General features: G+C 41.6%; 5 protein-coding genes, 2 long non-coding RNA genes and 1 other non-coding gene across 10 annotated transcripts; 2 read left to right on the forward strand and 6 right to left on the reverse strand.

Annotated features, from left to right (window-relative positions):
- Positions 1 to 2,409: 2,409 nt before the first annotated feature.
- LOC121137052 lies at positions 2,410 to 5,691 on the reverse strand. Its single transcript, XR_005874256.1, has 3 exons — positions 5,599 to 5,691; positions 4,887 to 4,991; positions 2,410 to 2,517 (listed from the first exon to the last, which is right to left on the reverse strand). It is a non-coding gene; the product is annotated as an uncharacterized LOC121137052 (long non-coding RNA).
- An 846-nt stretch (positions 5,692 to 6,537) lies between these two features.
- Positions 6,538 to 40,252, reverse strand: Eogt (EGF domain specific O-linked N-acetylglucosamine transferase). The gene is made up of 17 exons (XM_005071188.4): positions 40,034 to 40,252; positions 39,364 to 39,417; positions 37,639 to 37,862; positions 36,390 to 36,490; positions 35,523 to 35,631; positions 32,180 to 32,274; positions 31,300 to 31,404; positions 27,940 to 28,046; positions 24,331 to 24,434; positions 19,963 to 20,055; positions 19,140 to 19,211; positions 18,965 to 19,051; positions 17,743 to 17,811; positions 14,708 to 14,769; positions 11,215 to 11,334; positions 10,097 to 10,199; positions 6,538 to 8,857 (listed from the first exon to the last, which is right to left on the reverse strand). The coding sequence occupies exons 3-17, from the start codon at positions 37,846 to 37,848 to the stop codon at positions 8,711 to 8,713; spliced, it is 1,584 nt and encodes a 527-aa protein (XP_005071245.1). The 5' UTR covers positions 37,849 to 37,862; positions 39,364 to 39,417; positions 40,034 to 40,252; the 3' UTR covers positions 6,538 to 8,710.
- LOC121137267 lies at positions 40,164 to 44,775 on the forward strand. Of its 2 annotated transcripts, none has more exons than XR_005874523.1 (3): positions 40,164 to 40,275; positions 41,585 to 41,682; positions 44,463 to 44,775. It is a non-coding gene; the product is annotated as an uncharacterized LOC121137267 (long non-coding RNA). The 2 variants fall into 2 exon arrangements; XR_005874522.1 differs by lacking the exon at positions 40,164 to 40,275 and adding an exon at positions 40,295 to 40,419.
- Positions 43,871 to 69,153, reverse strand: Tmf1 (TATA element modulatory factor 1). Its single transcript, XM_005071190.4, has 17 exons — positions 68,905 to 69,153; positions 66,087 to 67,291; positions 64,435 to 64,538; positions 63,302 to 63,428; positions 61,536 to 61,641; positions 60,345 to 60,487; positions 59,627 to 59,793; positions 58,992 to 59,148; positions 55,995 to 56,087; positions 55,421 to 55,577; positions 51,859 to 52,051; positions 50,834 to 50,903; positions 50,525 to 50,617; positions 48,773 to 48,874; positions 48,359 to 48,511; positions 47,222 to 47,347; positions 43,871 to 46,326 (listed from the first exon to the last, which is right to left on the reverse strand). The coding sequence occupies exons 1-17, from the start codon at positions 69,044 to 69,046 to the stop codon at positions 46,183 to 46,185; spliced, it is 3,282 nt and encodes a 1,093-aa protein (XP_005071247.1). The 5' UTR covers positions 69,047 to 69,153; the 3' UTR covers positions 43,871 to 46,182.
- On the reverse strand, positions 53,326 to 53,456 carry LOC121137348. Its single transcript, XR_005874602.1, has one exon. It is a non-coding gene; the product is annotated as a small nucleolar RNA SNORA36 family (small nucleolar RNA).
- A 3,816-nt stretch (positions 69,154 to 72,969) lies between the features above and the next one.
- Uba3 (ubiquitin like modifier activating enzyme 3) lies at positions 72,970 to 91,944 on the reverse strand. Of its 2 annotated transcripts, XM_040737796.1 has the most exons (18): positions 91,828 to 91,944; positions 91,601 to 91,642; positions 89,802 to 89,922; positions 88,162 to 88,242; positions 86,156 to 86,238; positions 83,722 to 83,802; positions 82,124 to 82,167; positions 81,592 to 81,656; positions 81,142 to 81,297; positions 79,088 to 79,190; positions 78,870 to 78,983; positions 75,914 to 75,967; positions 75,233 to 75,269; positions 75,066 to 75,147; positions 74,676 to 74,776; positions 74,513 to 74,576; positions 74,355 to 74,409; positions 72,970 to 73,822 (listed from the first exon to the last, which is right to left on the reverse strand). In XM_040737796.1, exons 1-18 carry the CDS (start codon positions 91,845 to 91,847, stop codon positions 73,737 to 73,739), a joined length of 1,389 nt encoding a protein of 462 aa, XP_040593730.1. In that variant the 5' UTR covers positions 91,848 to 91,944; the 3' UTR covers positions 72,970 to 73,736. The 2 variants fall into 2 exon arrangements, with proteins under 2 accessions (XP_040593730.1, XP_040593731.1); XM_040737797.1 differs by lacking the exon at positions 91,601 to 91,642 and having other exon boundaries at positions 91,828 to 91,914.
- Positions 91,945 to 98,261: 6,317 nt separating this feature from the next.
- On the forward strand, positions 98,262 to 120,406 carry Arl6ip5 (ADP ribosylation factor like GTPase 6 interacting protein 5). Its single transcript, XM_005071191.4, has 3 exons — positions 98,262 to 98,716; positions 114,984 to 115,201; positions 119,443 to 120,406. Exons 1-3 carry the CDS (start codon positions 98,541 to 98,543, stop codon positions 119,613 to 119,615), a joined length of 567 nt encoding a protein of 188 aa, XP_005071248.1. The 5' UTR covers positions 98,262 to 98,540; the 3' UTR covers positions 119,616 to 120,406.
- A 1,799-nt stretch (positions 120,407 to 122,205) lies between these two features.
- Positions 122,206 to 135,544, reverse strand: Lmod3 (leiomodin 3). The gene is made up of 3 exons (XM_005071192.4): positions 134,998 to 135,544; positions 130,318 to 131,679; positions 122,206 to 122,731 (listed from the first exon to the last, which is right to left on the reverse strand). Exons 1-3 carry the CDS (start codon positions 135,289 to 135,291, stop codon positions 122,705 to 122,707), a joined length of 1,683 nt encoding a protein of 560 aa, XP_005071249.1. The 5' UTR covers positions 135,292 to 135,544; the 3' UTR covers positions 122,206 to 122,704.
- Positions 135,545 to 143,775: the final 8,231 nt, after the last annotated feature.

Consider the following 143,775-nt stretch of genomic DNA (forward strand, 5'->3'; position numbering starts at 1 on the left):
CACCCTCAGCTTCATTCAGTGTCTCATGGTGTGCTTTGGCAGTAACACCTCCAGGACTGATGATGCTGGTATCAGTGGGTGGTTGTTGTTGTTTGTTTTGACCTCATGGTTCACTATCTGAACATACCAACAGCCTCAGGAGTACTTGACAAGTGGCTTACATTGACCCCATATAAGAAGGGGTGCATAGACCCTGGACTTTGTCAACCTCTTTGTGAGAAACACACCCAGCAGAAGCTGCTCTTTCATCCTACAGCCTCCATATTAGCCATGTCTTGGCCTGGCTATTTATCCTCACTCTATCAACAAGGACCGATGACACAACCGAGTTAATTCAACCAACAGCATGCAGCAGAGGGTGGGGTATAGCTCCATCAGTACAGCCTTGCAAGCGTGAAGACCCGAGTTCGATCCTAGTAATCCACATAAAAGCTGGACAAGATGGAGACAAGGAGATGCCTGGGGCTCACTTCGAGTCAGTCTCACCTAACTGATGCACTCCAAGTTCAGAGAGATGCCCTGTCTCAAAAGGGGGTGGAGCATTGCTGAGGGACAACATCTAAAGTGCTCTGACTTCTACACACATGCACACATGTACATACATACCCACACATATACATATATATATGCACATACAGACATGTAGCTGCACATGCTAAGACACAACTGACTGGAGCAACTTCACACTGAAGGTACTACCTGGTGTCCTCTTCCCCAGAAGGGAGTTGTGTCGCCTGTCCAAGGGGATCCTCATAATACCTTATTCATGTATCTTAAGACAATGACCCCATGGTTAAATAACGTGTTCAGGGTATAGTGCATCTCCCTGCTCACAACTCAATATACAACTAGCATGTCAAAGTGAGAGACCCTAACAACATTTTTAGACCCCTAGCAACTAGCCCAGCACAGAGGAACTTGTTCTTTTGCCCTCTCCTGAGAAACCGGTGACCTCAAGATAAACTTAAAAGATAACAATCCCTGATCCAGGAACTAGCTCACCACATTCCTGACACATTGGGTGCTTTGCTCAATGTTTAACTGTACAATGCCCCAAGAATGCTTGCTCAAGATAACCTATAGCATGAGCTATCACCTACCTTCCCCATCCTTTATGGTGTTTGCCTAACTTCCCCATTCTTCATGGTACTTGTCTAAACTCCCCCATTCTTTATGGTTTTTCCCTTTAAAAAACCCCCGACTGCAACTACTGAGGGTCAAACTCCTCTGCCCCTGCAAGGGTTATGGGCTCGGCCCCAGTGCACTGGTTCCCTGAATAAACCTTGTGTGCTTGCATCAAGAACGGTCTCTTTTGAATTAGTGGGGCATCAGCTTATCCTGAGACTTGAGTGAGGGTCTCCCCACTCTGGGGGTCTTTCAAAAGGTGCTGAGAAGCCTGAGATGAGGTCTTTTTAATTGACTTGAGGTAATGTTTCCCAGGTTGACACCCAGTGGAAGGTACTTTGGCATGGGCTGACTTGTTCCCAGGAGTTTGCCAGTATCTCCTAAGCCAGCAGCCCTGACTCACTCCAAATCAGAAACACCTGGGGACATTTAACAAACTACACAGCTAGACTGTGCCCTAGAAATTCTGCTTGGCCAGGCCTGGGAAGAGGTCCTAAGAGCGGAACTGAAATGGTCCGCAGGTGCTGTGGGTCTAAATAACAATAAATCCACGTGTCACAATATATAATAACAGCATTTGCTGAACAAGGCTGTGTGGCAGCAACAAACAAGCATGGATTGATTTCCTTTTTACCTCCTTAGCTCCATCCTGCCTAATATACATCACTAGTTTACAAGTAAGAGAAGCAAAGCTCCAGGGATACCCAGATGGCTTCCTGGTTAAGAACACATAGTACAGCTCTTGGGGAGCATCCTAGGTTCCTGACCCATGTCCTATCCCAGCTCCAGGAAATATGATGCCCTCTTCTGGCCTCCATAGGCACTGCACTCACATGGACAACCTCCCTCCCCTCATATGCTCATTGTTCCGAGTTACTATCAGCTGTCAACTTGACACTGTCAGATGTCATCTGAGGAAGTCTCAAATGAAGGTTTGCCCAGATTTGGATTGGCCTGTGGCCATATCTGTGAGGAAATCTTCTGGATTATTGATCAACTGGAGGTGGATAGGCCTGGTTGAGCATGAATCAGAGAGCCCACAAACACAGTTCCTCCATGGTTCTTGTCTCTGAGTTCCTGTCAGAAGTTTCTGCCTTGATTAATTTCAATGATGGGTTGTGATCTGGAAGTATAAGCCAAATAGACCCTATCTTCCCCAAGTTGCTTTTGTTGTGGGTGTTTTCTTTTGTTTTGTTTCTCCCACAGCAGCAGAAAGCAAACTAGAACATACATAATTAAAAACAAGTTTTTTGTTTTGTTTTGTTTTTAAAATCAAAAGCTCCATAGGGTTGGACAGCCAAGTTCACAAAGTGTCTTGTCTTCTAGAAGCTTGATACCTTCTGGCTTGTTTATCCACATTAGCAGTGGATAAATAATACTCCTGAAGTGCATCTTGGAATCAGACAGGAAAAAAAAAAAAAAACATGATGTGAGCATGGTTTACACCAAAATCAGATATGAACAAACACCATGGAAGACCACCACTTCATCTTTCAGTCCCCCAATCTGGAGAACAAAGTTGTGTAGCACGAATAATAAAAACCTAGAAACAGATATTGGGGTTTAAACTGAAGATCAGAAAAGCAAAGCAGCGGGGCTGGAGAGATGGCTCAGTGATGAAGAGCACTGGTTGCTCTTCTAGAGGTTCTGAGTTCAAGTCCCAGCAACCACATGGTTAAGAGCTAAACCACTAGTTAGCCACATACCTAGTTAAGAGCTAAACCATTAGTTAGCCACATACCTAGTTAAGAGCTAAACCATTAGTTAGTCACATACCTAAGCCACTAGTTAGCCACAGAGGACAGTGGTAGCTACATCTTTAACTCCAGGAGTCTAGAGACAGAGGCAGATGGATCTCTGTGAGTCCCAAATTTAATATAAAGGGAGATAGCAGTTGAGTATCTCTCCTTCCCAACGGGGAATACAATGGGTCCAGCAGTCACCTCATGTTCCTTGCTTCCCTGCTATGATGAAGCATGTCCTCAAACTGTCATGTAAAACAGGTCCTTAATTTGCTGTTGTCGAGTATCTTGTCATAGCAATGACACAAATAACTAAAACACATTTGAAGAGAACTGCACTAGGTCATACCTGTGTGTGCTCAATATTAGCACCCCAACTCACTAAACAGCATTCCTTAATGTTCTATAATCCTTGGGTTTCCGACCATCAGTGAAATCATCTAATTGGAGTTCTATTCAAACAAAAAAATAGCAGTGAAGCCCATGGTAAGGGCAACGTAAGAATTTAGCTTTGGAGCTAGAGAAATGGCTCAGAGGTTAAGAGCACTGGCTGCTCTTCCAGAGGTCCTGAGTTCAATTCCCAGCAACCACATGGTGGCTCCCAATATTCTAAATGAGATCTGGTGCCCTCTTCTGGCACACAGGCATGCATGCAAGTAGAACACTTTATACATAATAAAAAGAAAATCTTTTAAAAAGTTAGCTTTGTGGTAAAACTAAAATGTTAACACGCTACATTCAACAGAGGTCAGATCCCAGCCAAACTCCAGGCTTTCCAGGGTGCAGATTGGCCGATGGCTTCTGTCACTTCTTGCCCCTTTACAAGATGAAGAGATATTACTAGTATGCATGTGCTGGCAGCAGCAAAGGCACCCCCCTAAACACACGCATGCACGCACACACACATTCCCAGTCATCCCAAAAGCTGTTCCAGTGATCGCAGGTTCCCTCACTTAAGGAATGAAATCCACCACCCCTACCACCACCACCCTGTGCATGGTGGGAGTCAGACCTTCCTCCCAGGCCCAGAAGCCTAGTTTCACAATCAGTACGGGCCCTAGAGGCCATTTGGAAGGGATTGACTGCCACCTCGTGGCCACTAGGTACACCGGCCCACAGCGTGTAAGAACAAATTCAGCAAATTGCTCAGATCAGACTATTGTTTTGGCTAAGAATGGTGACTGCATCTTTTGACATGGCTTAAAGTCTTCGAGTGTTCTGGCAGCGTCCCGTGCTCGAGGGAGGTTAGCATGTTTTGTTGTTACTGGTGTATTTTAGGGCAGTCTCATGTAACCTCAAATTCAGCAGCTGAAGCTTTCTTGAGCCTCTTGAGCCTTCTTGAGCCTCTTGCCTACAACTTCTGAATGCTTAAATTACAGGTAAGCATCACCACACCCGAGACAAACCCTCTACTGACTGAGTTACTTACCTATCCCCTAGAAGGTTGTTTTAAATGATTGACTCCACTCTGGGACAATTGTGATAGTTCACCATCGTTACCGTGTCTGGATTTAGAATAACCATGAAAATACACCTATGGTTGTGTCTGTGATGGTGTTCTAGGCAGGTTTAACTGAGCTGTGATGACCCATCCTGAAAGTAGGCACCATCATTCCATGGCTTAAGGTCCTGAGAAAACAAACTGAGCAAGAAGCACCAGCCCTCATCCGTGTCTGCTTCACGACTGGGATACAGCGCAACCAGCTGCCTTAGACCCTCGAGGCTGTGACTTCCCAGCCATGGAGGGGGCATCCTTGAACTCTAGGCCAAAATGAATCTTTTCTTCATTTCTTCCTTAAGTTGCCTTTGTAGAGTATGCTGACAGTCATGAGAAAAGCAGCTAATGCTGCAATCACACTTGAGCTGACTGGCAAGCTTCCAGTTGAAAAGCAACTTCCTATTTGCTCTGCAATGTCTATATTTCAAAGAACACCACCTGGTAATTGTAAGAAACTTTAAGACATTTTTTTCCATTCCCTATGTTCCCCTTTAACTTTTCCTCCCTCCCCCCTTACTTACCTTCCATGTAAGCATTCCTAGGTAATCCCTTCACAAAGAAACTTCTACATCCAACTGTCTGTTGCTGGCTGAGTAGCTTTGGGCACATTTCTTACCCTCTCTGCTCTGTTTAAACATATAAGAGAATGGTCTTATGGGCTTTAGAATGTGTAGGAATGGGAAGTTAACGAGGAATACTCAACAGAGGACTGGCCCAAATAAGGCCCCCACACTTGAAATGATAATTACACCCTAAAAATAAGAACTGTCCTTACCTTGACAATCTACATTTTGAAGTTCATGGTGTTCTTTTTTAAACAAATAAAAATAAAATCTGCATGCAATGAAGACTCTAAAATCAAACTTCCAGTTGGCAGGAAGTTGATGGGAGAACAGAAGAGCCCACACACTGCGCTCCCAGGCAGTGGAAGCTGCCTGTGGGCCTTGCCTTCCCCCTGCAGACAGGCTCTCAGCCTCCAGGTTGTGGGGAACACTGATGGATCCCCAGCAGCATGGTCTCCTAATAACTGTCCCCAGGTGGAGGGAATTGCCCTGATCAAGGTTCCTCATTCTCCACCTCTACGACTCCAACCGGATGGCACCACCTCCTGCCTCCATTGGGAAATCTCTGAAAGATACTGTGTCCTACAATGCCCGTGAAGACCTACTTAATTCCAGGTGATGTCTCCCCCTGCCCAGTCCCTGGTCTTTTCTGGACCCCATGCTTCCTCACCTGTGTTGACCGTGAGAATCCACTGGCAATAAGCCATCAGCTTGTAATCCTTCATCCCAGAGTCTGCTTCCTGCTGAGTATAACAGCGAGAGTCACCTGTCCAAAGGAAAGCCAGGAGAGTCACCCTGTCCGAAAGCCAGGTCTTTGCTCCTTTATACAGGTCCATTCAGAATGGAGACAAGAGCCTTGCCATCTACATGCGCTATTTTCCTTTGAGTAACTTATGACTCCTCTGTCACAGCAGCTACCCTGGCTCTTCCTCAGACTTAACACAGGCTCTGCCTCAGGGCTTTGGCACTTGCTGCTCTGTGCTCTTGGTAAGCTCTCTGCCAGGTCACCAACCACCTCCCTCTAGAATTCTAGTCTCAATTGTCACCTCCTCAGTGAGAACCCTGTACTTAAGCATGCAAGGCTCTATTTAAGTCCAGACTCCAAACCCCTTTCTTACTTTGGCTTTCTCTACAACAGTACCAGGGTCTGGAACACTGTGTTTTTCTATATCAATATTGCTTAATCCCCACCTTCTCTACCACAACCTAAGTTCCTTGGTCCTAAACTTCTTAGAGGCTATAATGGTGACTGGTACACAGTAGCGGCTGGCTCAGTGTTGACTGCATGGGCAAGCCAAGGAAGCCATGGAGACCTGGCTGTGAGATGACAAGACCTGGAACCTTCAGGGACATCACTCAATAACTCTGCCTTGCTCTGGACATCAGGTGCCATCGTCCTCCCGTCATTTTGGTTAAGATTTGTGCAGGGCCACATTTGTAGAGCATCAGATAAAACAGCTGCTAAATAAATAAATATAAATTTTTGATTACACTGAATCCTTCATCAGTGAGCTAATTACTTTTTAAAAATCACATACAAGCTATTGGATTTTTTTTAAATCATAGGATGTGACATCCAGACACAGAAACCCCTACAGATGCTCGGATATTTAAATGAAATATAAAGCTTTATTCCGAAGCCATGCATCTCCTTACAAACAATAAAAAGAGTCATGTCTACATTTACAATTTTACAACAATTTGAAGATCTTCTGCTCCCACAAAAAATTGATACAAGTCAGTCCCATAATTAAAATTTTAAATGACTTCCTTATTTATATAAAGTATGTTCTGTCTAAATACAAAATCTTCAAATACAGCTTTATTATGAAATTGCTCTCAGTCATGAAGTCCCCAGTAGTCTGTGGAATCACAGGTCCCTGTGCTGCTGAAATGAGGTAACAGGATGAAAATTCAAATGGCTTCCCAGGGGCCCTGATGACTCAGACAATGCGCTCCCTACAGTCCCTTTCCTGTACAACACTCTCACCCCTACCGCTCACATAGAACTACACACAAAGAACAGCAGCAACCCTATCATTAAAAAGTTCCCAATGTTACAATTCTTTCCAGACAATCTTAAAACCCAAGCAGAGGTCTCGCCTACAGCGGGTCATCTTTTTCTTTAATATTTCAATAAAGACTACAACTCAGTTACCAAGCCCTGAAAGCCAAAGGCAGCAAACTTCTGAGAAGTTTGGGGACTTTTTTTGGGGGGGGTTATGTCTCTAAAATTTAAAAGTAAAATCCTTGGCTATGATTTGTTTTGTCCACTGTAAAAACTAAAAGTAGCATCTGTGATAGCCGACTCAAATGTTAATAAGATGCAAGTGTCAGGCTGTACAGTGGAACAAACCCATGGTTTCTGACTGCAGAGCTGGATGCTCATCAGCAGTGAGACGTGAAGCCGTTCAAGGACAAGCCTGCTGTTCAAGCCTGCTGTTCAAGCCTGCAGTTCAGACTTAATCAGTGCCTCTTTCTTAGGGCTTTTGTTTTGATTGGGTAATTCGCAGCTCTACTGTTTTGGGTATTTTTTGTTGTTGTTTGTTTGTTTGTTTGTTTGTTTGAGACAGGGTTTCTCTCTATTGTTTTGGAGGCTGTCCTGAAACTCACTCTGTAGACCAGGCTGGCCTCCAACTCACAGAGATCCGCCTGCCTCTGCCTCCAGAGTGTTGGGATTAAAGGCATGCACCACCAATGACCAGCTACTGTTTTTTTAGTGGTCTTTCTTTTCTTTTTTTAATAGGGAAAGAGTCTCTTCATGTGGCCACTTTGCAGTTTTTACAAACATTAGGGTTACTGTCACCCTGCCAGAGGTAGATGCACACAGCTGTATGTGCTTACACAAGCTTGCCTGATGGAAACGAAGCCTTCATGGCAAGTCAACATGAATGTTCTCATGGCTGATGGGTCTGCAGAGATGGTACTGCAGGATTCTCCAATGTGTTCTCATTATCAACACTGCCATTACATTTGGGGAGAACGTGATGGAAATGAGCTATGTGAACACGAATGAAGACAATGGCACGACTGATTCGGGTTCTTGATGCACGTAACCTGGAGCTGACTAAATACTGGTCTGTAGCTCAGTCCTATAGCTTAGTCCTGAGAATCACAGACTTTCGCTGGTGTGTGTATGTGCATGTGTGTGAGCATGCGTGTTGGAAGGGATTGAACTCAGGGCCCCTTACATGCAAGGCCAGCATTCTAAACTGAGCCATGTCTCCAGGCCCTACAACCGTAATTATGAACAGACAATGGCAAATATGAAACCAGTTTTGAATTCATCCAAGTATATAAACAACAAGGTGGAACATTCTGGAATTACAATCACATTATAGTTAACAAACACACTTACAAATTCTAAAGCTGCTTAAGTTGACAACTTTGGTATCCCAATAGGAAAGCTCTGCTATACTAATGGGCACCTGCCCAACTGCGAACTATAAAAGTAACTTTTTTCAGTGCAAAAATACAATTGCTATTGGCAAATAGCAATGACACAACAAACACATGGAAATCTTGAAGACAAAATATCCTGAAAGCGTGTTTCCTTATAGAAAAAGCAATTTTGTAGACAGGCACGGTAGCACACATCTGTAATTCCAGCACTCAGGAGGTTCAGAGGGTTGTTAATTCAAGGCCAACCTGAGCTATATTCAAAAGTCAAAAGTCATGTTTCATCTTACAGTAGGCTATGACAGGTTGTTCTGCTCCTTCGATTGTGAGTCTGGATGTGAGAGCATTTAAACACTGTCTTCTTGTAAACAAACTCAACATTTCTACAGTTCATCATGTTTCTTCTTAAACGGCCACTGTGGATGTTGTAATACGTGCTCTGCAGCCTGAAGGACAAGGTACATGAATTCTTCTACATCAAAAGAGTAATTGGTAAACTTCGGGTGTTCTCCCAGCGTCGGGTGGTGCCCCTGCAGAGACAAACCAGAACAAAATCCCAAAGTCACTGAAGGTGTGTCTCTCCTACAGAAATGAAATCATTTTGCTTTGGCTAAAGCAACTATTTTAACATATGCTGTTCCACAGAGGCTGGCAAGCTTTTCCAACAGAGGTCCCAGTAATATTTTCAGCACTGTCAACCATCTGCTCTCAGCCACAGATGGCATTTCTCTGCCAAGGAAATGCACAAGCAAGCCTAGACAATATGCAGACAAATGTGGCTGCTCCCAATAAAACTTTATTTACAAAAACAATGGGTGGGCCAAATTTCTACCAAGAGCTACAGTTTGCTGGTGACTGCTATACATAATCTGGTGTAAGCTGTTTTAACAATATGGAGGTTTTCTCCAATTTGCAAATATAAAAAACACCTCAGGCAAAAGGTAGACAGTATAATTTAAGTTAACAAGAGCTGGCTAGAAATAAGCCAAGCTAAGGTATATTCACAAGTAAAAATAAGCCTCTGGGTGTATTTATTTGGGAGCTGTGTGATAGGCCCCCCAAAAGAGTAAAGAGACAATGAGTAAAGAGTATAAAAACACCAACATGTTTTTATCATGGATAGTCTAAAAGTATCAGGAATACACAGCTGTTCCTTCCAGTCTTCATTATATTTTCTATTTTTAATTTTAAGACAAATATAGAAGAGTCAACTGAAGAAATCCAACTAGAAAAATGTTGGTGTGAAACAGCATTTTGCTGACTCAGTAGGAATTTATTATCTATTATGATGAATTGAGTTAGTCAAAGAGTCTACTCGTTGTCCTGAAAGACAGGACAAAGTCCTCTGGAGACTCTGAAGATTGAATTAGCCTGAATTTTGAGGGATAGAATCATCAAGGTCAAGGGAAGAAGGTTTAAAATGAGTTATGAAGAGCAAATGTGTGTGTTTCTGACCTACTGTAACTAAGGCTTTCTGATTTATGCAGCAGTCTTTCTTGGAGTTTCCTGACTACTCTGCTGTTTACATGGCTCTGAATTGGAGGACAGGGGATTTAAAGTATCTTAAAAATTCACTCTGAATAGTTACAAAATATAAACAAATCTTTAAAATTCGAAATAATATGATTTTCTAAATAATAAAATGACATTCGTTTCTAAAAAACAAAAACAAAAACCTCAGTACTCAAGAGGAGAACAGTGTATCTTTGAGACTCAGTGATGGCTCTTGTTTTAATAACTGGAATCCAAACCATTTGACTGAACGTTACCTTATCTTGAGGAAACACCTTGTTGGACTTCCTCCAGGTGATGTAGTGGACACCTCTGAGCCTGGCCAGATCTAAGTAACAGCGCTCATCTTCACAGTTGTACCTAAGGACACGAGGGTGTCACGACATGAGGCTTTTGCTCAGGAGGATGCCCAAAGTATAACAATATAGGAGAAAAATCCATCCCCCAAATATGGTCTTACTAGAGGCTTTATAAATAACAAACAAGAGCGAGATAACTTTACAAACATGTTCAGAGTGAGGAGACATAGGTCTGTGGTCTGTGGTAGCCAGCATAAAGCCCTGGGTACAGTCTCCCGCTCTGAAAAATCAATTTTAATCAATATTCTAGAACCTTGCCTTACTTTTTAAAAAACAGAGTAAGGTGGAAGAGTGGGCACCTTATTCAATAGGTCCTACTGCCTGTGAACTGGAGATTATCTTTTAGGCAGTAACTTCACATACATGGAAATGGAGTTAGGAAGGCAACACATTCAAAGTTAAACTGCTGCTTAATGAAGGAAGCAAAATCCCACCCAGATCTGCTGAGCTCCAGTATCTCACTGGCATTCCCCTCCCTTTCTCCTTTCTTCCATCCTCCCCTCTCTTCCTCTCGGACAAATCAATTAAGACAGAATTCCCAGCCCCCTTGTGCCTCACTAGTCACGCCAAAGTGTCATGCAGAGAACTGGAAGTTTGTAACAACCTTCCCTTCAATAGTCTCCTTAAGGATCCATCCTCCTCCCCGTGTCTGTCTCATACACGCTGGGTAAGTGACCCACCTTTGGAGATGGTGCCTCTGCTATCCCTTCCATTGCCACCCCTGTTCTCTTTCAGCATTGTAATTATACTGGTCACAGGGAGGGAAGTGCTCCCAGAGTGAGAGGCACACAGCAGTGAACTCTACTGGGACTCACATCCTACGACAGGTACCAAGGTTACGGGGAAGGAGGGAGTGCCTGCCTCCTAAGAACACTGGCAGGTGTCAGATCTTTCAGCTTGAGGTTGCTTTCCTTTCCAGATATCACCATGATGTAGCTTGACGGTCAGCTAATGGCCAGATTGAAACTCTTAGCTGGCTCATTTGCTCTCCATGGAAAGCCACCACCTATACTTACAGCTCGAATACAGCAGCCCAGTCTGGGAGGAAAAGTAAATGGGTAAGGCCAGCTCCATGCATGCCTATAAATATGTCCGTGTTGTGTGTGATCCTCAGCTGATCCAAAAACCCGAGTTCTCTGCAACGTGGGACAACACAAGAGAGGCGAGTTAGTTCATGATCCACAGTGACAGTCTTTACACACTTGTGTCACATTCCACATCTGTGCCGTTATGACAACTTCAAGTGCACTCCAGTATCTAATAACTTAATTCATTCTTTGATAACTAAACACATCCTTTAAGCACAAACTTGTAGCATGAATAATAAAAAGTCAGAGACAGATATTAGGGTTCAAGCTGAAGACCAGATAAGCAAAGCAGCCAATCACTAGAGAGTTCTCACCTCTACCAAGGCTCAGACTGAAAGGACGATCCCCTGAACCTCACACTGCCCCTGACTGCACTGCTCCTCAGACTCACTGAGACTGCACTGAGCTCCTTATGTACTCTCTAGCGCCAGGATTAATGGCATGATCTCTGTGTCTCTTTTAGACTGATTCACTCTCATATATCCCAGGGTGGCCTTGAACTCACAGACATCCATCTGCCTCTGTCTCTTGAGTCCTGGAATTAAAGGTGTGTGCCTCCACTACCAGTTTCCAAGACTGTGGCTAGCTTTGCATTCTGATCTCCAGGCAAACTTTACTAGATCATAAACAATATATCAATCACCACACAAACTTTTATTTATGTTTTTCAAGAGAACATTAATAAGAAAATCATGACCCATGATATCAACATAATTACAAAAATAGGTATAGTTCAAATAAAAGGTACCATTCAAAGGTAGGCAGGTAAGACTGCAGAGCAGGGCTCCTAGCAGGAAGGCCTACTCTTTACTCTTCCTGGAAAAGGGAAATGAGCAAGTGCTAAGGAGATTTCCCCAGCTGAAAATTACTCCTGTTAAATAATAAAAGAATGCCAGCCAGAGAGATGGCTGAGCAGGTCAGAGCACTGGCTGCTCTTCCGGAGGTCCTGAGTTCAATTCCCATCAACTACACGGCAGTTCACAACCATCAGCAACTTCTGTTCCAGGGGATTCGAAACACTCTCCCACCTCCCTCGGTCACAGCACACATGCAGTACGCAGGCATACATACACGCAGGCTAAATGCCCATTCACATACAAGAAAACAATAATGTAAGAAAGAGAATAAATTATGTGATGTGAGTTACTCAACACCACATATCTAAGATGATCTCAGATGCAACAAGCCATTGTCTGTCTTTGCAGGAGACTAAGATTTGACGGTTGTTCTTTAAAGTCAAGATAGCAGCGGAGTGTGAGAATAGAAAACCATGTGTGTGTGGGTGCTGGGGGGGGCAGGTCCATACATAACTGGAAAAGGCAGATATTCAATAACCCATAAAAGGTCACTGCATCCTCATCCTCCGCCTCCCTTCCTACCCTCTCAGAACCAGGCAGACTCTGGTCTATGCCTGTGACACCAGCAGATGCAAACATGTCCACTGGAAATCAGGCCACAGAAATGTACTGAAGTGAGGCTAGGAATGATAACTAGAATATTGGGGGGGGCAGGTGTAAGGGGACACTGAATAATCATCGATTATTTCGATACAGGCCCACTGTACCAAAAGTGGAGGATGATAAAGATCTAAGAAGGAAAGGTAAATTCTTTCTTAAAAAGCTTTTGAAAACCCCAAAAACAAAATAAAGAAACAGAAAAGGAAGACAATCTTTCTGTGTGTCTCACAGTAGGGAAAGGTGTCTGTTTGTCCAGGTAAGGACGGTGTGATGGTTAAGTCTGACGAATTTGACCCATTGTGGAATCACACAGAAAGGGTGTCTAGATCAGATTGGCCCGTAAGTATAGTGTGAGGGGTTTTCTTAACTGCTTAATTGTGGTGGAAAGACCCACCCTGAATATGGGCGATGCCATTTCATGGCCAGGCCCAAGACTGAATGGGAAGGGGAGAGCAGGCATGCAGACAGGAATTCACTGCTCTCTGCTCTGAAACTGTGAACGTAATGTAACTAGCTACTCCAAGTTCCTACGCCTGGACTCCCTGAAATGATGGACTGCAGCCTGGAATCATGAGCCAAATAAACCTTACTCTCTTAGGTTGTTTTTGCCAAGGCATTTTTTTTTAAATCACAGCAGTGAAAAAGGAAGCTAAAACAGATCATTTGCTCAGGTAAACACAGGTAAATTCTTTGGACACGCCAGCTGGAGAACCACCATGGACTGGCAGTCACAGATGCCAGTGCTAACCAGTTGTTAATGGTCACTGCAGACGGACAAGGTATGGATTTATTTTCCTTGATTCACCAGGAAAATGCTCAGATAGCCATGAAAGCAGGCAATGGCCCAGAATCAGAGGTGCCTCTCTGGTTCCTTCAGGTTAAGTCTTAACCACACATGTATGTCCTCATTTGCCTATGGAAGAAGCCACCACAGCACAGTGTACTGTGTGAAACAGAGGAGCATTAACATCCTCAGAGCATTAGCTGTAAGGTGAGAGAAAGCCTTCACATGCAGAGACGGTCTGACGGATCTCTCTATTCTGTGTCTGAGGTCTTCCCCACAAGAGGCACACTGTCCACCACACCTGGATCTCACCTTTGAAGCCCGGTGGCCAGCTCATCCTCATAGCCTTAAGGATTCATCCCCTTAGGAAGTAGGAGCTGATGAGTGAGGTAAAGCACTCCCAAGCCTGTGCAGCTGCAGGAAGTACATCTATGATAGGTAACCTCTGCAGGGTACCTATCTTACACTGCTAGACTTTTTCTACCTGGAGGGTGTACCGCCACTACAGTGACTGCTCTCAAACCAACAGGAATTACTACACAGCAGCTTAGGCCTTTTATAAGTTTCCTTTTTTAATTCATCGCCTTCAAAGTTGAAATCCATTAGCAAATAGGGTAAAGTAGGCCATATATATAATATAGAGATATTTGCATAGGTGTGTATATGAACATATCTATGTATGTGGATATATGTATATATGTGGGCATATGTTAAAACTTAATAGCAGCTGCTAACTTTTTAAAAATTCAGATATTTCTGGGACTGGAGAGATAGCTCAGAGGCTGGCTCCTCTTCCACAGGTCCTGAGTTCAAGTCCCAGCAACCACATGGTGGCTCATAACCATCTGTAATGAGATCTGGTGCCCTCTTCTAGCATGCAGGCAGAACACTGTATACATAATAAATAAATAAAATCTTTAAAAAATGCAGATATTTCAAGTGAAAATCTGGGTTCATTATTTCTCAGGAAAAATAAAATTGTACCTGAACAGGAGACTTCAGGAAGCTCAATAGTGCCCCTGAACTTGTGGCCTCTGTTACCCTGTTTTGCTTAATGATAGTGTCTGAGTGTCACTTCTTGATCTATAAATGCCAAGAGTGCCCACTGCAGAAATGCTCTGTCCCCACCAGTGAGTGGCTCAATCTAGGGGTGACAGCATCTTCCCGGGCTGAGGCTCACCTGTACTTGTAATCAACAATCCGAACTTCAAATGTGGATACGGTTTTCAGTGCATTTACCAGCTGGAAAAAAAGAAGCACACGTAGAATTATTTTTTTCTGCTTTCCTTGATGAATCCTAAAGTCTTTTAATTAAAATTTGTTTTGTTTGTGTGTGTGTCCTGGTTTATATAGTACCCCGGTGTACAGAGGACAGCTTCACATGTTGTTACTCAGAAATAGTATCTACTTCATTTGCCCTGGAGCCAGCCATACCTGATGTGTGTGTGTGTGTGTGTGTGTGTGTGTGTGTGTGTGCGCGCGCGTGCGTGTATGTGTGTGTGTGTGTGTGTGCGTGCGTGTATGTGCGTGCGTGTGTGTGTGTGCGTGTGTGTGTGTGCGTGTATGTGTGTGTGTGCGTGTGTGTGTGTGCGTGCGTGTATGTGCGTGCGTGTGTGTGTGTGTGCGCGCGTGCGTGCGTGTGTGTGTGTTATACATATCAGTGTGGATTGTGAACCTGTGCGTGAAGGTATGTTATGTATTTGGAGACCCAAGAGCAACAGCAGGTGTCATTCCTTCATGATTCTCCAATTGTATTTCCTGAGACATGCTCTCCCTGAGCCAGAAGCTCGCCAATTCAGACTGCTCAGTCTGTGAGCTTTGGGCATCCCCACCTCCTGGTGCCATGGTGGAGAATTCTACCACTCTTGGCTTTTGTATGTGGGTTCTGGGGATCCAGACTCAGGTCCTCATAGCTGCATAGCAGGTATTTTATCGACTGAGCCAATTTTCTAGTCTCTTTTTTCTTTAATATTGAGACAGGATCTCTCACTGAACGAAGCTCACTGCTTTGGCTCAGCTGGCTGGCAAGTGAGCTCCTGGCATCTGCATGTTGCTGTTAACCCAATATTGGGGTTATAGGCACAAGCAGCCATGCCTGGGTTTTACATCAGTGCTGGCAATTTAAACGTAGGTCCTCTTGCTTTCACAAAAAGCCCTCTAACCCACTGAGCCATCTCTCCAGTCCCTAAGCCCACATCTTATATAATGGGTTCTGAGGGTCAATCTAAGGTTTTCAGGCTTGTGTGGCAAGCACTTACCCACTGAGCTCAACTCTCAAAGTTTATTAATTTTTTGCAGGTAAAAATTTGTATACCATTAGACATCACTTATGTCTATTACTTTAGAGCTCATTTGAATTCAAATGTTGATCCTATCTCTTGACTTCATTACTCTATTTCCCCATAATTTCAGAGCAGCTGGGTCCTTCAAGGCCGAGAGGACACAAGGCTCCAGACACCAGGCTGAGATGGCTCTTTCCAACGGCTCATTCCAAACAAACCATAAGGAGTTTGGCCCTCATCCTCTGGAAATACCGAAGTATCGGCAGAAAACAAAATGCTATTTCTATATAATTCTAAAATCACTTTTGGCTATTATTCTGGCAGACAGAAAGCTACAGAGTATGAGTAATGTGCCTATTAAAGCAGCGTCACGGTTCTGCATGTCCCTCACCGAACTGGAACCTGACACTGATGGTTTGCATCTCTACCAGGTGGTCCTACACAACAGCAACATCAAAGGTTACAGAAAGCATTGATCTGGGCAGGGAGTAGAAGCGGTGGTGAGAGGTTGCCCACGATGAAGAAGGCTCTTGGTTCTATCCCTGTTACAGAAGCAGGATGGGGGGAGTGGGGGGAGTGCAGGGGTGGGATTGGGGGAGAGGATGGAGGGAACCAAATCCTGCTCCTCTCACCACACAATCTCTGTTCTTAAGCGATGCACATGAATTGTTGAATGCAATCTAATTAGTCACTCCATTGTATACCCATGTATGCACAACACACGTGCAGTCACAAGATGGAGGCTTCCCTCTACAAACAGCCACCTTTCCCCCAGGAGAGAATTAATTAGGTGGCATGAGATTCAGTCATTTAATGAGGTGGACTCACATCAAAGGAACTCCGTGTGTCTGAGAGTCCTGGAGTGCGTTCTCTCTCTAATTCCCAACCACGCTTGATTATCTCAACAAACGTTGTACTGCGGCAAGTTTGTGGTCACCATCATTTAACCAGACCACCTGGGAGCCAGGCTGTACTCTTAGCACTCATGAGGCTGAGGCAGTAGGATTGTGAGTTCAAGACCAGCCTACATTGTGGGTCAAAGTCAGCCTGGGCTACACATGCCTGAGTCTTATTATCTGTTTACTAATCAGTGTAGTCAAAGTACTGCTGCCCTTGTCATACATACACTTTGGAACCCATAACCATAACCTGTCTTGGAGGAAGAGCAGCATGCTGGGCACTCTTGGGCATGCCATTGGGAGCTGAATTAGTAATCTCACCTCCAAACAATCGTGCAGTTTGCCCATAGAGTCTGAAAGTGTTAGGGCCAGCACCACAGCAGGTGCTGGCAACTGTGCCTTTCCTTGAACTTACTTCCCCCTGGCTTGATGCTATTCCCTGACCTGCCCTTTCCTGATGGTCTGGGTCCAACCTCCTCTTGCATCTATCTGCTGTGACAGTGGAACAACAGTCTTAGGCCCAGGCTTCCTTGATTATCTGCCCAGAATGAGGCAGAATGCAATCTATGGTCTTGCTCTGATGAAATAAATGAATTGGATGCCCAGGAGCAGTTTCCAAGACATTCAGCCATCCAAATGGATGGAATCTCTTCCAATTGTATGTGTTGCCGGATGCTACAGAAACACCAAGTGACATCAGTCATCTCCGAAAAGGCATGCTTGCATGTTGTTACTAGTTTGCCTGGAGGGAGAATGTTCAGTCTCCTGCTGCAGTCCAGGCAGGACTCACGGTTTGTTTGGCTTTGGTTTTGCCTGTATTTTACATAGAGCTGGTGCGGGTGTACATTTACAATAAAGCAGATCTGGATGGGGTGGGAGTTTGGAGAAGAGAAAGACAGTACTTACAATAAGCATAGGTATCTCTGGAAACCAACAGTTTCAAATAAAAACTGTTAATGCAATATGAAAAAGCACAGTACATTAGCCATGGGAGGCAGAGTCATTGTGTTAAAAGTTTACACCAAAGCACTAACCTCGTTTTGGTTCAGTATTTTCCGGTATTCTGTACTGCGTGCAAGAATGGTAACTCGAACTTTCCCATCCTATGATGAAAATGAAAAGTTGGAATAATATGGGATGTGTTCAGACAAAATAAAATGAACCCTAAATCTCAAATGCAATTTCCCAGAGAGGTAAAACTCACTGAGGACATACTTAGAGAATGGTGAAGATTCGGCTGACTCCTTAACCATTATCTCAGAAATGTTACTCAACTATACAAATGAACAAAATCCATCACTTAGTGCAGCGTAGAGGTAAATGGGAGGCATTATGTTAGCATAAGCCAGGTACAGAAAACAAATACTGCATGCTCTCCCTCAGATGCAGATGCTAAAAGAGCTGACCTCATAGATGTATACAATAGATGTATACATAGATGTATACAATAGATGTATACATAGATGTATACAATAGATGTACACATAGATGTATACAACAGATGTATACATAGATGTATACAATAGATGTATACATAGATGTATACAATAGATGAATACATAGATGTATACAATAGGATAGTGGAGAACACCAGAGAGGTAGAGAATAGACTAGAGTGCTGGAGACTGGGAAGGATGGGGGAAAGGAAACAGACAGGGTAGTTACTAGAGACACATTACAGACACTGGGGGATTAAGGTCTGCTGTCAATGTCACCGTAGAGTTACAGGGCTTAACAATAATGTATTGTCTATTTCCAAAAAGCTAGGAGAAAAGACTTGGAATGCTGCCACAACAAAGACATGATTGATGCTTGAGGTAACACAAATGCTTTGATAATTACACTATGTCAAAATATAACACTGCACCCTAGAAATGTGCACAAGTATATGTCAATTAGGAATACACATCAGTGTACTCACTTATGCCATGGAAGACAAAAACCTGCTCATTACACTATTACTTAGGCTGTTGGTCAGTAGGGTAGATTGTTTTCAGCAGGGATTATAGGAGTTAAATAGGAGAAGGTAGCTAGATATGGGAAAAGAAATAGGCAAAGACTAGGCGTATAAAGCATATTCGTTCAGTACACTTTAGCTTATCTTCAGTGGCTGCTGACTCCGGAATTCAGAGGACTCCAGATCAGGCAACATTATCATAACAAACACTGCCTCCTGGCTGTGTGTTTCTCCCCAAAGGCAGCATTGATTAGAGATGAATAAGCAAGCCTACTCAGAATCCATAACATATCCATTACCTTGGGTCCCTCTTGAGTGATGTTCAGCCTATGCAGCACATGCTGGGAGAAGGCCCTGAATAACCCAGTATTCTGACAGCCAGAGATCTAAAACAAAAGCACCAGGTCATGTTACTCCTGCACTGGGATCTCAGACGATCTCTAAAAACATAGGAAGGTCATCTCAGATGCTTACCAGCGGAGTGTTATAGAACAGCCCGTACCGCATGCGGGGCAGCAACGAAAACACAGCTTCTTTAAAGCACACCTAGGAAGAAAGACAGTTTAGAAGACATCACAGACAGTGCGCAACCTTCACAGGACAGCACAGACAGTGTGCAACCTTCACAGGACAGCACAGACAGTGTGCAACCTTCACAGGACAGTACAGACAGTGTGTAAACTTCACAGGACAGCACAGACAGTGTGCACTCTTCACAGGACAGCACAGACAGTGTGCACTCTTCACAGGACAGCACAGACAGTGTGCCACCTTCACAGGACAGCAGACAGTGTGCCACCTTCACAGGATAGCACAGACAGTGTGCCACCTTCACAGGACAGCACAGACAGTGTGCGCTCTTCACAGGACACCACAGACAGTGTGCACTCTTCACAGGACAGCAGACAGTGTGCAACATTCACAGGACAGCACAGACAGTGTGCAACCTTCACAGGACAGCAGACAGTGTGCAACCTTCACAGGACAGCACAGACAGTGTGCACTTTTCACGCCAAAACAACAGTCCTCATTTTAGAAAATAAATTTTAACACTTCTCCATCTTATACCAAAATAGTCTAACTAGCAAACTATGTCAAAGAAAATAAAATTCATATTTTTGGGAAGAGTATAGGAAGAAGGTTTGAAGGTTTATTTCCAAGAATTCTAGCTACAATTAAAAAAAAAAGAAGTCAGAAATCAATGGTAACAGCCAAGAGAAATTCAAATTAAATATTTATTATATGAGTCACTTGCACCTGACAATTACTTAAAGACATTTCAATAGGTTTCCAGTACCTTTTTGGAATCGTAGTTTTTCAAATGTATGACGTCATAATCAGTAAATGCTTTCCAGGTATCGGAGAACAGGTCACCATATCCATAAGAGCTCTGAAGGCAGAAACAACAAGTTACTGTCACAAGAGAATGCTTAAGAGGACACACACATATGACACCATTTGTACACACAATAATATGTTCACTGAGCAAAGTCCATCATAGTAAGTCGATTATGTTTGGAAAGAAATGCAAATCAAGAAAACTTAAACACTAAATGAAAATTCTCCCCATTGAATAATGAATAATGTGACAATATTCCATTCACATTAATAATGCCACTAGTAACATCACATAATACAACACATAACACTAACAATATCTGGGATTCTCACCATGTCCCAGGCACTATACATGGTCTAGATTATTAATTCAGCAAACACCCCTGCAACTCTAATGGGCAAGTTGATGTCCTTTGCCTAATTTTATTCATGAAGAAACTGTACAGAAATTCAAATAGTTCGTCTAAATTGTAGAGTTAGTGAGTTACAGGGCTGTGGTCAAACTCAGTCTGTGGTCAGACTTCATGCTCATAAATGTTTTCCCTGGGTGTTTCTCCAGCAACATTCCAGTAAAGACCCTTAAGACCATCTACAATCAAACTGTCCTGTTGTTGCTCCATAAATAAAGACCAACTCAAAGAGGTAAACTTACAGTTTCTTGAGATAAAATACTCTAGATAAAATAAGGTACATCTGAAAGGAATTTTAACAATAAAATAGAGTGACTCTGCCTGGCCCCTTCCCAGGAAATTTGTGAATTATTTGAGAATAACCACATGCAGAAACAAATTCAAATTACCCAGCAGAGTGGAGGGAGGAGTGACTTCCCACCTCACATTGAAGAATATTTGAGTTTTCCCTCAAGGGAAAAAAACAAGAAGAAAAAGAAAATCCTCCAGTGTAGGCCTCAAATTTGAGCATGCCCAGCGTCACACACATACAAACACAACTTTCAGGACTCTGCCCACAGAAGTAATGAGGATGAGAGTTTGAAGAGAAGGACACAGTGAGCCCTCTAGACCTGACAGTTCATTCACACTGATAGAAATTATTCAGAAAATAACTGTGTCTTTGTGGAATATATACAGACCTTTCCTCTGCACTACTATAATATAATGATTGTTTGCATGTACTGGGGTATGTAACCTAGAGGTAGTTTCAGAGCATCCAGCAGGATATGCATGGTCACATGCAATTCTATACTACTTAACACAGAGGACTTGAGCATCCAAAGATTTGGGTGTCCAGAGTGGACCTTGTCAGTAATCCCCCATAGATACAGGGAGAATATTGCATATGGCAGAGGTGTTTATAGCATCCAATAGATAGCTCAGAATCAGAAACAAATGAAGTATGGGGTGAAGAGAGATAAACACATGCAGGAAATCAGTCAAGTGGAAAAATGCTGCCACCACTCAAAAAGGACATGGAAAGATGCCCTTGTAACCTCAGACCGTATTTTAAATAATGATATAAATAAGTCTTTATATAAATGATATGCATATAAGATCTTGATGCAAGTCCTGATAAATTTTTGCTTAAGGATGTATTTACATTTATTCAGATAAAAAGTCCAAACTTATACATAAGCTAACTGTTTCAGCCTTAAGGGGACAATGAAATGACTTTAAAAGACAAGAAAACCTCACATGCCTCCACATTGCTTGACCTCATGATAATGAGTTGTTATTTCTATAAATAAAAAGTGAGAGCAAAGATCTTCCAAATCCTCAACACCAGAAAAGAAGTGGCCTTCTATGATTTAGGTGCTGAGTACCTCAAGGGGACAGTCACAGCACTGAGCTCTGTGAAATAACATCTTAACGTCCTCCCTTTGGCAGTAAGTGTGACAGTATCAGTGTTGTTAACTTAAGGCACTGGTTCTCAACCTTCCTAATGCTGAGACCCTTTAACTTAGTTCCTCATGTTGTGGTGACCTCCAACCATAACATTATTTTTGTTGCTTCTTCATAACTGTAATTTTTCTGTTATGAATCATAATGTAAATATATGTGTTTTCCGATGGTCTTAGGTGACCCTGTGAAAGGGTCATTTGACCTTCACAGGGGTCATGAACCATAGATTGAGAACCACTGACTTAAGGCTTTGCTAAAAAAAAAAAAAACTCAACTGTGAACAATACAGTCACATAGTACAGTCCTAGGCAACCTAAAGGCTTTTATGCACTGGATTCTGGAGCAACTGGGCAAAACTACTCATATGAAGAACTTGACTAGGAAGTTAGGCATTCTTTGACCAAGAGGGGAGTGTGAAATATTCCTTTACACTGTGCAAATATATGTCACTGTGATTGGTTTAATAAAGAAGCTGACTGGCTAATAGCTGGACAGATAAAGGTTAGGTGGGACTTGCAGACAAAAAGAAAGTGCAAAGAAGAAGATGAAAGAGACATCTCAGGAGTCTCGAGGAGATGCAGAGGAAGCAGGAGATGAACTTGCCGTATCGAGAAAAGGTACCGAGCCATGTGGCATAGCATAGGTAGGAAATATTGGTTAATTTAAAATGTGAGCATTAGCTAGCAACAAGCCTGAGCTATTAGCTGAGCATTTATAATTAATGATAAGTCTCTGCCCAGTTACTGGGGAACTGTCTGGTGAGACAGAAAAGTCCTCCTAGAGGGGAGATTTATAAGGGAAAAGTTAGAGGACCAGCAAAGGACAGGGTAACATGGGGATGCCAACCACACTGCTCACCTACAAACATGCCACTTATCTGTACAGAATGACAGTCATGCTGCCTGAAAACCATGTGTCTTGTTGGCAGGGATCTTCATGGTGACCATGCAAACACACAACACGCAGGATGTTTAGAAGCTAGCTCACTTTAAGTCGGACCACTTAAGGAAGATGGAAACAGACATGCAAGATGGTATGAAAAAGCTTCTAGAATGTGTGTGAAAAGTTTCTCTTTACCTCACAAGTTCTTCAGAGGACTATACAGAAAGTGTCCCCTTGGCCCAGCTAGAATCCTTGGCTCCACCCTTCACTAGGTTACCTTAGAACACTCACCCATGTGTAAAATACACGGATTAAAAATCCTGATCCAAATTCCCCACTGTGAGGATGTGATTTTTTTTTAAGGAATTTCTTTTTAAAGTCTTGCAGAATTGCTGAGAGATGCTTTATGAGAGCTGTGGCCCACTTAAGCAAAAGGAAGAAAAGAGGACACTGTCCCCTTTGCTCACAGAAACACTGCCAAGAAAATGAAACTGAAGTGACCATAAAATGGACTCAAGGCGGAAATGGAAGCAAGTGTGTGTAGCAAGAGATAAAGAAAGCAGAAGCATGCCAAGAATGTAGAGCCAGTGTCCCAAGGACTTTGGGTCACCCCAGAGTTCCGAGACACGGCTACGGCGACCCCTATCCTGTAGGCTTACTGCTATGAAGTAGGGTCAGCGAATGCTTTCTCCTCGTCTGCAGAACTATTTATGAATTAGTCCGTGTGTTCTGCTTTCTGAAAATGCTGGCGGTGCATGTGCATGCCAGCTGTTTCCAGACGTCAGTGCTTCCGGTTTAGATACATATGTAAGAGTCACCCTAGATAGTGAACTAAAAAACAGGCCACTTAGCATCAAGCTGACTGTGGCAGGAAAGCTGCTATTAAGCAAAAGATAGGGCTGGGGTGTAGCCCAGTGGTGGAGCGCATGCTTTTGCTGAGCATGAATGAGGCTCTGGGTTCTGGCCCCAGAGCTGGGGGGGGGGGGTAACAGTCCAAAGGGCAAAGAAAATAGAAAAAGGACTACTGCCTTGAGTCACAGAGGCTTCATGTCTCAGAGGAGCACTGAGGCAGACACTGGAACTCTGTGTTTGGGAACCCCATCTATGCCAAAGGGAAGGAAATTTCACTACTCCATTTTGAAATTCAAGGTGCTCAGGATCACACTTATCCCCAGGACAGGACGTGGCTCAATTGGTAGAGTGTCTGCTTAGCATGCAGCAAGCCCCGAGTTCAATCCCAGCACCATATTTGTAACCTGAGCAATCTGCAAGAGCAGAAAAGGGTCACCCTCAGCTGCATAGTCAACTCAAGGTTAACCCGAGCTACATGAGACCCTGCCTTAAATAAAATCAACATCCAACAGAACAGTAACATCAGCAAAGGACTGAACATCCTTACGTGCCTGCAAGTGTGCCCAAGCATAGGTCAGGGGCCCACAGAAACACGTCTGAGCACATCTACACATGTGTCAGTCCATGGCATGTATGCAAACATGCGTCTTAGAAACGTCTGTCTCGCAAGGTCACAGGCACACCGTGGAAGAGCAAGTCAGAGCTGGTACAACAGGAGAGGGCGGGCCCTTACTTACGGTGTCCCACATCACGACGTACACGTCTGTACTGAAAGAGTTGTTCACATGCTGAGTGATGTAGAGGTTGAGGAAATCACAAAAGTGATGGTACATGTTAACACCTGGTGTTGGGAAAGAGGAGCCATGTTAAACAAGTGCAGAGCACACAACCCAGAGACTTTTTTATTCTGTTCTATCTGCTTACAGTTCTGTTTTTTTTATTTTTAGTTAAAATCAATGAAGGAACATGTCTCTCCTAAGTATGGGCTAGACACAGGTACTTGTCAACTTGAAGAAGTGTCAAGCTCAAAATCTTACTTTCAAAATTGATTATTTGGAAATCAGGAATGAATTTTCTCCTACACATCAGGGGATAAGAGAGCATTAAGTTCCGGGGCGGAGGGACCACATAGGATTGTTTAATGCAGCATGAGGGGCCATCCAGCCACAATGACTAATCACTCCTTCTGATTATCCATTTTGTTTGTTTTAAATCATCCAAACTACATCAGTCCACAGAAGCACGGGCAATAATCACAGACACTAACATTGCAGTGGATTTCAATTCGTGTGTGTTTTTCCCTGTTTAATCACTTCTTATATTATTCTCCTTCAAAGTCTTTTTGCATGTGGGTGTTGTACCAGCAAGTATGTCTGCGCAACACACCCATCCCTGGTACCCTTGGAGGCCAGGAGAGGACATTGGATCTCCTGGAACTGGAATCACACAGACCATTGTGAGCTGCCATGTGAGTACTGGGAATCAAGCCCAGATCCTCTGGAAGAGCAGCCAGTGTGCTTTATGGCTAAGCTAACTCTCCAGCCCCTGCTTACACTGCTCTTGGGGTAATACTGAGCAGTTGTTACTCAAAATAGGTGAGTGTCTCTTGTTCTAACTACCAGAGTGTGAAGGCTGGAGTTTAAAAAACTGAGCTGAGTCTGGCTCAGTAGCTCGTAGGCAGCATCCCCAGACAAGTCTCTAAACTAGAGCTTTGTTTCTAGAGATGGGGAATGTGTAAGGAAGTGTGTAGCTTTCTCAGGATGAAGTCAGACAGGATGGCATCTTCAAGTGCCTGGCACACAGTGAGACCTTCATGAAGACGGGCAGGAGCTTAGTAGGTCAGAGTACAGCAGCAGCTGTAGCTATTTTTAATTTCTATGCCAGTCATTAGAAAGACACAAAACAGAGACCACCCAGCCTGATGACCTGAGATCAAACCCTGCCCCCCCCATGTCAGAAACTGAAAGTTGTCTTCTAAACCCAACAAATTCAGTAGTAGCATGCTTGTGCACATGTATACACTCACTCACACTAAATAAATAAATGTAAGAAAGAAATTATGGCCGGAGGCAGAGGCAGGTGGATCTCTGAGTTCAAGGCCAGTCTGGTCAATGGAGCAAGTTACAGGGCAACTAAGACTATACAGAGAAACCCTGCTTCAGCAAACAATGAAAAAGAGGAGGAAAAATAAGAGAAGGAAAGAGAAAAAGGGGGGTGTAGGGAGGAGAGGAGGAAGGAAGGGAGGGAGGGAGGGAGGGAGAGAGGGAGGGAAGGAGGGAGGGAGAAAGGAAAGAAGGGAGAAAGACAAAAAAGAAAAAAGACATATCACACTTTTGATTTAGGTATATGAGACCCAGGAGTCAGCCTGGAAATTGTACAAATATAAGGATGACTTCCTGTGAAGTAACGAATAAAACACACATTTCATGAAAATCAGTGACTCTCAAAGGCAGAAACCATGAAACACCCTGACTTCATTCCCACAGTAACACAGAGTGCCGGGAAGTAAGAGGAGTAGACCCTCCAGTCTGGAAACAGTTACAAGGGCCACCTTCTTCTCCTTAATTACATTTATCTATTTATGTGTGTGTGTGCACACCACAGTGTGTGTGGAGTCATAGGGCAACATGCAGGAGTTAGTTCTCCCTTTTTACTATATGTGTCCCAGGGATCAAACGAAGACTGGCATACTTGGTGGCAAGTGCCTTTACCCATTCAGACATCTTGCCATCCCTGGAAGAAACCATTTTGTGACTCAGAAAAATCTTAGCAAAGAGCCTATTTTTAAATTAACAGGGAAAGCTTGCGTTTGTGAATGTCCCCTTTCCCTACAGCTTACTGTAGCTGTCCCATAACATTTAGGGAGTCCCTAACATTTACTCTGGAATGCATGTCAGTGTCTGGGGTCGTGAGGATTTAAAATGAGGAAGCAAACACAAGCTTGCTTCAAGCTGGAGAAGTGAGGCTGGAGTAAAAGTTCTGTTATGTTCCTTGTCCCAAAGAAAGAGTTAGGAAGCAAAGAAAATCGGATGATGGTGTGAGTTAGAAGGAAAGGCTGAGTAAGAAATATAGGAAAGAAATGGCACGTGTCTATCTTGGCCCATCCATCCCCACGTTACATACTCTACTGCACATGGTCTGCATACATGTTTTATTGCATATGATCTGCATAAATTTCATGCTTCACACACACTCCTTTACAGCAAGATCACTGTATTTCCTTTGCCATTTTTCATTTGCATATTTAAAAAAAGTCAGAACCTTGAACACAGCATTTTAAATTTGCTTTTATTTCAAAAAGCTAAACTTGTCTGCTTTCTGAAACCAACACTTTGTAATATAAGAATTATGACTTCAGATGGCAGAGCACATTAAAACCATGATCAATAAATTATGGTAATTCTCAACTATTCGTGACAGAGGGCTCTCTATATTTCACTGTAGGCCAGGCCACTCATGAATTTTGATAGGACATAGTACAGCAATCTCCATCTCTCATAATGAGAGGGATAATATAACATGTACTATGCCTCTCCTTCCCAGGGCTGCTAATTGCCAGAGTTAAAGTTATGCTTGCAGGCCAAGACCTAGCACTGAAGGCATGATGAGAAAATAAATCTGATTTATTTTTTTCAAGAATATACTGCAGTGCTAACTTCCAAAAGAGTTTTAAGTTCATTTGGTTACAGAAAGTTGACCATGAGAAGGGATGGGCATTTCCCACTCACAGTTTACCCGTGGATGCTGATTTAAGTACACACACACACACACACACACACACACACAATGAAACATAAATGCAATAAAAGTGATAAATGTAATGAAAGAGTTTAGAGAAATCAGACAGGGTAAATTTAATTGCAAAAGGCAAACGCAGGCCACTTTCTTTCATCTTGACTGATGGAATCATTTCACATAAATGTGATGATTTCTTCTAGAATACCAAAGGTGTAAGATAACAGGAAGCTGAAACCAGTTCATCTATGCTAGAATAGGAAGAGCCGGTGTTTACCACACTGCTTTCAACAAATTGACAGAAAACAACTCAAAGCATGTCAACAAATAGACGTGGGCCTGAAGAGACAGCTCAGTGGTTGAAAGCACTGGCCACTCTCGCTGAGGACCTGGGCCAGTTTCTAGCACAGGAATGGTAGATCACAATCATCTGAATCTCTGGTTCCTAGGACCCAGAGACCTCTTCTGGTCTCCACGGGCACTGCATGAATGTGGAGCACAGACACACATGCAGGCAAAATACCCATACACATAAAATAAAACAAACACCTTTTTCTTAAAAAAAAAATAGATTTACCAATCAATATACAAGTAACAAAGTGACTTCTCACCTGCATCTAATTTCATGAAATATGTTGGTTTTTCGACAACGAGGTCACATTTAGCATCTTCTATAGGTCTGAAATTGAGCTGAGTATAGCCTTGTAGTTCAGCAAACCTGGAATTGTGAATTGTGACATAATTTGAAAGTGATTCTTCCAAACGTCCTGTTTTGCAACACTGTAACCTGGACCTGCCCACGAGGCAGATTTTATTTCTAGTATTAAGCAAGTCCTGTGGAACACCTTCCCTAATTTGCTGATATTATAGACTCTAATATCAACTTTAATGTTGAGAAAGGAACAAAAATGCTTTCAAAATTCAGGCTAACTCAGAAGACTTGCAAGACAATTGGGAGGCCACCACAAAATTAAAAAGACTTAACAAGGTGTCCTGTCATTTGGAGGCTTAAATGAAAAAAATGTGTGGGCCATAGAAACCTGCACAGTAGACTTCTTGGATTCTGAGAAAGATCATATTCCAAAACAATCTAGAGACTCAGAAAGACAAAAGACAGGAAAACTTCCCTCAAGATTGGGAAACATCTGTGGAAGCCACGGGTACAGTTTTCATCCAAACAAATGACAAACACCAGCATGTAAAAATGAATGTCTAAAGCTAACTGAAGGTCACCAGCTGCCCCTGTGAGACTGCAGCTCAAGGGAAACATCAAACAGAGCAGCTCAGAACACAATGTGAAAACGTGGTGGTGGTGTAAACACTCCCTTCTTCCCTTCCTCCCTGTCTCCCTCCCTCCCTCCTTCCCTCTCTCCCTCCCTCCCTCCCTCTTTCCTTCCCTTCCTCCCTGTCTCCCTCCCTCCCTCCTTCCCTCTCTCCCTCCCTCTTTCCCTTCTTCCTCTCTTCCTCTCTTCCTCTCTCCCTCCCTCCCCATCCTTCCTTCCTTCCTTTCTTGGTACAAATGAGCTCTCCTTGCATCTATAGAGGGGAGGTTGATGCCAGGGTGTCTTTCTCAATCACTCTCCACCCTACTGTTTTCAGTCAGGGTCTCTCTGGGAACCTGGACCTTGCAAGCTCAACAGGCTGCCCAGACACTGAGCCATCAAGGATACAGATGAGCACCGCTGTGCCTGGACTGTTTTATGTGGATGCTGAGGATTAGCGCTCAGGCTCTCACGCTTCAGCAGTAAGCACTTAACCCACTAAGCTGTTTCTCCAGCCACAAGAGCTCCTCAGTGCTTCTCCTAGCACTGAGGAAACTGAGGCAGGAGGATCACAAATTCCAGGTCATACCGGGTTATTAAAAAACAATGCTATGAAATAACCCTTCTGTACACTGTGAAGATGCATTGCTCTCATTGTTAATAAAAAGCTGATTGGCCGATGGCTGGGCAGAATTTTTCCAGGCAGAGAGAATGCTGGGGAAAAGAAAAGCAGAGTTGGAGGAGACGCCACAAGACACAAAACGAGCAGGATGGGAAGTACATACATGAGGTAAACGATTAATAGCACACAGATTAATAGAAATTGATTAATTTAAGTTATAAGAGATAGCTAAAAGTGAGTCTAAGTTATTGACTGAGCATTTATAATTAATATTAAGTCTCTGTATGGTTATTTGGGAGCTGACTGACGGGACAGAGCTGGTAGGTGATCCCAATGAAAACCTCAGTCTACAAAAAAAAATTTTTTTAAAGAAGACAGAAGGGTTGGAGAGATGGCTCATCAGTTAAGAGCACTGGCTGCTCTTCCAGAGGACCCTGGTTCAGGTCCAAGCACCCACATGGCAACTCACACCTGTCTGTAACTCCAGTTCCAGGGGATCTGACACCTTAACACCAATGCACATAAAATGAATAATTAAATAAAGTATAAAAAAAAGAGAAGAAGAAAGAAAAGAAATGGAAATTAATGCCCCCCCCAATGGTCATAGTTCAATGGCTTACTTTGAACCAACAGAACACAGTAGCATGTCACTGCTGAAGTTAGGTTACACAACACTGCAACTTCCATCTTTAGGAAGACATGCTCTGGAGGAAGCTGGCTGCCATGCTGTGTGTGAGTAGCACTATCAAGAGACCCATAGAGTGAAAACTGAACCCTCAGGTCCACAGTCAGACAGAAACCCAGGCTCTGAGAACAGTCTGGGTGAGCTTGGAAGTAAGTTTCCAAGCCCTAGCTGGGCCTGGCGATAGTCCCACCCAACAGCTTGACTACAGCCTTCTAAGGCCCTGCCGAGCTGCTCCCACTCTGACATCAGAACAGGGTGAAATACTACATGTTATCTGCTTTATTTCAGGGTTATCTGTAGCAGCAATAAATAATAAGCATAACTGTGCCCTAGAGTATATTTTAGAATAATATGTTACCCGGCAATAAACAAAACAATTATACCCTGAGGAACTATAATGTAGAATCAGATGTCAAAATAAAACTAGGAATGAAAACTCCTTGTAGAATAAAAGAAGCATCTATTTGTAACAATCTGCTAATTCCCCATAAAATTTTCACAAAAAAATTACGACTACTATATAAAGGCAGATTAGATTATTATTCCTAATGTTTTGCCCAGCACAAATGACCTAAGAATTAACTTTACATAAGAGTAGCTCATATGATCACAAGGGAAATGCATGAGCATTTGCAGGTGACAGAGGATTCCACATCCTGACGAGGGTAATGGTCACATATCCCTAGACATGGGATATAAATTTTCTAAAGAACACATTTGGAAAAAAATAAGTGTATATGTAAGCACTGGAGAAGCTCATATATGTGTGGTTACTAAGACTGTATCAATGACAATTTCCTGGCTTTGGAAATTGTGCTGTGGTTAAATGAGACATTATCATTCCAGGAAGCTGGAGCAATAATACAATGGGAAACTCCTGCATGGTGTTTAAATGTCCATGAGTCTAAAACAGTCAAAAACTAAAAAGTTTTAAAGCTCAAAATCTCATCAATGATGGTAAAAGTTGGGGCAGCATCTGGCCTCAGAGAGAGGAAGTTGGGAGTGCATAGTGCCTCAAATGCTCTGCTTTCTGACCTGAACAACAGTTAGATGAGTGAGCTCAAGTTTTCTTTAGCCAAGCTCCTGGGGGAGGGGTAGTATGCTTTATAAACTGTGCTTCCCAAAACAGATACAGAAATTGTGAACTAATAATATTTCACGTCAAATAAGTTTTCTTTCATTTACAAACAGCAAATTCTATAGCTACTTTTTAAAATTCTATGAACCAATATTCAGTTCCAATTAAACTGAGGGATTCATCTGCCCCGGTCACTTCTCAGAAGCTCATGCCTGTACAAATTAGGTAACCTTTTCCACGTTAGAGTGCATCTCAAAACCTAAAAGTGCCAAAACAAACACAAATGCTTTCGAGACATACTTTTAGAGAACAAAATCATGTTACCAAGACTGCAGAGGGCTTTTGCGCTGACCTTCAGACATCAGGGCATGACTGTCCAGTTTACAGTGTCCTCCAATTTCACCACTCTGAAGAAAATCTTCCTTGAATCTAGTGAATAAAAAAAAAAGTGTTGAGCTAGAAAAATTTCTCATGACTCAAGTTGCTGGGCTGGACCTAATTTCTTAACAAATTTTTCAACAGACTGGAAAAAAAAGGTTTATTTATTTTTATTTCATGTGCATGCATGTTTTGCCTGCAAACATGTTTGTGCACCACATGCATGTATGGTGCCCATGGAGGCCTGAAGAGGGCATCGTATGCCCTGGAACTAGAGTTACAGGTGGTGAACCACCGCATGGGTGCTGGGAATCAAAACCAGATCTTCTGCAAGAACAGCTAATGCTCTTAACAGCTGAGCCCTCTCTCCAGCCACTGGATTTATTTTATTTTATTTTGAGACAGAGTCTCCTTGTAACCCAGGGTAACCTTAAAATTATTATATAGCCAAAGAGACCATGAACTTCTTGATCCTCCTGCCTCCACCTTCTGAATGCTAGGATTGCAAGCATGTGTCACCATATCTGGTGCATGCAGTGCAAGCACGCCACCAACAGAGCCACATCCCCACACCCCTCTTTGGACTGTAACTTCTAAGCATGTGCTGCATAATTGACTTTATATATACACTACAAGGAACCCAATATACCCATGACCCAAGTTGGCATGTGATCGTCAGATAAAGGGCCTGGGTCACCCATTCCTCACCTATTCCCTAACCCTTCAGCCATTTTACTACAAAACAAACCCAAGACATAGCCCTGCAACTGGGAGTACTCCAGAATGCCTTCAGCTTTAACCATGATCGCACCGCATACGTAAGTACCTGTCATGGTTCCTCTTGACATTTCTTAAGTCCAGGTACAGACCAGTAGCTCTGCAATACTGAAGGTACCGGGAACAAACCAGACTTGAGTCGCTCTGAAATAGGATCGAGATGAGAACGGGATTGGCACTGTGAGGCCTCACTGTGCTGCCCATGCTGACAGCGCTGTGTGTGACCTCACTGCAGAGGGAGATGTCCACTGCTTCTGTGTTTCCACCATCTGGTCAAGGGTACATCTGTATATCTCCATATGTTTATCTTACTATGACAATTTTCCCAAATGCTCTTGTTTATCACTTCCTATGTACCTTATATTATATGTGTATAGGTATATATACATATAGAGATGCGTACATATATTGTGTACATATATATGTACATGTGTATGTGTATATATTAAAACAGAGTCTCACTCTATAGCTCAGGCTAGGCTTAGACTCAGGATGTTCCTCCTACTTCAGCCCCCAGGTCCTGGGAACACAGACAAATATCACCACACGCGGCTTCATTCAAAAAATTTTAATTACATTTGCTTATTTTATGTATGCGTGCACATGCCTCTGTACACACATGGAGGTAAGAGGAAACCTGCAGGAGTCCGCTCTTTCCTTCTGCCATACGGACGCCAGGGACTGAACCCAGGGCGTCAGGCTTGGAAGCAAGTACCTGTACCTGCTGAGCCACTGCTTCAGCCCTCAAGTTTTAAAGCCAAGAACGTGATTCACTTCAGTACCCCCCACCCCCCCAAAAGGAGAATCCCCAAGAACTATTTCTACCCCTAAGTACGGAAAAAAGCCTTTTCTAAGGAGGAGCCAAAGGAAACAAGGAAGCTGCACATATACAAGTCTGCGCAGGCATTTTGCAATTTGAATGAGAGGTACTTCTGCACATCGTCCCGTAAGTGTTGGGAAGGGTAAGCTGTTCTAACTGAATGAAAAGTCAGCAGCCATAGCCTGCCTCTCCTTCAACCAAGCTAGTATGTGCTGAAAGAGAGTAAGCTTCAAGAACTTCTGCTCTTGAATGCTACTTAATTGTTTTCCCTAAAATTTCCAGTGAAAGGGGGGCCTGAAGCTTGCCCTGTTTAGTGTTTATGAATCTACTCGGTAAGAGGTCACAAATGAACTGAATGCTTGCATCCCTGGGAAGTTCATATTGAAACCTAACTCTTGCATGGTGGGATGGCTCAAGGGGGCAAAGGGGCTTGAAGCCAAAGCCTGATGACCTGAGCTGTTTCCTAGACAAAGAAAGAAAGTAAATCACCATGGCAGAAGTAGAGAACCAACTTCTGTAGGATGTCTCCTGACCTTTACATGCCATGAACATTCACACTAAATAAATAAATGAGCAGGGAGGTGGTGGCGCACGCCTTTAATCCCAGCACTCAGGAGGCAGAGGCAGGCGGATCTCTGTGAGCTCGAGACCAGCCTGGTCTATTGAGCCAGTTCCAGGACAGGCTCCAAAACAATACAGAGAAACCCTGTCTCAAAAAACCGAAATAAATAAGTAAATAAATAAATGTGAAGATAAATCAATCAGTCATACTACCATGATGGTAGTAGGTGATGGAGCTCTTTGAGATTATGAGGGGGAGTCCTCACAAATATTTGTACCTGCTCTGATTTCAATATAAAATGTCCCCTCAGACTGGGTGGTTGAACCCCTGGTTGCTGTTTGGAAAAACTGTGGAACCTCTAGAAGATGAAGACTTGCTGGAGGTTCGGGCCACTGGGAACACACCTGGAGACTTGATAGCCCTGTCCACTTCTCCTCTCTGCTTCCTGAGAGCTGATACAATGTGATCAGGTGCCTCTTGCTCCTGTGCCCAGGCCTTCCCAGCTGTGATGGACTGGATCTCCTCACACTATGAGCCAGAATAAACTGACTTGCTTCCTGTCGGTTATCTTGGTTACAGCAACAGAAAGAGTCACTACAGGGTCCTTCTAAAGGAGACCACAGAGAGTGCCCTTCCTCTTTCCATGTCATAGTGACCCAAGGGCAGGCAGCTTTCTGCAGTCTGGAAGAGGGCTGACATGTTGATCTTGGGGCTTCAGTCTCTACTCTTTGTCACAGCATCCCAAAGAGCTAAGGAAAGGGGTCACCAGCAGATAGCACAGTACACACCAAGGCAAAGTGATATCCAAGAAAGCTCTGCACAAGTCACTGTGAGACAACCCTGAAAGTGGAATCGCACCTCCTCCCTTGACTTTCCTGTATACGAGCAGCCAGGCAAATTGAAATACACACAGGACTGAACAAATGCACATCAGTAATGGTGCAGTCATGGTACCTGCCCCCAAACAACTTACAAATAATCTGTAACGATGAGATTTGTCAAGTTTTCTTCTTTGACACATGTTGGGGGGGTTCTAAATCTAAAAATATTTTAATTGCCTCAAAATACAGCTATCTAATACAGACATGAAGAGGAGGGAGGGCCTTCTGGGGGAAACAAAGTGACCTATCTGGGAGCATTGAACACAACTCTGAGCTGGGTGTGGCGGTGCCATCGCCATCCTGTCAGGGATGAAGACATCCATTCTCTTCTTGTGCCTCTCAGAAGACTGAAACAATCGTCCCCAGGAGCTGGAATTTCCTCAGGAATCTCACGTCCGGAGAAGGAAAGGACTGAAACCTGGTGCCAGTCATGGGGAGCAGGGAGTGGTTAGGGGAAAGAGAGGGTGGGAAGAAAGTGGTAAGGGAAGCAGGGGGGAAGAAGGGTAGGAGGAGGGTTAGGGGAGGGGCAGGGGCAGTAACTGTCTCCTAGAAAGACATTTCCCACAGTTTTCACAACTTGTCAGACCATCCCGCAAGAGAGACGGAGGCCAACACAACAATGGGTCAGTGAGGGGAGGACCACACTGTTGCTGGGACTGCTTTGTGACACATTCCTACTGGCCTCTACTAAAACCTCAAGCTCATGTAGTACTCTAGGATGGGCTGTGTGTGTGTGTGTGTGTGTGTGTGTGGTGGAGGGTGTTACTGAGAGAGTCACTTTATTTCCCTTCCCTTCCCAATGTGACCACACAGAATAAATCTCCTGTCCCCTGTCTCTACTCTTCACTAGTCCTGGTCTGCTTTTGTCCTATAGACAATGAGTGGAACGAGTCTAGCTTGTTAGGGCTGTTCAGGGCCCAGGCTTGGACTGAAACAAGTCTACCTCTAGTTTCCACCTGTAAGTCCAGGACCAAGGATGAACCAGAAAGACCGTGGGTCTGGGGCCAGCCTGGGTTATACACAGAAGCTACAGTATTGGACCGTCTTGTTTTTACATTACAAACTAAACAATAAAACACATACCAAACAGTAAAACTAAGCGAGCTTACTCAAGCAGCTGGACACTCACCGTTCTCTCTGGCTGGCAGAGTGTGCGAATCTCCTCCAGCCGCTCTCGGGCATATCCAAAGTCAGCTTGTCTCCAGAACATGTCCTCAGCTGACTCCAAAGTGTCTGTCCTATTTGCAAAGAAAGAGATCGCATGACTTTTTTTCCTGTTTTTATTTAAACTTTATTTTATGTGTATTAGCATTTTTCCTGTATGTATGTATGTATGTATGTATGTATGTATGTATGTATGTATGTGTCCCCATGTACATGCCTGGTGGAACAGAGGTCAGAAGAAGGCATCAGATCCCTTGAAATTGGAGTGAACACCATGTGGGTGCTGGGAACTGAACCCAGGACCTCTTCAAAGAGCAACAAGTGCTCTTAACTGTTAAGTCAATTTCCCACCCTGATCCCCCACCTACTTTCTTTTTTCTGGCTTTGGATTTTCTTTCTATCAGTTGAGAAGTCTATTTATACCTTATTTTTTAAAGTATGCTATCACAGTTTCCCCCAAAATTACCACTAGGTACATAAAGATACCAAACAAGTTATTCACAGACTATTCCTTTATAATAAAAAGGCACAACAGAAATCTATGAAGTAGGGTCGTCTGAAACTGAAGAAAAGAAAGTGCTATTTACCATGTTGTCTTTGTCCAACTAATTATCCATGTGTTTAGAATTACTAATTTTATTTTGCTCCCCTTGAGCATAGATAGCTATTCTTTCAGAATAACAGATGGTTTGAATTCATGACCTGGATAAGGAAACTAACATCTTCAGGAATTACTATGAATCAAAGAGTCTAGCTGGGACTTAGGGCATCAACACGAACTTCAAAGAACACAGACTCGGACAGGAGGAGGGGATTCCAGAAGGAGACTTACCATCCCATGTCGACATAGCTGCAAACAGGGTAGCCAAATCGAAACTCTGGTTTGCAGGATTTCTCATAGCCCCAGCAGTAGTTTAGATGTTCTAGATGTTTCTGGAATATAAAGTGTGTGCCTTTAGAATTGTCTCCCAGCTGGTTAGAGGAATTCCTCCCTATGGTTAGAGGAAACTCTGGACCTTTCTTGACAGAACTTTCACAGTTACATTCTTAGGTGGGCAGGCTCGAGAGTCTCCACAATTGTCCTTGTTCACTCCTGCATGACTGCTCCATAACCAAAGCCCGGACTCTAGTTAGACTGCCAAACACATCCTGAATTAGGGTTTCCTGAGGTTTCCTAAGGGACTGTCTTCTGTCTTTCCCAGAAAGCAAACTGATTCTACAATCAGTCACTAGAAGGAGAAAAAAAACAAAACCCACATGCTTTGGAATTTCTGTTACTAGAAGATTCTGTGAAAAGGATGGCTCATCGACTCCACTCATCCAGCAAGATCAGCAGAAACAGCACAAGGTCAGAGCTCTCTAGGCCTGGAGGCCAGGACTCTTCTGCAAGGCCCAAGAGCCATACTGGTCTGACTCCATATGCTTCCTGTGCCAGCACCATGGGAAAGGAAGTGTCTTACAATGCCTCACTTTGATCTCTAAAGCTCCGGAGACATCTTAATGGGCTTTGCCTGAGCACTTTCCAAGCTCACAGCCTTCCTTGTTTGGAGCCAAGGCTGAGGTGTGACTACTGAAATAAAGTGCTAAGAAGCTTCCTAAGTGCCCAAAGGAGAGGTGTGACATTCTTTACTTTGACAAACCATTCTTCTCTTCCTGAAATATCCTGCGGTTCATTTTCAGAATATGCAGATCGCTTTAGCTGCCTGTTAATTTTCACAGGGGTTTTAATGCTGCATTTCCTTCTTGTGAGTGGGATATGGTTTTAAGCTAATTTTCTTCCCTTAGGAATATTACATGAAATGAAAACAGTGATTGACTCATGGAGGAAGTTAAAACAAAACAAAACAGCTTTTGTTGTGAGTTATGAAACAGAATAACAAGCCAGCCTAAACTGCATCCTTGTATGAGTGAGAATAGGGTATGAACGTGAGAAAACATTTGTATAAAAACGCCATCATGAAGCATGTTGCTTTGTATGTTACCTCAAAAACTAGCCTAAAAATATAAAGATACAGATAAAAAAAACCCTAAAACTAGCATGCTGGACAGGAGAAAAATGAATGAGAAGAAATAGGACCTACCTTATATGGACAATGGGAATCCTCCTTGCAGACAGAGGCAATATGCCTGTTATTGTGCAAGAAGAAGGGAATGTGCTTCTCTGGGAGGCGGAGGCTGGAGTAGTCATACAGGGCTTTGCCTGGCACACTGTCAGCCTCAGAATGAGCCTCATCTTGACCACTCAGAGGGACTTCATGAAGCAATAGTCCAAAGGCAAGCAGCATTAACATAGCAACCCACAAACCTAGAGATACAATTGAAAACATCATGGCTAATAGTGATGGCAGTCACAGATGGTTGTGACTAAGAAAGCCTCTTTAGACAGGCATGGTGGCATACACAGTTAAGCCCAGCACATGAGCAAAGGCAGATGGATCTCTGTGAGTTCAAAGCCAGCCAGGTCTATATCACCTTAAAGGACATGAAGTTTGGAGGATGTTGAAATTTGACATTTATTGTATGCATGTGTGAAATTCACAAAGGATAAATTTAAAATAGTACCTTTTAAAAAAATGCTTAAATCCCTCTTTAAGGGTGGGCATATAGGTCAGTGGCAGAGTGTTTGCCTAGCATTCGAGAGCCTGGGTTTAATCTCCAGTTCCACACAGTAGATAAGTGAAGCACCAAACGGCTAAGCACGATTACTGTATACTTTACTATGTCACCAAATGGTGTTTCTTTGCACACCAAATGTTTGTTGTGCACTTACTATATGCCAAGCACTGTGTTAGGAACAAGGTATACAAGTGTGGGAAATATATCCCAACCCAATTTGACCCATTTCAGAGTTGATTATCCAGAGACCCCCAAAATGCTTACAAAAGAGGAAATTTTCATCTGTGTACATTAGTAAACAGTGAATACAGACATAGGCCTCTCTCTACATCACATCCCCTTGAGTGCCCAGGAAAGAGGACTACAGATGGCTGTAACCTTGCAGCTCCAACCCTCCTAGCCTGAACCACCTCCCATGCCACAGAAGCCTAGGCACCTGTATTCCATCATTAAGGCTGTTGGCAAGGTTCAGCCACCCTGTGCCTCTCCGGGCGTCACATTTATTAGGCACACAGTAATGTTTGTGGGTCCGTTCCCCCCCCCAACAACTGTGTATTGTCAGTTTCCTCTCACAAGCTAACCATCATCAGATTTCAGAAGGGAAGAATTCATTTAAAAATCTCCCTATATGGATCTGAACAAAGTATCACCAATGATTGTGGGAAATGACAAAGGTCAAGAATTTACTGGATTTCTGCCCACCTACCCAGGGAAAGGGACATCTCTGGAGTCTGTTTTTCCTATATGTCCCTGACAGATTCACACCATTCTGCCCCTTTTACTGGCAGCAAGGCTTCCTTTTCCTAAGTGTCTCTTTTACAAGATACCTGAGCACACCCTGGGCGTTCCACAGCAAAGTGGAACCTTTACAAGGATATAAGAACAACACAACTTTAAAATTAGCCTTCACTGACCATTACACACCAGCTGCTCTGTTCAGGTTCCAGGGCTCTGGGGTCGTAAAGTTAGAGCAGTATTGATCCTGGGAACAAGTCCTTTGCCAGCTTGAGCAGTAACTAAAGGGGTCTCTTACTTTGAGAGGCCTGAAGAGTATGTTGCTATCCCTTGTAAATCCAAATTAGGATTTTTAGTCGGAACTCCGATTTAACAGCGAATTACTAGAAATTTCATAAAATCTATAAATGCATATTGATAGAAACAACAATTACTTAATAATGAAAATACTTAACTCTTTAATCCTTGGAATCACCCAGAAGCTGTTGATGTTTTGGATAGCTTGAAACCTGAAAGAAATGAAGCTCATTACCTTAAAAGCAAGCCACAAGACACCTTATTCAACTGCTATTTTAATGTAAAGGGACAACTAAGAGCGAAAATAATTTAACCAGAAAACCGGTAGCCAGAGGCTCTGGCTCAGGATGCACAATCTTCCTTATTGACCGAATCCCAAATCTCTCAAAAAAGTCCCCGGAAGGGGCCCTGGGGCCCTGGACACAGTAACTCACGGAGCAGACAGAGGCTAGTGGTGAGCAGGATGAAGGTAGCCCATCCCACACCGACATCACTCAGTAAAGAACAACTGGATAATTAGCAGAGAAAACATTCCCAGGACCAGTCTGTTCCCGGTTCTCACTGCAGTAATCCTGCTCTCTGATTCCCAGGGCCACCTGGGCCAGTGCCAACCTCAGGATCACAGCAGGCTATCCAGTCCTTGGACTCACCCTTTGCTCATAACGCCACGGCTATGACTAAGTCCTGAATTTCGGTTATCCAAATCCACTGCCCAGCAATGAGTTCTACCGGTTAACTAAACTCAGTCTTTCGTGGAGAAAAGTAACCCTTGGCCATGGGGAAAATCTAAAGATCAGACAGTTGGCTTTCGCAAGGGAGGACACGTACCAACTTGCATGCGCTGGGTGATGGTGGCTGTGAGCATGAAAGTACCACCTCGGGGCCTGGCAGGAAGCCTTCCTGGAGTTGAGTCCTCTCAAGACTTGGCAGGGATGGGTGGATGCCCAGTTCCAGCAAATGGAAGCTTTAGTAGGTGAGGCTACTGGGTCCTTTTGCACAAAACGGCCAAGCACGCTTCACTCGTATATGGCTTGATTGGATTTCCACAGGCCTAAAAGAAGAGGAAAAAGGTAAAAACCTGAACGCTGTGAAAGACGAGACCTGGGTTTACCAGGGATGACCACATGAGTGACTTCGGGCAATGCTCGGCAACAGCCGGCAGTTGTCAGATCGAAAGTTAAGTGCATCTGGGGCTCAAAGACTATAGTCCCAAGGTAGGTGAGCAGTCACTGCTCAGGACTTGGCTGCCTGAGGCGCCGCTGAGGTGGCTATCTCCGGGCTGTCTGAGCAAAGTCAACCCCTCCCTGGTGTGGAGAAGTCAGCCTCTCGAGCCCCGCAACAGCCAACCCTGGCCCGGGCTGCTTGGGGACGGAGCTGTGCAGGCAGGCGCTCGGATTCCAGGTGTACGGGGAAAATCTGGAGAGTGACTCCGCCCCAGCCTGGGGATCTGAGGAAGAGGGCAGGCCTGGCCAGGCATCGCCCTTGCCCGCAGCCACCAGCAAGCTCCGGAGGACGAGCTGAAGGGTCGAGGACCCGAATCGAGGCCCCAACATCGGGCTGCGGGCCCGCGGGGGTGCAGGCGCGGGCGGGGAGCAGGGGAGAACGACGCGGGGCCCACCTGCAGCTGGGTTGTGGAGAAGCCGCGGCTGCTCCGGAGCAGCAAGGCGTCACAGCCGGCGGCCGTGCACCGGAAACCTCGGGCGCCCAAGCCGGGCCAGGGGGCGCCCGGGAGCAGCCGCGACACCTCGGCCTGGGGCTCCAAGGCGGACCCAAGTGACCCGGGCCACACCCGGAGGTCCAATTGTCTGGAGGGCACCGTTAGCCCTCCATCAACCAAGGTTAGCGTAGGACCCGCAAACTAAGCCATGTGGGACATCCGCCTGAACCCACCCCGGGCGGGGAGCACCGCTTACACGCCCCCCCCCATCCCGCCTGGAACGCGGGACACCTATTTCCATCTCTTCAAAAGTAGGACACCCGCCTGCTTGCATCTCGCCATAAGCGGTACACCTGGCTACTAGTCCCTGGCGGCTCCTCCAGGCACTTGCAGGCCACCAGCACAAGAGTATGCAGGTGGTCCATGGGGCTGTCACATATCACTTAGAGCTCCAATTCTACTTTTTCATTCCAAGCAGAAGTTGCTGACCTGATTCTTAAATGAGACTCAATGTAGTGGCACACAGTCTCTGGTGGGTAGTGAAAGTACTGTAGATTCCAGAGTTTTTACTTATCCATGAACTGCCCAAGTTCAAAGGCTACTCTGTTTAATTTTTGTGATTTTGCTATTTCATGATTATTTCTGTTCTGGCTGCTTGTTTATGTGATCATGATTATTTGCATGTGTACCTCCCACTCTTTTCTGTTCTTGGTACCCTGCAGTTCCAGCATGCCTCCCTCTACCGCGCTCCACAAGGGCTGCCATGTGGCTACTAGGACTTGAACTCAATTGTGCTCAACTTAACTACTAACTCACACTAGTAAGCATGATGACTTTTACCTTGCTTTGGTAAAGGCAACCGAACCCGCGGGCGTGGCCTTGTGTATTTTATTTACCATAGCAGAAAATTTAGAAAATGTTTTTTTTTTCAGTTTATTTGTCGACAACTTGTTTTTGTTATGTCAGGAAATGCAACTGTTTGTCAATGCAAAACAAATGAGTGCAGTAATCAAACTGGTATGCCATCTACCTGGTGCTCTTTTAGATACCATTATACTGAGCAGTCACTGAGATCTGTAGGAAACAAGTTATAGGATTTTAAAAATGAGATTGACTTCTGTATTACTGTATTTAGCCATTCCCGATTTCCTCAAAATATAAGACTTTAATTTTTGACTCTCTTCAAACTGATATTAATATAAACTCAAATGCCACCAACAGAAAATTGAGTGAATAAACTAGCTGTGTTAGCTTTCAGTTACCATCAACAAACCCCAAATAATAAAATTTTAAGATTGTTTTTTAGCTCAGTTCAAGTGTTAGTTCATGGACCACAAAGATGGTTCAGTGTACTTGCTGAATGATGAAGGAGAAGACCAAACACAGAACACACTGTGTGGAAAAGGATACTCACTGAGAGGTACACAACACACACACACACACACACACACACACACACACACACAATGTACTACCTCATAGACTAGAGAATATTTGAAATGTTTACTAAAAGGAAGGAACATTGGTATAGGAAGAAGACAAGTGATTTTGGAACTATGCAGTTGCATTATAAAACAAAATTCAAAAAATACACAGCACTCTTTGAAAACTAAAATGGGCTTAATTCTCTACAGTTGCTTCATGTAACACAAAGGAATACCTTAAACAACTTGGAAACACAATTTATATCTCCTTAGTGAGAGCTACCTCGAGACTGAAAGAATTAAAAAAAACAAAACAAAAAAGAACTTAGACTGTTCTCAGCAACGAGTGACTAGTGATGACACTGGGACTGTGTGGCATGCCAAGCTGAAATAGTGTAGTAGTAGCTCTGATGCTACATGTTGAACCACACAGGTCTATATACAAAGAAGCACCTCTCTGAATTATATGAAAATGAAATACATTAGCACTTTCAAATCTTTATTTAAAGCAGATCCATGCTTATTTATATTACCTTTCTTTTGTATTTAAAATAATATCAGTCTATATTTTAAATCATTTTTAGCCCTTTACAATATATGTAGCTTTTTTTTTTTAGTTTTAAACTGGCCAAGGATAAGGAAAATTGAATCAACTTTTTTTGTAATAAAAATAAGAAAAGATCCCCTAGAAGATACATGTATATAATACTAAACAAACAGTAGTAAAATAAAGCATTTACACTCATTCCTCTCTAATCTGGGGGATTTCTTTTAAACATTACCCATCATGTACTTTTAATAAGCATTCAAATAAAACTTTCAATTAATTAAATAATTGAGGGATGAGGGAAAACACTTCCTGAATATTCTTTTCATTTAATTAACCATAAAAACTGAAATTCAGGCGGGTGGTAGTAGCACATGCCTTTACTCCCAACATTTGGGAGGCAGAGGTAGATGGATCTCTATTAAATTGAAACCAGCCTGGTCTACAGAGCAAGTGCCAGGACAGGCTCCAAAGTTACAGTGAGATCTTTTTTTCAGGAATAAACAAACAGACAAACCTCAAATTCTTCAAGTCAAAAATCATCCATACTTAAGAATATTTTGAATTGTAATACCATGTAATTGGTACATTCTACATGCTAAATGCTATACAGTGCTCTCAAGAGAGGCTTAGTGCAGCAGCTTCTCCATCCAGCCTCTAAGATGCACCAGCGTCTGATACCACCAAGTGCCCATGCCTCTTTCACTCTTAATTCCAAGTATCTTTGTTGTTTCTCAAGAATGGAAGCATATAATTGCAAACTATTTTATGCATTACAATATTCTACTAGCATATGAGTAGAGAATTTTCAATGATATATAAGCAAATAAACTTAATGAAAGCTTAACCACCTACTGGATTATTTACAAGAAATTTAAACAGTTCTCCGTATCAATTTGAAGTGTATTGAAAGGTCTAAATATACACTAGTCAAATTAAAAGCAGTTTGAATATTAGCTACTAATTTGTAGATGAAGCAGACCATGTGATATAAATGGTTGTGTAGTATTTTATAAATAAGTTGAAAACACTTAAGATTTAAATGTAGCCGATTTTATTAATAAGGACCAAGAAAAATATTTAATGTTGATATTGTAGTATTTGGAGTTTAATACAGGAAATTTTAATTTCAAAGTCTTTTCTCTGCCACATTTTTAACTATTTGTTTAAAAAGTATTTTACATTCCCCAAACTACCAGTTTCAAATGCTTGTCAAGAATTTTGAAACTGAGGTTTCCTGTCTCTAACTCTACATTTCTATTGCAATCAGACTTGTCATCCTGCCCCTGAATATTTAAAGCTGATTTGTTCTTGTTGTTGCTGTTTTTCTGTGTTGTTTTTGCTTTTTGGGTTGTTTGTTTGCTTGTTTTTGAGACAGGATCTCACTGTGTAGCATAAGCATCTCGCTGTGTAGCATAGCCATTCTGGAACTTGATCTGTAGACGAGGCTGGCCTTGAACTTACAACTCACAGAGATCCACCTGCCTCTGTCTCCCAAGTGCTGGGGATTAAATGCATGCACAACCACCACCTGGCTTAAACATTTTAAAGCTGGAGAACAGTTAAGAGGAGGTTTCCTACTACCAAAATATAGAAACTTAATTTTATGACTTTGACTTTCACCAACAGGACATTTACTCATGCTACAAGTCGGAGAAAATGACAGCAGCACTGTGTGATGGAACACAAGGAACAAAAATAAGGTCACTTGAATCACCTTCCAAAGTCTCCATTCTGCAAGATGGCTACTCAGTTGTGTTCTGAAGTACTATTTCAAATGTAACTGAAACTTAGCTTTTATTTGAAATCCTATCTTCTCAATGCAGGGAGGGCAGTTTTAAGATCCTCACTGAATGCCTAAAACAGTGGAAGCTACCAACCTCCAGCAAGGTAGTCAACAGTGATGTTCATCTTTCCATTAAAGCGAAGAACTTGTGGTTAACCTTTGACATCTTCACTTTGGGGCCAGTAAAGAACATAGTGTCCACACGATGACAGTAGACACAATAGCTGACATGACTCAGTGACTAACAAGGGGTGTGAGCGTACTGGACAAATGCGGTCAAACAGTGAGATTCCAGCTGGCTACTCTGAGCAGCATATACACTTTTGCACTGATAAACTCTATTTCTGTAATTTCTATGTATTTTTGGATTATTTCTGAGCTTAACTAGAGTATAATCACAAAAGAACAGATAAAGAGGGGCTATGATAAAAACAGTTAGATAATTTTACAGGTCTAAAATACAACCTGATTAACTTTTAAACAAAGCAACATTTTGAAGAGGGCATAACTATGTTTTAAAGCTATTCTACACTACTTTTTGTTATTTTTTGCTTTTTGAGGCTTCAGTAAAAAAAAAATGTTGAACTAACAAAATTATAAAATCTCCAATTTAAATGTACTCCTGTAACTTTTTTGTTTTGCTATGGAGATTCTATTTGAAGACATTCATTTTTAATGTCCCAAAATACAACTGTATAAAATTAAACAAATAGTTTTTAAAAAGTAAATTGACTAATTTTTAAGAGTAAATTTTGTCAATGGTTTTATTATGTTAGATTCATTTCACAATGTAGTAAAATACTTCAAAATTACCTGCTACTGATGCTATCAGAATTTACTGCAAGCAAAATTTCCCACTTTTCAATTATGCCTAGCTAATATTGAATGTTTATAGCTTTCTTTGGATAAGTACCAAAAAAGGATCTACATTTGTTCATATTTCATTGTGAAAGTAACATGGAATAAATTTTCAAAACAGAAATATTTTTTAAGCTTAAATTACTCTTTAGATTTTCGACATGTCAGTGTGCCTTCGGCTTTTAAAAGAAAAAAAATCTTAGTTTATAATTTAGTAGTCACAAAACTGTAATAACCTTTACACTTGAATGCTGAAAACACTTTCAAGAAATATGTTGAAGATTTCAGTGTGAAAGATTTCAAAGTTTCAATATTAACATTACTCTGTAAGTCTCTCAGTATGTACAAACACATATAAATTATAGATATAATACAGTTAATTATATATCCACAATAATATGAAAACAGCAATCTTCTTTCTTAGCCATATTGCTATATGGATAAAGTAATAAATCTCTGTGCTGTTCAAGGCACAAAAAAAATGCTTTAAAAAATTTTAAAGAATAGTTTCAAAAATAAAATTCAAATATTGCACAAAATAATTTAACTGCAAATATAACTACATACTATAAAAGAATTTTTTAAAAAGTTTTTTACAATCTACAGTAAATCCCATTTTCTAACTCTATAAAGGAATTTATTGGAAGTCTGCATGTATATATTAAGTGTTTACATTCAGTTTGATGGGAATACAGATTTCACAAGTTAACTGAGCCTTTGTCTTAGAAGTTCATCTATTTGACTTTTATACATATTTTTTACATCTTCAAGATCCAGGCGAAGTTCCTCTGCTTCTTCTGCCTTTTCTCCATACATCTGCAGAATAGTGTTATATCTTTGATCCAAATCCTAAAAAATATTTGTTTATAATCTTTTAATGACCATGCAATCATCTACAGTTGCTATAAGTCAATAGAAACAACATTACAGGTTGATAATTTTAAAAACATTAAACTTACTTTTTAAAAAATTAAACTTATACCCAGGAATACAGAGCCAAAGAGAGGAATTTCTTTGGAAACTGCGATAGAGGGCTGAGTGGCTCAGTGGGTAAGAGCACTCATTGAGCAAGCATGAGGACCTCACTTCCAACCCCCAACATTTATATAAAGAGCTACACAGTCTGTAACCCCAGATCTGGGAAGAGGCTCACTGGAGCTGGTGTCCAGTCAGCCAGCTTACCCAAAAAGCAGCAAGCTCCAGCCTCAAGGAGATTCCTGTCTGAGGAGACTAGCAGGGTGGGGTGTGATCAAGCAGGGCACCCTCTTATTCTTATGGCCTCCGAGCACACATCCCAACATATACACAAACACGTGTACACACACACACACACACACACACACACACACACACACACCAACCATATTTCTCCACTAAATCTACAATTCTCTCCAAATAGGACTTAATCAGCCTCCTTCCCATTAATTTAGGTACCTTGATGAGATTTTTGTCTTGGTGACGAATGTAAGTATTGCTTTGGTTGGCATTTATCCCACAAGACAAGTGTGGGATATGCTTGCTTCAATAACTATTGGCCAAAAAAATCCTGTTTTCTTTGATTAGTACTAAACACTTTGTGAAAATACTAGATATGTAAGAACACAAGCAACATTCAACTACTTGACCTCTTAATTTTCAGAGAAGTTACTAAATCACACATACGTGTTTTATGTAAACTAAAAACATGATACTTAAAAACTGGATTAAAATGTCTTGAATGTATCACTAAGTGAAGAGTACTTACTCGGAGCTGAACTCGAAGCTTGGGGATGTCTTTCACTTTCTCCTCCAGTTCATCATTCTGATTTGTTAATTTAACCAGCTCTTCAGACATTATGGATCGAGTTTTTTCTAGATTGCTAATTTCTAGCTGAGAAACATAACCATCAAATGGTTTCAGTAAAAGCATATCTTGTTTAATACTCTAGCTAACAAAAATATTTCGTGTATCATTTTTGAAGAAAAACATATATTAACATATAACGCTGAGCAGTGGGGGGAAAGGGCCCCAACTTTCTTCAGAAGTTATTTATTTACAGGATTCACTATGCAAGAAAGAAGTGAAGAAAATACAATAATTTGTCTGAAAAAAATGCAACCACATTTTTCTCTAACCTAAGAAAACAACATACACTTCCATTATTCTAAGTTACTGGAAAAAAGCAGTGAAATGAAAACATACTTTAATGCTGTCCCTCCCAACTATGTAGGTTGTATTGCTAAGAACTTTCACCACTACCACTACCCGAGAAACTAAGCAGGACTCTCAAGCATAACACACTGGGCTATACCTATCAGTACACATCAACCCACTTCATAATAATTCAAATGGGAATAGGAAGAGGTATTCATTTTGAGTGTGTAAGTTTAACATCAAAAGCTAGAAAAATACTAACTCTTACTCCATTAGCAATAATTCTTATAGCTCCCTCCTATTTGTGTTGTTTCTTCTATATGTAGGTCTCTTTTATTTGACTCATTCCTTGCAGTAAGGAACTTAAGAGAAACTTTTCCTGTGGCACATGGGAAAAATAAAGAAGCATGCTGGTTCAGCACTTCCTTTTTTCTTGTTGAGAAAAGAGACTGGACAGGAGTGGGCTATCCCTGCTCTCAGATGTCCCTAGGTCTTCTCTGGACAGGCCACAGCACCCAGCATTTCCTAAGACAGAGCAGATAAATCTGCCTAACTATGGCAGTCAGTTAGGAGGCTCATTTGGTTCTAGTTTATATCATTTCTATATGTGATACGCTTGAGTTTTGTATGTCACCAATTCATCTTATTTTCCAGTGTGCTCAGAATTCAAGTGGAAATGAAGGCTACTACTTACTAGGACACAATATCTCATAGGTATCTACAACATACTTAATTTTTTTCCAATACCTGTAAATGACTAATTTCTCCTTCCCTCAGCTTTAGTTGAGACTGCAGATTTTCAATAATGCTCGATCCTGCTCCCATCCTTACAGCTTCATAAAGATTGCTTCCACTGGCTGATGTAGACATTGGCCCAAATGAATGATCATGAGATTCATCCTATTCAGTTAAAGAACACACACAGACAATTATCATGTTATATTCTATTATCAAGTTCAAACAAAGATCCTGCTAATTCTGGTTTTGAAATGTCTCTGAGTTTCTCAAAAGCAGAAACTCATCTGCATTTCTTTCCTTCAATAGCATTACATTCTGATGAATTCCTCCAACAAGGTCATGGTAGCAGACAACCTGACACTCCACGTTCCCTTACCATTACTCAAGGAAAGAACTAAGCACATGTAAGAAATACTCCATTACCTGAGACAGGAAAGACGTCTGCAGCCCTGCTGTATCTACTCCACTTATAGAGCTTGAGCGTGATAAGGTGGGAGTACTAGAAACAGAAAACGGTTTGTGGTCCTTAGGGAGAAAAAAAATAAATCTGTTAGACTGAAAGCAAAAAAATAAGGAAAGCAAGAAAATTTTCTAGAATTAATGAAAAGAAAGACATTGAATTTCTCCATAAAATGTTATAAATACAATTAATCAAAGGTAAGTCTAAGAAATATAAAAAACATTTAAAAATTAAGAGCTGAGACAGCAGGATGGTTCAGCAGGGAAAGATGCTTGCTGCCAAGCCTGACCTTAGGTCAATCCTAGTACTCATATAGTAAAAAGAGAGAAACAACTCTAGCATGTTATTTTCTAACCTCCACGCATACATCATGGGATGCATGTGCACACATGTGCGCGGGCACACATACACACACACACACACTAAATTACTCATAATATTTTAGTATTATTAATATTTATATTAAAGTAAAATTAGAAGCCTGCGTTGTCCCATTTATATTATAACACAATTATCCAGGTTTACTTTTTTTAAGGAAATGAAAAAGCTTTGGTTGAAATGCCTGCAGAAGCTAACTACTATGTAACATATCGTCAATTACTCTCAAACTTGCTGAAATTTCTGACTTACCTATTTTATTTTAGTGTACTAAAAACAAAAATAACAAAACACTTGGAGGCTGGAGAAATGGCTCAGCAGTTATGAGCACTGGCTCAATTCTAAGCAGGAACATAGTGACTCACAACTCCTGTAACTTGTTTCAGGGAATCTGACGCCCTCTCATGGCTTCCAAGGACACTGCATGCATGTGAGACACAGGCATATGTGCAGACAAACATCCATACAAATGAAATAAAACTAAAATTAAAAACCCCAAATATACTGAAAAGGTCATTTCCATCTTTATATACTATTTTAACATATCATGCTAACTTTCAGTATGCTACAATACTTCAAGTATAGGAAACACATTTTGTAAGAATTACCTTTAAGAGCTAAGGAGGTGGCTTAGTGAATAAAGCATGGAGACCAGAGTTCAGATCCCTAGAACCCAGAGAAAAGCCAGGCAAGTGTGGTGGCTGCCTGTAATCCCAGCACTCAGGAGGCACAGACAGGATTCCTGAGGCAAGCTTAGCTAGTTAGAGTAACCAGAATCAGCTACCTCCATGTTCAGCAAGAGACTGGCCTCAATAAAACAAAATAGAGAATAATCATGGAAAACACCCAGTGTCAACTCTGGGCCTCCACATGCATGTGGGCACAGATACACCTGCACACATGCATTTACATATTCATGGCCACCAAGCACATACACATGCAAAACATAAATTAAAAAAACAAAAACAAAAACAAAGCAGCCTCCCTACATTTACTAACCACAAAGATAGAGCAACCCAATTTTATTCTGAAGTTGCTTATGGACCATTTGCTAGTTTCAGTGAGAAAGCACAAAATTCATTTGAAAGTATAAAAGTATCTATAATTCAAAGCCAATCACAGGCCGATGTGAAGCACTCAAATGACTTCAGATCTGTTCTGCATGGAACACTGACAATGCTACCACAACTTACCAGTATAGTAATTTTAGACATGAGGGTGGGGGGTAGACATCAGAACATACAGACAGGTTTAAGACAACTAAATCACAGACCTATCCATGGTCACCCCCAACAGTTTAGCTACACAAATCAATTCAAAACAACACAATTCAATACCTTTTCTTTTACTGCTTCTTGAGTGAAAAAGACTTTCTTCCTTTCTTGCTCAACTTTCATTTTCTCCATTTCTAACTGACTGCATAACAGTGTCTAATGGAGAGAGATACAGTTAGGTAGTTTTGAGACACTAGTCCATGGCACCATGAGGCAACTGCAAAGCTCAGAGTGTAAATACAAGCTGCCATTTCATCAAAGACAAGGTATCATATCATGTTCCATATCACCCATCCTATCTCCTCAGCAGTTTGCTGCCATCCCCATACATCTCTATGTAAGCCCTTGAAGAACGGACACGATGAGAAATACCTTTTCTTTCCTTGTCTCTTCAAGTGTTCTTACATATTCATCTTTTAAGTTTTCTAATTCAACCTGGTACCTAGTAAACCAGAGGGAATTAAAATAAAGGTGACAGTACAGACTATTAAAAACTCTCCACTTGTAAAACTTCAGTTACATATTTAGCAGTCATTGTATCAGCAGCTCAGCATCGAAGACTTTCCAACTGACTGTCCCAGGTCACTGAGATGTCACTCATCAGTTAAAGCACAAGTGAAAAGTTCCGCTTTTCCCCCTGACTTTTCTGTTTACCAGTACTCTGAGATTTAAAATGAAACATGTAATAATTTGAAGACCCACCATTCCAAATTCAAATGTGGCAAAAAAAAAAAAAAAAAAAAAGCTTATAGAAGTCCAGACACTTCATTGTTACTTAACTACTTTCTTTTTTTTTTTTTTTTTTTTTGGTTTTTTTCGAGACAGGGTTTCTCTGTGGCTTTGGAGGCTGTCCTGGAACTCGCTTGGTACTCCAGGCTGGTCTCGAACTCACAGAGATCCGCCTGCCTCTGCTTCCCGAGTGCTGGGATTAAAGGCGTGCGCCACCAACACCCGGCTGCTTAACTACTTTCTTAACAGTAAATTTTCCTTGGACATCAAGGGTAATAACACACCCATTATAACCTTATGTAATTTCAGATGAATGATTTTATACCCTGTGGTTTCAGACTGCTATAAAAACAATTTCCATATTTCCATGCACAGTCACAATTCCTTCCCCCTTCCTTCCTTTCAGCTGGTGCCATTATATTCTTCTTTAAAAGACCACATTAATGGGACAAATACTTTCTAAAAAATATAAATACATATAGAACATAGCATATCATTTCAAAAGAAGTGCAATGGATCCTAGCACTAGTTTAATGCATGTCACTAATGACCCTGATTTTAAATATTGCAAGGTATTCATTCTTAGTTCTCAAACTAACATACACACTTTCCAATAGTGATGTAAAATGCCATGGGAACTACAGAGAATGCCACATAAATATACTCACCTATTATTCTCATCTTCCAGTTTTCTTAGTTTATTTTTCTCTGACTCTAGCTGGGCCTGAAGTCTACTGTTTTCCTGTCGTAAGAGGGCATTCTGTGACTCCACTGAAGACATCTGGATTTTGTTGGCAAGGAGTTCTTCTGTAGCTGCACGCTCTCTTTCAACTGCAGCAGCCAACAAAGTCTGTGACTCACCTGATTATGAAAGAAAAGTCATCACACATAAGCCAGGGAACGATTGGACACCAGGCTGGTTCTGACTTCAAACTTCTAATGATTCAAATTTGCAGACTAAGACAGGACTATCAACGGAGATAAGCAAGCCAACATTAGTTAATGCACAAGGTAACATTTTCACCTCAGAGTGTAACAGGATAGTGAATCAACAAACAGCTCTGGAGCAACCAATTACTCACAGAAAAGGTACAAAATATCCTACATGAAAATTAACCCAAAATGGTTGACAGACTCCAAAGAAAATCTTCAAAATCTAGATCAGGGAAAGATTACTTCGACTTGGCACCAAAAACATGAGTTCAGAAATGCAGATCAATAAAATAGAGCCCATCAAAACGTTAAACTTTCGCTGTAGGTGAAGAGGGTGAAAAGACAAACAGGCTAGGGATGTAGCTTAGCTGGTTGTTTACATGTATAACATGTATGAGGTCATGATTCATCCCCAGCACTGCATAAACCAAGGGGGGTGGTGCACATCTATAATCCTATAAGACTCGGTGATAAAGACAGGAGAATCAGGAGTTCAAGGCTATCCTCTGCTACCTAGAAAGTTTGAAGGCCAGCCTGGGCTGTATGAAGCCCTGTCTCTTTTGTTTTTAAATAAAAAGACAAGACAAGCTACAAACTGGGAGAAAATAAATGCAAGTCACATATGTAGGTTTAGTGCTTAGAATATAAATAGAACTCTCAAAAGTGAAATATATATACAGTTGAGTCAAAAACTAAGCAAAAGCTATGAACAGACAGTTCATTTTGAAGGTGGGTAAGTGGAAAATAAACACAAACTGATACTCAATATCAGTTGTCACTAGGGAAATGAAAACTAAAATTATGAGATATAAGAATTTCTGAATGGTAAGTGAACAAATAAATGACCAAACAAATAAATTAATAAACCAGGGACAACCCAAAATGCTATCAAGGCTGTGAACCAACTTGATTACTCCCACTGGTAATCTCTGAAAGCTAAACAAGAATGTCCAAATGGCCTAGCAACTGCATATTTGTTCCTTCATTCAGAGACATTAAAATTTACAACCACACTCACTCCTGAACAGGAACATTTACATCACTTTATCCATAACAGTCAAAACCCGGAAACAGCCAAGATATCCTCCCCCAAGTAAGCAGTTAAACAAACTATAGAAACAGACATTCCAGAGACTGTCATGTAGCAATCAAAAGACAAAAGTTACAAACATTGGTAACTTTTTAAAATTTTTTTTATTTATTTGTGTACACTAGAGGTATATGAATAGAGTAGCACTCTCTATTCAGTCATCCCCCTCAGCCAATTTCAATGTCCCAAAGTTAAATTAACAGAACAGGGAAGCTGCCCTGAACTGAACTCAACACTTTGGAGTGATAACTTCTATGTGCATTTCAGGAGGCCCTGTTTGCATTAGGGCAGCCTGGAGGGACCCTGTACATATTTATAGAGCTTCTCTCTCAACAAAACAGCATCCCCAAAAGCTTCCAATGGTTCACTAAACATCACTTGAAAGTCAAGAATCTAGTTCGCCACCCCATGACTGACAAAAAGTCACTCCAAGACAGAGTCTGGAGTAAAGTAAGTGACTTGCTGCTGACTGAAAATACAAACACAATACTATACCAACCCTTATCTCCTGACCTTCACTCCTATGTTTTGTCACTAAAACATGTATCTCCTGTGGTGATATATTATTTATGACCTTAAAAAGCTTACCTGAGGGTTCAGAATGCAAAGCTAACCACAAGCCATAAAGGTCAGGCAGTGGTGATATATACCTTTAATCCCAGGAGTCATATTAGCTAGCCATAGAGCTAGGGGGTGGTAGCACACACCTTTAATCCCAGGACTCAGAAGATAGGCAGATGAGTCTCTGTTAGTTCAAGGCCACACTGAGCTACACAACATTGACCCAGTCCTAAAGAGAAACAGCTCACACAAAGGTGATCTCAGCACTTGGGATCACATGCCTTTAATCCCAGCACTAGGGAATTATGAAACGAAGAAGCAGAGGGTCTCAAGTGGAGATTTAGTTTCCAGAGATGGAGAACTATTGTTTCTAAGGATTCGTGGAGAAAGCATTGCACTCTGAGGATTTGTGGAGACAGGATCACCCTTTCAGTTTGAGGTAGAGGTAAGAGCTAGTGGCTGGCTTCTTTGCTTATCTGACCATCAGCATGAATCCCAATATCTATCTCTGGGTTTTTATTTTTCATGTTACAATCTCCCAAACCTCACATGGGATTTTTTAAGAACCAGAAGGTATGCAAGAAGTTTTCATGAGTCTGTTAGCTTCTGGATATCCAGTATATATACATACCACTTGCCTATGACTACAGAGCAACACCTTGACATTGTTTTCTTAAGAGCAGCGAGAAGTAGCTCAAGGAGTATCTATAAGGAAGCAGAATATGCAGTCTTAAGACTCCATCATATCTGTCTTCTAGGATTTCATCTTGATCCTTCAGACTTGCCTCTGCTTCTGGAATTCTATACTATCTGGAATTGTACCTGATACCTATTGCTTACATTCTCATAAACAAACTAGAAAGGGGTCAGATGTAGCAAGGGATAAGGGACAAGGAAGAGATTTGCCATCTATAAAAATAAGTCAAAGAACCAGGACGAGGGAGATAGCTTAGCCAAGTGCACACACAGGTCTCGAGGTTAAGAGCCCCAGCACCATAAAAAAGGAAGGTACAGAGCCGGGCGTTGGTGGCGCACGCCTTTAATTCCAGCAATTGGGAGGCAGAGGCAGGCGGATCTCTGAGAGTTCGAAGCCAGCCTGGTTTACAGAGCGAGTTCTAGGACAGCCTCCAAAACAATACAGAGAAACCAAAAAAAAAAAAAAAAAAAGGAAGGTGCAGGAGTGTGTGTGATCCCATAGCTAGGCAGACAGACACAGGAGGATGCATGCAGCTCACCAGGCAGCCAATCTAGCCAAATCAGTCAGCTCCAGGTTCAGGGAAAAAAATAAGGGGGGAGAAGCAACTGATGAAGACTCCATATATCAACTTCTGGCCTCCACACACATGCACTTAGTATGTGCACATAAATTTTCACACATACTTACACATACAAACACAAACACACACATACACAATAAATGAAACAGCAAGCGTAAAGTATCTGACACTGTATAAGGAAAACTAATTTAGAAGAGTCATCATTTGAGGTATTAATATAAACATGAAAAAGGGGGAAACAAATCTATACATGTTAGACACCAAATGTCACCGTGAAGTCAGATGAATTTCAATGTCATACCACTATCCTACTTCTATACACAAGGCAAAAACTCTCCTGCATCAAACATAAGATACGAAAGAGATTACCAAGCCTATCAGAAAGATTCTTCTCTAACATCTCCCACGATGAAGTCTGAGAGCCTAGAGTTGCCTGCAAATTTTCTATCTGTCGGAGCAATGGTCTTGTTGTTGATGAAACACTTTGACTCAGTTCTTGGTTTCGATTCTCTGCTTCTTGGAGTCTCTAAATCAAAAAATACTCACATTATTATCACTGACAGAAACAAAAACACTAAAAACACCAGCAAACCCAAACTTCAGAAAGTTTTTCCAGGAGAAAGTTATTAGCTTTTTTACTTAAAAAAAAAATATATATATATATATATATATATATATATATATCTGTATCTACTAGATAGATAGATATTGAATACAAAGCAAATATATCATGATAAAATTACTTTCTTTAAAACAAAATTAGAGATTTCTCTTTTTTCATTTCTTTCAGGGGATTACTTTGGTTCCCATAAGCTACAAAAATACATCCAATGGCATGTATAGTAGGAATGCTTTCAATTCATGAATATGAGCCCAGTGAGTGATCATGTTACTCCAAGAAGACACACTCTTGACCTCATGCTTGGGAAAGCTGTGACAATACCTGCTGAAGTTCACTGATCTCATGGCGTAAATAATCCTCTTTCCTGGCAGCTGTCTGCTCTGCCCGTTGCAGTGCTAGCCTAAGGTCCCCCACCTGCAAGACAAAGGACACTCTCATTGTCAGAACTTGGCTGTAACTTCCTGCTGATGACATTTGTGTTGAGTTTTTATGTATGACACTTCACACTAAACAAAGAACTCACATCCCACTCCTTAAACAATGCCAGAGCTATAAATATATTCACTATTCAAGAAAGCACTCTGTTAGCCAAAGAAAAGCATGGAAGTATGTACAGTCCTGACATACAATAGAGGGGAGATCATGTACCCATGAACATTTGCCACAACACAGGATGTGAGAACTAGATAAGTTATAAATGAGTAAGTAAAAAAAAATAAAATAAAATCTAGGCAATAAACTAGGTGTGGTGGCAACACCTGTGATTTCAGTATGAGCATTTCAAGTTCCAGGCCAGCTTAGGCTACGTAGAAAGTTCCAGAAAAGTCTGTGCTACATAGTAGGCCCTATCTGAACCCAATAAACTAAAATTAAAGGAGACAAGTGTTAGCAGAGTATGGTGGTGTGTGCTTGCAGTCACAGCTATTAGGGAGATGCTGAGATAAGAGCTAAGGGTCACTAGAATAACATGGCTAGACACTGTTTCAGAACAAAAACAAGGAAGAAAGTGCCACTTATACATATTTGCATACTTTGTGCCTACCATGGCATCATATTTAAATAATCAGAAAATTATGTCAGGCCTCTGTCTGGTTATTGCAGTCCTGAAGACTCACTCTATGGAGCATACAGATATGTCCCGCAGCATTAGCAAGCAGGGCAACAACAAAATGAAACCAGAACTCTAAATAGCCATCAGTATTGTAATTTGCTTTCAAATATTGATAGATGAACATAAGCATTAAAAATTACAATCAAGACATAAAATATTTATTCATCCTAAATGAAAGGACTATAATATCTATGGTTATTAATTATGAGAAAAAAGACTAGATGGAGATAATCTTAACAAAAGCAACATACAAAATGACCAAACCTTATATAGCATGGTGGTCTTAAGGATGACAGTCCCATACTCTATTCCTTACTCCCTCAATTTTTCTTTATTATTGTAATGTATTTTAATTTGAAAGAATTTTTCAAAATTGGCATATGTCTGTGAGCAAGTGTATGCATGTGTACTACATGTGTACAAGAACCCATGGAAGTCAGAAGAGGTCACTGGACCACCTGAACTAAAGTTATGGGCAGTTATAAACTGTCATGTGTGATCTGTGAACCAAACCTGCGTCTGTAAGAGCAGTATGTACTCCTAACTGCTGAGCCATCTCTCCAGCCCACTAATAGGTGGCAGAAATGCATGGATATATGGAACATGGCATGATTTACAACAGCAAAACATTGAAAACAATACAAACTCATCAAATATAGCTGAAAATTACATAGCCAAGTGGCAAAAAACTAAAACTCGAAAGTCCTACTATTATGCAACCATTAGAATAGTTTGAAGAGGTGGCTCAACTGTTAAAGGCAAGGTTCCTAACCAAAACTATAAGAACAGTCTAGTAAGTACGTAAATCAAGTTGTATAAAACAGTGTAAGTAGTAGTCTTAAATGTGAGAAAAATGGAGACACAAATGTGCCTGGGTGAATTGATTAAAAAGCAGGCATATGTACTTCCTGCATTTATAATTGAAACACTGAAAAGATAAGTCAAACACTGATAAAGTGGTTGCTGTTCACACAGAGAAGAACAATAAGGCAGGACAACTTAGGAGCAAATTCTATCTGACTATATTTTGCTATATTTTCATCTGTAAGTAATTTATCCACCAAAAATGCAAAACAAAACCAAAAGTTAATTGAGGTTGCTAACTCTTTTGTGATTCTGGTTTTTTAACAGTGCTGGGAAAACTAGGTATCTGTATACATAAGACCTAGTGTGGAATGTAGCTGTAGCTCAGTAGGAAAGCACTTGTCTAGCACACAAAAGGCCCTGGTCAGATACCCTGCACCGAAAAACATCAAACAAAACAAAGTGCAATGAATATTTACAGCAGCAGCATTAATGATAGCTAAATAGTGTAAGTATCTCAGATGTTCAATAGTTGATGATTTTTTAATTTTTCAAGATAGTGTTTATCAGGCCTTAAACTCACAGAGATCCACCTGCCTCTGCCTCCTGAGTGCTGGGAGTAAAAGCATGTACCACGGCCATCCAACAATATTTGATGATTTTGAAAATAATGTATGCCAAACTTTATTTCTTCCTTCATCAGGCTCATGAATTGCCAGAAATGTTCAAATACGTTCAAGAGTCAACTGTATAATATAATGTAGTCTCTTGAAACTATATGTTTTAATTATACGCATATACATTACTCTGGCAACAGGATACCTAGTTTCATAAAATTCTCCTTCCTCTGGCAGTGCTGGGCCCTCTGCATATAGGAGGCAGAGGCTCTACCAGTGAGCTCCATCTCCCACACTACACACTTACAAATATGTATGAAACTCACAGAAACCCAAGCAGTAACAGCATGGTATGTGCATCACACTAAGGCAGGGGTTCTCAACCTTCCCAATGCTAACCCTTTAATACAGTTCCTCGTGTCGTGGTGACCCCCAACCAGAGCGTTATTTTTGTTGTTACCTCATAACTTTATTGTTGCTACTGTTATGAATCATAATACAAACACCTGTGTTTTCTAATGGTGTTAGGCAAACCCTTTGAAAGGGTTGTCCAACCCCCAAAGAGGTCCTGGCCCACAGGTTGAGAATTGCTGCACTAAGGACAATTTAAAAACACACAAGTAAGGTTTGTACAATCCAATACTCTAAAACTGTCAGTAACATAATCATAGAAGCCTACCAGACGTACCTCACGTAAGAATAGATTCACATTTGCTGGTGAACTGCTTCATTTTGCAAAAACACTGACTAATACATATAAGGTGGCTTTAACCACCCATTGCCCACCTGAAGCGCTAGCGCCTCTTGCTGCTGACGGGCTTCTTCCTGAGCCTTCTCCAGTGTGGCAGAGAGTTCTTCCTTAGCCTTCATCTCACGCCTCAAAGCAGCTTCCTGCACCTCACTGTCCTTAGCAGCATTTGCTTTGTGAAGATCAGTAAGTTCTCTTTCAAAAGTAGATAGATATTTTTCATTTATTAATAGATCAATGCAAAAGAAAACACTTACCCACACTAATGCCATGTACCAGAAATCTCAAAATAACAGAAAGCACACCTTACAACAACACTAGCCATTATTAGGACTCTACTGGACTTGCTTTGTCCAATAATAAACTCACTCATAAATAAATGTATAAATGTTGCTAGCAGTCAGATAATGGAAAACTCTCAGTATTTAAGAGCACTGACCATTCTCCTGGAGGACCTAAGTTCAATTCCCAGCACCCACATGGCAGCTGACAACTGCAGAAACTACAGTTCTAAGGATCCAACAACCTCATCTGGCCTCCTTGGGAATGTGGTACACAGACAGGCGCGCAAGCAAATACAACGCATATAAAATAATTTTAAAAAATAAAGAAAAGGAACTTCCTCAACCTCCTACTATGATAACAGATTAGAAACACACTGCGTATTTTGTACCTGTATGCACTATCTAGGGCAGCCTGAGTACTTCGGCTCTTTTCTTCCAGTTCATCCATGTCTACCTGAAGTCGGCCAAGATCTTTCTCTTGGCGTTCTACCACAGAATTTAGTTTTTTAATATTTTCTCTATGTTGTTTCTCAACTTCTTCTTTGCCATCAAGGACCTATGTTATCAAAACAGACAAGAACACTTTTCAAAAATGATGCCACGGTAGATAACACCAGGAATTTTTTAATACCGGCTATATCCTGAATAGGAAATTGGCCCACCAGTGCATGTGTCTGAACATGTACGCTCTGCTGGTGGTATTTTGGAAAGCTATGGAATCTTTGGCTGGAGGAAACAGATCACTGGAGAACAGGCCTTCAGGGTTAGCTCAGCCCCACGTCCAGCCTCACGTCTCTCTACAAACAGCTGCCACAAACTTGCATCATGGTCACATACCAAGCCCTTCGTCACACCTTCCCACTACAATGGAATCTCATCCTCTGAAATCTTGAGTCTAAGGAAACCTCTTCTTCTTTGAGTTGGTCATGTCAAGTATCTGGTCACAGGCATGTTAGATAACATATTAGCTATTCGTTTATCTGTTAGACTAAATAAAACCCTTTGCTTGCATGAACTCCCATTAAGTCATGCTGAATGCTCCACACGCCATGGCCATTACAGGAAGTAAGAACAATACATATACAGAGAGCACTGTCTGCTGGTCACCTGTCTTAAATGTTGTAACTCCTCTTCCAGCTCCTTAGCTTTTCTGTTCAGCTTTGCAATAACATTTTCATTGTCTTTGTCTTTAGTTCTTAATTTCTTAATGATGTTAGAATTATGCAGCTGCTGCTTTGAAAGTTTTTCTCCTGATGATTGTAAAAAAAATTTTTTAAAGCATAAATGCCAAAAACAATGGTTAAGAACCTTCATAGAAAGTTTTATCCAAACAGTAGCATATATAAGTTTTCTTTTTTTAATGCCATAAAAATTTTAAACCCCAGTATTAAAATTTACCTGAGCAGGAATTATCAATGAATATCAAAATTATTATGTGAAAGGATGCTAGGAAACACGATACTAACAGTCTTCATTTGATCTCTAGCTTCAAACTCAGGATCCTACTACCTCAACCTCCCAATGATGGGATGACAGGTTTGTACCACCATAGCCAGCTTACAGCTGTATTTTAAAACTGTCTATGTAACTGTGCTTCCTCTTGCCTAAAGTATGCCATATCTAGTACTATGTCAAATAATATACAATATACTCACTATTCAAAAGAATTCTAATGTAAGTTTTAAAAAAAAGTTGGGGTAAATGCTAATTTCAAGTGCAGTGAATTCTTCCAATTGTCCTCAAATTCTACACATGCTCTAAAACACATTTATATTCAACAACTTAAGTTATGTAATGTGACTATTTTAAAAATAGAAGAACAAACCTTAAAATAATTGCAATATCCCCATATAATGGACTTTATACAGCCATCAGTAATGATATACAACACATTTAGTAGTACAGTAACATATAAAGAAAGCTGCACATGAAACGTATGATCTTAATCTTGCTTAACATTGCAAAGAAAAATACACTGAAGAAAAACTAGACCTCCAAGATTAAAGAGACAAAACAAAACAGCTGAATAATTTTAAAAAGTCAAAATACAAACACAGTAAAAGGAAGTCATCAAATGCTAAAACCATAGCTCACCACACTCAAACCAAGGATGCAGAGACCTTATAGATCCTGAATTACAACCTTTAAATATCTTTGTTAAATGATGGACTCTTTCATTTCAAGCACAAATAATGCCTTGTTTTTGGAAAGTTTTAAAAAAAGTCTCCCTAGAACAAAAAGATATATGGCATATATTTCTTTTCTTCAACTATTTTTAAGAATCAGCAGAATACCCACCTTCTTCCATTAACCCTTGAATCTGTTCTTCTTTCTCCTTCAAGAGATCTGCAGTCTGACTACTATTTAATCTAGTGGCAAGTTCTTCTTTTATGGTTTTCACTTCCTAATTAAAAAAAACTATGGTTATCATAAAGAATTATTTTCACTCTAGGTATGTTTTTCTCATCTTTCCCATTTGAAGAAGCCACCCATAATCACATTCCCCATAATAAATTTGTCAGTTGAGTCAACCCACTTACCTAGTTAACTAAGACAAAGAAATAGCTTTGAATACCACATAAAAGCTATATAAGCAAGTTTTAATATGGAAATGTGAATAAAATAACTTCCTATACTCTCCTTCAGTATCTCTCTAGGTTACACTTCAGAATAACACAACAGTACAGGACAGGAGGTTGGTTAAAATTCTCAAGTTGCTACTAGTATCTGAAATGAGCTAGCTAATTAAAGCAACCAAGCATACAGAAGCATGAGATACTGTATAATAGTTAACAGGAAAACAATAAATTACCATTGACATTAGTCAGGAAGTAGGACAGGAGTCCTGTGAGATGGCTTGGTGGTTAAATAAATGCACTTGCCTCCAAGCCTGATGACCTGTACTTAATGTACAGGATCCACAGATCTTCGCAAGTGTGATTTACTGCGCCAAGCCCACACACACACCCATACACACACCCACACACAAAATTAAAATGTAAGAGATCTCAGCAACTACACAGGGAGAGCACTACTACAATGACACATAGAAGCCAGGGATGCTGCTAAGCATCCTACAACAAATAGAATAGCACCCTCCATAGCAGAATTAGCCTTCTAAATGCCAACAGCATCAAAGATGAGAAATGTCAGAACAAGTCAATATTACATATGCCAAAAGAGAGACATTATCCATTACCTATAAACTACACCTTTAATTGTACTTCAAGAAGTATAAATGTTTGAAGTGGTAAGAAAATAATCCATGGGACTAATGATTACTTTTTAAAATGTACACAGCACCATTTAGGTTTGTTACTCATTCTGATTTGAATTAGCATTTTTTTAGTTATCTTAATGATCTTTGCTATATATCTTGCAATGATTCATTCATAAATTACACAAATGCCCATTTAAAGAAAATTTGTGTGCACCACTATGGAAGACACAATAGACTTCAGGTGACTTCCCTGATTACTGCTCCACATTATTTTTTGAGTCACGGTCTGAACCTGGAGCTCATCAGTTTGTCAAGGCTGATTGGCTGGATAATGAGCTTTTTAAGGATCCATCTGTCTCTTGGCCCCAGCACTGAGGTTACAGACACAAACTATTGTCTGGCTTTTACACGGGTTCTACAGATCCAAATTCAGGTCCTCATGTTTGTTCCACAGGTATTTCAAAGTCTACTGGGCCAACTCTTCAGTCCTACATTTCTTTAAAGTATCAAAATCTACCAATTTTAATAAAACAAAAATCTATACTTCCCTTATTAATATACTACATATGTTTTGATATTTAATTTATATATATATATATATATATATATATATATATATATATATATATATATATATATATATTTTGGTTTTTCGAGACAGGGTTTCTCTGTATTGCTTTAGTGGTTGTCCTGGAACTCACTCTGTAGGCCAGGCTGGCCTCGAACTCACAGAGATCCACCTGCCTCTGCCTCCTGAGTGCTGGGATTAAAGGTGTGCGCCACCAACACCCAGCCATAAATATAAATTCATTCATGGAGTTCTATAGAGTTTAATTTAAATTACCTTCTTAGCAGCATCTCTCTCTTTGCAGGCTAGTTGAACTTTCTTTTCTGCTTCTGCAATTCTTTGGGTAAATTCATCCTTAAGGGAAGAAATGCTACTACTTTCTTCTTTTACTCTGAACATCTCACTAGATTCAAAATACATAAGAATGAAAAAAAAATACATGAGAATGAAGACAGTTTATATGGTTCAGAGGTACCAAGGTCTGTTGCCCAAACGCAGATGGCATTTTCTCCAGTATATAGCATATTAACATAGAACTGTGTGAGGTCTCATAACTTTTACTCTTCTCCGTTTTTAAGACAAGGTCAAACAATATAGTACAAGTGGCCTGCCTAACTCATCCCTGCCTCTGCTTCTTTGCCGGGATTACAGATGTGTGCCACAATGCCTAGCCAGCCAATCACCTTTTCAAAGAAAAATTACTTGCTAAACTTACTTTATATATCTATTGGTGTTGCTCAGGATTGAATCCAGGGCTGTGCATGCCAGAAAAATGTTCTATCACAGATCTGTATCCTCAGCCCTAAAAATTAATTTTAAAAATGAATATCTAAAACAACACCCACTGATGAAAATGTCACCAATATTAGATGTGCAAAACTAAGATAAAAGCAAATGTTTCAATGAATCTTTCCTGATATACTTCCTCAGTCATCTCAAAGTAAACCACTTCAACGTTTTAAACTACAGGATTTCAATTTTCACTAAATACATGTTTTAAATCTCTAATAATAAAAAAGGAGAAATATATATGAATGTATTTTTACGAAACATTTATTTTTCATGCCAGAGATAATATGGTAAAGATAATTTGAGAAAAAAAACCTTTAAATATGGTAATAACTGGAACACGATGCAATTTTCAGTGACTATAACCTGCAAAACATTTTGTAAAGGTTTATTTACTGAGTGTTTGCATGTGTGTATGTACATATACCACATATGACCTTGGTACCCTTGGAGTTACAAGGATGCTGGGAACCAAACACAGGTCCTCTGCAAAAGCAGCAAGTGTTCTTAACCACTAAGCCATCTCTCCAGCTCCAAACTGTAAAACACTTTAATCCAAGCATCAAAGTATACTGACTTGCGCAGCTGTGTGTAATCACTCACGTGCTTTCAATACTTACTCCTTCAGGTTGTCATAAGCTTCCTCTAGAAGTGCTTTTTCTTTACTAAGAGACAATAACTGAGCCTCCCTCTTCTCCAGTTTCTCATTCAGAAATCCAAGTGTCTGGATAAAGAGAACAAGCACACGTCAATCATTTGACTTTGAAAAGTTCATTTGTTATGCAGGCAAAGAGCTATGAGGGTAAGCCATTCACAAACCAAAAGCCAGTGCTGAGGTCAGGAGAGCACACAAAACAATGAGGCAGTACTAGTGTTTCTGGTAGCTAGATATTTTCTGTATTATTATTCTTTAACTTAAACATGTAATTTTTTACTACTATCTACTGTGCTTAAAAATAAAAATACCTTGAAAAACCTACAAGCAAGGCATTTGAATTTTCCAGGATGTATCAGTACAAAGCTAAAAAGAAGTAATTCTCTGAATCTCATTCCTTAGGTCTCACTACAGCAGTGATAAGCTAATCTGTAAAGGGAGAAAAGGTACCTTTCCACCTTCAAAACCATCTTGTCTGAGTCAGAACAGACTAACAGTCACTTGCCTTCATAAGGCACTGAAAACACAAACAGTAACTAGTGCTGGCTTTCAGGGATTTAAAGTATCAGCATGTACTCCATGGCTGCTACCATTCATTCAAAACTACAGCACAGCACTATGCTCCTGAATATTAAACCCAGGAAAGAGAATCTGCTGCTCCTAAAAATGGCAGGCAAGGCAAAACTGAGTACTTACAGTACATTTCTCCACGTATGTTATATATACATTTCAGAAGCCTGTTAAAGATGACAGCTCCCATTTAATTTCTAAGAATCAGGAAAAACCAAAGCACTGATTTAACATTAAAGAATCGACACCATTTCCTTCTGTATGTATCAGGGAGAAATCATTTGTCATTCCTAAGTTTTACTTTTGCTCCCTGAACATTTCATTTTCTCATTCACGTAAGACAGCTATTAACAGCAGATATCAAAGCCAAAACACTGTAAGAAGTATACTAGTTATGTCAATGAAAACACCAACATCAGAATATTAATCACAGGAAAGCATCATTACTATTCATATAAAGTATTTAGACAAAACCTAAAATTTCCCATAAATAGTATATACATGCAAAACATTTTGATACAACGAAAAACAGTAACATTTGGGTTGATTTAACATGTCTGTCAGAAGAGTTATGATATGTGACATAAAGAGTCCTTTGCAAACTGACATAAGGATGTTCAGTGCATAAAAGAATTTTACAGTGATCAGGATTGGCTGTAAAATGGAAATGTTGAGTTTTTTTTTTTTTTACAATATCTACCTATTCTACCATAGCTGCTTTGCAGACATTTCAAATAATTTAATATAATTATTCATTTTAAGGTACTTACTGCTACAATTAAATGACCAGAGATCTACTTTCTTTCTTTCTTTTTTTTTTTTTTTTTTTTTTTTGGTTTTACGAGACAGGGATTCTCTGTATTGTTTTGGAGGCTGTCGGTCCAGCCTGGCCTCGAACTCACAGAGATCCGCCTGCCTCTGCCTCCCGAGTGCTGGGATTAAAGGAGTGCGTCACCACCGCCCGGCGAGATCTACTTTCTTAAACCATCACACATCCAATAAATGTTTTCATCACTGACACAGCTCAAACCCAAACGTTGCAGTTACCTTGCAAACATCGTCCTTCTCGGGCGGTGCTTCCGGCTGACTTTCAGCAGCTACACACTGCTCAACAGCTGGTCCACAGACAAGATGCCCTTCGTTTGCTGGCGTAGAAGTCAACATATCTGGCTGTTCACAATTAACAGGAGTAGCACTTCGGCCACTTTCCTCTAATTCTGCTTCTTCAGAAGGTGCAATTAACGTTTCATTTCCTTCCTCTTCTTGAGTTTTTTCTTCAGTAGATTCTGCTACTTTAGTCTTTGGGGTTGAAGGATTCACTACTATAGGCACTAAAGCATAGCCCTTGCCTGGCAGTTCATCATCTGAGTTGATTTCGCTTACACTCCGGCTATCTAGAGACTGCACACTAAACGAGTCTATTCTTTCAAAAGCATCCGACGAACAGCAACTCTCGTTGAGCTTCTGGAACTCATCTAAGCGGCCATACTCAGGACACGCAGATGCAGAGAGCAGCTGAAATGATGTCTGCATGAGGTGAAGACTTGACTTTGCATCTGAAGTCTCTTGCCTTGAACTGGCTGAGCTCTCACTTATTACACTCTCATGATCTAAAACTTCAATATCACTGGTGGTAGAAGTGCCCGATGAGAAGGAGCTAACAGGAGGAGACGGTGTATTACTTTGTCTGTCTTCGTGCTTTTGTTCCTTAGTTTCCAAAGCCATAGCCTTAGTTTCTGCTGTGAGAGACTGGGTGGATGTGGTAGATGCATCTTCTGTTGCTGTGTTTACATGAACTATATTTTGAGAAGTCTTCAGTCGCACAGTGGGCACCTTCACCTCAGACTCTTTACCAGCAGTTTCTCCATGCTTGTCTTCAGGTACAGGTGAAGGAGGACCCACAGCCGGAGTTTCTCCTGGGACACACACAGTCTCTCTCACTTCTGACTCGGCTGTTTCAGAAGTTCTGGACTGGCCAGGGGATGATGACTCATGTAAACTGCTTTTCACCTCTTCCTCTGGCCGCTGTGATTTAGCTGGAGGTTTTGATACCACTGGACTCTTCTGGGTGGTCTGCACATCTGATGGAGAGAGAAAGGCACTGAAGAAACTTTCAGATTCATCTACTACAGTCCTTCGAACTGGCTTTGTAATTGCTTTAGGAGAGGCTGTTGGTGGACTCTGAGGTTCAGTGCTTGAGTTCAATCCCCAGGTTGAAGTATCCCATCCTCCACTCACAGGGGGACTTATTCCTTTGACAAAAATAAATAAGTTAATTAATTAAAGAAAACATCTAGCATTCATATTTCAATCACCATCAGGGTTTCATGTAAGAGAAAAGAAAACCTATGAAATAAATCCTAGATACGAAGTTAAACTCTTTGCTTACAGCATCACTAATTAGTTTCCAGGTTAACTTTGGGCCCAACAAATAAAACCAGGAAGGGCTGACCTGAGAGGGTCTATGAACAAGTATAAGACCAGGCTAGCAAGTATGACATTCCCCTCTGAGAACATACTTAAAGTAATGATACAGGTTTTATAGCCCATCCCAGGTATGTGACTCATCTCACAAAAACAGTTCAAATCTTCACTAACAGGTCACATAGTCACAGCACTATTTAGCCATACAATCATTTTATTCTGGTAACACTAGATAATAAAACTTGATTATAAGCTAAACAGACGACAATCAAAATAAACACCTTTAATCCCAGCACTCAGGAGGTAGAGGCAAACGGATCTCTGTGAGGTTGAGGCCACCCTGGTCTACAGAGAGAGTTCCAGGACAGGTTCCAAAACAATACAGAGAAACCCTGTCTGGAAAAACCAAAGGGGGGAAGGGAAGAGGAGAGACAGAGGGAGGGAGGGAGGGGAGAAAGGGAGGGAGGGAGGGAGAGAGAGAGAGAGAGAGAGAGAGAGAGAGAGAGAGAGAGAGAGAAGAAAATGACTCCATTCCAGATAACCTGCCCTTAAAAATAAAATACACAGCACTATTGACGCCTCAGATCAGATTTCGGGAGGGAAAGAGTATTTTTATATTTAAAACTTATTTGATTTCAAGTTTAGCAACTCAAACGCTGGGATCCAACCACAAAAAGCAAGGTGTACAACTCAATAGCAAGGTCATCTAACACACGGAAAGAAGACCAGGACATACCTACATACACACGTAGACTAAGATGTCAATGGTTCAAACTTGGGCCTCAAGTCTTTAACAATGTACAATTAAAACCAGAAACCAGAGTGATCAAGTTCTCTTTTCATCCAAAACGTTTGTGCTCCTGTGCACTTTGCTAACCACGTAAAACGCTAAAGAACCCCTCAGACTTAAAGACACAAGTAACTGGACCATCGAAAGAGCAATTTCAGCCATTTCAGTCAACCTGAAAGACCTAGTTCTGCAGAAAAGTAGTTACACTTGGGAACTCATAGAGCAAGCGCACAGTCCCCTGGTACTATCCCCAGTACATTCTGTGCCTCATCACCTGGAGCAAGTTACTTAGACAGTCTGAGTTTCGTTTAGCTCTTGGGTAGAACACCGGTGTTGTCAGTCCTGACGCGGGCTGTTTTGAAGACGAGGAAGCTTTTTGTAAAGTCTGTGCTACCAAGCGTGAAGTGTTGGTTAAGTGCTACCCACGGGGCTCCCTGACTCGGTGAATTTACATAGTTCCGACCTAGGACGCAAACTGCGGAAGACGCGCAGAAATTAGGGGGTCGGCGGCTGTGCTGAGGTCCGTGCAGGTAGGGCCTGGGGGGCAGGACCAGACTGTGACCTGACACCCGAGGTCAGCAGGACCCGCACCGCGGCCGAGCTGGGGTCTGTCTGAGGGCGAGCAGGCACGACTCCCGGGGACCCCCTTACCCGGCTCGCCGTACGGGATGGTCTCGGCCCAGGCGCTCGGCTCCTCCTCCTGGATGTCCAGGACCCTGTCGATGGACTTCTGGGCCTGAGACAGGGCCTGCTTGGCGAAACTGGACAACTGCGAGGCGTTGAACCAGCTCATGGCCCCTCGTCAGCGCCGGCCAGGGCCAGGGCCCACCGCCTCCCGCGGCCGCGCCTCAGCTCACAGCCTCCCGCACAGCTGAGCCCGGCCCCACTGCGCATGCGCGGCCCTTCCACGTACACAACCACCAGATCCGGGAGCCGAGTTCCGCCCAGCCGGAAGGACGGGGCGAGGCGTGACGCCACATCCGGGAGCGGAGGGTAGCCCTTAGTTACGGTTTCTGAGACCAGGCTTTCCAGGGTTGCGCCTGCTTTCTGCCGACCGACACGGTTTGCGCCGGAGCCGCACGTGCCTCGCAGTGAACACGACGGTTAGGCTTCACGTTTCTCTTGGCACGCGAAAAATGCTTGACCAGTTCTCACTGGGCCTGGTTGTCTTTGCTTTGCCTTCCTGACTTACGGACACTGTCCCCAAATCCTGGAACGTTTACAAACGAAGCCACTCGCCTCAAAACTGAGTTGTGTAATCCGAATGACGTTATCATTATCAGCACACTCCTAAGCCAAAAGGTGGGGCTTTTAGGAACCTACTGAGCTCAAGGTGACGCCAGAAACGACAAGTACCCAACTGAAAGGTCAGAGAGTCTTTACCCTCTCAAACATTACGTACCAAGGCCATGCCAACCATGATCCAGAAATAAGTTCCCCCATCACAACACGAGCTGTGCAGATCTTGGACCTCTCGGTCTTTGGAACTGTAAAAACTAGGTTTGTGTTGTCTGTGAACCAGCCACTTTGGAGGGACTAAGACACTTGGGTAGCAATAAAATAAAACTCATCGGTATACATTGTGCATGCTACTTAAAAGATATCGCCTGAATGCACTTTTTTCACACTTGGTCATGGAAGGAAATTTAAAATAGATGGCCTTCCTTATCCAGTCAGCAGGTGTTGGTCTAATAATGCTAAAGAAAAAAATTATACCAGCATTTAAAAGCTAAATTTCAATTAGACATCCAGAGTTTCAGCCCCTTGGGAAAAGAGAATCCAATCCTGCTCTAAGAACGACAGGCAACTAAGGAATGCGGATACTAAGAATGGGAGAAACAGTCTTCTTCAGGGAACATCACACCAATTGGTTATCAAATACCAAATGGTCAGCCCTGAAACCATACACAAGCAACATTATACAGTACAGATGACCAGGCTATATTTATGTATTAAAAATATATACTACACACATACATACATATATATGTGTACAAATAATGAAAAAAGAGGCTATGAATTTGAAAGACAGCAAGGAGGGCTATATGAGAGGTGTTTTTTGTTTGTTTTGTTTTTCTCTGTATTGCTTTGGAGCCTGTCCTGGAACTAGCTCTTGAACTCACAGAGATCTGCCTGCCTCTGCCTCCCAAGTGCTGGGATTAAAGGCGTGCGCCACCAACACCCCGGTCATGAGAGGGTTTTGAGGGAATAAAGGAAAGGGAGAAATGATGTGATTATAATTCCCCAAAACATCCCCTAGGGCTATCCTAAAAGCTACCAATGTGGTGGCTTAAAATTACACAAATATTTTCAGTTTGGAGCCACAAGTCTGAAATTGTTCAACAGAGCTATCCTCCCTCCCGCTGAAAGCTTCAAGAATGCACCCTGCTTTGGTGGATGAATCTCCTAGCTTTACATCTTTGCAGGCAATCCTTTTCCTTGGTTACAGATACATCATTCATTTTTATCTCCCTCCCATTTTTATCTCACAGCATTACATTTTTGACTGTGTCAGAAGCCCTGGGTAGCAGGCTAGTGGCTAGACGGTTCTTAATGAAACCCAAGTTCTAGTTCTTGGCAACAGAAAAGCAACCTGCCCAGTCCCTGAAGAACAGAAAGGGGGCCGGGTAGGAGTTGTTGACACAGAAAAATTCTATAGGGAAGATGATGGCAAACCAGAGAATGACAGAAGACAAAGCTAAGCCTGAGGATGAAGGAAAATAGCTGAATGTCACAGGGAAACTGGTCTTTGACAAAAGCTAGATGAGAAAGTACAAACAAAAGACGAGCCACAGAACAGGGAAAGTCACAAGATGAGGGCACATCAGAATCCCTGCAAGCAAGGTGGAAAGTGACTTGTGGTAATGTCATAGCTGAGGAGAAATGGGGGGGGGGGAGGAAGGTTTTCATTGGATGGAAAGAAATGTATAGAATGTGTTGGCGTAAGAGGCAAACATGGTAGCTGAGGGGATTGAAGGAGGTGCCAAAAGGGAATTATGACCTGTACCTTTAATGTTTTTGTCTCTGGATTCTGACTTCTCTGAGAGTATCACAGGCCTTGCTTGCTTTGGTAGATTTTTGCAAGCCCTGTGTTTTAACCTTTTGTTTTTTCATTATCCTTACCAGAAACCTCTGATCCAAACAGCACAGGGTTCTGACTCATATATGTACACTATAAAACATAAAAGTGTTTGCAGACCCAAAGAAAAATGTCTTCGAATGTACTAATACTTGAGTTACTTATACAAGGTTGTACTAAGTAACAATTCTTTCCAAACAGCCTAGACGAGTATATAAGAAAAACTGTCCCAATACTTCTAAATGCACAGCACTGGGCAAGTGATATAAGCCACCCAAAGTTATTTTCTAAGTTCTATGATAAAAATATTGTTGCCTTTTTATAAAAATTATAACAGCATCTTTATGAGGGAGGTACTCAGAGTTAAGAATCTTTATCTTTAAAAAGACTTAACTGCTAGAAGGCAGAGGCAGGTGGATCTCTGTGAGTTCAAATGTAGCCTGGTTTGCATAGTGAGTTCCAGACAAGCTAGAGCTACATAGTGAGACCCTGTCTTGAAAAAAAACCAAACCAAAACAAAAAAAGGTTTGCTCTGGGATACATCCCTATAGAAGGGGATGGTGGGAGGAGTGTCACAAGTTCAAAGCCTATTTAGACTACACAATGAAACCTTATCTTACAAACAAACTAAAACAAAACAAACACTTGGTAGGGTCTAGCAATGCAAAAGGCCCTAAAGCTGATCCCAAAAACAACCACAATGAAAAACTGTTGCCTCTGTTACATTTTGGGTAAAGCATATAAATGTACCATGTGGTTTAATTAACTATTTATGTATGTGGTTTTTCGAGACAAGATTTCTCTGTGTAATAGCTCTGGCTGTCCTAGAATTTGCGTGTAAACCAGGCTTGCCTTTGCCTCCTGAATGCTGGGATTAAAAGTGTAAGTCACCACTACCTAGTAATCCTACATTTTTTTAAAGCACATAATGCTTTTTAAAAAACATTTTATTTATTTTATGTGCACATTTGTATGTGTGAGGGTGTAGGATCCCCTAGAACTGGAGTTACAGAAAGTTGTGAGCTACCATGTGGGTGCTGGAAATTGAACCCCAGGTCCTCTGGAAGAGTAGTCAGTGCTCTAAACTGTTAAGCCATCTCTCCAGTCCCCCATGTGGTTTTATAATGAAACTAAATTGGTCAACATGGAGCTAGAAAAAACAATAAACAATAAAAGTAATAGCACTTAACAAATATGTAGGAGGTGCCATCTCTGTAACATACCTACACCAGAAAGAAGACATACTTCATCCACTAACATTCCACAAATATTATGAATAAAAAAGTGCAGAGAAACAATTAAAAAGCAACAAACACTGAAAACTAAAAAACAAAGAATGGAAAAACAGGTACTATTTGTTCCCACATTAAAATATCACAACAGCAATTTTTTTTAGTATTTATGCTTCACTTTGATTTTAGTACTTTAAAAAAAAAAACAGGTATTTACTAGAAAGTTATTCATCCCATTTAATTTATCATGTTTAGCCAGTTAACCTAGTATGGAAATCACTATAGTAAAAATTTAACTCAGGTGTAATAAAAATCTGGTAATAACTTAAATATTTAAAAATTATTCCTACATCACTATGGAACTATTTACTATTATTAATATACTTTAAAAATTTCAGTAAAAAGTAGACAATGTACGACTTTATTAATAAATAGTGCAAAAGCATCAGTGATGACTGTTTAAGCATTAATTTTCTTTGAACACCCTTGTCTTGGTTTAAGTTTGTGCACACTGGCCTCTATAGCATTGCAAATAAACACATGAAAATACCTCATATTTCCATGCACAGGTATTAATCTGTAATACTGTTTACAAATTATTATGGACAAGTTAAACTCTACAATAATTAATACACATTTGGATAGCCACAATTATATGAGTAGTAATGAAGAAACAGCCTATGTCTCATATGCTCTAGATGTCAGGTTGTAATATTTAATGTTCTTAAAACACAGACCCTCATTTCTGCTCAAGGATACATCTCTATACATGTGGATGCTCAAATACAAGCTGAGGAATACCTTCTTTGACCATAATAACAAACTCACACAAAAGACAGTGTTTGTCCTGCTCTAAAGAAGCAATACATTTGTTCATAATCTTTCTCTCCAGGCATCGTTTTCCATATTACTAGTGAAAATGCTTACTAGCCCAACCCCAAAGTTCAATTTTCAAGAGAAACTTATAAAGTTAAAAAAGAGTCATTCATTATATATATATACATATATAAAAGTCAAATTCTAGCAAGACTAGTGCTAAAAATGACATCAATTAAATTTTCTTTCCTGGGTGTCTCCTCTGCCTCATCTTCCCCACTCTTCAATTAAATTCCTTAGCGTTCATAAAGTGTATTATTTCTATGAATTTTTGATTATATATAGATTTATTTTCTTTAAGTGAAATGAAGTTTGAATAGTACAGTCTGTGGTGTGGTGACGTCAGCAACAGCCAGTTCTTGTCCATCAACGAGTCCCAATTCTAAAACAGGAAAGAGTGCCATTAGCCCAAACAAAAATAAATATCTAAATAAAAATAATAACATACATACACACAAATTATAGTTTTAGAGTTCAGATATGTCTCAAAATCCCATTCTTTTTTTAAAAGATAAAACTTGATTTCTTGGAGTCTTACCTGTTTTTTCTATGAAAAGAGTCATCAATTCTATTATCTATGTATACATAAGTAATTATGACTTGGTCATATTTACTTAAGAGCAAATCTAATTTCAAAGCCAGCCTCGGCTATAAGCAAGTTCAACTCCCACTAAAGCAACTGTAAGGCATTTTATCTCCAAACACCAACGGCTGAGGATACAACAGTGGTAAGGCACCTTCCTAGCAAGTCAAGTGTTACCTGTTTATGATCCCTGGTAATGAAAAGAGACAGACACAGACAGACAGACAGACAGACAGACACACACACACACACACACACAGAAACAGCGCAGACATTTACTATATTATTACTAAAAAAGGAAACTATTAATATACACATTTACTTAAAATACCTTTTAATGTCTTGGAAAGATTGGGTCTTGTTCGTTCTTCAATAGATGTTACTGACTGGAAAACAATATTATTTTAATGTATAGCATATAAGGAAAAAATAATACAATTCTCTTTTTTTTCAATTTTCTTAAAAAATGTAAAAATTAATACTATTGACCTGTAAATAAAGTGTCCTGTTCTTCCCTTCTAATGTGGCTGTGATAGCTGGAGACTTCATTTGCCTAAATGAAGCAAACATCATTTTATTTAAAGAAACAGTTCTTTCTTATTTTAAAGTTTAAAATATGAATTTGACAATAACAAAACCTCTGAACACTTACAGGGAAGCACTATTGGTCAGATAGTCTAAAACCTCTTGTAGTTTAGCTGATGGGGAAAACTGAATGTTTTGAGGAAGCTGGCTACACGCAGGACAATTTTCCTACAAACATAACAGAATAATTTAAGACACTAATGTCAGTCTTTTTTAAGCAAAGATATGAAAATCAAATTGTTTTATAATCATGCATATTTCCAATGGAAATATTTTCTGCTTTGAAGACCATTTTGTAATAGAGCATCCCCTCTAAATTATTTTGCCTTACATTATTTTGCCTTAGCTTTAGTAACTCAGAACATGAATATTTACCTTAAATTCCTAATTAATAATGAATATATAAAAGCAAAGTCTGAATAGTGAAAAACATTTCCATTAGCTTAGCACTACTAACCTTTCTCTCTGCTTCAAATGTGTACGTGTACAGTCCATCTACATCATTGAATACCAAGTAATTATTAAGGGGAATGTATGCACTGTAATGAAAAAATGTTCATGTTTATCTAATTGAACAAAGTTATAACATGGAGTTTTATTCAAGTTAAAAATAAAACTCATTACCTTGTGGCTATCTTAAAAACCTCAGTGGCACACACAGCTAGAGAGAAAAAAAGGCATTTTAACTCAGTAAAAATTACTTTGAAAGTCAGTGATCAATCAGATAAATTTACAATTTCTACAGAGAAAATAGACTTTGAAATACATAATTGTAAAAACATAGGAAGGAACAAGTTTTATAATTTGTCTTACAAATCCAAGCAATACACCTTTCCCTTTGTCTTCATCAGATCACTGAAAAGCTAGACCTGTGAGCACTTTGTCTAAGAGATATAATGCCTTATAAGACAATGATGGGGGGAGGGGACTGGGAAGAGTGGAGGTAAGGAAAACAGGGCAGCATGTAATATATGTAAAGAGTAAAATTTTTTCTTTATTTTAGAAACAATCTTATTTTACATATTAATCCCACCATTCCCTTGCCCTCCCCTCCTTCCGTAGCCCCCATAGCCCCCCCAACCTACCTCCCACCCATTCCCCAAGGATAGTGAGACCTTCATCAAAGTCTGTCACATCATTTGGAGGAAAAGAATAAAAATTTAAAAAAAAGAAGATACAAGATATACAGAGGATACAGTAGCACATTTGGTTTGGGTAACTCACCCAAGAAAATAGCAAATTCTCAGACTACAAGTAACTACAGAAATGTCAATTTAGGTATTAAGTCACAAATCAAAGCCTTACCTGCGATGACTGCATTTGTAGAAGCTACTGCAGGAATGATTCGTTTTACTACCCCTGAAAAAATTTACAAAATAAAATATGGTCATTTTTTTCTTTCAAGATTTATTTTCAATTATGTGTAGGAGCATGTGTGCACGTGTGTGTGTGTGTGTGTGTGTGTGTGTGTGTATGTGTGTATGTGTACATACACATGCAGGTATGTGAACATGAGGTGTCCTCAGAGTCCAAAAGAGTTTGCCCGATCCCCTGAAGCTGGAGTTAGAAGTGGCTATTTTATTATTTATTTATTTGTTTGTTTGTTTGTTTGTTTGTTTGTTTTTCAAGACAGGGTTTCTCTGTATTGTTTTTGGAGACTGTCCTGGAACTTGCTCTGTAGACCAGGCTGGTCTTGAACTCAGAGATCCATCTGCCTCTGCCTCCCGAGTGCTGGGCTTAAAGGCGTGTGTGCCACCAATGCCGGCTAGAAGTAGATATAATAAGCACTTTTGACTGGTAAGCCATATCTCTAGCTCCTTTTAAATAAATAGTCACCTTAAGTTAAAGTAATATAATTAAATCACTTAAAGTCTGATTGTTATAAGCCATTTTCTGAAACCTGATTTTTTCAGGCTTTCAAGTCAAGAAATGAAATCGGGTATAGCCATGCTCAGGCTCAGTAACATGTGCCTATTGCCAGCACTTGGAAAGCTGGGGCAGAAGAACCGTGAGTTTGAGGCCAGTCTGGGCTATTCAGAAAAATGCTATCTGAAAAACAAACAAATAAAAAAACCTGAAAAGCTTAAACATGAACTGTCTTCTTTCACATTCCCATTCTGTAGTATGTTTAAAATCTTAAGCAATAATATTGAAATACAGTCTTTATAGTTTTATATAATAACAAAGCAGTAAGGCAAAAACAAGTTTTTCCTTATACTCCAGGTACATTGTAAAAGTGTGAATAGTAAATATTATTTAATGTTGCTGATATGGTGATGCTAGTCTTGTTCTAAAAGGAAGGAAAGCAAAGACTGAGAAATTAAATGTCATATCTATAACATTACCCCCAGTAAATGTAGGAATGAATGGGTTGGACCCACATTAGTCTTATGCATTGATACACTGTACTTGATTCTAAAATGCCTGAATAAGTGTAAAGAAAAATTATTCTTGACATAAGTTATATCACAATAAAAAATCTTTTCTTTTTCTTTCTTTTTTTTTTGTGGGGGGGAGGCTGAGACAGGGGTTCTCTGAGAAACATTCTTGGATGTCCTGGAACTCACTCTGTAGACCAGGCTAGCCTCGAACTCACAGTGACCTACCTGCCTCTGCCTCCAAGTGCTGGGATTAAAGAGGTGTGCCACCACCTCCCGGCTACAACAACAATTTTAAAAGTGTCTTTTACACCACAGTGTAACAGCACACAATGACACACAGCTCTCTACTGTGACTATGACTTGCATTTCCATACTCATGTAAGCAATGAACAAACTGTTTTCCATAGAACAAAAGAAAGACTGTCTTCTAACTACATTTGAATCGCTTGCTCTACAAGAAACCACATGATCCAGGAAGAGGAGCACAAAGCAGGCTGGTTTAGAGAAAGTTGAGAAAATAGGCAGCAGACGTGAACTGAATCTTCAAGTGACAAAACAAGAACATGAACAAACAAAAGAAAATAATCACAGAAGAAAAATGACAAAGTTTCAAAACACAAAGCACTTTCTGGAGAATTTGGCAAAATTCCAAGAAGGGATGAACTGTAACTGGACTGGAACACTGGTCACCAAGGTGACCAGGACTGCTAATTATGAGCCTCTGCTAGAAGAGACACACTCGGTGACTATGACTGACCCAGCACTCTGGAAAGTCAGAACACCAAGCTTCTGTAGAACATCTGGAAAGATCTTTCATGACTTCTTTGTGAAGACCATGAAGAAGTCTTGAGAGACTCAAGACCCAATAACAGACTAAAAGACTGCTAAAGCCCTGGGTTGATCTCCAGGACCAATACAAGAAAAAATTTAACAAGAACTCTAAAATAACAATTCAGTGAGGGGGAGGGGACAAGGAGGCTTAGCAACAGCATTGGTGAAAAGATATGTAGATTTTAATGAATAGCAACATTAAGGAATGGAAATAGAACATCAATGAAAACAACAAATGACAGTAAAAGGTCATCTCTCCTTTCAGACTGCACCCGTCTTCAGAGGTAAGGCTAACCCTAGAATGCTGCTCTTGGGTCTAGGAGATCCAAGAAGGATGGGTAACTGGACGGCTGGACAGACAAGGACACAGAGACTTGAAGCCCGTAACCCTGAGGAATGGGAAAAACTACAAATGTGGAGAAAATGTGATTACTACACTCAGTAGTTAGAAACTATTATTAAAGGAGTTAGGAACTGGAGAGATGGCTCACAGTTACGAGCACTTACTGCTCTCCCCGAAGACCCAGGTTCAGTTTCCAGAATATGCAGCTCACATTTTTCTGTAACTCCAATTCCAGAGATTCCAATGGCCTCTTCTGTCCTCTGCAGGCACCGGACATGCATGAAATGCACATACATAACCCAACATAAACATTTAAAAATAAAAAGCAGCTAGATTGTGCAAGATACTAGACAAAACTCACACTCAGATTTCTTCTCCACATATAGAATAACTGTTTTGACTGCTCCCAGGAGGGAATGAGTTCCTCTTCAGTGAAAGATGAAGTAAACAGACTTTAAAGATAAGGCCTCTTTTAATTGTATGTAAATACGAGCCAGTGATACCATTCAATCCCCACTAGCTGATTGGTATGCATTCTGCCGAACTTTTAGTTCCCTCTTACCTTGGGTAACTGGGAAACCACTGCTCCTATAGTTCCCTAATTGAACTTCAAATGGATGGCGATCTCTATCACTCTCTACTCAGGCACCCTCCCCATAGAGCATCCCCACCAATCCCACAATCATTGACAAATTCACTAACTCACCTTGAGTGAGTCTATAGGTAACACCTCTAATATTATATTGTGATGCTCTCTCCACAGACTTTTGGAAAATCCATTGAATATGTTCAGGGTCATCTCCATCTAATGGAACCCCATCTGTTGGTGGGGAAACAGACATATATAACCATAAGGCAATTTCTAAAAGAATTTTAAAATGAATAATATGTAAAGTACTTTCTAGGTCTAGATTGTTAAATTACCTCCAAAAGGCTGCTCTTTGGGCCATTGTAACATCCTTACATACTCGATACAGTGTTCTGGGAGCCTGGGCATAGATGCAATGGTGCACATGGGGAAATTGACCTAAAACACAGTTTGTCTTTCTTAGTAAAATTTAAAAATGAGTTATTTTAAATGCAACTTCCAGGTCTGGTTTAGTTAATAACATTTCAGTTCAGTTCTTGACTTATATAAGCAAAACTCTATGAAGCATTAAAACCACTATACTAATAGGAGACATGAGAGTCTCTTTAGGTTGAGCTGCCTATAAAGGACACATTTGTCCTACATTTTTAGAGCATACTCACTCAAGTTCTGTTTGCCAAGGAGAAGAAAAATATTAGACAAACTCTGAAATGTGAATGATTTAGTTTTACCTGTGTTTAATGTGAAGGAAGGTATAATACACAACAATACAAAAGCACAATCAGAGTTAAATCAATTGTAAATTAATACTCATAGGGCTGCTAACTTTTAAAAATCAAAATTGCAACTATTCTTTTTTTTTAAGATTTATTTATTATGTATACAGTATTCTTGTCTGCATGTATGCCTCCAGGCCAGAAGAGGGCACCAGATCTCATTTTAGATGGTTGTGAGCCACCATATGGTTGCTGGGAATTGAACTCAGGACCTCTGGAAGAGCAGTCAGTGCTCTTAACCTCTGAGCCATCTCTCCAGCCCCAACAACTATTTTTTAAAATGAATATGTAATTAAAGAGACCCATCTCTGGAAAGATGTTAGTCCTATTTTTCCATTTCTATGACATTTATTTTACATGTATGTGTGGGAGCACATGCTACAATGTACACGTGAAAACCAGAAGGAAACTCTCAGCTCTCTCCTTCCACCATGGGGTCCTCGGAGTGCATTCAGTGCCTTCATCTGGCTGGTCATCTCACTAGTCCTCTTTCTAGTTTTTTCTTCTCTGAAATAATTACAGCAGACCTTCCTTGTTAGGAAGACCCCAACAAACGTCTGAACCCTAAGTACACACACTTTAAGATAAAAGTTTAACATATGCATTAGGCACAATAAGAGTTTTAAAAATACTAACAGAGAATAATTCAGGGACTAGAGAAAGAATGTTAACTGCTCTTGCAGAGAAGCCAAGTTAGGGCCCTAGTACCCACATCAGGTGACTCACAACCTCCTGACTCTCCAGCTCCAGGGGATCCAATGCTTCCAGCTTCTTAGAGCATCTACACCCATGTGTACACACATGCATTGGTGTATTCACAGAAGTAAACGTAAATTAAAATTAAATCTAAAAGAAGGAATACATCAAGTATACTGTAACAGAACAAGATGACTCAAAATCTCACATTATCCAGAAATGGATGCAATTCAAAAAAAAGGGGGGGGGATTTTAATCTTATAAATCATTTATTTCTGGAATTTTCTACATAATATTCCCAGCCTATAGGAGGCTAGAATCATGGACAATAAAACTACAGATTAAGGGCAGGTATAGAGGGAAAACAACAGACTATAACTTATCTCAACATATAACTTTAAAATTTCTCTTTAATAAAAAATTAAGAGGCTGGAAAGATGGTTAAGAGTGTATGCCCCTCTTTCAAAAGACCTGAGTTCGGTTCCCAGCACCCACATTAAGGAACGCATACCAACCTGTAACTCCAGTTGCAGAGAGATCCATCACCTTTGGCCTCCAGGGACATTGCATACCTACATACTCACACATGTACACATAATAACTAAAATAAAACCATAAAAACATAAGACCTAATATATATACATACATATACACATATATATATATATATATTGTCTTCTCTCACAGTAGACTGTCAGACTGTCATACATTCTTAGCAATTTTGTTTTAAATGTTGTTTTTGTTTTGATGCTGAAGTACACAAGTTTGAGCCTATGCCCTCATTATGGTAAATACTAGCTTATACCCCCAGGGCTTAGCATATCTTTAAATATATGTTTATCCCCAATACAAACATAATCAGCACTAATTATAACCCAAGATAACTAAGAAAGAAATGCAGGTGCTTTTTTGATTACCTGAGGTGGATAAAGTTCCAGGGTGCACTCAACACAAGCAGTCATTCCGGGCAAAATCACCCGGGCATTTCCTTTAAAGCCTTCTGTCCCCCCATCTATCAAAGGGACAATGGAGCTTGGATCCAACACACCATCTTCATAATTTAGAAGAGATATCTAGGAAAAATGTTTTAAAGTATTGTAAAAAGGGTACAGGAAACTAAAAAAGAAAGCAGCAGCATGCTTCCAACAAATTCTAGAAATTAGTTTGGGACTCAGTAGCAAAACATCAGAATGAAGGAATTATATTCCTAGCAACAAATGTTCTCACTAAAACCAATGACATTCAATAACAGTGATACATATCTACTTAATATAAAATTAAATTCTTATTTTACAAAAATATGACAATTTTGATTATCAAAAGCAACAGGAAAGATCTTTAGAGAATCACAGCACTGAAGTGTTTACCAGCATTCCATTGATCCATCTTCTGGCTATGATAGAGTCCAGGCCACATACAATAATATGAAATTCTAGGGGAGGGGAAAATCCACATTTAATTTTTGATAGTCTCACTACGTAGTCCTAGGTTGGCCTCAAATTTCCTATCCTCTTGCCTCGGCCTCCTTAGTGCTGGCCCCACCACACCCACCAAGTCTAGTGCTCACAAATGCACTACTTTAACAGTGTCTAGCACCAGTTCACAGGCTAAACCCAATCATTGTGGACGGGAAATGCTGACAGCTCTCTACCTGTCAAGGAGCTTTGCAGTGTCTCCAAAACTCCTTTGAACAGTTTACCAATTTAAATAAAGGCAGTTATGCAGAGTAATTCACTTGTAAGATATCAGAATCTCCCTACCCTCCTAATCTTCCAGTAATTCTTTTTCAGGTGAGCAGCCTGAGTCAGGACAGTGGTTTATATTGAGTTCATCAACAAGCTTACTCAAAATCAATAGAGAACAACCAACCACGGAATTTAATTTCAAGTGAATACTTACGTCTGTAGAAAGTGTCATTAAAATCTTGAATCTTGTTGAAATGTCTGAATCCAAGTAAAGGAACTTTAAATGCCAAGTTTCAAATTTCTGAATTGATTTTAACAATGCCATAACGAACAAACAGGTAATCAATGTGGAATTCAAGAAATCAGATAAAATGAATACAATCCTACTTTCTGACAAAAAAAAATATTTTAAATTATTTTACTTATCCATGTATGTATTTGCCACAGTTCACAAGTGGAGGTAGGTCTCTCTCTCTTTCCCCCGCCTCCCACACAAATGTGTAAAAAAAAAAAGTCAAAGAGTTATGGTATTTTTATGAAGTTCTTGTTTCATTTTGCTTTATTTTAGCATTTTTTTGCATTATTGGTCTTTTGCTTGTTTGATTTACATTTTAGTGGGGGGTAGGTGTTTAGGTGTTAGTTTCCTGGGCTTTGGAATTTTTTTTTAAGAGAAAAAAAGAACAATAAGTTGAGTAGATAGGGAAGTGGAAAGGATCTAGTAGTTGAGGGGGAAACAATCGTAATCAAAATATACTGTGTAAAACTAATCCCAGTACTTGGGGCGCAGAGGCAGGTAATCTCTGTGTGTTGGAGACAAGCCTTGTCTACAAGAGCTAGTTTCAGGACAGCCTCCAAAGCCACAGGGAAACCCTGTCTGGAAAAACCAAAGAGAAAAATTCTTTTCAATAAAAAATAGACTACCAAAAATGCCAAACTACTGGAAGCTTTATATAAAAACAATACAGAGAATTTCGACAGCTTTTTCAGTTACTAGTACAGTTGGGTTTGTCAGGTTTGAAGAGGCTTGGGAGTCTCACAGTAAAGTATGCATATTTCCAGCCACTCATAAAATTCAGCTGTAGGTCTCTTCTTACCCAATCAGCAACTATTTGTTGTCATTCTGTACTTGCAGGCTACTCAAGAATCCCTTTCCATTAGCTGTGAGAATGAGTCAATCATAGCACCTAACATTTGAAAAGCAGAAAAACTGCACACCTTTAATCTCAGCACTGACACAGAGGCCAGTCTGGTCTACCCCAGACAGCCAGGGCTACACAGAAAGACCATCTCAAAAAACAAAACAAAAAATCATGAACCTGTACAAAATATGTTTTTTTTTAATACAAATGACACTACTCTAAACAACTCACTGTTTTTTAACAGCAACACAAAGAGTTTAGCTTCATTGTACTGCTTTTACAGCTTCTGGTGAATGTATGTTATTTTGAAGTATGTTTTAAAAATGGAAATATAGGCCTCTTTGTAAGGAAACAAAATTAAAAAGGGAGGACATTCATGTTTCTTCTAGAACCACTGTTGAGACCTGGGAAACTTGTTTTATAGACATCCATCTGGGAAACAGAACATCTTGGGCTGACTCCGGTTTCCCTGTTGCTGCCCTCCACTGCTTCCTTTCTTAGTCAAGCTAGTTCCCAGTATGCCTTAGGTTCTGCTTGCCCAGCATTCAAAGGGAACAGAGTTCTGAGTGGGTGAGGGTTAGAAATGAGTTAATTTGTTGTTGTTATTGTTGTTGTTAATGCCTGCAAATGTGAGTAAAAGTTTAGAGAAGAACTCTTTCTGTTGAAAGGATACGGGACTACATTGCAGTTAGGAACTCGGTCATTTAGGAATTCAGCAGCAACTTCAGCCTTGGGTCTTCCAACATCTTTAGGCCTACAGAAAAAATTATATTAAATTGTCAGCCATAGCTGGGCAGTGGTGATGTAGGCCTTTAATGCCAACACTCAGGAGGCAGAAGCAAGCATATCTCTTTGAGTTTCAGGCCAGCCTGATCCACAGAGCTAGTTCCCGGACAGCCAAGGCTACAGAGAAACCCCCTCTTAAAAAAAAACAAAAAAAAAAACAAAAAACTAAATTATCATCCATAATATAAATTTAGATGGTTTACATAACTAGCTTCCAAACATAAGAAAGAAGTTTATAACACACAGAAAAAAAATTTTTTTGGTTTTACGAGATAGGATTTCTCTGTATTGTTTTGGAGGCTGTCGGTCCAGCCTGGCCTCAAACTCATGGAGATCCGCCTGCCTCTGCCTCCCGAGTGCTGGGAGTAAAGGCATGCGCCACCACTGCCCGGCTCAGAAAAAATATTTTAACTATCTATTTTTATTAGTTTTAAAATGTATGCATGCATGTGCGTCTGTGTGAGTATGTACACATAACTGCAGATGCCTATGGAGGCTAGTCCTCAGACTCCCTGGAGCTAGAAATAGAGACAGGTGTGAACCACCTGATATTGGTGCTGAGAACTGAACCTAAGTCCTCCGTAGAAACAATATGTGCTTTTAACTGATGAGCTAACTCTCCATCAACCCCTAAGAATTTTTATATCAGTAATAAATTAAATGCATAGTTACTAAACCCTTGCTGATAATCCAAATAAATATGACAAGTCTAACTGTATTTCTTAGCTGAAAATATAAACTATTGAACAGTAGGGTATCCCACTCCCCACTGGAAAAAGCATAGTAACAGCACATTTAGTGGCCACTTCAAACCATGACACTTCCTAATATAAAAATATCCTAGACCTACAGCCTTCCAAGTATACTTACTGCCTGAATCCCAGAATCTAAATGGTTTAGTTTCCTCAGACATGATCTCACTCTAGAGTTTGGGCTAGCCTCAAGGTTACTATATACACCAGCATGATGACCTCAAACTCTAAGCAATTCCTGCTTCAGCTTCCAAATGCTAGGATTACAATTGGGAGCTATCATGCCTGCTTCACTGTGTTTATATGTGCTGGTCTTAGTAAAATATACACAAACAGATTCACTCCATCTTGTGTGTACTACTTAAGTGGGAATCAGAGGTCCCTAAAGCACAATGGGGTTTGTTATTTCTAGCTTGTTTTAAGACAGATATTACTACACAGCCCAGGCTGGCCTGCATCCTCCTATCTCAGCTTCCTGAGTGCTAGGATTACAGGTATGCACCACTGGGCTCAGCTTCTTTAACCATGTTTTAAAAGAAAGAATAAATTCCAAAGACATTATTAACATTTTCAAGAAACTAAAGTCTGGAAGCATCACTCTTTGATAATAACCAGATGTTAAGTACCAAAGGACACAAAGTGTCTGTTCAAGCTTGTGAGTATTTCCTTTTTACTATTTCCTCAAGGTTCTCATGGAAATGAGTCATCCTTCACATTAAGAGTAAGTCCTTCATTACAACTTAATTTAACACACATGTACTCATAGACATTGAATCCTTACCCTTCATATGGTACAGTGGAAATTTTTTTAAAAAGTAAAAACAACAAATCAAAATTTTATTTTATTTAAAATTAGAATTTCAAAGGAAACATTTAGTCAATTTTTCTCTTCTCCAATAAAGAATTATTCTTTTCCTATTTGCAGTTGCCAAGAATTTTATTCTCTGTTCTTACTTGCATAGTAAAGTACTATGAATTAGCAATCTTGATCTGAGTACCACATTCAAGCACTATGCAGACAGCTTTTCACATACAGAAGAGGAAAACAGTGGAATGTCAAGATTCTTCTAAATGTGTTTTTGTGCTTTTACAAGTCTTATACAAAAGAACTCAAGTGTGGTTTTAGTGAAGACTGTTATGAAATTTTCAGGATCAGGGGACTGTCAACTGCTGAAACTAACAAGACAGTGTCATAAATAAAATGGCAAGTCACCCTTCCTGGCACCATGCCCAAATTAGTTACCTCTGTAAGTATCACTATTATTGTAATCATATTAGTTACAAGTTAAAAGGTGTGGCTTGTTATCAATAACTGATCATCTCAGTCTATTTCAAAGCAATAGCATATTAAAAACTTGCCAGAATAGAAAAGGCACACAAAATGCACACATGTGCTTATGAAGCAATCATCACCTGAACAAATCAGGTTACAATTACCAGGGTCTACCTAAAGTGTAAAAGTAGCTCTTCCTGTTTTCATAAAATCCATGTTAAACCCTCAGTAGTTATTAAATTGCAATGTACAAAAATTCAAATGTTTATCAGAATTTTTAAAATATCAAAACTTACCTAAATAAAAACTGCCTATTTAGATTGGAAACATCTATAGTGTCCATATCTATAACATGAATCTGTCTAAAACCAGACAATGCCTGTGGAAAGAAAAGCAATTTAATTAGGCAAGAGCTTCCTTTCTTTTAAAACATAACAGATTTTTCAAAAGTCTATGTCCTAAATCCATACAATTATAGTAATAAATTTGACATAATTGTATTCTTTGGCCTAAAAAGTCTGTATGAGGCATGTAAAAAAAATCAAGAATCTTGTCAAAGGCCAAAAATGTACTAGCACTCAGGTTTAAATCATCTATAACCAAGAGACACTCACAATGTCTATCACTTGTCATCTGCTGCCCCCTCTGCCTAGAATGAACCTTTCCCTCTTCCAGCACACTGCTCACCCCTGACTCAAATCACACCTTATGAAAACCTTCCCCTCACCACCAGGCTGCCTATCCTCACGCTTCCTTTCTTCATCATTTACTACCATCTGGCTCTCTCTCTCCTCTCTCTCTCCTCTCTCCTCTCTCTCCTCTCCCCTCCTCTCTCCTCTCTCCCCTCTCTCCTCTCCCCTCTCCTCCCCTCTCCCCTCTCCCCTCTCCCTCTCCTCTCTCTCTCTCTCTCTCTCTCTCTCTCTCTCTCTCTCTCTCTCTCTCTCTCTCTCTCTCTCTCTCTCTCTCCTCTCTCTGTTCTCAATCCCATAAACGATCACTAGTCTATGTTGCTCCATTTGAGTCTTTATTTCCTAAAATAGTGCTTGGCATTTACGAGAGGAGACTCAGTAAACATTTGGTTAATCAGTGACATTAATGTCATAGTCTCTCCTTTTCTTTTTTTAGAATGAGCCTTTAGGGGGCTTACAGCCGGTGACAAATAAAAAAATCACCCATGTCTTCTATGCTTACATCTCAAACAAGTAATAAATGATAAAGTAAAAGTCATTCTGTGTATGAGCTTAAAAGATCAGAATATAGAAAACAGTAGAACCACTCCCTAAAGTTGCTTGACAAATAATCCTCAGATCTAATCTTAATGACAGCAATTTAAAAGTCAGTATACACTGCAACAGTAATTCTTGGCTTCAAATCAAAAAGTTAAGCTTTAAGAGACTTGTACATGCCTAATGCATAAACAAAAAGCAATGGCCAACTCCACAAACCCTTCCCTTCTACAAGTTTTAGGCTTTCACACTGCAGGAAGAACACTGCATACATAAATCTTAAAAAGAGAGAGACAGAGAGAGAGTGTGCTCTATGACAGCAATTACGTCACATCTATGTATTTTTAAACAGTACACAGAAATAGCTTTAGAAAGGCTCAGCTGAGGCCAGGCGTTGGTGGGTCATGCATTTAATCCCAGCACTTGGGAGGCAGAGGTAGGCCGATCTCTATGAGTTAGAGCCCAGCTACAGAGTGAGTTCCAAAAAACCCCAAAAACAAACAAAAAGAATAAAGTCTCAGCTGTCCCAAATCTTAGGCATTTACTATCATATGGTCATCATAAACAACCATCTTAGATCATGCAATACTTCAGGGACAAAGAACATTATATTTTAAAGAACTGATGTCCTGAATTAGATTTTAGGAACCTCACTATAACCCAGGAAAAAGAATAAGAAAGACTTTTAATTTTGCTGTACCTCAATGTGTTCTTTTGGATAAAATTACACAAAACCCCATCTAACTGGGTTATTAGAAGCATACACATAAAAAGATGAACTATTCTGTTATTTACGTCAATGAAATGAAATTAGCACAAGGTAAAAGGAAGCAGCAATAAAACAAGCAACAAAAACAAAAGAGCAGAGAAGAAACAAATGACTTTAAGACTTCTAGAGTTCCAAAGCAATATTATGTATTTTTATTATTATATAAAATTTGACCTGATAAACTTACCCAGTAAATGTTTAAGGAAAAAAATTAATAATCATGAAATGAAGATATTCCTCATATGACAGAAAAGCAAAAGGCTTTACTCATCTCTAAGTGAAAAGTATTTTATATATGATATATTACCAGATTTTTCAGGAGCTCGCATCCTAAGCCACCAGCTCCAATCACTAGAACTTTACATGTATCTAACAAGAACTGGAGCGACTGCAAAGAATGGAAAGGCATATTAAAATCTAGATGATCACCACAGGAACAAACCACACAACAGTTGTTAATGTAAGCATAAAACGGGCAATTATCCATAAGAAACACACCTGGCACATCATTAATTATTTCAAATTAGGAAAGAGATGTAATTACAAATTTTGAAATTCTAATGATTTCAAAGTTTCTATTTTAACACTTAAAATTTACTTTAAATGTATGAAATTCAAAGCCTACTTCTAACAGGAAAAACTACCCCTAGGGCTGGATGACTCAGCAGATACGAGCACTTGTTGCTCCTGCAGAGGATTAGGTTTGGTTTCCAGCACGCTTATGTGGTGGCTCACAACCACCAATAACTCAAGTTCCAGTGGAACAGATTGCCTCTTCTGACCTTCGTGGGCACTTGGCACCCACAGTGCACATAAAATACATACATGAAGGTAAAACTACTCATACACATAAAATAAAAATAAATCATTAAAAAATTTAAAAACTATTCCTAGTTATTTTTATCTCTTTTTCCAAGGGCTGGTTTCTCATTTCATAGGTCATGTAACAACTTTACTACAGTATTCTCTATTTTCCTTCTCCCATTGTTTTTTTCTTTCATTTCTAAATTGTAGGAGATGCAAGTTACTTCACTGATTTCTAAAAACAGAAAAAATTTAAATGTCAAACCAAAGATAAAGGGACACCTTTGAAGATCTAACAAAAATTAGGTAAGAGCAGTTACAGCTTCCTTTGAACAATGAATAAAACATGTAAAACTTGAGAAATTCAGTAGAAATATAACTTAGAAACATTGCTGAACAGAAACTATCGTGTAGAAACACTTTCAAAGTACAAGAAAATATGATGCATTATCCACAGAATTAATACTAAGTAAACATTCTGCTCACCACTAGAGAAGGAGAGGAATTCATTCACACAAGCTATTGAGCTGAATTCAAGAGTTTACACAAGTTTATGAGTAGCTTTTCTATTTCAAAATCTCCTCATGCACACAAAGGACATAAAACACACTATAGTGAATACTTTCTTCCTACTTTGTAGAAACAATTTTTATCTGATTAAATATTTGCTTTAAGCCAGATACAGCTCAAAATATATATCTATTCTATTGAAAGCACATTTTTAACATTTAATTAATTATAGTCAATGCTAAGTAAAGGTCTCCAACTAAAACACCTAAGTAAGCATACCTTAGTCTTATAAGAATTAATTTGCCACAGCAGGGCTACAAAAAGGGAAATGTGTCTTAGAAATCCTTTTAAACTAGAATTTTAAGCATACCAGAATATGAAGACATCAAGTTATTCTACTCTTGAAAATTTTAAACTTACATGAAAAATGTAAAAATGTATTATTAGTCGTTTACATAAAATAGCTGTAAAGATTTAGTTCAATACTCACAAGGTAATTTAATTTCACAAAACAATTTTAGTTATCTGTATTTTAATTATTCAGATTATAATAGCAAATTAAAAAGGTAGCATTTTATTATTTTTGAAATGTAAAACTATTAGAGCAGTTATTTAAAAATAAACGTTTCTCACTTCAGTGCTTGGTTCGAAATCAGGGTGTGTGAAGGGTCCAGATCGCTCGAGGAACTTCTTTACATGGTTCCAGCGACCTTCCCAGTCTCCAGTGTCCCCACACCCACCATCAACAGCCATTCTGCATAGAACACAGTAAATTCAGCTGCAAAGATTAGTATGAAAAAATCACTCCTACAACTATTAGGTCTCCCCAGATGTAAAGGTAACCACACCAGACCTGCTCAAATGAAAGGAAAACTCAGTTGTGGTTAAACTTTCCCAGTTTTGGTTTGTCTGTTATGGAAAAGCACTTTTCACCTACTTGATGAAATAAGTCAGTCTCTGTCTTCCTACCTTCCTCAGCACCCAATGATCAAAGTTGGAACACTAATGTCTCAATGATAAAAGGACTTCCCTACATTTAGTATTTACAGTTGCTGTGAATTTCCATAATCTGTTCCTTCAGTATACTTGGATAGGGAAATAACAGACACAGAGGGTAAGGGGGACTTTCAGAACTATGGTGATTCAAATCTAATACTATCTATGAAAAGGTATGATCCACTGAGCATTTTGGATAAAAGCAACTCTAACACATTTCTTTCCTTAGAGGTGTCCCAGTATTTTTTTAAGCCCTCTGTTAATACTGACGTGCATTTGTTGTCACTACACACGCAAAAGAAAATGTTTAGGTTAAAATGATGTCATAGATAGGCATTACCATCAAGAAATCTTTGAGACTATGCAACTAAATAAAGTGGGACTCCTCTTTTAAAAAATAGCATTCTCACTTTATAATCACAGATTCATGTTTGGTTGTGGCAACTAACTTTCCTGCAACTCTGCAATTTCTACCTTCAAATGTATTAGTGGTATCAAATTTTTACAAGGACCAACATGCATTGCATAGCAAGAAAAGAGGAGGTTCTGATGCATAGTCTGGTTTAATTCCACAACTAAGCACATCCTAACCTTGAGAAGATTGCACAACTGTCAGAGACCTACAACAGTAAATTGCAACTACTTCTGATGGTCATGAGATAAAGAAATAATTACACAGAGGACTTATGACTGCTCTTGGCATATAGCAAGCATTCAAACTTTGTCATTTCATGCAACAACAACAAAGTAGGAAATTAGAAGGTGGGAAAGGAATGTGAACTCTTGCATTTGAAATTCAACCATGGGAGGAGCATGGAAGAGACCAAAGTACTACTGAGAAGTGACATACAAACTATGAATTCACCACACCCACTACGGTAGTATTTTTTTTTCCCTTCCATGGAGGGAGGGGAATCATGTAGGATTGGCCATATGAAAAGAACTATAAATGTGTGGCATCAAAAAACTAGGTATCTGATAAAGGTTGTGTGGTAAATGAGGGAGCGAGTGCTGGGGTCGGCATATCCTTTAAGACCCAATTACTTTGCAAAGCTGACAAGTTTTAACACAATTCTTGATGCACAGCATTCATAAAAAGTTTATAAAGTGTAGGACTGTCTCGGTGTTTACCAAGGACCCAAAACAAGCCTCGTTGTACATTTAGATTTAGATTGGATTCACTTGCCACAAGGTCCCAGCTCTGACAATTTGGGTTGGAGGAAGAGGGGGACACCGGGTGGCTTTTGCAGGCGCACAGCCGGGGAGCGGCCGGCCGGTGGCCCGGGATGGGGACGGGGTCAGGGGTGAGGCCGCGCGGCCTGCTCCGGGTGCCCCCCTCCCAGTCCCCCGGGCCCGCTGCGGCTGGTGCCCTAGGCCTGGGGTTGAGGGGAGGCGGGGGTCTCCGGAGAGGACCCCGGCCTCCCGGCAGCACTAACTTCTCAGCCAGCAGCTCCTCTATTCTCCTTCTTTTCTTCTCCCTAAAAGAAAGAGAGAATAAAAGAAGGGTCAGCATCAAGCTCCACGAGGGCGCCGCAAGGGTATAGGGGACGAGGGGACGGGGCGGGGGTCGGGGGGACCCCCAGGTAGCAGCGGTGACCGTCCACTACCGCCCTCTCTCACAACCCAGCCTAACCAGGCGCTCCGGCAAAAGCCCGATACTTACGGCTCCTCGCCATCCGCCATATTGTTCCCCGCCTCTTCCCAGAGGTCCTGGCGGCGGGTGGGCCCGCCCGAGAGGGGCGGAACTGCAAATAAATGAAAGGAGGGGAGGGCGGATCCAGAGCGAGAAGGAGGAGCTGCGGGTAAGGAAATAAGTGGGCGGAGCCGATGCGGACTTCAAGGGGAGGGGCGGAGCTGGCATTTGTGGACGTGGGGTTTTAACGAGTTAAAAAAGCCGGGCAGGCGACGAGGGGTGGGACTATTGCGTTGAGATGGAGCTAGTAGGAAGAGGAGCGAGGGGCGGGGCCAGCACAGGGGCGGGACTTCAGGGGGAGGAAGTAGAGGCAGGATAAAGGGAGAAGAGAGCTGAACAGTGTAGCCTTGAGTAAGTTGGCTGCTAAGGCTTCCTCGGGCTTTTTAAGCATGTCACACTGTAATTAAAATCTTGATTAATTGTATCTACTTAAATAATATGCCATCTAAAATGCTGCCACATCGCATGAACTTAGATATATTATTTATTTATACACATATGTTGACAAATAGTTACATAAAATATTGATATATTCTCTTTAAAAACTGAAAGAACCACCCCAATATGCCAGTGCTTTCCTCCGGGGAAAATGATGAGAGGAATCTCCGTTTTCCATACTTCAAGAAGATACAAAATCCTCGCAATTTAAAACATAAATAGAAGTAGGATGGAGAGTCTTATTTTCTTTGTGAAAGTCCATATTAATATTTTAGCGTTACACCATTCTGTCAGAAAACTATTCTGTTATACATAAATATTTTCAAACATATATGTCGGATATATAAATGATAGATATGAGAAATATAGACTTATTGTGTAATCCATTACCTAAGGATGGTAATAAATGCCAATGAAGTTTTTTACTCTTTTCTTTACAGTCACATACTGTATGCAAATGAGAGGGAAAAATAATGTTTCAAATGTGTATCTACACAACATCTCCTTTACTGTGATAAGATAGAAATTTAATAGGGAGGCTGAACTGAATTTAAACCCTTACCAAACAGCTACCAACTATGAGACCCTTGTTTGTAAAATGAGAATAGCAATATTTACCAATTAAATGAAATCTTGAGTGGTTCTCACCTTGATCAGAATCAAATGCCAGTTTTTTAGTTTTACAATAGGTGGTTTTGTGGATGTGATGTTTAAAAACCAACAAAGTGCAGCAGATAAAGCTTTCAAGGAACACATTAAAGTAGGGGCTGTTGCTCTCTTGTGGCATTTAATCTTTGTTCTGTTTCCCATTGAACCTTAAGGAAGGCCTGTGTGTTATGATTCCCCAGATATGTTCATCAATAGCATGCACTGAGCTAAATAAATAAATAAATAAATAAAAATAAAAGTCAGAGCCAGGCAGGGAGGGAACAGAATTCATGGGCCACATCAGGAGACACCCACCTCTTCCTAGGTCACATGTCTCAAGATCAACACAGACATCTCTTTTTCTTGCCCAGACAGTCCCACACATGAACCTCAGTAAGATGAAATCATTTCTGATCAAGATGAGTTTAATGTGGGCTGGCTGGGCCTTTGATTCATGTCAACAAATACTTTGCCCTCCTCAGAGAATGAAAACCAATGGAGATTGATCACCTATGTCACAAAGGAAGCCACCGAGCCATAGAGATAGGACAGAGATGGCTACAAAAGAAGTCTACAGATATAGCAGTTAAGAGTGTTACTGCTCTTCTAGGGGACTCAGATTCAATTCCCTGTACTCACAGGGTAGCTCATAATAGCCCATACCTTTATGGGCACCCAGCACACAAGTGGTATAGATGTACATGCATACAAAACACCCAAAAGGAGCCTACAGAGGTCTTAGTCCTGCATCATGGTGTCTTGAGTGACATTCATGACTCACTGTTTTGACAGCTGACTCGAGCCATCCATTAGATCAGCTGATTAGAAATTGTCATCTCCCTTTTCTCATACTGATAGTAATAGTGGCATGTGAGCTAACTCTTCAGTGGATTCATTTCATTGACAATGGAGCACATTATAAACTATTAGACATCTGCCACAGTCTGTGGCCAGACAGAAGAATACTCAGTGTGACGATTACAGAAACTTAAGTCCTGAGGAAGAGCCCCGAGAGACTTTTTAAAAATTTTTTTATTTAAATGAGAAGCAATCTTATTTTATATATCAATCCCAGTTCCTTCAACCTCCCATCCTCCCATGTCACCCACCAACGCCCATCCCATCCCTCTTCTGCTCCATAGAAAGGGTGAGGTCTTCCATGGGGGATCATCAAAGTCTGCCACATCATTTGGGGCAGGGCCTAAGCCCTTCCCCATGTGTCTAGGCTGAGAGAGTATCCCTCTATGGGTAATGGGTTCCCAAAGTCCATTCATACACTAGGGATAAATACTGATCCACTTCCAGAGGCTCCATAGACTGCCCAGGTCTCCTAGCTGACACCCACGTTCAGGGGACCTGGTTCTGTCCTGTGCTGGTTTCTGAGCTGTCAGTCTGGGGTCCATGAGCTCCTCCTTGTTCAGGTCAGCTGTTTCTGTGGGTTTCCCCAACCCGGTCTTGACCCCTTTTTATGTATGTATATGTATGTCATGTGTATGCCCACAGACCAGAAAGAAAGAACCAGATCCCTTGGAGCTGGAATTGCAGGTAACTATAAGCCACTGGGAATTGACCTCTGGTCCTCTGAAAGAAGAGCAAGCACTCTTAACTACTGAGCTGTCTCTCCAGCATTTGTTGTAAGAGATTTCTACAATTAATCTACTGACTCCTACTCCCCACACCTAAAAATAGTGACAAAGAACTGCTAATAATAGCTTTTAAACAGAAACTGGAGTAAAGTTGATTCAATGTGTGGTCACTGTCATTTAAAATCGTGTGTGTGTGTGTGTGTGTGTGTGTGTGTGTGTGTGTGTGTGTGTACAAACAAAAGCCTACCCATAATTCAACCAGAGACAGAAGCATATTCAATATTATGCTCAATATTTTAGAGAGAAATTTTATGCTAAAAACAGAAAAACAAACAAAAAAAACTAGACCCTTTTGGATTCTATTTCTCCTTTATTTGTAGTAATGAGGGATACACCTAGGGACTTGTGCATGCTAGAAAAAAATGACCACTGAGCTACATCCATACCCATTTTCTTTTTCTTTTGAAACAGAGTCTCACTAAATAATCCAAACAGGCCTTGAACTTGTAATCCCCCTGCCTCAATCTTCCAAGGAGCTGAGGATAGAGGCTTGCACCACTGTGCTCAGCTGTCTTTGGAGGCTTAAGCAAATAAACAAAATATAACCAACTAGTGTTTATTGACTACGATTGCCTGCGATGGAGTAGTAGTAATGTCATTAACACATTTTGACAGCCTCTGTTCACGAAGTTCTGAGGCGCTAAGGAGAAAGCTCTTCCTTGTAGTTCCCGATACTCACAGATTTCTCTAACAGCTGTTGCACTCTGTGTTCCCTCCCTGCCACTGGGCTAAGATCATTTACTCAGGTTGCCCACACTGCTGCCTCTTCAAATTCTTCCGCTTCAGGAATGCCTCCACACCCTCTGATCTCCTGTAACTGAATAGAGGCCTGGCAATCTCTACTTAGCACTCCCCTCACTGTCTCGTAGTCGAGCATTTCCAGCATTGCAGGTCCTCTGAAGGCAGAGTAGGGCAGGAGCTTCCTCAGTTTTGAGTCCCCACAGAGCTTTCACAGAGCTTGGAAAGGACCTAGAATATCTGTTGGCATGGTACTAAACAGTCTCAATATTTTTCCCATCCTATCTATTCAGACAGAGCCACAATGATCAATGTCAACCTGATGGAGGAAAGTCAGTAGAGGTTTATTATAAAAGTACAAAAAATAGGTTAAAAGACTAGAAACATCAACCAGGTAAATGACAGGTTATACCAGCTTTTTTGTTTGTTTGGTTTTTGGTTTTTGGAGACAGAGTTTCTCTGTATTGTTTTGGAAGCTGTCCTGGAACTAGCTCTGTAGACCAGGCTGGCCTCAAACTCACAGAGATCCTCCTGCCTCTGCCTCCCGAGTGCTGGTTTGTTTTGTTTTTGTTGCAGTAATGGGGACTGAACACAGGACCAATGTTGTTCCATGCTAGGCAACTGTTGATCACTGAACTATATATTTCTAGCCCTCTTCTTTCTTTTTATGTTCACCTGCTTTTGGGACCCCTTTCCTCCTACTGGGTTGCCTCATCCAGCTTTGATGTGTTCAGTCTTATTGTAACTTATTATACATGTTCAGTTCGTATCCCTGGGCAGCCTGCTTTTTTCCGAAGGGAAAAACAGGAGGAGTGGATCTGGAGGAGAGGAAGGTGATGGTTGTGGGGGTGGGGACAGACTTGGAGGCATGGGGGGGGAGGCTGTGGTCAGAATATAGTATATGAGAGAATAATAATAATAATAATAATAATAATAATAATAATAATAATAATAATAATTGTGGGGACACCAGACCTTGAACAGAGACCCACTTCCCCTTCAGCCTGGGAGCAGGCAGCTGTGAGATAATGTTTACTGAAAACAATTCAGTGCTATAAAGCTCTTGATAGGGCTCAGATAAGGGCTGCTCACTGAGATACCATGACTTTGACACCCCCTACGGCTAGATGCTTCTTCCTGTTCCCCCTGAAGTTTCTCCTGAAGATTCTGGGGCCTGAGATTAAACCACCAGCCAGGAGGGTGAGAAGTCTGGAAAGAATTGTATGTAGATGGATGGCAAAAGTCCTTAAAAAGGGAAGCCTTTTTTTTTTTTTTCTTGGAGAGACTTCTCTCTCCTAAGCCGACTTGGGGAGCATAAAGTTTTCTTAAAGCAACCAACCGGTCTCTGTGTCATCTATCCCGACCACCTCGCTACATTCTCGGATGCAGGCTGCACAGCAGGTGCGACAAATAATAATAATAATAAAGGTCTGCCTTCCACCCTAGGACCTAAGTAAAATATAGTCATTATCTTTCCATCCACTAGCAATCACAGATTAAACTAACCATGTGCAAAGTCGTGTATGTTTTATTTTTTATGAATATGTACAGATTTTCTTCTTGCCATTATTAACTAAGTAACACAACACAGTTATTTGTGTCTCACTCAAGCGGTGGTGGGTATAATCAGAACCTGGAGCTCCTCTGAAGTACTATTGCATTTTAAATAAAATACTATTGCATTTTAAATAAAAGCTGAAGCATCCAGGGAGGGTCCTAATGGGTATGAAGACCATTGTACCTTGTTCTCATGTTATTTGATATAAAAGTTTTATAGCAGTGGTGGTGCGTACCCTTAGTCCCAGCACTTGGGTGGCTGATGCAGGTGGATCTCTTGTTAGTTCAAGGTCAGCCTGTTCTACACAGAGGGTTCCAGGCCAGTTAGGGCTACATACATGGTGAGATCTTGATTTAAAAAGCAGGGGTGGGGGTGGGGTGGTTAGGGAGTTATCCTCCCAACAAATACCTTACCTGGGGGAGGGCATGAGCCTTTGGCGAAAAATAGTGATAACCAATATAAGCTTTGGGGTAGGATGAAAATGTCTCCTTATCTATTAAGATCCGTGTTTGGCCTGAGAGAAGGCTTAGTTAAGGTCTTGTAAGACTCCTGCAGAGTACCTGAGTTCAGTTTCCAGTGCCCTCACTGGGTGGTTAAAACCACTATAACCACAGCACCAAGAGGTCAATGGGGTTTTTTCTGGACTCCAAGGGTACCACATTCATATGTGCACATACCAAACTCATAATTTTTTAAAATAAAATAAAAACTTTTAAAGACATTGGTGGGTTTTTTTGTTTTGTTTTTCAAGACAGGGTTTCTCTGTATTGCTTTGGAGGCTGTCCTGGAACTAACTCTTGTAGAAACCAGGCTGGACTCGAACTCACAAAGATCCTCCTGCCTCTGCCTCCCGAGTGCTGGGATTAAAGGCATGCGCCACCACAGCGCGGCCAAGACATTGTTCGTTAAGTAAATATTATTGGTTTAATATTGGAACAGAACTAAGAAAGCTTCCTGGTGTGGAATCCATGATTCTGCTTGCTTTGGGGCTGTTAGGAGCACACTTAGCCACAAGTGAAGCCATCTCGTACCTATGTGATCATCTATCTGTTACGATGCCACGTAATTTTGTCCCAAGACAACAGAAATGGAGAGCAAAGAAAAGGGTGAGGCCACAATCAGCGGCTCAACCCTCACTCCCATTTTTCCAGTCTGAGTTCACACAAAGTGAGTCATGAGAATTGCATGCATATGTGGGGAGCGTACCAATACTGGACTTCAAGTAGCCCTGAGGTCGTCATTCCACTCAGATTGACATGGGAACAGCTGCCTTTTTTCTCGCTCCAAGGCAGAAAACACACAGTCCTGTGTTGGACACTGACATAAGGGCTTCTGTAACGAGATGGTATATATTCAAACTGCGGAAGAGAGAACTGACACCACTTTTAGGCAGGGGATTTCCGCTGGTTACTTTCTGTCAGTTCTCGGTCATACATTTGGTCCTTTGCTCAGTAGATGGCCCCTGTTTTCTGTCACTAACCACTTCCAACCAATCACACACAGGCGCATTCACCCTCCCGAACCTAATTTCCTGAGCCCTGCGGTGCTCTAACCTCAGAGCCAATCCAAAGGAGCCGCTGTCATCTTTCACTCAGCTGGGTTGCCGCTGCCGCCGCCTCCAGATTCCGGAGGCGAAGCACACTAAACGGAGAAACATGGACGTGGCTCTCGCCCCGCTCCGTGCCTGGGACGATTTCTTTCCGGGCTCTGATCGCTTCGCCCGGCCGGACTTCAGGGACATTTCCAAATGGAACAACCGTGTAGTGAGCAATCTGCTCTATTACCAGACCAACTACCTGGTGGTGGCTGCCATGATGATTTCAGTCGTGGGGTGAGTGGGGTCTCCCGGCCGGAGCACCTGTCCGCGCTCGGGACGTGGGGATTCCGGGGACGAGACCTTGCGCTGCAAGACTGGGTTCACGCAGAGCGCCTGCCCTGCGGTCTCGGGAAGTGGCCAGCCCCGTGAAAGGAAACTTGTTCTCAGGGCGAGGCCGCATCTGCCCGGGGTCCCCGGTCTCTTTCTGCCCCAGAGCCTGAGACTTAACAAGGACTCTGGGAGGGAAAAGATGAGGGGAGCACTGAGAACTTGGGGCGATAAAAGTTTCCCCCTCCCCCGTCCCCCGTGCTGAGGTCAGGTGCCTGTCAGATGTTTGCAGCACGCCGACTGTTTTAAAAATAAGAAAAATGTGGTGGTGTAATCTTGTCCTGGGGCTGCCTAGAGAAGGCTGGGGTGACAGGGTGTGGACCTTGGGCGGTGTTTTAGTGACTCCTCTGCAACACTGTGCTTGAGAGCTGAGTTTGGGCTCAAGAGGGTGCGTCTCTCCGGGTGGCGCATCTTCTCGTGTGGGGTGGCTCTGGGAACGAGGCCCATGGCATTTTTTTCCTCCCAGAAGTTGCCAGACCTGGTCACTTTAGCTTTGCTCCTTAGCCTGAGGTCTTATCCATATCTGAAAGGCTTTTTTTTCAATACTTGATTGTTGAGAAGTGCCTTGTGTGTTCACTAAGGTTATATGTGGGCATGCGGGCACACACACATACACACTTCTACACCTGTTTCCCTAGAAGCCGCCCTTCCTTGAGGTTTACCCTGTGAAAATGATTCTCCCACCTTTTCCAAAATAAGTGGTTCTATTTACCATCTTGTTTATTGTCTCTTACCGGGACTCAAAGAAAAGGCTTTACCAAGAACTCGCTTGTGGTAAAAGAAGTCCTTGCCTAAGGGTTGTCTTTCAGAGCAGACCCAAAGAGAGAGAAAGCTGCAAGGAAAGCGAAAAGGAGAGAGTCCCACTTGGAGGGCGTTGGAAGGGGTGAGTGAGAAGGTGCTGCCTTAAATTGGCCTGAGGCTAGTTGGCTTTATTTCCTGAGCTACCTCTGGGCACCAGACCCCATGCCAAGTGCGGCGCACACCAAGATGAATCAGACTTGAATTCTGGCCCAGGGACACATGGTTATTTGCTGTAGGAGCAAAGTCGCACCGCACAGAAGAAACTGGCAGAATTCACCATGCAGGGGTGTGGTTCAGAGTGGGCGCCAGTTCCCGGATGCAAGCTCCCTCCGTGTGGGATCCTTGACTGGAGGACGTGCCAATTCTAGGGATGGCCTGGTGTGCATGGGACACCCGCACTGGTGGTTTCTGCTAAGCTGGCAGCCGAAGAACCTTTTTTTAGTCAGGGTAAGAAGGCCTTGAGGCAGTTGTCCCTAAACCTACCCCAAAGTCTGTGCTTTTTCCTAGAGAAAAACTGCATGAAAAAGTATCTTTAAAACAGAATAACTAATGATGGGTCTACATATCTTGATTTACTTTCATTTTCTTCCTCTTTGGTGGTTATGTAGTTATGGGGGGAATTTTCTTATCTTAAATAGAAGGATTTGACACAGGCCAATCAAATATACAAGGGAAAAAAAGCCCCCTCTCCCCAAGCATTATGTGCCCTCAAGCCCAGGCCACCTTGTGGCCTTCCTACTATCCATTTTTCATCGGCAGCTCTTTAACTAAATATGACTCTTTCACTATGGTCTCAGGCCACTAAAACAGGCAGTCCGGGAGCCCTTCTTATTCCCATCCCACATAGAAGTCTCAATAGTTAATGACATCTTTGATGGAGAAAGAGAAAAAGTACCTGCTTTGTTGTTATTATAGATTTGCAAAGAGACAGGCAAGGCACAGTGCTCATACCTAGCACTCAAGAGGCTGAGGCAGGAGGAATGCCATGAGTCCCAGGCCAGCCAAGGCTACAGTGTGAGACTCTACAAGCTGTTTAAAAAACATGAATGTGTGTAAACCATGAAACTTTCTTTATACCCCAGCATAAATTTGGGCATGTATCCTTTGTTTTTTTTTCTTCTAAGCATCTCTAATCATTTTCTAGCTTTCCCCACAAATTCTTATTTTCTTTCTTTATAATGAATAATAAATATTTATTGAGAGTTCTGTGCTAAATACTTCTCTAAGTACTGTGTGCTAAGTATTTTCCTGCATTGTGTCGCACATCTCCATAACTAAACTATTATTAAACCAGACAGTCAGTGAAGCTGAATGACGGATGACATACTTACAACCACAGACCTGGGCTTTGTCCCCTTAACTACTGTGGCATCTTCCCTAGGAGTCAGGTGGTTTAGAATTATAGTGACTGAAAGGTGGAAGAAATCCAATACCTTTGGGATGGGGAAGCTTGGCTGATTCCGGAACATTCCCTATTCTAAAACAACACTGTCCCTGTCCTCTTCAGATACTGCAGTGGATGGGTGGGTCTGGACACTGCTGGAAGCTGCTCATCAGGGTCATCTGCTAGTGGGTGATAGTTTCTCATGATGAAATGTGCAAATAAGACACACTACCTAGGGTGAAAACTGTTGAGTGATTCCATCCCTGTGGCCTGGAGGTCCCCCTGGGGACAATGAATGGCTCTTGAGGTTCTTTAGTGTTTCGAGTTTGCTTGACTGAGGACAGACAAGGGCTGGCTTTTCCAGATTTCAGCATGAAGACAGGGACTATTGGAGGATGTGATGTAACTCCAAAAGCACTAGGAAGCACTGGCCCAAGGTGGAGATTAAGAGAAGTAAGATACAGAGATTCAGACTGGGTACTGGTCAAGAAGGCCTTGGGAGTCAGAAGTTAGGTGTTCAGGCAAGGCATGGTGGTACAGAATTTTCAACCCAGTAATAGGGAAAGAGGAGGCAGGAGATAGTGAGTTCGAGGTCAGCCTGAGTTAAATAGCCAGTATGATGCTGGGTAACACAACTGTATCTCCAAAAGAAGAGGAGGAGAAGGAGGAAGCTTGGTCTTCATCCTAAAACCATGGTTTTACTCAGTACATGACTTCCATGTAGTAGGTACCCTGTGCATCTCAGATCCTGTGAGCGTGTAGCTGCTGCTGTTCCTCTCCTTCCTCCTCCTCTGCTCCCCTCTCCTCCTCTTCCTTCCTCTTCCTCCTTTTCTTTCTTCTCCTGCTCTCTATTTCTCCTCCCTCTGGGTTTTTGTTGTTTGCTTGCTTGTAGTTTTGTTCCAGGCACCTCAGTTTTGCTGCATGAAATGTTACTTCTTTCTTATCACTTTTAGTGTTACCAACTAGACAGCTTAGAAATGCAGCATCTTTAGACCAGTGACTTCCATTGCCAAAGTTTAGCCCTGATCCGTTCTCCCACTTCTGCATGGTATCACCTCATGGGAGGAATATTGTCTCAATCTCTCTCATTGCCAGTGTTAATTGGATCCCACATCAGTCCTTGTAGCTTTCCTGTTACCCAAGTCTTTTGTATATACATGTACAGAAGAAAGAAAGACATCTAAGATCAAAGACCAGAAACTATCTTCTTGTCCACGACAGGAGCCATAAATGCATTAAGATAATATGCTTACATCATTCACATCAACTGAAGTTGTCTTAGCCAATGTTCTAATGCTGGGAAGAGACACCAAGACCAGGGCCACTCTTATAAAAGAAAGCATTTAACTGGGGGCTCACTTACAGTTGCAGAGGTTTAGTCCATTATCCTCATGATGGGGGCCATGGGGCATGCATGGTGCTGGAGAAGTAGCTGAGAACTGCATCTGACCCACGGGCTAACGGACAGAAGAGGGGAGGGTGGAAGACAGAGACACAGAGACTGGGCCTGGCATGGGCTTTTGACACCTCAAAGTCCATCCCCAGTAACATACTTCCTCCAAGGAGATCACACTTTCTAATCCTTCTAATCCTTTCAAAGATTTCCACTCCCTGGTAACTAAGCATTCAAATATATGAACCTATAGGCTTCATTCTTATTCAAAGCACCACAGAAGTCTTTGCTTTTATTGTCCAAAGTAGAAAACACAGGCAACAGTTGATTACATTTGAAACCTTAGTACTCTGCCTGTGATACACTCTGACTGTGGTGAGAATTTCTGAGTGCTTGATTGAATGTCTACAGATATGAACTGAAAAAAAATCTATTTAAAGGCCCTCTGAATTGTTTGTGACCTCTCGCCTCTATATTTTAATCAGGATTTCAGAGGATTCATCCTCACATTAAAATTTGGTCTAGTTTGATGTAAAAGAAACACTGACAGAAGTGAAAAGCTAATATATATACCATATGCCAATGTCACTTCTAGAGATTCTAATCGTACTGTTTGTTTGTTTTCTAGATTCAGGAATCTGTTGATTTCCCTCCCCCTTTGACTCCCCAAGTGATTGCAATATGTATACCCCCAAATCTGAATGAGAGCTAGTAATCCTGCTGGGCAACCACACGTTTAGAAGCATGAAGGCTTGGGGTCATGCAGCTAATTGGAACCCAAACTCCTAATATTAGCTGGGTTGATTACTAACAGGTGGAATAACTTTTCAAACAAACCACATGGTAAATCTGCTAACATTACTGCTTAATTGGATTTAACTGAATATTTGAAAATTACATTTTTACTGCTATGCTAACTTACCTTATTCCTTCCTGAAACCAGAACTCATGTTTTCTGTTTTCCGGTGTGGCCTCAAAGCCACCAGCCACACTCAGTATTTGCAACTTGTAAATGCTTCCTCTTGCCTGCAAGTCACATGCACACATCTCCCCCTCCCCCTTAACACAGAGAGGTGTCACTGCTGGGTGAAGGAGCCCAGGTTTTCTTGGCAGGAGTCACCCTGTATCCTGATGGTTTGGCCTGTAAAAGTGTTAAAAGAGGGTGGGATCAACAGCTACTACTTTATGCTGCTGGCTTGTCAGGTAAGAAGTTTCTAGAAGGCTAGTAATTATAGACTTGAAAAAAGTATTAGGGCAATTCTTTTCAAACGAAGTATGACACTGGACATGCCCAGGGCATATGATGTCAGCATCTGGTATTAAAAATGCTCACACTATTTTTGCTTTTAAAATGCTACATTTTAAAAGAACTGGTTGCCCGTTGGTGAGTGAAGAAAGAGCTAAGAAATAAGTCCTGGGTGCTGTGTGTGGGGATATATTTAAACATTTGTGGGAAGAAAAGGCTTGACATCTGGGTCCACCCCCTGCTGGCCTCTAAATAGTCCTTGAGATGCATTCTTAAGTCTTGCTCCCTTGTAGCTACTGTCCTTTCCCTGGCTTTGATAAGGTAAACCTGGTCGTCTTAGGGTTTGGTGTTGCTGTATTTATTGTGAAAGACAGAACGAAGACAAAAGATGGTTGCAGTGTTTTTCAGACTGTCTGTGGTCGTTTATCAGTGAACCCTTCACTGTTTTACCTGTACTCTCACCCTGTTTGTGTGTATATGGTTATGCTGGCAGGCTTGTTTACTTACGGGTTTGTGTCTTTTTTAACTATTTTTATACTACTAGTGTAATCAATGCTAAAAATAATATGAAATGGAAATGACTAGTAACTCTTTTCATAGTCATTTACAAATATAATAAATTGTAGTCTGTTTATGAGTTAAGATTAGAGTCTGGGGTTGGAGAGATGGCTCAGCAGTAAGAGTACTGACTGCTCTTCTAGAACACCCAGGTCCAATTCCCAGCACCCACAAGGGAGCTAACAACTGTCTGTAACTCCAAGATCTGACCCCCTCACACAGACAAAACACCAATGTACGTAAAATAAGAAGAAATAAATTATATTTTAAAAAGATTAGCTGGAATCAGCAGTTTCACAGTGGGATCCCTGTGTCACTTCATTCATTCACTCCATAGAGTGGGAAGCATTTACAACCTTTCAGATACTGCTGGGAGGAAGTGGAGAGTAAGACGTTATGATTTCTTCATCGAGTTCAAAGTCTAGACAGGTAGTGAGACAATGCTGAAAAGGTCAGAATTAATTTTTATACAAGGCAACCAAGCCTACAGAAGTACACAACCACAGCACTTGGGAGGCAGAGACAGGGGGGTCTCTGAGTTTGAGCCCAGCCTGGTCTACAAATCGAGTTCCAGGACAGTCAGGGCTACACAGAGAAAATAAAACAAAACAAAAAAGAAGAAAGAAATATACAACTATATAGGCACATGTCTTTCCCAACTGACTTACATGGTCTTTCCAAAAAAATTCCACTTAGAAAATTCTCCAGTGTTGGGAATAGGTGAAACACTGTTATGTTGGTAGGGGAGAGGGTTATTATGTTCTAATAATATTCACTCGCAACTCATGTCACTTCTCAGTTGAACAAATATTAAGCTGGGTGCCTAGCTGCAGCCCAGAGGATACGACGAGGCATACATCCCCACTACCCTATCCTCCCAGAACAGCATCCCCATCTGCTACCCGCCCCACCATACTGCTATAGGTACACTTCATCCAGGGAAGCCAGTGCAGGTGCATGGAGTCTTCTGATGGGTCTTGAGTTTTTTTTCTGTGTGCAGACCTTTAAGAGATCTGTCAACATTCAGATGTTTAATCCAAAGATCCTTCATCTGAACTGGGGATGTAGCTCAGTGGGAAAGCAAGTTTTGCTTGCACAAGGCCGTGGGTTCTATCTCCTGCCGACAAAATGAGCTCTCATTAAATATCTTTGGCATCATGCATGTCACTTGTGCTTCCTGACTTCTCTCTGTCACCATCCCGTGCGTTTTATTAAAAGAAGCAATTTCCCATCCTGCCTCTGTCAACTAGTTGGTGCTTCCATTTCTAGGTAAAGTGAAATGTTTGTAGTCTGGATTCCTGACCCTATCTCTTAGAAATTGGAGTTGTGAATCAATTTAGGGCTACAGAACTCTGAACAATGTTGGGATTGTGTCATTATATATCAAAGTGTATTATTATATTATTTTCCTTTGGGGCTGGTGGGTTTTATCCTTTATCATTCATCTCTAGAAGGCTCACTCTTGATGTAGCCTCTGTTCTGATAATGCTTGTGCTGCTTCTGATCAGAGATAAAACCTGCAGTTTGGCTCCCACTCAGCAGCCATTTACTGGAAATAGATAGGATTTTAGGCCCTTGCGATGAACAAGCTCACGTCTGGGCCTTCCCTTCCGTAAGCATTCACTGGCAGGCAGAAAGGCCATTTTCTGTGGGAAACAGCATTTTGGTTGCTTCTTCTGCTAAGCAGATTAGTAGCCCACCGATGTGAAGTATAGGTTGGAGGTTAGCTTGCGGTAGATAAGACACTCTTAAGGGAAGAGACCTTAGTGTCACCAATCTTATCAGCATGAGTCAAATCCAACTTCTCTCCCTTGCATGTAACAATAGTTCAATAATTTTCAAGCTTTCCTTGCCTAAAATCAAACCACTAAAAGCATTCAGGAGGACCAGTTTGTCAACAAGCAAATGTCTTCCTTCTATCTCTTCCAAAAGTCCCTGGCTGTGGGAAGGAGCATGGGCCGAGGCAGTGATGAGTGTGTGAACATCATTAAGCTTTTCTCTCTAATATTGTAGGTGATGAAAGGTCTCCATCATAAAAAAGTTTAAAAGGATTCACTATGGTCTAGAGTTCCATGACACTGCGGGGAGCATTAGAGTTGCAATTTCTAGCTCAGGTCCAACTGATTGTCTATTAAAAGTAAACTTACCAGTCCTGGGCATGGGGAATATCTCATCCAGTGAAGCACTTAAGTGGGAACCTGAGGATCTGAGTTTGGACTCCTAGCAACTGCAGAAAGTAAAACAGCCTGGGGAGGCCAAGACAGAAGGATCGGTGGAGCTTGCTGGTAAGATATCTTCTCTCAAAAAAAAAAGATAGAAGTCAGGGGGTGGTGGGTGCATGCCTTTAATCCCAGCACTTGGGAGCCAGAGGCAGGCAGATCTATAAAGTTAGAGGCCAGCCTGGTCTGTAAAGTGAGCTCCAGGACAGCCAGGGCTGCACAGAGAAACCCTGTCTCGAAAAACCAAAAATGAGTATACAGGACGTAGTGAATTCTGTGGGCCTTCAGAAATCCCAAGGTTATGTTACTTTGACCTTCTGTGATGAAGTTGGATCCTAGGCTACCTAACCTTTGCTTTGTCCCATCTAAACTTTTTGACGTGTCTTTTACCCTGACAATCCTTGGGTCCAGGAGGTGATGGTCGCATATACTGAAGACTAATTTGTGTCTAAAGCCCATGGTTGCACTTTACAGTCAGATATAGTTCCTGCATGCTGGGAAGATTGCTCAGTGGTCATGGCACTTGCAGACAAACCTAATAGCCTAAGTCGGATATCTGGGAGGGAGGAGAGAGCTGACTCCTCAGTGTCATCTCCTGACCTCCACATCAGCACCACGATGAGTGTGCACAGTAAATAAAGAAATGCAATTTTTAAAATCAAGAGGAAAAAAAATACAAATAGTTCTTGCCAGGACAGAAGCCATGTTGGGAAACCAAAAAAGCCACTGAACACTCTTAGGGTAGGTGATCACAGGAAGCAGAAAGGGCCCTCAAAGATAGGTCAGTGGTGTATCAGTCTCCCCATTTTGTCCCTTCAGCCTGTGCTGGTCACACAGCTTGCAGAGGTGCCTTGCAGAAAGCCCACTGCCTCTCTTCCTTGTCTATGTGTCTCATCATGCAGGAATTTTTCTCCAGTGCTGATTTTCTCACTTGTCCCTCAACAAGCTCTGAGAAGAAACAAAGTCTGGAACTATTTCCCTGTCCTATCTAGTATACAATAGGAATAATAGTGGCTTGTCTATGTTAATCTCATGCTCATTAATTGATGGCCGCAGAAATACACTGAGCTTAATGATCTGGTATGAAAATGCACAAATCTCATACTTGTTTTCTTTCATTGACATATTTATCAAAAGTGCTGTGCTAGGTGCTGGAGCCAAAAATGTGACATCTCCGTTCCTTATGGAGCGTTCTCTGGGCTCAGCACTCACCCACACAGATGTAAAGCTACCACTGTGGCAAGCTCTGCAGGAAGAGGCATATGGTGCCATGTGCTGTTCAGGGAGACTGAGAAAAGGCTGCTGAACTGAACCTTAAAGAAGGATTGAATCGGGCAGACAGAACAGCTCCAGGAAGCAGGGTGAGCTCCAGCAACTGCCAGAAACCTGGGCATAAGCGCAGAAACAGGACATAGCATCAGGAAGCTGGCAGGGAAGGTTGCTGCATGCCAGGTACCAAAGGTGCCCTTTAGTGGATGCAGCCTAAGCCAAATACTAAGGTTGGTGAATAGAGCACGGATCTCACCTTGCAGCCAAGCTCCCTGTCTCAGGTACCCATTCCTGGTACAATTATGCACAGTAGCCTGGCTACAGAGGCCAATAGGCCTTGTAGGATGGGTAAAGAGTGCTGATCTCATAAGGCCCATGACAGGAACATGGGTGGGTATGTTTGTAATTGCCGTGAGCCCCTGGCTGTGTAAAGACCACAGGGAAACCGCAACTTCTCAGAGATGTGCCCTGTGAGTACACAGGTTCCTCTTGCCTGTGAGTCAGGTTCCTCTGGAACCGCTCTTCAAACACAGCTAAAACGTTTGAAGTCAGTGTGAGACTAGGAAATGGGTGTGCCTAGGAAGCACTTGTCTGCCTTGTGGCTTCTGCTTGGCATGACAGCCTCGAGCGCTCTAAATCCTCCGCTTTAGTTAGTTTCACTTGTAGCTCTGCAGTTGGTGGCCCTGGGCACATTCACTGACTGCCTTGGCTCCTTAGCTGGCTTCTTTATGAATTCAAGAGGTTTTTAAGATCCTCACAGCCCTTGAACACTGTGATTGGGTGGAATTTTTCCTCCTTCTGGTGGTCAGTTTGTGCTGACTATGTAGATCTGGTCAGCACTCACAGTGGCAAGTCTGGACCACATTTCACCACAAAGTCACCTTCCTTCAGACCTCTCTCTCCCCCTCCACTTACACACACTCAGCAAGTGTTCTACCACTGACATACCCCTCAGCCTCTACCACCTTCTCTCAGAGAGAAATGACCTTGCCAAGGGATTCCTTAGTAGTTGACATCAAGTGGAAGAATAGAACATCTTGGAATGGAAGGGCCAAGGCCTTGACAGCGTGAAGTGCTTAACCGGATGGTTATATGGTGAACCCCATCCCCACCCTCCTTCCTCCCCAAATCCCATGACTATGCATTTTTCACTTCTTTGGACCCTCAGTTTTGTCTCATACTGCAAGTGGGATTGTATTGATTCACTCTTCGAGAAGGCTTCAGAAATTCACAGTGGCATTCTGAACGTTTTTACTACCAAGAACAAACCCACTACAGGAGAAGGTTTATTAATTAGTAGAATGGGGTAATTTATAGGAACATGTTTATCTCAGAATTGAAGACATATTTAATATTTTTAATTTGCATAGTTAGAATGTGTTCTACAAAGAACAGAATCTCAAATATTCTGTCTCCCCTCCTTTACTCCTCCATCGTCTTCTAGTGCTTTCTCTCTCTTTTCCACCCTGCTTCTTATTATTCATGGATAACCAGTAATAGCCGGCACCCTGGAGAGCCTCGTGAAAGATGAGTGTCATGTTTATGGAAACCACCCTTCAAAAAGCTCCTGAACGTTATCTTGACTGGTCTGACTAACAGCCCAACCATTGGCATCTCAGACAACAACTGTTTCCCAGATTCCTGTGCTCATCAGAAAATGTAGTTAACTGGTGTTGTGTGTGTGTGTGTGTGTTTGTGTGTGTTTCATGTGTGCCTGTGTGTCATTTTGTTACAAGTGCATTTTGTTACAAGTGTAAGCGGCTATCCGGGCATCTTCACAGCACTCATTTTACTGATCTTCAGAATGGAATTGCACTTACTCAGAATATGGGAGAAAATAATTTCTCCTCCCAGTAACTTTGTTCTCTTCTCCCCCCCTCCTCTACCCGCCTCAGCTTGGAACTGGACTGCTTTCTAATTATAGTTTGTGGCCGTGCATGTTGCAAGCTAAAACCAGCTAAAAGCAGTTCTATAGGAGCCATTGCTCCTTTTCCCTTGAGCCTGAGCTACAGGAACAGGTGAACAGCAAATGTGGAATTGCTTGAATCAGCCCTGTGTCTTCCATTCTTCTTCTTCCCAGGCTTTATTTAGACATTCAGTTTAGATATCCGCTTTACTTGTCCAAAGTAAAAATAGAAATAAAAAACTTTATGGGGGGGGGCTGGAGAGGTGGCTCAGAGGTTAGGAGCACTGACTGCTCTTCCAGGGGTCCTGAGTTCAATTCCCAGCAACCACATGGTGGCTCACAACCATCTACAATTCAATCTGGTGTCCTCTTCTGGCATGTAGGCAGAACACTGTATATGTAATAAATAAATAAATCTTATTAAAACTTTATGGGAATTGTATTATATGCTGCATAAATTATTATTTTAGTGAGTAGTCTAGAAAAATCTTTGGTACTTTGCTGCAGACTGACCAGCTTCCCTTTGCAGTTTAGTTTGCAAGCTTTTTCTTCAGTTTCAGCCTTTTATCCTAGTCCCTCTCTCCCCACCATTCACCTTGTGTTTGAGACAAGGTCTCTCGCTGAGACCTGGGCCTTGCCATTTATATTCAGATCACTCCGTCCCAGGGATCTGCCTGTGTCTACCTCCCCAGTGCGAGGATTGCAAGTGCACACCTCCACACCTGGCCTTTTTTGTGGGTAGTGGGGACCAAGCTCATTTCCTCGTGTTTGTGTAGTAAGCATGCTATTTCCTGGCCCTCCATTCTAGTTCTTTCTGTTAATTTTGGTCTTTGCTTTACAATCCAGACGCATTTGAGTGAGTCCTAGATTAAAAGAATGGCTTCGTGGAGGGGGGGTTGTTTCTTATTTTAAAATGCCAGATATTGTTAGTTATCCAAGTAGCATAAGGGAATTGAGAAATATAAAAGCAAATGCTAGGCTTGGTGGGCCACGCCTGTAATCCCAGCCCTTTGAAGGCCAAGGCAGAAGGATTGCCATGAATTCAAGGCCATCTAGGCTATGTAGCAAGACCCTGTCACAAAATACATACACACAAAAGAAGGAAGAAAGGAAGATAAGCAAATGAGAGAAAGAAAGAGAAAAAAATCCCTGATGCCCCTACCTACTGTGACTACTGAAGTCTTTTGGTCTAATGTCTCCCAGACTTTCTTTCTCTTTGGGTACTAGGAATATGATTTTGTTCATCTGTGAAAGTTCCTAGGTCTCTGATGCTAGGCTATCTAAGGCTTGTTAAAGAGGATATGTTTTTTGCATTTCCTGATTCTGCCTTTCTTCTGGCCTGTGAAACTTTTTTCTTTCTCAGAGTAGGTATTGGGGCTTGGAGTCATGTGCTCTTCATCCCATCTCTGGGGACTTAGAGGCAGGAAGATGGGAAACTCTGGATCATCATTCGCTATATGTTGAGATCCAGCTAACCTGTGCCATATGAGACCCCGTCTCCAACAACAAACATCAAATTTGAGGTTGAATCCAGAGACAATAACCCAGATGAAAATATAACTAAAATAATCATAAATAACAGAGGCTGAGTCACTCTGGGTGACTTAGAACTCGGAGGGAAGGAGGGAGGGTGAGCAAGGCAGAACAGCCTGTGAGCTGGGTGTTGAGAGCTTAGAGGAGGTCAAATGGTACAAACTGGCACACACAGTACAGACAGCAGGAAGCCATGGTTAAGGTAAAGTAGGAAAAAACTCAAGTCCCAGGAATGTTATTAGATGCTAAGAGAACTCAGTCCTGGGCTGCAGACTGAGAAGCAGCTGATGTCTTGTTTTTATATTTTCTTTCTTTCTGTAGTTTTTTATTTTTGATTAGAAAATACTATGCAAATGACAAGTCAGATCTGGTAGTGTAGATCTGTAATCCCAGCTACTAGTGAAGCCAAAGTAGGAAGACAGAGTTCAAGGCTAGCCTGGGCAACTTAGTGAGATGCCGAGAACCCACCCTAACCCCTCAAAAACAAAAAACAGGATAAAACAAAACCAACAGTGTGAGGATATAGCCTAATCATAGAACGTTTGCTTATCATGTATAAGGTCCTGGCTTCAGTCCCCAGTAGCACACACACACATACATAGAAAGATCTGGGCTTATAGCTTAGTTGATAGAATCCTTGCTTAGCATTCATGAAGCCCGGGGTTTGATCCCCCGCACCACATAAAATAGGCATGGTGGCCTACATCTGTGTTCCAGGACTTGGGAGGTGGAGGCAGAGGATCCGGAGTTTAGGTCATCTTCATCTGCACATTGTTTGACACTATGGTGGGACACATGAGACCCCCATCTCAATAAGGAGAGAGTAGAAAAGAAGGAGAAAGGAGGGAAAATGGAATGTGAACTATAGACATTTCTGTTTTAGGGTTATGTCACATACAAGACATGATAAGTCTGTCTAACAGAGGAAATGTGTTATCATAGCTTTTACCTATTCAATACATTGTTAATATCTTGTTGTGCTACTAAATTATAAGCTAGATCTGGTAGGACAGTCTCGTATCCTTCAGCTTTTTAAACATAGCTATATATATATATATATATATATATATATATATATATATATACCAGTCCAGCAAATTCCTGGTCACATAGGCTATTCCTAACAGTTTCTCATAGTAATACCACCAGCATGGTATATATCAGTCTTGACAATCTTAGTTATTCTCTTTGTATTCTCAAGTTTGAAAGGTCTCAGTGTTTTTAAGGATTTTGAGTGAAATAGGCAGCTGTCATTGTCCTACCAGGAATGGCACTGGTGGGAATGGATCCTTTGAAGACAAAAGAAGGAAGAAACATAGTTCATTAGATACACTGTGGAACATCCACAGACGGCAAGGCAGCAGAGAGAGCCCATCTGCACGCAGCCATTCCAAGGGGCTGCTTTTTCTGCTAGAAGGGGAATTTCCATGCAGTCAGTCGGGCAGTGTTTCAATGTCACAGTGTCCTGGAGTAATTGCAGTTGGAGCTTATTGTGGTTAGCAACAGCCTGACTTTGAGACAGTAATGGTTTTGTTTTGAGTCAGAAGTGGCTCAGCATGACCATCATCCTAAGTTGGCACCCATATTTTGCAGCTGGGGCTTGTTATATTTCATCTTTCCTGAGTAACATCCTGCTTGGAGATTAAAGTGGCCATGTTCTGAATTGAGACTGGCCCAGAAGAGCAATTGGTCCCAGAACATCATCCGCAAGTGTTATAGGCTATGTTTAAACTCTATTACACTGCTCTCACCGTTGCTTAATTCTCTCCTTGATCACCTCCCCCCCCCCACACACACATACGCACACACTGCCTCTCTCGTTTGTTTTAAGGACAGGATCTTACTATGCAGCCCTGACTGACCTGGAACTCTCACATCGTAGACCAGCCTGGAACTCACCTGCCTCTGCCTCCTGAATGCTGAGATTAAAGGTGTGCACCACCACATCCAGCAATTCTTACTTTTTTTAGTGAATAGCTTTAACTTTTTCAAAGCAGCTTCAAATTAATTCTAGTACGCTGACAGCAAGGATAATAAATTTTCACTTTCTATTCAAAATAGTTTGTGTGTGTGCTTCAGTAGGCAGAATCAAAGCTAACTATAAAGAGATTTTTCATTTGGAAACGGTGGTACACATCTGTAATCACAGTATCTGGGGGGCGGACCATGGGTTCGAGGCCAGCCTGTGTGTCTTAGTTACTTTTCTGTAACTTTTGTAAAAACACCGTGATGAAGGCAACTTATAAAGGAAATTACTTCATTGGGCTTGCAGTTTCAAAGGGATGGAATCCATGGTGGTGAAGCAAAGGCATGGCAGGAACAGCTGAGAGCTCACATTTGGTTTGGCAAACAGGAAGCAGAGGGGCACACTAGGAATGGCTTGAGTGTTTTTGAAATCTCAAAGCCCACCCCCTACTGACACACCTCCTCCAACAAGTCCATACTCTGAATCCTTCCCAGTCAGTTCCACCAATTAGGAACCAAGTATTCAAACACACGAGCCTATGGGGGTCATTTTCATTCAAACCACAATATCAGGCTATAGAGTGAGACTGTCTCAAAAAGAAAAAGATAAAGATAAAGATAGGAAGGCAGAAGACGACAGTGCTTGGTCCTTTCCATTCATAAAATACTTGTGGTTAAATACTTCTTCATAGTGTTTTCTGCATTATCCAGAGTCAATGATGGCTGTCCCATGATGAAGACCTTTGTCTCGTGGACCAATGAATTTAGAAGCTCTACTTTTGGATTCTGAGTTGACAACCTGTGTTGAGGATACTTGGGGCCTCTAGAGAGATCAATTGAGGACTTTCAGTGTCAGAAATCATAGACAACTGTGTTTCTGTGGGACAGAATGATTAGATTATGTGAGACAGTGATTTGGATCATTTGTTAGGAAAATAAAGGCTAGCAGCAGCTTGCTTTAGGCTTCCATGTCAAGGAAGCAGTAGTGGGTAGGGAATACTGGCTCTCCATAGAAGGCTTTTGTTCCCTCAAGGAGAAGGTATTCCAGCTGCTGGGTTGCACAATGGAAGGTGGGTCCAGGGTGATTGGATTCTCTTACTCCAGGAGAAGCAAGCTAACCTGTGAATTGCACACTGGGCTTTTGTTGTTGTTGTTGATTTGTTTGTTTTGTGCTTTTTTTCCCATAAGGATTCAGATAAACACTGTAATAAAGACTGAACAGTTCAAACAGAAATGTGACTGTAGACAGGATCTTTCTCATGGAGATCATTATATAACATCTACCCTACATTTATACATCATGGATAGATGAGGTCATTCATCCATCATTCCTATTAAGACTGAAATACTTAGTACTAAAAAAATAAAACAACAAACAACTGGTGTGTGGTAGTGCCCAGGATATATAGAAGCTAAACACTGCACATCTATAAGAAGGTGTGGTCTTCAAATTGTAGGGCTCTAGTAAGATATGTTAGCAAGTTTTAGTTCCACCATTTTCTTTGTTGTTATCAATCATCTCTTCTTCCCTCCTTTTTTTTTTAGCCTGTTTTGGTTTTGGGTTTTGTTGTTGTCGTCTTGTTTTTTGTTTGTTTGTGTTGAGACAGTCTTGCTATGTGGCTGAAGCTAGCCCTGAACTTGTAATCCTCCTGCCTCAGCCTTCCAAGTACTAGGATTGTGTAGGTCAACAAGACTGGCTGTACGTGTCACCATTTTCTATCCACTAAGACTGTTTCTCTATTTAGAATCAGTTAGTCCTGTCTACTGGGTTAATGGTTTTAAAGTTCTGGTATTGATGAAGTACTTAGTAAGTACTCAGTGGGTTTCACTCCTCCTCTTTCCTTCTCTCCCCAAGCTGTACCTGATACTCAGCCAATCTTTCTTTGTTCCCACATCCCAGGTTTCTGAGCCCCTTCAACATGATCCTTGGAGGAATCATTGTGGTGCTGGTATTCACAGGGTTCGTGTGGGCAGCGCACAATAAAGACATCCTCCGCCGGATGAAGAAGCAGTACCCCACAGCTTTCGTGATGGTGGTCATGTTGGCTAGCTACTTCCTCATATCCATGTTTGGGGGTGTCATGGTCTTCGTGTTTGGCATCACTTTTCCTTTGTTGTGTAAGTAAACCTGTTTTCTTTTTCTCATTCATTAAAATAAATGTAGGCATAGTTGGCCAGTGTACTAGATATACCTCTTGGTATCTAGTATGTTAGAATCTTCTAAAAAGCACAGAAAACCTAGTAGTTGTTTATTTCCACAAATACATTTGGGTACTTGCAGTATGTGCTCTTACAGAGAGATACCAGTAAACAAAACAAATACAAATCCCAATCACATGGCAGGAACCGGTACAGCCTGCATGGTTTCTGCATGATGACTCACAACTAACCATAACCCTAGTTGCCGGGGATCTGATACCTTTTGATCTCGGCAGGCACCAGACATGCCTGTGGTATGCACACATACTTACATATAAGTAAAACACTCATACAATATATATATGAAAAAATAACTGGACCACAGTATAAACACAAAATACTATGATTTTGGTGAACTATATATTTTCTAAATAACTTATTTTCTAAGACCAAAAACAGTATGAAATGAAGAATCAATTCGTCTCAGCAGCAAATCTGGCTGAAATGCTAGTGTAGCTGGTGGCAAGAAAATGTCCCTTTACATTTGAAAATGTTTCACCTGTACATCTGTTCTAGTAAATAAAATCATTTGCTTATGTGAGATATTATCAGATTGAGCTCAGAATATCCTACTTTATTGCACAAACTTATAGTTTTGTTTGTTTGTTTTTTTTTTCTCTTTGAGGGCCCACCAAATAAATGCATGTAGACTTATTCTTACTTATGAATGCCCGGTCTTAGCTTGATTTGTTTCCAGCCAGCTTTCCTAACTTAAATTTTATCCTGTTTCTTTTTAACCACACTTTGCCTCTGGGCTTTTTACCCTGTGGCTGGCTGTGTGGTTATGTGGCTGGCCACTGGCATCTTCCTCTCCTCCTTTTCTTGCTCCTCCCTCTTCTCTAGATTTCTCCTCCTATTTATTCTCTCTGCATGCCAGCTCTGCTCTTTCTCTCTCCTGCTTAGGTATTGGCTATTTAGCTCTTTATTAGACCAATCAGGTGTTTTAGGTAGGCAAAATAACACAGCTTTACAGAGTTAAACAAATGCAACATGAAAGAATACAACACATCTTTGCATTATTAAACAAATATTCTACAACATAAATGAATATAACACATCTTTTTTTTAATTTTATTTTCCAGTTTAAATTTAGATAAGAATCAATGTTGCTTCACAAGTCAGTTCCAGGTCCCTCTCCCATTCCCTCCCTTCCTCCCGTGCCCTCCTCCCCCCCCCCCCCCGTTATCCCCTCATTTCTCCAGGGAGGGTGAGGCCCTCCATGGGGGTGTCCATAGTGTATCATTTCATATAGGGCAGGGCCTAGACCCTTTCCCAAGAGTTCAGGGTGAGAGTGCACCTCACATTGTTCTATTGGAGTCCAAAGTCCGTGTGTATACTTGGGATGGGTACTGATCTGCTGCCCAAGGCTCAATAGATTCCCTAGGCCTCTTCACTGACATCCAGATTCAGGGGGGTCTTGATCAGTCCCATGCGAATAAACACATCTTAAACTAATATTCCACAACACACACTATTTCAACCAGTAAATTCAAACTTTGGGAAAACTTCCACAGATTTTCCTTGCTGTACTGGATGTTAGTGCTGGTACAATTCCGCTTAAAAACAATGCTTGTTAACTGTTGTCCCCTTTCTGCCTACAAGCCTGAGACAGCTAGGGTAATGAAATATATCACAGAATCAGGAGCCTTGGTTTCTCTTCAGATTCATAGGAAACCAGAGTGTGATCCTAAGTGAGCTTTATTCACCCATCTCTAAGACACGGAAATTAATATCAGATATCCTCTAGCTCAGATACACGAGGTCCATCTGTCCAGATACTTTATAAAAATGTGCCTTTATGAGCCATTGCCTTTGCAGAGCTTGATTCTATGGATTGTTTGTATCTCTAAAGGTCAGAGTAGGCTAGGAACCTCAAGTCTGCTGCTCAATTATGCATAGTGGAGTGTGGGAATTTGCCTGTAGTAGATTCCTGTTATTTATGTTTTTACTATGTAGGGCATGTGTGTATGCAGAAGCATACTTGTGTTTCCCCATGTATAAGGGTGAGCATTCAAACCCAAAGTTGACAGCAGGAGTCTTTCTCCATTGCTCGCCACTTTATTTGAGGCAGGTTCTCTTGATGAAACAATTGGCTATTCTATCTAGCCCATTCGTCCTGAGGATGCTGTTTCTGCTTTCTAAGTGCTGGGATTACAAGCTGGCTGCCATGCTACCTGGCTTTTAGATTGGTCCTAGAGACCCAAATTCCAGTCCTGACACATTGTCCATTGAGTCATTTTCTGGTCTTATTTTTTTTAACTTTTAAAAAATGTGTCTATCTATCTATCTATCTATCTATCTATCTATCTATCTATCATCTATCTATCTATCTATCTCTCTAGTATCAACCATCTATCATCTGTCTTTCTCAAGAATCTGTGGAGGTAAGAGGACAACACCTTCCACCATGTGATTCCTGGGAATCAAACTCAGGTCCCCAGTCTTGGAGACAGGCACCTTTACATGCTGAGCCATCTTATCAACTCCCCAGCCCTATTTAATAGGCTCTTTGGGTACTTTGTACATAAATGGGAAAAAAACCCTACTGTTATAGAGCACATAGAGTGTCTTAAAATACAGATTCTCTAGCCCATTCTCTTAAGGTCTTGGGACAAGAGGTCCACAAGGAGGAACCATGGAATCTATTTCATAGTAAACAATGTCAGGTCATTCTTGATGATACTTTAGGAAACATGCCTCTATGGAAGCACATTAAAGTGGGGTTTACCTGCATCCTGGCATTCAGGGAACAAAGTACCTAGAAGACAAAAATCCTTCCTGAGAAACTTTGGTTAAGTGGATTCATGTTTAGGTTGGAATCACATTGGTAGACAAGTATGTCGAATGTCATGTTGTTTAAGTAACATTTGCAAGGTGGGGATTTCTGTGGGGAAGAAAGAATGTGGTGGTCAGATCAGAGCTCATCCAAGGGACTACGTGTTTTCTTCCATACACAAAGCAATGCGTGTGGCTTGACAAAGTAGCTTCACGTCTATGTAACCCACCTGAAGCCCTGGATCAGCAAGATGAGCAGACTGACAGCTAGAAGAGACCGTTTACGATATGTGTGAGGAGTGCGAAGGAGGACCATGTTGATTGAAAAGGGGAATTCTTAGGCTAGAGAAATGGCTCAATGCTCAGGAGTACAGAGGATCCAAGTTTGGTTCTTCACATCCATATGGTGGGAGGAGTTGCCTATTACTTCCACGGTTCCTTGAGCAAGATAGATAGATAGATAGATAGATAGATAGATAGATAGATGGATGGATGGATGGATGGATGGATGGATGGATGGATGGATGGATGGATGGATAGATGATAGATAGATAGATAGATGTAATTTTTTAAAAGATTTATTACATATACAGTGTTCTGCCAGAAGAGAGTACCAGATTGAATTGTAGATGGTTGTGAGCCACCATGTGGTTGCTGGGAATTGAACTTAGGACCTCTGGAAGAGCAGTCGGTGCTCTTTTTTTTTTTTTTTTTTTTTTTTTGGTTTTTCGAGACAGGGTTTCTTTGTATTGTTTTGGAGGCTGTCCTGGAACTAGCTCTTGTAGACCAGGCTAGCCTCGAACTCACAGAGATCCACCTGCCTCTGCCTCCCGAGTGCTGGGATTAAAGGCGTGTGCCACCAACGCCCGGCCAGTGCTCTTAACCTATAAGCCACCTCTCCAGCCCAGATGCAATTTTTTATTTTATTTGTTATGTATACAATCTTCTACCTGCATGCCAACAGTAGGCATCAGAGCTCATTCAAGGTGGTTGTGAGCTACCATGTGGTTGCTGGGAATTGAACTCAGGACCTTTGGAAGTACAGTCAGTGCTCTTAACCACTGAGCCATCTCTCCATCCCAATAGGTGCAATTTTTAAAAGTTGAAAAAAAAACTGGGGCCAGAAAACTTACTTTATTTACAATGAGTGAGGACTGGGTAGCTCACAACCACCTATAACCCCAGCTCCATGGGGACCTGATGCTTTGACCTCTGCAGGCACCTGTACTCATGTGCATAAACCCACAGACACAGAGATCCGCCTGCCTCTGCCTCCTAAGTGCTGGGATTAAAGGTGTGCGCCACCACCGCCCAGCTAGTTTTATTTTTTTACATAATTAAAAATGTAAAGGGAATTCTTGCTTTGATGCTCTCATTTCTTCCAGTGATGTTCATCCATGCATCCCTGAGACTTCGAAACCTCAAAAACAAGCTGGAAAATAAGATGGAGGGAATAGGGCTGAAGAAGACACCAATGGGCATTATCCTGGACGCCTTGGAACAGCAGGAAGAGAGCATCAGCAAATTGGCTGACTACATCAACAAAGCGAGGGAGTAAACCCTCCAGCCTGGTGATGGGGCCGCAGCAGGAATCCGGTTGCACTTTCCCCTCGTTCAGACCCGTTTTCTGTCTGTGGTTTTGAAACAGAAGGTGCACGCCTTACCACCCAGCTACCCACGGCATCATGCATGCACAGGCCCACCTGTTAAGATCTCTCTGCTATGACCCAAGGGAGGTCTCAGAAACGGCAAAAATACAGACCCACTCTCCTGTTATATCTGAAGCTTCCAGTGTGTTTTTGAAAGAGAATTTCGGGTTGGACAGCAACAGTACCAATGTAGGCGAACAGTCATGGTAGAATCTGGAGGCAATACCGAGTAAGTGAAAAGTCAGTTAAAGTACAGGATGCCGCGTCTGTCTGTTTCTAACCCTGTCTGACATCTCCAAAGTTGCCTATGACTATGGTGTGTTTGATATGTTAGTTTAGTGCTATTATCTTTGTTGTTTAAAAATCAGAGGTGATTTCTATGCCTTTGGCGCCTGTTTGATGTGCAGTGGAAACTGGATCAGCCAGTTGTTTATATTTTGTTTACGAATATGAAAGTAGCTGTTTAGAACAATGTTTTGTTAAATTTTTGTAAAATTTTTAAAGGGTAGTAATATGCTTTCACCAGAAGGTATTTCTTGCAAACTAAATGTCATCCTCCTGGGGTGGGGGTGGGGAGTAGTTACAACTCTGTAACTTCTGTTATTCTTGACTTGTTAAAATAAATAAATAAAACCAAACTTGAGTTCTGTTAATATGACACATTTTTGTTACTACAATGAATAAAAGGTGTCCAAAATAATGTTTCCATTGTTTAGGTATTTTGGTGGTTTTTTGGGGGGGGTGAGGGGTGGGAGTTTTCAGGCAAGATTTGTAGACTAAGCTGGTCTTGAACTCACAGAGATCTGTCTGTCTGCCTCTGCTGGGATTAAAGGCGTGTACAACCACCAATCAGCTTTTGTTTAGATTTTTTACATATTTATTTTTATTACTTTAATAGAGACAATGCCATGTGCATGCAGTTGCCCACAGAGACCAGAAGAGGGCATTGGACCCTTGGAGCTGGAGCTACCCAGGGCTGTGAGCTACTTGTCATGGGCTCTGGGAACTGAACTGAGGCCCTCTGGAAGAGCAGGAAGTGCTCTTAACCTCCAAGCTACCTCTCCAGCCCCAGTTGCTTGGTTTCTAAATAGATGAGAGCATTTGGAAAGAAAGAAATGAGTGTGTGTTTTATTAATTCCTTAGGAGCTCAGAGAGGACAAGAGCAGTTGATCTTTTGAACCTGCAAAGCTTCCCTGGAGGGCCGCACCAAAAGAATTTAAAGAGCTCCTGAATCTAATAAAGTTGTAGGCAGCAGTTGTAACAGCCGTTCACTTTAAAAATAGACATTAGAGTTGGAATGGTGTGAGCATACGTATTTCATTGCATTCAGCCCTTTATTGCTCATATATTTAGAAACAGATTATGAGAAATGGGTGTTTGCCATTTTAATGACTTCACAGGTGAAATAGAAAACACTTAGGTTTTCCTCTCATTGAAAAGAGAACTGATGTCGTCTTTCCAAATCATCCCTCTGTGTGTTCTAAATAATCCACAGCCATTTTGGCAGCTTGGATGTTTTGTGCTTTAGTGCCAGGCGATCTGAAATCTTCTCTTTAGTTCAGAGCTTCAGATAGTGTTTAGAGTCTACAGCATCAACCACATAAAAAGAATAAAATTTTAGTGAAACTTTAGTCAATGCATGTCAACTCAACATTATTAAATATCTAGGCATCTTGGTGGTAGCCTGGAAAAACTTAAAATCACACCACACAGCTAATATGTCTACCTTGCATTTTGAAAGCTGTTTAATAAAACCTTAATAGGTATTTATTTGAAGCTAGGCAAACAACTGAATCTAGCAGGATCTTTTAAACCTGCCGTGGATTTTATACACATTTAAACCCCATCTATTTTCTATGTGATACATTTTGACTATCATGAATTTGCCGGAAGTGATAGCTTGAATTTTCTAAAAGATACTCAGATATTTCCGAATTTGCCAGAAGTGATAGCTTGAATTTTTAAAAGATGCCCATTGCAGTTTCTAATGGCCAGAGATCAGTTCTGGAGAGATAACATCTTAGTTTCTTTTCCTAATGTTGTGATAAAATACTCTGACAAATGAAGCAGGATATGGTAGAAAAGGACCAAGGGAGTCTGCAAGGAAGAATGCTGAGCAGAGTTAGCAGGCTAAGCTAACTAATCTTCACTGACAGCTGGACTGGATTTAGAACTGCCTAGGAGACTCACCTCGGGGTATGTCTTGGGGGACCTTACAGAGAGGCTGAACTGAGAACAGAAGACCAGCCCTGAATGTGGATGGCACCATTCACAGCCTGGGGTGCCAGGCTGACCATCCAAGAGGACACCACTAATACTGCATCCATCTCCCCCTGCCTCCTGTGACCAATGTGACCAGCTGCCTCAGGCTACTGCTGCCATGGTTCCCCTCCATGATGGACCCTCAAACCATGAGCCAAAGTAAACTCTCCCTTCCGTAAGTTGCTTTGGTCTGGTGTTTTGTTACAGCAGTGAGGTAAGTGGCAGTACAGGCAGACGGGAGGCTTTCCCTGGTTCTCCAGGGAGCTAGCAAACGATTCTTTATTCCAAAGCTGTGGAAGGCCCAGGCACTCACTTCACCCTTTCCATTCTCAGAGCTTTCAACATGATTTATTCCCTTTCAGATGCCATGCAGTGGAAGACAACAGAGATGGAAGGAGAGAGAAATGGGAGTGGGGGTATAATCAGCAGTTAACACTTTTGTCAGATTGATTGTTATTTACCGGAAGAAGTAATAGTAAAGTGAGTGTTTACGAAAAATTTTAACTTCGGCTTCTAGAAGCATCACTCTACAATTTTCACCCAAGTCAGTCAGTCAAACCCTTAGAACTGGAACATATTGCCTGTGAACGTTGATACTTTGTATCCTTCCCCTTCTGTCTTGTCCTGGTCCAAACAATCCCCAGCCTGTATGGAGCCACATTCCCGGTTCTGTCACCCACACTGTTAGTGAAACAGCCTCCCGCCCAGATCTTGTTCTAGACGACACTGCTGCTTCTTACGCCAGTTCCTTTGGCAGCTGTACCTGTGGTTGAAGCATTTAAAGAAGAGAAAAATGAGTCCTGGGAAGTTTAAGAGGTTCACAGCGAAAATCATAAAACTTACATGTCTTGGTGGATGCAGAAGGCATTTGATATGTTGGTAGCAGAATGCTCCAAATTCATGATAAAGGTAGAACAACCAGTATTATTGGGCATTAACCAGTGCCACGGCTGTTCTAAGATCTGTGAGCCTGTGGTGAAACAAATCACAGGAACCAGAGAAGCTCAGAGCTTGGTACCAGTTGACAGTAAAGAATTTCCAGTTCCTAGTTACATAGTGGGGGTGAGTGATAAACCAGGACACTTACTTTGCAAAACATTATTTCACTGTGTCCTACAGTAGCCTTGCAAGGAAGGGAAGGGCTCTGAGAAGACAGTGACTTCCCTGAGGTCACACACCTGGAACTGCTGGAGAGATGGCCCAGCTGTGGAGATCAGTTCTTGCAGAGGACCAGAATTCATTTTCCAACACCCGTGTTAGGCAGTTCATGACTAGCTGTAACTCCAGCTCCAGAGGATCTGACACTCTCTTTTGACCTCTGCAGGCACCCACACTCACATGCACATACCCCCCTACATAATACATATAACATATATATGTGTGTTATATATACATATAACATATATATGCTACATATATATATATATATAAATATAATGTGTGTGTGTGTCTGTCTGTCTGTCTGTGTTCTAGATGCTGAGGAGCTAGCTTCATTAGTAAAGTGCCTGTGTGGCAAATGAGTTAGATCTCCACAAGCCAAAAAAAAAAAAAAAGCCAAGTGTGATGGCACCTACTGGTTGTTTCAGAACTGGAGAGGCAGACAGTGATCTCAGGGGCTCCTGGCCAGCAACCCTTGACTGCTTATCAAGCTTATCAGGCCTGTTTCACAAAACAAGGTGGGTAGCACCAAGGAATGATGCATGAGGGTGGCCTCTGACATGACTCTGGAGTCTCTGGTTGAGTAGGTCTTAGATGGGGAAGTCCCTCTTCTGACCAGTTCCCTAGTGATGCTAATGCTGCTTATTTGAGGGAACGTATCTCAATGACCATGACTTTACAGCATCCATAGGACACTATAGCCTCAAATGATCTCTTCTTCTACCCACTGAAATCGATTCAATTTCTGAGTCATGTCATATACTGCTTCCTAGACACAAAATCAAGCCAGCAGTATGTACTGTATCTGTTATCTGTAACTCTTTATATACCTCTATCATAATCTACTTCAGGGTAAGAGCCCTTCTGGACACAGTGTACATCTCTCAAATTCCTTAATGCTTATCTTCTCTCTACTCTGTAACTCTACTCTCTAACTCCAGTGTTACAGAATTCCTGCCCGGTTTCACATCTGCCTAGAGCCTCAAATGAACACATGGACACTGTATTAATTATGAAACTGTTGGCTTGGGCTTCTTATTGGATAGCTCTGTCTTAATTATTAACCTGTTTCTATTCATCTAAGTATTTCCACGTGGTCTTATCTTGCCAGAGAAAGGTCTGGGGACCTGCAACTCCTCTGGCATCCTACATGGTGATTGACTCTGCCTATGTTTCCCATAATCCTCCTCATCTTCTAGTCCCACCTATCTTGCTGTCCTATTAGTCAACGGTTTTATTCATCAACCAGTAAGATAGAAATATACAGAAGGACAACCCCATCAGTCCAGCTGGATTCAAGATAAAAGTCTTAATAACCACCATTGAAATAAATCTTACAATCCTAGCACATCTGCATCTGTGTGTGTGGGGGGGGGACAGAGATGAATGCTCCTATCTGTCATCTTAAACTCTGCAACTGCTCATGCACCACTGAGGCTCTGCGATCCAGGGCTGCACACGATGCTATCAGACTGAAGTCTCACTGGAGGGAAAGCCCGGCACTGCTACTCCCTTGCTGACTGGGCTGGGAACGGTCTAGACGTGCAGGTGGGCCCAAAGAGAGGTGGAATGAATGTTCAGTCAGTTTTGGCCTGAGAACTTGGCTTTGCTCCACATGCGCTCAGCACCAGTGAATTACACAGTTGCTGAGAACGGGGATCTCATCTCAGTGAAAGGCACAAAGGTTTCTCTGGAATGGTAGGTGGCAAATGAATCACCAAAACGTTGAGATAGATTAAAGAAAACCATGTGCTTGTGGGGGAGGGGGAAACTTGCTTTGTGTTGGCTTCAGAGTGATTGACAGTTGTTAACTTGTAGGGAAATGGAGTTGGTTGTTACCTAAGGAGCACACTTTCTTGGGCAAGACTTTAAAAGCAAGAGCAAACTAAAAACTTCTTCAGGAAACAATAAATGGGAATGAAGCAAGGTGGTTTGGAGGTAGCAAGTGTGGGGGGAAAAAAAACTGGAGAGGCTGTTTCTCAGCCCCACAGAGGTCACAATGCAGAAGGAACTGGTAGGAGAGCATTTGTCCAGCATGTGCAAATCTCTGAGTCCAAGCTGGACAGTGGTGGCCCACGCCTTTAATCCCAGCACTTGGGAGGCAGATCTCTGTGAGTTCGAGGCCAGCCTAGTCTACAGAGTAAGTTCCAGGACAGCAAGAGCTACACAGAGAAACCCTGTCTCCAAAAAGACAAAACAAAACAAAAGTTCTGAGTTCAATTCCCAGACAAACACACACACACACACACACACACACACACACACACACACACACACATCCCAGGACCACATGCGCTGGCCTGCTCCCCATGGGCTCATTCTGAATATGTATACACACATGTGCACACACACACACATCCCAGGACCACTTGCTTAGGGATGGCAACACCCACAGGGAGTTGGGACATCACAGACCAGTCTCCTGGGGGTTTTCTCTCTCTCTCTCTTTTTTTTTGAGACAGGGTTTCTCTGTGGCTTTGGAGGCTGTCCTGGAACTCGCTCTGTAGACCAGGCTGGCCTCGAACTCACAGAGATCTGCCTGCCTCTGCCTCCCGAGTGCTGGGATTAAAGGCGTGGTGCGCCACCAACGCCCGGCTTTTGTTTTTTGATTTTTTTTTTTCTCAATTGAAATTCCTTCTCCTCAAATGACTATGGCTTGTGAGAAGTTGACAAAAAACAACCAACCAAAAAAAAAAAAAAAAGAAAAAAGAAAAAAGAAAGAAAAAAATAAGAAACAATCAACCAGCCGGGTGTTGTTGGCACACGCCTTTAATCCCAGCACTCGGGAGGCAGAGGCAGGTGGGTCTCTGTGAGTTCAAGGCCAGCATGGTCTACAGAGTGAGTTCCAGGACAGCCTCTAAAACAATACAGAGAAACCCTGTCTCGAAAAACAAAACAAAACAAAAACAAACAAGCAAACAAACAGAAACCCAACCAGGACAGGGATATTAGTTTTTTAAAAAGAACAGAAACCCACAAAATATCAAAATTGTATATTAATTTTTACCTCATTGTTGCACCCATGCCCCAGACTCGCAAAACTTTCATTTCTCCTTTATAAAAATGAACCCGACTAGGTCTCGTTTGACTGACCAAAGACAAACATACCTTTGTGCTGGCAGTCATGACATCACCCCTGCTAATGTTTACAGCATGTCACTGAGTTTAAGATGTAGCTTTGTGGTGTTTCTCTTCCTCTGGTATGAGGAAGCATCTGGCAGCAGAAGGTTTTTACAGCAGCTAGCCATAGGCAGGGCAAGCACATGCTACCATTACCGCCACTGAGCCTTGGGATCACTCATGTGCAACTGTATTACAATTTAAATAATGCAGCAACTGGGGAACAGGTGATGGGTGGAGGTAAGACGACTTTGTGCTGGTGTTGAGTGTCTGTCAATCTAATATTATTTCAAAAGACAAGCAAAAGAAAATTGAAACGCTTTGAAAAGATTGTTCTATGATCTGACTTTAAAGCAGACACTCATTCCGTGGAAAGAAGGCACAGACTGGGGGGCCGGGGAGAGCAGACATGAGTGAAGCATATCCAACAGTGGAGTGATGTGTCTTCACATTGTCCTCACAGAGTACTTTCCAGGGCCAAATAGAAGATGTCATGGGGTATTTTGTAGGTGAGATACATGCAAAACAATAGCCATTGCAGCCTGTACCAGGCAACTGAAGGCAAGAGGAACTGTTAGCAACCAGAAGGTACAAAGCCACTTCAAAGCAGAGGTTAACAAGCAAGTCTACCACTAAAAAAGGATGTTCCTTCTTAGTTTATATTCAGGAAGAATGACATTAGGGAGCCATCTCAGAGTGCAAGATCCCTACTGTGCCAGCATGGGGACTTGAGTTCAGATCCCCAGGATCCATATAAAATTCTGGTGGTGCATTAACTGTAGCCCCAGTGTTGGGATGGGACAGAAATAGGCAGATCCCAGGCACTCATTGCCCAGAGAGTCTAGTCAGAAGATCAACTGCCACATTCAGTGAGATGGATCTTGAAAACAAAAATGAGGCTGAGTGGCTGGAATGTCTGTGGTTAAGCACACTGGCTGCCCCCTCCATCCAGCCCTACGGTCATAAGAGAGGGAGAGCTGTCCCTGCAACACTCAAGAGAGTGGCTCCTCTACCACACCTGGGAACACAGTAGAGCTGGCCCCAAGGCCCGCCCCTTGCTCATTGCTGCATGGAGTGAACTAGCCAGGGTGATGCAGGCGAGCTCACCTGGTGGTGAGGACAAGAGAGAGATGGCGGGCTGACCAACCCTGAAACTACCCAGGTAGTTGCCCAGGTGTCGTATGAGTTGACTCACCCCAATACCCACCCCATCTGCGATCTGCTGGAGCACATGAAGGGACCAGTCCTGCAGACCCAATGCTGCAGGATCTCCACAACACAGGGCAATAACAAGATAACCAAGAGGAGTTCCAGTGAGGGCCCAGCATCTATAGTGTAGCAGTCAACTAGAGGCCTGAACCAGACCAATGACTCTTTGCAACGAAAATTTGCAAGTAAAGAGATATGGATAAAAGGGTTGACTGTACGACTCGCTGTGTCACACTGCAGCTTCCATGATGAGATTGAGTTTTTTTCTTTTTTTCTCTCAAGTTTTATTTTATTTTGTGGGGGAGGTTGCAAGGCTGGAGGGCAGACATAATGGGAAAAAGAATGGGTTGGAGATGAATGATGTGAAAGACACAAAGAATAAAAAAAGACAAGAAAAGAACATTGGCTGCACTGTGAGAGGACCCAGGTTCAGTTCCCAGCACCCTGTGGGTCACAATTATCTGTAACTCCAATCCCAGGGGGTCAGGGGCCCTTTTCTGGCCTCTAAGGGCTTTGAGTGGTACATAGATAAATATACAGGTAAAACATTCGTACACATGAAATAAAAATAAACAATAAGGTGGCTCTCAATAGAGAAAGGCACCGATGTTGGCTTGGAGAGATGGCTCAGAGGTTAATAGTGCTAACTGCTCTTCTAGTGGTCCTAAGTTCAATTCCCAGCAACTACATGGTGGCTCACAACCATCTGTAATGAGATCTGGTGCCCTCTTCTGGCATGCAGGCATACATACAGGCAGAACACTATACAAAATAAATAAATCTAAAAAAAATAGATAATAAGACATCTGATGTTGACCTCTGGCCTCCCCATGAGCATAGATAGGCAAGATAACCTGTAGACACACACACACACACACACACACACACACACACACACACACACACACACAAAGACCAAGCACATTTCAAACAGATAGTATTGCAGAACAGATGAGCACCTTCCTATTTTGTAGGGTGTTTACTCTTACAGTTATCAGCATGGATTTATTTTCATGTTCTTTGCTCTAAAATTTAAACCTAAAGCTGATATGTCCTCCATTGTGTAAAACACAAAGAATCTTGGCCCTGAAATGCTACTTCACGAGGTCTATCCTGTACCCAATTTATTCACTGGGATCCCCTGTCCCTTCCTATAAAACCAACAGGAGCAGTTACTGCAAGAATGTCGGTGAGTGGGTAGAATGGAATTGTCTCGATGGAACATTAGTTCCTTCCAGTTTTGCTCAGATGGCCACTTAACTCTTCTCCCTTCAACATGGATTTTAAAACTTTTGCTCCTTTTAGTCTGTTTATTTGCTGTCCCTCTGTGACTTCAAAGTGACAATTTTCATAGACAGCACTCTCACCTATCTCAGCAGAGGTCTGGGTGCCCCAGGAAGAGATGGTCTCTCTCCTGACACCTGTCCCAGGACAAATCCAGTGCTCTACAAATTACAGATGAAAACTACCTTTGATAAGAAAATTGGCCAGGCGTTGGTGGTGCACGTCTTTAATCCCAGCACTCAGGAGGCAGAGGCTGGAGGATCTCTATGAGTTCGAGGCCAGCCTGATCTACAGAGCGAGTTCCAGGACAGGCTCCAAAGCAATACAGAGAAAGCCTGTCTCGAAGCCCCCCGAAAAAAAAGAAAGAAAAGAAAATTGGACAATGACAATACATTTCTAGGAGACAGGAATTCAAGACATATGTGAATGATAGCAGTTACCTTATGATTAGAAAGTTCAGTAAAGAAAACAGGCTCACATAGGTATTTGTTTTTCATATCCTGAAAAACTGGGAATCTCTGTGATGAAATAATGCTGACAACACAATCTCTTAGCTCAATTATAGGCAATATATATATATATTTTAATGACAGCCAAGCATCAATCAATATAGCCTATGGCCATAGATCCTTCAGCCTGTATGACTACCACTGCAATAATGACCAAAAAAAAATCATTTCTGCAACCTAAGCTCAGTGAATAAAGCCAGCTCTCCTAGTCAGCTTTATCACAGACTTTTATAGAGACTCCATGAATATTAAAACTGAAACAACAGTGATATATTTAAACTCCGTTGACTCATGAAGATGGTAACCTGAGGTTTACCATTTGTCTGGCTGTCTAAAAAGCAAACAGAAATGTATTTGCAGATGGTCTAGCTTTGTCTGCTGATAAAGAACTGATTCCCCAGAACCTTTATTCCAGCTACTTACAAAAGGGGTTTTACTGGGTTCTTCCTCATTTGTTCCTTCAAGAAGGCTCCTGGGGTCTTTAATTCTCAGCTCTGTGTGCCTAGACCGGTTTGATTTTACCTACGTGCATCAAGGATTCAAAATAGCATACTAAACAAAAGCTTAACACCTCAAAACTGAGTTTTAATATTAGGGTCATCACTTCCTTGTGGGTATCTGCTAGACATGTCATTAACTCAGTGTCTCCTTCACAGAATGGAGAGAGTAATTGGGCCAGCCTTCTAGAATTTGGATGATTGTATGACTCAGTTAGCTTACACAGGTGCTCAATAGACCTTAGCTGCAAGTGTTATCATCACAGGCCATAAGGGGCTCTGTTCTTGAGAGTAACTAATAATTTAACTCTATTGGTGTTGCTTCTCTGCTTACCAACAATCAAAACTAACAGGGCGTGGGAAGTATAGCTCATCTGGTAGTGCACTTGCCCAGCATGCACAAAGCCCTGGGTTTATTTACCAGGGCCACATAAACCGGGCATGGTATGGTACAGCACCCTCGGCTACCTACACATTCAAGTCAGCTGGAGACATGAGAGTCTGTCTCAAAAATAGAGAGAGAGAAGGAGGAGGGCAACTGGGAAATACAATTTCCCCCTCCTGTTACTTACCGGTTTTAGATAGGCGACATTGCTGTGACGGATGTCATTCAGGAGTTGGTCTCTGGGAGTGATTTCCACCAGCGGGGGTGGCCTATTTCTCGGTACTGGCTTGAGCGTTTTGATTACATCTTTGAGGTTGGTTTTCTCCTGTGCCTCTCTGGCTTCCGGCATTCGAGATTTGCGCTGAATTCTCTTCAGCTTCACCACTCTGAAGGAGTCAGGGTCGGTCTTGTACTGTGGAGATTGGGGTGGATTTTTGATCATTTCCTTTCTTCCACCAAAGGGGACTTCCTGAGCAGTGAGAGGCCGTCCGGATGAGGGCTGAAAGAACTCCTGCATTCTGGGATCCGGCATGGGTCCTCCCAACCTCTCCCACATCCCAGGGGGCAGCCCCAACCCATTCTCCAGCATAGCTATCAGCTTTCTCTGCTCTTTAAGTTGCTGCTGCTGCTGCTCCTCTTGTCTTTTCTGCCTCCGTTTATCCTGATTCCTGGTAAGCAGATTCGTTACCACCATTCTGGGACCCGGAAGCTCGAAATGGTAGCCCATCTTCAGCAGAGTGTTGTTGGCCTTTAGAAGCCTTGAGATTTCCATTTCGGCGTGGTGGCCCAGCATATGCCTCTGGTTGTGAAAACGAAGTTCGGTTAGAGTCTCATTAAACTGGAGGCACCTCATGATGGCCACGATGCCCTTCCCCGTGATGAAGTTGGACTCGATGTTAAGTGTGGTAATGCTTCTGTTTTCGCGCAACATGTTGGCCAAGGCGAATGCTACACTCTCATCAGCACCAACGTTGGCCAAACTAAAGCTTTTGATGTGTTTGTTCTTCTTCATCGCATTGACGAAGTCCAGTAACATTTCTTTAGGGATGTTTTCAATGTTGTTCAGGTTGAGTTCCTTCATGTCAGGGTCGTTCTGCCTCACGCGTCTCAAGCTTCCATCTAGGTCTGTCTGATTCCCTGAAGGCCTTGCGCTTACCTTCAGAAAACTGGTATCTAGAGCTAACTTTTTAGGGTCTAATTTGGTTATTTTCTTCTCAGTTTTTTCTTTGGTCTCTGGTCTGTCTTTTTGTTCTTCCAGTGCTTTCAGTGTTGGCTGCTGACAGGCGCCTGAACTGTTTTGGATTTGTTCCGTTTTTTCTCTTCTGGCTTTTTCATCTTCATCTTCATCTTCATCATCTTCATCTTCTTCTTCATCTTCATCATCCTCTTCATCTTCATCATCCTCTTCATCTTCTGTTTCTTGTATATTGTTGCTCCCATTGGATTCTCTTTTATTTGCAACTATTTCACTATTGAGCTTTTCTTTTAAAAACTGGGGCATGTTCTTAACACCTTTGTCTCCTACTTCATGCTGTTTTTGAGTGTTTTCCTAAAAGATGGGTATATGACAGTTAGAATACATAGGGCTCAGCAGTTAAGAGTATTTGCTGCTCTTCCAGAGGACCTGAGCTTGAACCCAATCCCCTCCACATCTGCCTACTTGGCAGCCACTTGTAACTCCAGTTCCAGAGATCTGATGCCCTCTTCTGGCCTCTTCAGGCACTGTATGCAAATGCACTAATACTAATTTCACACACACACACACCAATCTTTTAAAAACATTTTTAGATGGGTGGTGGTGTTTCATGCCTTTGATCCCAGCACCTGGAAGGCAGAGGCAGTAGGATCTCTGTGAGTGCAAGGCCAGCCTAGTCTACAGAGCTAGTCCCAGGACAGCCAACGCTATACAAAGAAACTCTGTGTCAAAACAAAACAAAACAAAACAAGAACAAGAACAAGATCATTTTTAGGGCTGGGGAGATGGTTTGGTGGGCAAAGTACTTGCTACACAAGCTGGAGGATCCGAGGACATGAGTTCAAATCTTCAGTGCCCATATAAAATACGATGAAAGATGGGAGATGGAGATATATGAATCTCTGAAGGCTCATGGCCAGCTAGCCTGGCATATGCAGTGATAAACAAGAGATCCTGACGTAAACAAGGAATGCTGAGGATACCTGAGGTTGTCTCCCCTTTTTTCTTGTGTTCATGCGCACACGCACATACTTATTCACACACATGTACACATATATACATAAAAGATTTTATAAAAATTTAAATGAAGCCAGTCATGGTGGCACACAATTTTAGCCTCAGCACTCAGAAGGCAGAGGCAGGCAGATCTCTGGGTTCTGGGCCAACTTGGTCTAAATAGTGAGTTCCTGACTAGCCAAGCCTACATACAGAAATCCTATCTCAAAAATAAAACAAACAGAAAAATTAAATGAAAAACATTGTAAGTGAAAAAATCAAGTTAACAAACCTTGTGTAAAAATTTTTTCAATGTATAATTCAATGAATAATCATTACTGAATTCCTGATTTTGTTTGTTTGTTTTTCCTGAGTCAGAAAGGCGACCCCTGAGACAACTGAAGGGTCTGCTAGTTGCCCTATGTTTATACTGTGTGGCCTTGGGTTTTAAGTTTGCCTTGTCTTTCTGATACAGAAGACCCTATGGTAAGCAAATACAACCAAATAAGGATGGACGTTTGTAGACACAGTTGGGGCTGTGCTTATATCTTTCCAGACACACTTGAAATTTGGGTTCTTTGGAAATTGCTTCTTGGAACACCAAAATCCATGGGTGCTTAATTCTCTCATACATATATATGTATAGGCACATACACATATATGTCCTGCATACCCATAACCCATACAAGTGCTATTTTACATTGTCTGTAGACCACCTAATATCTACTACACAAGTAAACAGGAATACTTTATTGTTTAAAAAAATGAAAAGAAAAAAATCTGTATATATACAGTCTACATGACAAAACAAACAAACAACTTTTGTGTGTGTGTATGTGTGTGTGTGTGTGTGTGTGTGTGCCCGCGCGCGCGCACGCACGCTTTCAATTCACAACTGGTTGAATTCAAGGATATAATCCCTGAGGATTCACAAGGCCAAGAGCTAATTTTTGTTTTCAGTGTTAAAACTTATTTGGAAACTTGATGATACAGATTTTAAAGACCATGTATCAAAGTCTTTATGTGTAGTTAAATGGTAGTCCTTGTACTCAAAGCACTGGGTTAGAAAATGATTTCCCTCTACCCTACAGGTAACTAGCCTTCCTAAAGTATCCACTACTTTCACTGACATGCACATTGCAGTTCCTGAGAATATGACATGGAACAGGGACATGAGAATAGTCTGATAAACTAGAGTGTTTTTGTTTTGTTTTGTTTGTTTTTAAACCTTGGTTTGGATCCAGGCTCTGAGAAAGACACCATTGTTTTCTAGTCTCACTAGACCCTGAAGCAAATCACCTTGAAGGAAGAGCCAGCCTTAAAATGGAACAGGATTAGGGTGAGATTTACAACTCTTTGCTGTGTCTGGGAAGGGAAATGGCGGTCTTTCGGATCAGTGTTCCCTAGAGTCTCATGCATCGATTTGCATCCACCTTTGTATCTTGTGGGTGTAATTCTGAAAGCTAGTGGAGAATTATAGCGCACAGTAGTCTGAGCAAGAACTTAATGCTGATGATACATTGCAGATTGGATTGACAGTTGGTAACAGTCCTTAACTTCCTCCTAAAACCTGCACTATCCCATTCCCTATCTGTCCCAGCAGGGGGAGCCCAATCACCAAGCTGTTTAATGCACACCAGGGGAAGAAACAGAAACACTTGTTCTGTAACCCTCCTAAAATGGGTATTCAGGTGGGATTGTCTTCGAACCCACGGACTTGCAACTGTCAGAAGTCTGCAAATCACACGCATGGTAAGCTCTAGCTTGATCAAGCTTATTCCCTGGCGTTCAGATGGTGTTTCTGCTCACTACTTGCTGTGATCACACCAGTGTGACAGCACTGTGATAAGATACACCTGTATCTTATCTAGCAGGTGGGCCAGGAGAAACCATACTTGGGAAATCTGTCTCCTTTTTTCTAAGTTATTTTTAAGTGCAACATTGTAATTTGTGCTTTAGGACCCTCAAGATGGCTCAGCAGGTAAAGGCACCTGCCACCAAACCTGACCTACAAACACACACATACACACAACTAACAATGAAATGTAATTAAAATTTGTAATTGTGCTTTATACATAGTAGGTTTGTAAAGCTTATGGCAGTTCTAGTTTTCAGATTAAAATGCCTCAAGAAAGGACTCTCTTAAAAACAGTTTTGCAGCCATCAATTTCCAGTGTCATCATTGATGCCCAATGTACAATGTGACCACATCCTCAGTCTTGGGTTTGGTTTAGTGTAGATGGCCAGATTTCCACAGAACTGGGGAGTCTTTGACATTCTATGCAAAATATTGTACGGGCAGAGGTAGTCTGGAGCAAGGGGGAGTAGAGTTTTGATGACATTCTCAAAGGGAGAAGTCAAAAAAGTCAGAACAGCAACTTCTGGGTTATGAATTAATAATACATATCATGGCTACAGACCATGGACTCCACACAGAGACCTCAGGGTCAGTGTTGAAACAGAGACACTGACAAGAAACCATCAGCTTTCCCCCACAATTATACCTTCCTTCAGAAAGTTACAGCCTGGGATAGAAATGAATAATTATGATGCAATTTCGATGTGGCCAAATCCAAAACAGAACCGCATCCTGTAGTCTCGAGAAATCACAATTGCAAAGCAGACCCTGCCAGCCCAGTCCCTGCAGCCATTTGTGTCCCTCAGATCCCAGGTTACCTCGGACTGCACAAAACTGACAGGAACTCGTTCATCTTCCACCATGCGTCTAGATGCCTTTTGCAGGTACATGTAATCGACGAGAGATTTGTGGTCGAAGTTTCCTGTAGGTGCCTTCTTGGTTTGATCCTTTTGGATCATCCCCACAGGGAGGTGGGGGTCAGGGGCCATGACTTCCATCTCCGACTGCAGTTCCTTCAGCTCTTCAGGGGACAAGTTGGCCAAGATCTCGTCTTCATTAAGCTCCTCACTAAGGGTGTCTTCTTGGTCTGAATTTCTGCTGTGCTCCGACATGGTATACTGTCTCTATCTGTTTCTAGATCACCAGAAAAGAATAACTAATCCAAGACGATTAAGAGAGAGACAGAGAGAGAGAGAGAGAGAGAGAGAGAGAGAGAGAGAGAGAGAGAGAGAGAGAGAGAGAGAGAGAGAGAAGAAGAATCAGTATGCCTCAGTGTCTTCCAGTTAACAAATATCCCAGGTCAACCCACCCTTGAGATATTTTCTCCCTCAATGGTGTTTGTTGGGCTCCTAGGAGTGACTACGGCTCCGCTCATGTGGGATCTATATTAAGCAAGGTTTTCTGGGCAGAGTCAAGTTGTGGAGCTACTGCATGACTCCCTTTTCGGCAACTTGAGTCAGCTGTACAAATCCATCTGACATTTCAGTACAGCTGCTACGCCGGACGGGAGTAGCCGACTACAGAATCCATGCAGAAACCAACAGCATTCTTTTCTAATGCCCTCCCATGGCGGGGTCCAACTCCACGCTGCCCACACCCACTGCTCTGGATCTCCGGGGCAAGCCTGTTGTTGCTTATTTCACCAGGTCACAAAGCATCAGAATAAAATCCAGCCAACTAATGCAGTTTCTCCTGGTATTAAAAAACAAAACAAACAAAATAAAAAACAAACAACAACAAGAACAAAAAACTGAAGTCCCTTGAAGGTGGAAGGCAAGCTTCCACTCTTCTCTTGGGCAGGCTCTGGAAGCAGTACCCCTGAAGAGAACAGCTCAGCTCTTGCTATGGTATTCACCCCTGTGTAAGCAAAACTGTGCGAGCTGCCCTTATCTATACCTAGATCCTGTGACCTGACAGATGGGGATAACGGGCCCTGGATTCCCATGGAAGGGAGGGGCTGAGCTTTTTAAACCGTTTATATCCTTAGTTAGCATCCATCAAAGCTAGATAAATTAAGATGAATCTGAAGAGACATTAAACAAAACAAAAAAACCCCAAACCACTAAAGTACTGGGGAAAAAACTGTGAAAGATTTTTTTTTGTAACAGGGTGGGGGCAGAGGGAGCAATAATTTTTTTCAAGTACAAATGTCCATTTCTTTTGACCCAGCAATTCTACTTTTCAAGATGTATCCCTCAGATACACTCCCAGGCAGATGAAAGCCTAAGTTTATTCTTTTGTTGACTATATCAAGCTCTAAAGCAGCGGCATAAGAGGATATTTTTGTGACAAGAAGTTGAAAGAATGTATTTAAGGAGAAATAAAAACCATGCATGGTTCTGCACATCTTTAGTCTCAGTACTCAGAAGGCAGGGGCAGGCTGAACTGTGTGAGTTCAAGATTAGCCTGGTCTACAAAGCAAGTTCCAGGACAGCCAAGGCTACCTCTAGAGAACCTGCCTCGAAGACTACCCATCCCCCAACAGATAAATATAAAAATATCAGTGAGGTATATTGTTGAAAAATAAGTAAGAAAACAAACATTTCAGGTGCTTTTAGAGAGGGCCTTGGGAGTCTGAAGGGCTGGGCTGGGAAAAGACTTCACCACTATAAATCTGCTTATTATTTTTTTCTTTTGTTTTTTTGAGACAGTTTTTCTGTGTAGGCTTGGCTGTCCTGGAACTCGATCTATAGACCACGCTGGCCTCCTGGGTGCTGGGAATAAAGGCATTGCCACCATCATCTGGCTAACTATTTTCAACTTTGAATTTTGCAACTCTTTCCTCAGAAATATAGCTATTTTTTGAAGACCTGAAGACAACATACAGAGCTAGAGAGGAAAATAAATTTTCCACCTTATTTCCCTGTTGAGAGCAATTGTAGTGAATGCTCTTGCTTATTTTAGGCATTTCTTTAGAAATAGGAACTCCTACTAGTCTATCACCTTTGTGGCTTTTGGCAATTTGGACTCGAAACCCAGGGATTTGGCCATGGAAGTCAGCACTCTGCCCTGACTGTATCCCACCTAGCCCTGTGTCCTGTGGTTTTGTTATGTGGCTTTCAAGCTCACTATGTGGTATGGCTGTCCTTGAACTTGCAGCTACCCTCTTGCCTCCAGTGCCCAAGTGTCATGCTTACAGGCCTTCACCACATCCAGTCTGCTCTATGTGTTTTCTAATTGATAAAAATCGGATTACTTTTGAGGCAATTATATATTCTAGAACCACATACTTTTTTCCCCTTTTTTAATTTAAATTAGAAACAAGTTTGTTTCACATGTCAAACCCAGCTCCCTCTCCCTCCCCTTCTCCCCTGCCCCTCCCACCAGGCCCTCCGACCCCCCACCCAATCTCCACTCTGATCCACAGGGAGGGTGAGGCCCCTCCATGGAGGATCTCCAGAGTCTGCCATGTCATCCAGGGCAGGGCCCAGGCCCTCCCCCAAGAGTCCAGGCTGAGAGAGTATCCCTCATTGTGGGATGGGCAGCCAAAGTCCATATGTATGCCAGGAATAAATACTACCCAAGGCCCCATAGATTGCCTAAATCTCCTCACTGACATCCACATTCAGGGGGTCTGGGTCAGTCCAATGCTGTCCTCCCAGTCACCAGTCTGGGGTCAAGAGCTCCCCCTTGTTCAGGTCAACTGTTTCTGTGGAACCACATACTTTTTAAGATCTCCCTGCCAGGAACTATAGTTTACAAATTTCATAGTTTATGTAACTAACCCTTAACTGTTACATATCTAAACTATTCTCATTTCTCACAAGTACAAACAGTCCTTCAATGAACATCTTACTAGCCACATATTTGTATACGTCCAAGTTTATTTGCTTAGGGTAACTGGATAATTTCTAAGAAGTCAAATTGCAGGATCGAAGAATATGAAAAGCTAAATATTTTTCGTGTGAATGCCTAAGTGATCCCCTTAGTGTTTTTGCAATATATCCCCAGCATGGGCAAATTATATAATATGTTACTATTTCTATATGTATGTGCATTTATGTATACACACATATGTATAAATACATACACACATTTCTCCATGTTCCAAAGTTCTGCATCCAGAGTCAACAAATCAAAAGATTAAAAAAAATGCATCTGAACATGTATGTGCTTTCTTCCCCCCTAGTCATTCTTCTCAACCATCACAATGTGTCATATTTCAGGGCGGCCACAGAAACGAAACAGTTAAGGAAAAACTAATATATATATATGTATATATATATATATATAGTTTGTTTGTTTTGTTTTTTGAGACAGGATTTCTCTGTATTGTTTTGGAGGCTGTCCTGGCGCTCACTCTGTAGACCAGGCTAGCATCCAACTCACAGAGATCCACCTGCCTCTGCCTCCCCAGTATTGGGATTAAAGGCGTGCGCCACCAACACCCGACTAAAACAAGGTATATTAACAGCCATAACAAAAGAAGTTTTAAAAATCTTGGTAATTGACAGAAAGCAACCAAGAGAACATAGGAGCCAGCACTGAAATGTAAACAAGAAACCCTCCCTATAAAAAACAACCTGAATTCTTTCAGATTCTCATTCTGTCCAGATGAATGCCACTTGTTCCCGCATGCCCAAACGACTCTGACGATCTAGCTGATTGAGGATTGCTACAAGGAGCCCTGATTCCTCTGACAGTGTCTTCCAGGAGCAGGAAGTGGGCAAATCTCTGCCAGCTGCTTCCCAGGGCACCTCACCCGCCTGTTGACAGGGAGGGTTTTGCGGGTCTAATTAGTCTCGTTTGACACTGAGCTAGCTGCGTTTGCTATTTGTGGTGCTTTATGGCGGTCACCTCAGTAGCTTCCCACATCAGCATCCAACATGATGACAAAAGCAAGAGGCTACCTGTAGGGATGACACCTGTATGGCCCAACAGGTCACAGATCAACTGACTTCGAATCAGAGTCCAGCAGAAGAAATGAGATTGACTTCCTCCTAGAAACCCTTGAATTAGAATCCTCAAGGCTGGGTCTTAGGATCTGTGCCTTTTTGAACATTCTCTGGTGATTCTAGTATGTAAATCTAGAACATTCCAAGATTTTACCTGCCTCCAAGACTTCAAACATGCTTTTCCCACTGTTTTTTGCTGGTCTGAGCTCATCTCTCAGACTTTAATGCAACTGGAAATGATTGACACTACCCTGGGCATGGGTACCCCAGGGGCAAGCACTCATCTGGCAGGCCAGGCTCAAGCAGCTTGTCACAGTGTTTGCTGAGGGTCTGCTTTGTGCCCTGTACTATGTTAGAAACCCGGGAATGTGGGAGTGATCAAGACAGACAATGCCAATCGCTTCTGGCTGCGGTAAATACTAGGAAGAAAGATTCTGTGTGTTAGAAAACAGCAGTGGAGAGTGATGGCACCCACGAAAGGCAGTGGGAATGGTGTGCAACGTCTTTCTGGCAGTTAGAATCCTGGAACATCCTGGGTCCTAGAATCTAGGAGGCTACCTAAACCTCACAGGTCTGGCCAGTGTAGGGCATGGAGGATTAGGGGCAGGGTCAGGCAGGGTCAGGCAGGGCCAGGCAGGGCTAGGCAGGGCCAGGGAGGGCCAGGCAGCACTAGGCAGGGCCAGGCAGGGTGTGTGTTTATGGCCAAGACTAAGTTGTTCATTCCAAGCATCATTGTGAACCAGCAAAGGGTTTCACATGTAGCTTACTATGGTTTATACTTTCAGAAGGCCACTTTGGCTACTGCTTAGAAAGCTCATTGGATGAGTTAGAGGACGGGCAAGAATAAAAGCAGGAGATGAGCAGATGTCTTCAGATAGCCCTTAATGATGAAGGAATGCCAGCATTTGGAAGGTGGTGGAGCGCTCAGGCTTTTTGCTGTGTCAGCCACAAATCAAGTTTTAAAAACTCGGTAGGGTTTCCTTCTAGAGCTCTGATCTTTAATGATTGCAACACTTTGCTATGTGCCCCATACTCCTAGGCCCATCTCCAGCCCACATCTAATTTTAATGAAAGAGGAGGCAAACAGAAACAGATTGAGGGAGGGGTGACAGGGAAGAGTAGGAGGGGCCAGGGAGGAGAAGGGAACCAGAATAAGGGAGGAAGGGAGGAAAAACCATGTCAAAGAAAACCAACTGCTCTCTGCTGTCTACATCTGAGATAGTTTAATATATTTTTAAAAACTGGAAAAATGGGCTAAATACATTGTGGCTTATCTCTGTAGGAGATTAATACTTATAACCTACATTTGTGTGGAAATAATATATATATACATGAAACAGCATTTAGTAACTCTGGAAAGCTGCACAAGAGATGGACACTTGGCTATGGAGGCTGAGGAAGCGCATCACTAGAGGAAGAGATGTAAGAACAGCCCTCCACAGGACACACTTGTGTACTTTGAAATGTAATGACTCCCCTGCCCCAACCTCCTATGATGGGACATTATAGAATTCCTGGCTTTTGTTTGTTTGTGTGTGTGTGTGTGTGTGTGTGTGTGTGTGTGTGTGTGAATTTGTAGTTTGAAAGAGTCCCCTGCCACTCTCAAGGCCCATAGCCATTCCTGTAGTTCTAGGGTCCTTCAAGATCTGTACTCTGCAGCTCTAGTCCTGAGTGATTCCCATCAATCCCTGCGACATACTGTCTGTTCTAATCACAGTCAACTTGAGAATTCCATGGTTGGGAGATGCCTTTGCTGTGTCAAAGTTTGGAGCTTCCCCCCCCCCCTCTGGATGGAGTAACATATTAATTTATTCATTTATTTTCTGTCTTCATCTTTCACTGAGGTCATCTCCTTCCAAATGCATTTCTCTCAAGTCTTTGTCTAGAACTGGGTACCTGCCCCACAGAATTGTCATTGCCAGTCACTGGTCAATCTTTTCCCTCCAGACAGGTTTAATCTTCAGCCCCACAGCCTACGTATCCACATGATAGCAATGAAAGGAGCCCAATACAAAATGGAGAATTACTTAAAACTTTCTGTGATATTTTCCTAACTCAATTATGCAACAGTTCTCAAGTGTAAGCTATATATGACAACATAGAGTCTCAACATCAAAAAGTTACACACACACACACAAAACTTTGTAGGATACTTGGGAAAAAACTAAATGACATAATCCAGAGTATAACTTAATAAACATTATCCATTAGCTGTGCCCATTATCTAACAAATACTGTTCAAAACAGAAAATAGAAAGGCTTTTCCATGTTATTATCTCTAGAACACATATGTAATATATGTACAAAGATCTTAGTAATATACGGGAGGTACAGATGGCCAGAGAAGGCAACACATCTTTCTTGGGTCCATTTACTCTTTTTAACTTTTTCATTCTACACCGATCCTGGTTGTGAAGAGGGTAGATAAGTCATCTCTTGATTCAGTTACATCCCCTGGTTAAAAATGGACACAACTTTAGAATGACTTCCAAGTGGTACTAAATAAATCAGCTCTGACCTGTTTGTGGCATGCTATTCTCTTGTGCAATTCTGTTTGGATCTCCAAGGCTCTGCCCATTGGCTACAAATTGCCTGAAGACTTCATGGATGCCATACAAATGCCTGGATCTCTGCTCACATGTCCCTGACCCATGGTGCAGTCCCTCAGAATGGACTCTGAAATGTATGAGGCAAATGCTTCTCTAAGACCCAATACCCAGCCTGCCTTGCCTTCACCACATCCAATCCAGTTACAAGGGCGTATTCATCTTTCTACCTTCATTGTCTTATAAGCCAGTTAACTTCTATTTAAATCATTTAATTGGAGCTGGAGAGATGGCTCAACAACTAAGAGCACTTAATTGTTGCTTTTGAGAGGACCCAGCCTTGGTTCCCAGTAATACGTGGTGTCTTACAAGCATCCATACTCCAGTTGCAGGTGATCCAGTGACCTATTCCAATATTCTCAGGCACCAACCATGCACATTGCACACATACATACAGACAGGAAAAACACTTATACACATAACATAGAAAAAATATAAAATTAAAAGATTTTCTTATTAAATTGTTCCTATTTTGGTTTCATTTCAAAGGTGAGTGAGAATGCTATGACAATCCTATTAAGACAACTAATATGGATTGACTATGCAGCCCAGCCGTCATGAACTCTGTTGTAGCTACGGCTGCCACAGCTGCTGTTTCTGTCAATACCGTTGTCACTATTATTGTAAAGGTCCTGCTGCCGTGACTGCTATTGATCTTGCTATCCTGCTAAACTTTATCAAGTACTTACCACCACTAAGCACGCGACAAGTGATTTTTATATGTGTCAAATTTCCCCACACAACCTTGAAAAAAAAACCACAGACATTTGTCAGAACTGACACAAATATTAATTTATTTACCCAAGGGAAGAAAGGGGGAGGGGGAATCTCATTATGTAGCCTGGATTGCCCTCTAGTTTGCAATCCTCCTGCTTCAGCCCTCAGAGTGCTGGGGTTATAGGTATGTGTCAGAAGTCATAATTCCTAGTCTTCTGTTGCTTCTTATCATTTATTCAGTTCAAACGTATTTAAATATCCAGGGTTGAAATCACACAGCACCCAAAGTGAAAATTCTGCTATTGCATGTGTGCCTGAGCATGAGTGTGTCCGTGTATAGAGAGGACAGAAGTCAACCTATGGTGCCATTCCTCAGATGCCATCCACCTTGTCTTTTGTTTGCTTGTTTATTGGAACAGGGCTTCTTTTTGCCTAAAGTCTGCCAAGTAGGCTAGACTGGCTGTCCAGTGAGTCCCAGGGATCTGCCTGACTCCACCCTCCCCAACAAGTGCTGAGATTACGTATGTGCCTCAGCATGCCTGGCTTTTTTATTCTCAGGGGTTCCAGGGGAATGCACTCAGGGCCTCATGCCTATACAGTAATCACTGACTGAATCATCTCCCCGGCCCTCCTTTGCTGTTTCATACAAATCATCAGACAGCTATTGGGGACATCAAGACATTGGCTATGAAAAATTATTCTTGGATCACACTGATCTGGAAAATATGGAGTCCCAAGAAGCTCTTCAGATTTCTCCTCCAAAAAGGCAAATTTCTTTCTTTTTTTTTTAAAGATTTATTTATTTATTATGTATACAGTGTTCTGCCTGCATGTACCCTTGCATGACAGAAGAGGGCACCAGATCTCATTACAGATGGTTGTGAGCCACCATGTGGTTGCTGGGAATTGAACTCAGGACCTCTGGAAGAGCAGTCAATGCTTTTAATCACTGAGCCATCTTTCCAGCCCAAAAAAGGCAAATTTCTATAGGAAGAATGTTGTAATTTGGATAAATGGCTTCTAAAAGCTTTGCCTCTGAATGTGGCTTATTATAACGATGGCATTCTATATCATATAATATATACATACATATATATATAATGTATATACCATCTATATGGTTCTTATTATCATCAGACTAGCAATAACCTTTAGAAAATGTTTTGTGTCAGGTGGTGGTGATGGTGGTGCACACCTTTAATCCCAGCACTTGTAAGGCAGGTGGTAGGAGGCCAGCTGATCTACAGAGTGAGTTCTAGGACAATCAAGGCTACACAGAGAAACCTTATCTGGAAAAGCCAGAGAGAGAGAGAGGGAGAGAATGTTACTGAAATGTCCATTTCAGAGGACACTGGCTTCCTCATGCCATCTTCTGACC

Source organism: Mesocricetus auratus, unplaced genomic scaffold (assembly GCF_017639785.1).
Source record: "Mesocricetus auratus isolate SY011 unplaced genomic scaffold, BCM_Maur_2.0 Super-Scaffold_100676, whole genome shotgun sequence".
Classification (NCBI taxonomy): Eukaryota; Metazoa; Chordata; class Mammalia; order Rodentia; family Cricetidae; genus Mesocricetus; species Mesocricetus auratus.

What these genes read in the sequence shown, in the direction of transcription:
- Arl6ip5 (XM_005071191.4), top strand. Translation starts at nt 98,541, where the DNA reads ATGGACGTGGCTCTCGCCCCGCTCCGTGCCTGGGACGATTTCTTTCCG. An exon ending in ATGATGATTTCAGTCGTGGG is followed by an intron (nt 98,717 to 114,983) that starts GTGAGTGGGGTC and finishes CCCACATCCCAG; the next exon opens with GTTTCTGAGCCCCTTCAACA. An exon ending in CATCACTTTTCCTTTGTTGT is followed by an intron (nt 115,202 to 119,442) that starts GTAAGTAAACCT and finishes CATTTCTTCCAG; the next exon opens with TGATGTTCATCCATGCATCC.
- Tmf1 (XM_005071190.4), bottom strand. Translation starts at nt 69,046, where the DNA reads ATGAGCTGGTTCAACGCCTCGCAGTTGTCCAGTTTCGCCAAGCAGGCC. An exon ending in GAATCTTTCTGATAGGCTTG is followed by an intron (nt 52,052 to 55,420) that starts GTAATCTCTTTC and finishes TTTCATAATCAG; the next exon opens with GTGAGTCACAGACTTTGTTG. An exon ending in AAGAAGCAGTAAAAGAAAAG is followed by an intron (nt 48,875 to 50,524) that starts GTATTGAATTGT and finishes TTTCTCCCTAAG; the next exon opens with GACCACAAACCGTTTTCTGT.
- Lmod3 (XM_005071192.4), bottom strand. Translation starts at nt 135,291, where the DNA reads ATGTCGGAGCACAGCAGAAATTCAGACCAAGAAGACACCCTTAGTGAG. An exon ending in TCAGTTTTGTGCAGTCCGAG is followed by an intron (nt 131,680 to 134,997) that starts GTAACCTGGGAT and finishes CCCATCTTTTAG; the next exon opens with GAAAACACTCAAAAACAGCA. An exon ending in ATGTCGCCTATCTAAAACCG is followed by an intron (nt 122,732 to 130,317) that starts GTAAGTAACAGG and finishes CTTCAACCACAG; the next exon opens with GTACAGCTGCCAAAGGAACT.
- Uba3 (XM_040737796.1), bottom strand. Translation starts at nt 91,847, where the DNA reads ATGGCGGATGGCGAGGAGCC. An exon ending in ATGGCGGATGGCGAGGAGCC is followed by an intron (nt 91,643 to 91,827) that starts GTAAGTATCGGG and finishes TCTTTCTTTTAG; the next exon opens with GGAGAAGAAAAGAAGGAGAA. An exon ending in CTGACCAATAGTGCTTCCCT is followed by an intron (nt 74,577 to 74,675) that starts GTAAGTGTTCAG and finishes TGCTTCATTTAG; the next exon opens with GCAAATGAAGTCTCCAGCTA.
- Eogt (XM_005071188.4), bottom strand. Translation starts at nt 37,848, where the DNA reads ATGTTAATGCTGCTTGCCTTTGGACTATTGCTTCATGAAGTCCCTCTG. An exon ending in TCACTCAAGAGGGACCCAAG is followed by an intron (nt 17,812 to 18,964) that starts GTAATGGATATG and finishes TTTTCATCATAG; the next exon opens with GATGGGAAAGTTCGAGTTAC. An exon ending in AAATACTGAACCAAAACGAG is followed by an intron (nt 14,770 to 17,742) that starts GTTAGTGCTTTG and finishes CTTTTTTTCCAG; the next exon opens with CTGGTAAATGCACTGAAAAC.